Source organism: Siphateles boraxobius, unplaced genomic scaffold (assembly GCF_051911475.1).
Source record: "Siphateles boraxobius isolate OS27281-9 unplaced genomic scaffold, OSU_SipBor_1 86, whole genome shotgun sequence".
NCBI classification, from domain to species: domain Eukaryota; kingdom Metazoa; phylum Chordata; class Actinopteri; order Cypriniformes; family Leuciscidae; genus Siphateles; species Siphateles boraxobius.
Window position 1 is genome coordinate 8,213,444 of NW_027509215.1, and position 114,792 is coordinate 8,328,235.

The 114,792-nt window shown below is 38.7% G+C and overlaps 2 protein-coding genes across 2 annotated transcripts; both read right to left on the bottom strand.

Annotated features, from left to right (window-relative positions):
* Positions 1–31,858: 31,858 nt before the first annotated feature.
* LOC143731300 (potassium/sodium hyperpolarization-activated cyclic nucleotide-gated channel 2) lies at positions 31,859–97,959 on the bottom strand. The gene is made up of 9 exons (XM_077222117.1): positions 97,710–97,959; positions 94,864–95,853; positions 91,233–91,656; positions 72,115–72,276; positions 58,377–58,595; positions 39,174–39,320; positions 37,790–38,030; positions 34,276–34,440; positions 31,859–33,015 (listed from the first exon to the last, which is right to left on the bottom strand). The coding sequence occupies exons 2-9, from the start codon at positions 95,817–95,819 to the stop codon at positions 32,090–32,092; spliced, it is 3,240 nt and encodes a 1,079-aa protein (XP_077078232.1). The 5' UTR covers positions 95,820–95,853; positions 97,710–97,959; the 3' UTR covers positions 31,859–32,089.
* Positions 97,960–99,759: 1,800 nt separating this feature from the next.
* Positions 99,760–113,774, bottom strand: rnf126 (ring finger protein 126). Its single transcript, XM_077222451.1, has 9 exons — positions 113,635–113,774; positions 108,345–108,403; positions 107,995–108,052; positions 106,847–107,082; positions 106,307–106,375; positions 106,142–106,211; positions 105,854–105,947; positions 103,056–103,171; positions 99,760–101,326 (listed from the first exon to the last, which is right to left on the bottom strand). The coding sequence occupies exons 1-9, from the start codon at positions 113,707–113,709 to the stop codon at positions 101,174–101,176; spliced, it is 930 nt and encodes a 309-aa protein (XP_077078566.1). The 5' UTR covers positions 113,710–113,774; the 3' UTR covers positions 99,760–101,173.
* Between the last annotated feature and the right edge of the window lie 1,018 nt (positions 113,775–114,792).

Here is a 114,792-nt window from a genome sequence, read left to right on the forward strand (position 1 = left end):
TCACTTGCACAGTGCATTATGGGATAGCTTTCTTTGCAAATGATAGCAACAAATCTGCCTTCAAATTTGGGTAACATTTTATTTTGATAGTCCACTTTTGAGATTAGCAATAAGTAATTTTGCAACTACATGTCAATTAGCAGTGATTAGAGTATTAATAGACTGTCTGGAATATATTTGCTAACACTTTATTATGATGTTCCTTCAACAGACATTCTTCTGACTATAAGTAATTTTCCAAGTACATGTCAACTTATTCTATGAACCCTAACAGTACAAAGCAATGTATCTTACATTTTGAAACACTGCACTGCATCACTGCTCATTTGCATAAAGTGAAACTTTCCTCAATTTTGTTGCAACGCCCAACAGTTGCTGTCATTCACATCTCTGCAGTGGGAAGGCAACCGGAGGTCATTTGCTTTCGATCCTCAAAGCGTATAGGTTTTAGAAACACGTTTTATCCCTGATGGAAAGTCTTAAACATTTCAGCAAACACATAAAGAGAGAATATCAAGGACAGAGGTCAAACAGTTTCGTGAAATAGGTGGCGTTGGTGATTTGCGGGGGAATCAATTTATGTGGCCTGAAGGAGTCTGACTCACCGTTGTTGACGTCATAAGACCTTCGTGCTTCACATTCAATGACTCGTGTCATACGACACATTTGACGAAATATCTCATCAACTGAAAGCAAGCACACACACTCACTCACATCTATTCATTTCACGCACACACCTCGTTCAAAGCTGCGTTTTGTTGCAGAGTAATTAGCCGATCAAAAGCCTTCTCTCAAATCTTTTAAACGGACGGGGCATGCGAAGAGAAGAAGACCGACGGCTCGTGCTCTCTCTCTGACAGGAAAGGGGTCAGCCTGAGGAAGCAAACATGATTTATTCAGGCGTTCAGTGTATTGTTGGTGGATTGTGCGAGGCCGGGCCTTTAAAGAGAATCCCTAGGGAGAACACCAGCACTTTTATCCTCTCTCTCTGTCATTAAGTCGATCCCTTCCAGAACCACAGTGAAAAATTAGAGTGACACTACACTACAGTCCTCTAGTCTAGGTCACACAGAGACATTTACCGGCTCTTCACACACTGTTCCACTTCTTCATTACTTAAATTTTCTGAAGAGACTCGATCACTTTATATGATGAACAGACGGAATATAAGCTTTTATTTACATAGAAACATTCATCAACTCACACATCATTTATGTTAAACGGAAGCTCAAGCATGTTCGCTTGATGTGCGAGAACCAATGAGGTTCATTCTCATGTTACGCATCGCGTCTGAGCTTCATCAAGAAACAATGAGGTTCATTCTTGTGTTACGCAGCACGTTTGAGCTTCATCAAGAAACAATGAGGTTCATTCACGTGTTACACAGCACGTTTGAGCTTCTGTAAGAGCCAATGAGGTTCATTCTCGTGTTATGCAGCACGTCTGAGCTTCAGCAAGAACCAATTAGGTTAATTCTCGTGTTACGCAGCACATTTGAGCTTCAGCAAGAACAAATTAGGTTCATTCTCGTGTTACACAGCACGTTTGAGCTTCTGTAAGAGCCAATGAGGTTCATTCTCGTGTTATGCAGCACGTTTGAGCTTCTGTAAGAGCCAATTAGGTTAATTCTCGTGTTTCGCAGCACGTTTGAGCTTCTGTAAGAGCCAATTAGGTTAATTCTCGTGTTTCGCAGCACGTCTGAGCTTCAGCAAGAACCAATTAGGTTCATTCTCGTGTTTCGCAGCACGTTTGAGCTTCTGTAAGAGCCAATTAGGTTAATTCTCGTGTTTCGCAGCACGTTTGAGCTTCTGTAAGAGCCAGTTAGGTTAATTCTCGTGTTACGCAGCACGTTTGAGCTTCTGTAAGAGCCAATTAGGTTAATTCTCGTGTTTCGCAGCACGTCTGAGCTTCAGCAAGAACCAATTAGGTTCATTCTCGTGTTTCGCAGCACGTTTGAGCTTCTGTAAGAGCCAATTAGGTTAATTCTCGTGTTTCGCAGCACGTTTGAGCTTCTGTAAGAGCCAATTAGGTTAATTCTCGTGTTTCGCAGCACGTTTGAGCTTCTGTAAGAGCCAATTAGGTTAATTCTCGTGTTTCGCAGCACGTCTGAGCTTCAGCAAGAACCAATTAGGTTCATTCTCGTGTTTCGCAGCACGTTTGAGCTTCTGTAAGAGCCAATTAGGTTAATTCTCGTGTTTCGCAGCACGTTTGAGCTTCTGTAAGAGCCAGTTAGGTTAATTCTCGTGTTACGCAGCACGTTTGAGCTTCACCAAGAACCAATTAGGTTAATTCTCGTGTTACACAGCACGTTTGAGCTTCTGTAAGAGCCAGTTAGGTTAATTCTCGTGTTACGCAGCACGTTTGAGCTTCAGCAAGAACCAATTAAGTTCATTCTCGTGTTTCGCAGCACGTTTGAGCTTCTGTAAGAGCCAATGAGGTTCATTCTCGTGTTACGTAGCACGTTTGAGCTTCAGCAAGAACCAATGACGTTAATTCTTGTGTTTGCAGCACGTTTGAGCTTTAGCAAGAACCAATGAGGTTAATTCTTGTGTTACGCAGCACGTTTGAGCTTCTGTAAGAACCAATGAGGTTCATTCTTGTGTTATGCAGCACGTTTGAGCTTCTGTAAGAGCCAATGAGGTTCATTCTCGTGTTATGCAGCACGTTTGAGCTTCTGTAAGAGCCAATGAGGTTCATTCTCGTGTTACGCAGCATGTTTGAGCTTCAGCAAGAACCAATGAGCTTAATTCTTGTGTTACGCAGCACGTTTGAGCTTTAGCAAGAACCAATGAGGTTAATTCTTGTGTTACGCAGCACGTTTGAGCTTCTGTAAGAACCAATGAGGTTCATTCTTATGTTACGCAGCACGTTTGAGCTTTAGCAAGAACCAATGAGGTTCATTCTTGTGTTACGCAGCACGTTTGAGCTTTAGCAAGAACCAATGAGGTTCATTCTTGTGTTACGCAGCACGTTTGAGCTTTAGCAAGAACCAATGAGGTTCATTCTTGTGTTACGCAGCACGTTTGAGCTTCAGCAAGAACCAATGAGGTTCATTCTTGTGTTACGCAGCACGTTTGAGCTTTAGCAAGAACCAATGAGGTTCATTCTTGTTACGCAGCACGTTTGAGCTTTAGCAAGAGCCAATGAGGTTCATTCTCGTGTTACGCAGCATGTTTGAGCTTTAGCAAGAACCAATGAGGCGCGTTTGAGCTTCTGTAAGAACCAATGAGGTTCATTCTTGTGTTACGCAGCACATTTGAGCTTTAGCAAGAACCAATGAGGTTCATTCTTGTGTTACGCAGCACGTTTGAGCTTCTGTAAGAACCAATGAGGTTCATTCTCGTGTAACGCATCACGTTTGAGCTTCTGTAAGAGCCAATGAGGTTCATTCTCGTGTTACGTAGCACGTTTGAGCTTCTGTAAGAACCAATGAGGTTCATTCTTGTGTTACGCAGCACATTTGAGCTTTAGCAAGAACCAATGAGGTTCATTCTTGTGTTACGCAGCACGTTTGAGCTTCTGTAAGAACCAATGAGGTTCATTCTTGTGTTACGCATCACGTTTGAGCTTCTGTAAGAGCCAATGAGGTTCATTCTCGTGTTACGTAGCACGTTTGAGCTTCTGTAAGAACCAATGAGGTTCATTCTTGTGTTACGCAGCACATTTGAGCTTTAGCAAGAACCAATGAGGTTAATTCTTGTGTTACGCAGCACGTTTGAGCTTTAGCAAGAACCAATGAGGTTAATTCTTGTGTTACGCAGCACGTTTGAGCTTCTGTAAAAACCAATGAGGTTCATTCTTGTGTTATGCAGCACGTTTGAGCTTCAGCAAGAGCCAATGAGGTTAATTCTTGTGTTACGCAGCACGTTTGAGCTTTAGCAAGAACCAATGAGGTTAATTCTTGTGTTACGCAGCACGTTTGAGCTTCTGTAAAAACCAATGAGGTTCATTCTCGTGTTATGCAGCACGTTTGAGCTTTAGCAAGAACCAATTAGGTTCATTCTCGTGTTACGCAGCACGTTTGAGCTTCTGTTAGAACCAAGTAGGTTCATTCTTGTGTTATGCAGCACGTTTGAGCTTCTATAAGAGCCAATGAGGTTAATTCTCTTGTTACGCAGCACGTTTGAGCTTTATCAAGAACCAATGAGGTTAATTCTTGTGTTACGCAGCACGTTTGAGCTTCTGTAAGAACCAATGAGGTTCATTCTTGTGTTACGCAGCACGTTTGAGCTTCAGCAAGAACCAATGAGGTTCCTTCTTGTGTTACGCAGCACGTTTGAGCTTTAGCAAGAACCAATGAGATTCATTCTTGTGTTACGCAGCACGTTTGAGCTTTAGCAAGAACCAATGAGGTTCATTATTGTGTTACGCAGCACGTTTGAGCTTTAGCAAGAACCAATGAGGTTCATTCTTGTTTTACCCAGCACGTGTGAGCTTCTGTAAGAGCCAAAGAGGTTCATTCTTGTGTTACGCAGCACGTTTGAGCTTCTGTAAGAACCAACGAGGTTCATTCTTGTGTTACGCAGCACGTTTGAGATTCTGTAAGAGCCAATGAGGTTAATTCTCGTGTTACGTAGCACGTTTGAGCTTCAGCAAGAACCAATGACGTTAATTCTTGTGTTTGCAGCACGTTTGAGCTTTAGCAAGAACCAATGAGGTTAATTCTTGTGTTACGCAGCACGTTTGAGCTTCTGTAAGAACCAATGAGGTTCATTCTTGTGTTATGCAGCACGTTTGAGCTTCTGTAAGAGCCATTGAGGTTCATTCTCGTGTTATGCAGCACGTTTGAGCTTCTGTAAGAGCCAATGAGGTTCATTCTCGTGTTATGCAGCACGTTTGAGCTTCTGTAAGAGCCAATGAGGTTCATTCTCGTGTTACGCAGCATGTTTGAGCTTCAGCAAGAACCAATGAGCTTAATTCTTGTGTTACGCAGCACGTTTGAGCTTTAGCAAGAACCAATGAGGTTCATTCTTGTGTTACGCAGCACGTTTGAGCTTCTGTAAGAACCAATGAGGTTCATTCTTATGTTACGCAGCACGTTTGAGCTTTAGCAAGAACCAATGAGGTTCATTCTTGTGTTACGCAGCACGTTTGAGCTTTAGCAAGAACCAATGAGATTCATTCTTGTGTTACGCAGCACGTTTGAGCTTTAGCAAGAACCAATGAGGTTCATTCTTGTGTTACGCAGCACGTTTGAGCTTTAGCAGGAACCAATGAGGTTCATTCTTGTGTTACGCAGCACGTTTGAGCTTTAGCAAGAACCAATGAGGTTCATTCTTGTGTTACGCAGCACGTTTGAGCTTTATCAAGAACCAATGAGGTTCATTCTTGTGTTACGCAGCACGTTTGAACTTTAGCAAGAACCAATGAGGTTCATTCTTGTGTTACGCAGCGCGTTTGAGCTTCTGTAAGAACCAATGAGGTTCATTCTTGTGTTACGCAGCACATTTGAGCTTTAGCAAGAACCAATGAGGTTCATTCTTGTGTTACTCAGCACGTTTGAGCTTCTGTAAGAACCAATGAGGTTCATTCTCGTGTTACGCAGAACGTTTGAGCTTTAGCAAGAACCAATGAGGTTCATTCTCGAGTTACGCAGCATGTTTGAGCTTCAGCAAGAACCAATGAGCTTAATTCTTGTGTTACGCAGAACGTTTGAGCTTTAGCAAGAACCAATGAGGTTAATTCTTGTGTTACGCAGCACGTTTGAGCTTCTGTAAGAACCAATGAGGTTCATTCTTATGTTACGCAACACGTTTGAGCTTTAGCAAGAAGCAATGAGGTTCATTCTTGTGTTACGCAGCACGTTTGAGCTTTAGCAAGAACCAATGAGGTTCATTCTTGTGTTACGCAGCACGTTTGAGCTTCAGCAAGAACCAATGAGGTTCATTCTTGTGTTACGCAGCACGTTTGAGCTTTAGCAAGAACCAATGAGGTTCATTCTTGTGTTACGCAGCACGTTTGAGCTTTAGCAAGAACCAATGAGGTTCATTCTCGTGTTACGCAGCACGTTTGAGCTTTAGCAAGAACCAATGAGGCGCGTTTGAGCTTCTGTAAGAACAAATGAGGTTCATTCTTGTGTTACGCAGCACATTTGAGCTTTAGCAAGAACCAATGAGGTTCATTCTTGTGTTACGCAGCACGTTTGAGCTTCTGTAAGAACCAATGAGGTTCATTCTCGTGTAACGCATCACGTTTGAGCTTCTGTAAGAGCCAATGAGGTTCATTCTCGTGTTACGTAGCACGTTTGAGCTTCTGTAAGAACCAATGAGGTTCATTCTTGTGTTACGCAGCACTTTTGAGCTTTAGCAAGAACCAATGAGGTTAATTCTTGTGTTACGCAGCATGTTAGGATTTTGAGATATTTTGTGTGTTGGTATCAACTGTCCTTGTGTGAAGGTTTGTCTTGTTCTCTTTTTCTCTCTGTATGTTAACAAGCTTGTTTCAGATGGGCGTTACCTCTGTTAATCTGTGGAAGACTGTGATTGGACCAGCTATGCACCTGACCTGGATATAAGGACCGCCTCTGACACTCTATCAAGGCCTTTGAGCCTCGCTGACTTTGTGCTTCTGTGTTTTGTGGTTGTACTGTTTAGGTACTTCTCGTTAGCTTTGTTTGTGTCACCATTGTTTGATTGAGTAAGAGTGTCGTGCCAGAGAGATTATTAGTGTTTAGTGAAATTGAGTAAGTGTTTGTTGAATGTAATACTATTTCGGGTTTTCTTCTATCTGATTATTGCCTGATTGATTACCTCTTTGGATTCTAATTCTAACTTGTCAACCTGATACTATTTTAAATGTGTGCAAGCATTCTTGTAATTATTACCATACCAAGGGATGTAGGGGGTTTGACGCCAATTTATTTATATCTATTTTTCACTTTGTTTATGTGTAAGGGAGTTAGGTAAGTTAAACTGTATTTTCATTTCTTCTTTCTTTTGTTAAAGGTTATTTAGATTCTAAAAAGTAAATTGTTTTGTTTGTTATTTTGGCCTTGTCTGCCCCTGACGATAACCCCTTATGGTCAATAAAAATCATATTACTCTTTATCTCTTTGGTAGTGTGACTCTCTTCCTTTTTCTGTTGCGGCTGACCCCTAGAGGTCGTAACAGAAATTGGGGGCTCGTCTTAAAAATAACTTTTATTGAAAAAAAAAAAAAAACAATTGGAGTTTCGCCACTGTGTGTTAAGAAAAAAGGAGAATTAGGAACTCATGAAATTTGCTTTGTATATTGTTGTTTGGCTAGTGGTTTTCACTTTGAGGGGGAGGGAATTTGGTATGTCTTTAAAGTTTGCACTAGATAAATTTGCGATTCAACCTACGTCTGAACAGTTAGATATTTGTCGTAAAGATGATTTGGTCACGATTGCGGATTTTTATCAAATCACAGTTCCTCGTGGTGCAGTTAAACAGGAGATTAAGGAGGTAATTTATAAACACTTGATGGAGCGTGGAGTTTTGCCAGAGCGGAGTGAGTCGGCGGGTGTTGCATTTCAGTTGCCGGTTTCTACGAGTGAGGGTGAGCAACCCAAACCTAATGAGCTGGCCGGCATAGATCCCGTCGATTTAGCTTCTCCGCGAGATCCTTTTCTGGCGATCAGACTGAAAGAGTTAGAGGTGGAACTGAGCAGACAGCATTATGAGAGTCAGCTGTTGCATGTACGCACAGTTGAGCTTGAAACCAAGCGAGATATCAAGCTCAAGGAGCTGGAGCTGGAGCTCAAAATTAAATCATCTGTTTTCCCCTCAGCTGTTGATGCGCCTGACATGAACGTGAATGTATCGTCACCTATGATTGTTTCCACTCCGAGTCCTATTCCTGCACCTCGACGCAACTCACAAGTAAGTCAACCTGAATTTGATATTAGTCGTCAGATATCACTAGTGCCACTTTTTCGAGAGATCGAGGTTGACACTTATTTCAACGTGTTTGAACGAATCGCTGACACGTTGAAATGGCCGCGGAATGTTTGGCCGCTGTTGTTACAATGTAAACTTGTGGGTAAAGCCCAAGAAGTCTGTTCAGCGTTATCGCTTGAGCAAAGTTTGGATTATGAAGTAATGAAAAATGCCGTTTTGCGTGCGTATGAATTAGTCCCTGAAGCCTATCGGCAGAAGTTCCGGAATCATGTGAAAACCCCTAGTCAAACATATGTTGAGTTCGCTAGAGACAAAGCAAGTTTATTTGAGAAATGGTGCGCCGCAAACAAAATAGTCACGTTTGAGCAGCTTAAAGAATTAATATTATTGGAGGAGTTCAAGAATTGTTTACCAGAGAAAATTGTGGTTTACTTAAATGAGCAGAAGGTTTCCGCTCTTTCCGCTGCTGCAGTTTTTTCTGATGAGTTCGTACTTACGCACAGAGTAGTGTTTTCACCCACGAAACGTAATCTTCCTGATCGTGTTCGTAGTTCTAAGGATTCCTTAGTGGTACCTAAGAACGTTTTGAGAGCAGACTTTACGGAAAACCGTGAATGTTTTTACTGTCATGACGTCGGACATCTAATTTCTGTATGCCCGGTTCTGAAACGTAAAACTGGCAAGAAAGTAAACACTTTCAAAAGCGTTGCGTTAGTAGAGCGGCCTATCTTTTCCATCGAGCCAGAGTCTCTGGATTATACGACCGCTGAATCCGCTTTTAAGCCGTTTATCTTTGATGGTGTTGTGTCATTTAATGAAGCAGATTTGGAAACGAAACCTATTTGTATACTCCGTGATACTGGTGCTGCGCAATCCTTCATTTTAGAGAGTGTGTTACCATTTTCAGAACTTTCAAACTGTGGTTCCAGTGTGCTAGTGCAAGGCATTGATCTTACTGTAGTTAGAGTTCCTTTGCACAATGTTTATTTACGCTCCGGGATTATTTCAGGGAACGTTAAACTGGCAGTTCGGGCTGAATTACCTGTGAAAGGTGTATCACTCATTCTAGGAAATGATTTGGCAGGTGATAAAGTTTTCTGTTTGCCTGAAGTGATAGATGTTCCTGATGTACATAATGAAGATGCACTGCAGAAAGAATTTCCCCAAGTATTTAGTACGTGTGTAGTAACTCGAGCTCAAGCTCATAAGCTAAAAGAAACTGTGGATTTATCTAAAACTTTTCTGTGTGCTGATAATTCTCGTGAGACAGAGGAAAAAGCTGATGCAGCTGAGTTAAAAATGTGTGCACTTCCCAATGTTGATTTTCCATTTGGAAGAACTATGTTAATTGAGGCACAACGTGCCGATCAAACTCTGTGTCATTGTGCTGAAGCTGTTGTTGAGCCGAGTGTTTTGCCAGAGTGTCCAGTGGCTTACTTCTTTGAAGACGATGTTCTTATGCGTAAGTGGTCTCCAGGTCATGTCAAGGAGGACTGGGGCACTGTTATTCAAGTTGTCGTTCCAAAACCTTATCGAGAACAAGTGTTGAGTGTAGCACATGACCATGAACTGTCGGGTCATGTAGGAGTTCGAAAAACGTATGATAATCTGTTGAAACACTTTTTTTGGCCTTCCATGAAATCAGATGTTTCAAAATTCTGTAAATCTTGTCATGCGTGTCAGTTATCCGGTAAACCCAATCAAGTTATTCCTCCAGCACCGCTGAGGCCGATACCTGTGCTTGGCGAACCGTTCGAGCGTATTTTGATTGATTGTGTTGGGCCACTACCCAAAACAAAATCTGGAAATTCCTACTTGTTGACATTAATGTGTACGTCGACTAGGTATCCTGAAGCAATACCACTACGCTCTCTTAAAGCTCATGCAGTTGTTAAAGCAATCATTAAATTCTGCACCACTTTTGGAGTACCGAAATACATTCAGTCCGATCAAGGAACCAATTTTATGTCTAGGGTGTTCGCCAAAGTAATAAAAAAATTAAATATTAAACATCAAGTATCTAGCGCTTATCACCCTCAGTCACAGGGGGCAATCGAAAGATTTCATCAAACTCTCAAGTCCATGCTTCGAACTTTTTGTGTTGATCAACAGAAAGAATGGGACGAGGAAATCCCACTATTGTTATTCGCAATTCGTACCACGACTCAAGCATCTCTCGGATTCAGCCCTGCTGAATTGATTTTTGGGCATACTGTGCGTGGACCTTTGAAAATTTTGCAGGAGCAGATCCTTTCATCTGATCGTCCTACTCCTGCAACGAACGTCTTAGATTACGTTAGCTCGTTTCGTGAGCGACTTCATAAAGTGTGGAAGTTGGCAAGACGTTCTCTTGATTCTGCTCAAGACCAAATGAAAACTCGATATGATCAAAAAGCTGTGCAGCGATCATTCCAAATTGGAGAGAAAGTTCTCGTTTTACTTCCTATGCCTGGTTCAGCGCTTAAGGCTAGATTTACTGGACCCTATGATATTAAAGAGAAATTAAGTGTCACTGATTATGTTGTTAACACCCCAAATCATAAGAAAAAGTCACGCGTCTGTCATATCAATATGCTGAAGGCATATGTTACGCGGTCTAATTCTGAGACTAAGATCCCTGTTGTCACTGTTGCTCCAGTAGATGTATCACCCTCAGAATATTCACCAGAAATCGATGGTTTGAAGATGAACAGTGCCGCGTTCACAACCGCTCGGTTGCCTAATTCAGAAACTTTGTTAAACTTTTCAGCAAGATTGTCGCACTTGTCTTCATCGGCCCAGGCTGACATTTTAAATTTGATAAAGAGGTATCCGACTTTGTTCAGTGACTCGCCTACAACTACACACGTGTTAAAACACGACATTGATGTTGGTTCACATGCGCCCGTTAAGCAAAGTGCTTACCGAGTAAATCCACTTAAGAAGGAACTGATGAAACAAGAAACTCAGTATTTACTTAAACACAATTTGGCAGCCCCTAGTTCTAGTCCATGGTGTTCACCATGTCTTCTCGTCCCTAAGCCCGATGGTACTTCAAGGTTCTGTACAGATTACAGGAAAGTTAATGCGTTAACTAAGGCTGATTCCTTTCCACTTCCGCGAATGGAAGATTGCATAGATCGTGTGGGTAATGCCAAATTTGTGACTAAACTCGACCTACTAAAAGGTTATTGGCAGGTGCCGCTCACGGAGCGAGCGGCTGAAATTTCTGCATTCGCCACCCCTGACGTATTTCTACAATACCGGGTTATGCCTTTCGGTCTTCGAAATGCTGGAGCTACCTTTCAGCGGTTAATGTCTATTGTGTTATCCAACATATCTAATTGTGAAGTTTATTTAGATGATGTTGTGTGTTATGCTAGCACTTGGGAAGTACATATTAAGGTTTTAGAGGAAGTCTTTGGACGCCTTAAAAATGCTAATCTTACCTTGAATCTAGCAAAGTGCGAATTCGGTTGTGCTACAGTCACCTATTTGGGTAAGGAGGTTGGTAGCGGTCAGATTTGCCCTTTGAATTTAAAAATTCAAGCTGTTCTTGATTTTTCCATTCCGAACAATAGAAGAGATCTCCGTCGATTTCTCGGAATGACGGGTTATTATCGATGCTTTTGTAAGAACTTCTCATCTGTAGCTAGTCCTCTTACAGAATTACTGCGTAAAGCAGTCTCATTCAAGTGGACTTCTGAATGTCAGTCCGCTTTTGAAGCATTAAAGACTCTGCTCTGTAGTGCTCCTGTACTTGTTGCCCCTCAGTTTGAAAAACCATTCTTGCTAGAAGTTGATGCCAGTGGCACTGGTATCGGAGCGGTTTTGTTGCAGACCGGTGAAGATGATTTGAATCATCCGATCAGTTTCTTTTCAAAGAAATTTCTCAAACATCAAATGAACTATAGTACGATAGAGAAAGAGGCTCTTGCCTTGATTCTTGCCTTGCAACACTTTGAAGTGTATATTGGTTCGAGTGTATCACCTATTACCATTTTCACTGATCATAATCCTCTTACGTTTCTCCAGCTAATGTCTAATAGCAATCATCGGTTAATGCGATGGTCTCTGATTTGTCAAAGCTACAATATGAAGATCTGTCATAAGAGAGGTATCGAAAATGTACTTGCTGACTCACTGTCCCGTGTCAACTAGTAAAACATTATGTTTTATTTTATGGGTGGGGGTGTTAGGATTTTGAGATATTTTGTGTGTTGGTATCAACTGTCCTTGTGTGAAGGTTTGTCTTGTTCTCTTTTTCTCTCTGTATGTTAACAAGCTTGTTTCAGATGGGCGTTACCTCTGTTAATCTGTGGAAGACTGTGATTGGACCAGCTATGCACCTGACCTGGATATAAGGACCGCCTCTGACACTCTATCAAGGCCTTTGAGCCTCGCTGACTTTGTGCTTCTGTGTTTTGTGGTTGTACTGTTTAGGTACTTCTCGTTAGCTTTGTTTGTGTCACCATTGTTTGATTGAGTAAGAGTGTCGTGCCAGAGAGATTATTAGTGTTTAGTGAAATTGAGTAAGTGTTTGTTGAATGTAATACTATTTCGGGTTTTCTTCTATCTGATTATTGCCTGATTGATTACCTCTTTGGATTCTAATTCTAACTTGTCAACCTGATACTATTTTAAATGTGTGTAAGCATTCTTGTAATTATTACCATACCAAGGGATGTAGGGGGTTTGACGCCAATTTATTTATATCTATTTTTCACTTTGTTTATGTGTAAGGGAGTTAGGTAAGTTAAACTGTATTTTCATTTCTTCTTTCTTTTGTTAAAGGTTATTTAGATTCTAAAAAGTAAATTGTTTTGTTTGTTATTTTGGCCTTGTCTGCCCCTGACGATAACCCCTTATGGTCAATAAAAATCATATTTCTCTTTGGTAGTGTGACTCTCTTCCTTTTTCTGTTGCGGCTGACCCCTAGAGGTCGTAACAAGCACGTTTGAGCTTTAGCAAGAACCAATGAGGTTAATTCTTGTGTTACGCAGCACGTTTGAGCTTCTGTAAAAACCAATGAGGTTCATTCTCGTGTTATGCAGCACGTTTGAGCTTTAGCAAGAACCAATTTGGTTCATTCTCGTGTTACGCAGCACGTTTGAGCTTCTGTTAGAACCAAGTAGGTTCATTCTTGTGTTATGCAGCACGTTTGAGCTTCTGTAAGAGCCAATGAGGTTAATTCTTGTGTTACGCAGCACGTTTGAGCTTTACCAAGAACCAATGAGGTTCATTCTTGTGTTACGCAGCACGGTTGAGCTTTAGCAAGAACCAATGAGGTTCATTATTGTGTTACGCAGCACGTTTGAGCTTTAACAAGATTCAATGAGGTTCATTCTTGTGTTACGCAGCACGTGTGAGCTTCTGTAAGAGCCAAAGAGGTTCATTCTTGTGTTACGCAGCACGTTTGAGCTTCTGTAAGAACCAATGAGGTTCATTCTCGTGTAACGCAGCACGTTTGAGCTTTAGCAAGAACCAATGAGGTTCATTCTTGTGTTACGCAGCACGTTTGAGCTTTAGCAAGAACCAATGAGGTTCATTCTTGTGTTACGCAGCACGTTTGAGCTTTAGCAGGAACCAATGAGGTTCATTCTTGTGTTACGCAGCACGTTTGAGCTTTAGCAAGAACCAATGAGGTTCATTCTTGTGTTACGCAGCACGTTTGAGCTTTAGCAAGAACCAATGAGGTTCATTCTTGTGTTACGCAGCACGTTTGAGCTTTAGCAAGAACCAATGAGGTTCATTCTTGTGTTACGCAGCGCGTTTGAGCTTCTGTAAGAACCAATGAGGTTCATTCTTGTGTTACGCAGCACATTTGAGCTTTAGCAAGAACCAATGAGGTTCATTCTTGTGTTACTCAGCACGTTTGAGCTTCTGTAAGAACCAATGAGGTTCATTCTCGTGTAACGCATCGCGTTTGAGCTTCTGTAAGAGCCAATGAGGTTCATTCTCGTGTTACGCAGCACGTTTGAGCTTCAGCAAGAACCAAGTAGGTTCATTCTTGTGTTTCGCAGCACGTTTGAGCTTCTGTAAGAGCCAATGAGGTTCATTCTCGTGTTATGCAGCACGTTTGAGCTTTAGCAAGAACCAATGAGGTTCATTCTTGTGTTACGCAGCACGTTTGAGCTTTAGCAAGAACCAATGAGGTTCATTCTTGTGTTACGCAGCGCGTTTGAGCTTCTGTAAGAACCAATGAGGTTCATTCTTGTGTTACGCAGCACATTTGAGCTTTAGCAAGAACCAATGAGGTTCATTCTTGTGTTACTCAGCACGTTTGAGCTTCTGTAAGAACCAATGAGGTTCATTCTCGTGTAACGCATCGCGTTTGAGCTTCTGTAAGAGCCAATGAGGTTCATTCTCGTGTTACGCAGCACGTTTGAGCTTCAGCAAGAACCAAGTAGGTTCATTCTTGTGTTTCGCAGCACGTTTGAGCTTCTGTAAGAGCCAATGAGGTTCATTCTCGTGTTATGCAGCACGTTTGAGCTTCTGTAAGAGCCATAGAGGTCATTCTCGTGTTACGCAGCACGTTTGAGCTTCAGCAAGAACCAATGAGGTTAATTCTTGTGTTACGCAGCACGTTTGAGCTTTAGCAAGAACCAATGAGGTTAATTCCTGTGTTACGCAGCACGTTTGAGCTTCTGTTAAAACCAATGAGGTTCATTCTTGTGTTATGCAGCACGTTTGAGCTTCAGCAAGAGCCAATGAGGTTAATTCTTGTGTTACGCAGCACGTTTGAGCTTTAGCAAGAACCAATGAGGTTAATTCTTGTGTTACGCAGCACGTTTGAGCTTCTGTAAAAACCAATGAGGTTCATTCTCGTGTTATGCAGCACGTTTGAGCTTTAGCAAGAACCAATTAGGTTCATTCTCGTGTTACGCAGCACGTTTGAGCTTCTGTTAGAACCAATGAGGTTCATTCTTGTATTATGCAGCACGTTTGAGCTTCTGTAAGAGCCAATGAGGTCAATTCTCTTGTTACGCAGCACGTTTGAACTTTAGCAAGAACCAATGAGGTTAATTCGTGTGTTACGCAGCACGTTTGAGTTTCTGTAAGAACCAATGAGGTTCATTCTTGTGTTACGCAGAACGTTTGAGCTTCAGCAAGAACCAATGAGGTTCCTTCTTGTGTTACGCAGCACGTTTGGGCTTTACCAAGAACCAATGAGGTTAATTCTCGTGTTACGCAGCACGTTTGAGCTTTAGCAAGAACCAATGAGGTTCATTCTTGTGTTACGCAGCACGTGTGAGCTTCTGTAAGAGCCAAAGAGGTTCATTCTTGTGTTACGCAGCACGTTTGAGCTTCTGTAAGAAACAACGAGGTTCATTCTTGTGTTACGCAGCACATTTGAGCTTTAGCCAGAACCAACGAGGTTCATTCTTGTGTTACGCAGCACGTTTGAGCTTCTGTAAGAACCAATGAGGTTTATTCTTTTGTTACGCAGCACGTTTGAGCTTTACCAAGAACCAATTAGGTTAATTCTCGTGTTACGCATCACGTTTGAGCTTTTGTAAGAACCAATGAGGTTCATTACCGTGTCACGCAGCATGTTTGAGCATCAACAAGAGGTTTGTTCTCGTGTGTCAAGCAAGTTCGGTTGAGCTTCTGTTTATGTTCACTGATCAATGTTATTATGTGAATAAAAGCCTAAATTAGATATTTTCATCATATACAGAAATAGTGTCTCTTCAGAAAATTTGGACTAAACAGCTCAATTCTTATGGAATAGTTTTACGACTCTTTATGAACTTTTTGAAGTGTCAAAGTGGTAGTTGCGTAGCTGTCAATGGAGGGACAGCTATCCCTTTACTAACTAAAGGGAACTATCCCTTTAAGTAATTGCCATTGATTTTCTGTTCTAGGCAATGCAGCAGGAGCTGAATACAGGTATTACTGTTGTGGAATAGTGTCTGAATGGCTCCTCAGGGAGGACATGCATTTATCGTCTCTCCCTGCCGGCTGGAGCTTACTGCTGACAAAGCACCTTACACATGTTCCCTCTTTCTGTGCTAAAGTATATTTCTAGAAACAGTGAGTGCTGCCAATGAGGATAATTACTGTAAACGCCCTCCACGTGCTGAGTAAAGCTGACCGCTGGCAGAGCCTCCACACAGTAGATGAGATGAAGATGTAATCTTTGGAAATGTGGCCTCCATTTGGCCGTCAACTCTATAATGAATTGGAGCACTTGTGGTGAATTATGTTGTTTTGATTACGGTAATGGCATGACTACGGTGTTCTGCTTGTTTGAGCGTGGAGTAATGACCTAATAATTGTGGACTGAGCTTTATTTCACACATTTGGACCCGGCTTTCTGCATTATGACCTGCATTAGGAAGAGGAATTTATAATGCTCTGAGTCTGCATCTTAAACTCTTCAACTTAAAAAGAGAAAATTGCACATTTTGTTGATGTATTATTCAAATAATTCAGATTTAATATTTCATGAAACAAACTAAATAAGCATCCCAGCAATTGTCTTGAAGTGACAGTTCACCAATAATGACTTTTCATTATTTACTCACCGATTCCAAATCCACATGACTTTCCATAAAGCAAAATAATATTTCTTATAGAGTTTCTAAAGTGCTCCTTACCATGCAACAAATATTTAAAATGACCATGAGCTGTTAAGATCCAAAAACAACAATAACATTTTACATTTATCCATTAAGCAGACGCTATCATCAAAAGCGACTGGGAACAAAAGCTCTGCATCTTAAACTGTTGAACATAAGAAGGCGAAATTCTAAGTTTTGTTATTGTATTGTTTAAGCAATTTAGAATTAATATTTCATGACCCCCCCCCCCCCCCCCCAAAAAAAAAAAACATTTCAGCAATGGTCACATTCCTGTGGATGTTCTTAAGATGACAGTTCACCAAAAATGACTCTTCATTATATAGGCCTACTCACGCGTACATGTTGTTCCAAATCCATATGACTTTCCGTAAGGCAAAATAATAGATTTTAGAGGATCTCTGAGCTACTAATAATAAATTAAATAAAAAGCAAATTAATGGAAGCCACTTACTTGCATCATGATGAGGTTACTGAATGTGACTACAAATCCAATGCAAAACAAATCCATTTCAAACATAGCCAGGTTGATTGAATGGTCCGAGTTTGGGAAACCTGTTTGAAAATAGTCAAATATTTGTTAATATATATTTGGTTAAAGAAACAAAAATACAATATAACTAACTTCCATGTTACAAATCATAGCATAGTACTGTATAAAACGTTTATAATTGCATCACTCTGAAAAGAAAAGGTTCTATATAGAACTCTAGAGTTCTTGACTCACTTTTAAAGAACCCTTTATGCCAAAAAGGTTCTATTTAAGAAGAAATGTCTTAAATGGTAGCATAAGTACTTTCAGGTTTAATCGATTACATTTTTTCTAGTGAAAAGGTATATTTACGAGCTGTTTAATTCATAACACTTTATTAAAATAATTAATTAATTAAAAATAATCCACAAAATGATCCCATGATGGGAACCCTAACAGATCCCTTTCAGCTTCTAAATAGACCCTTTTTCCCCCTAAGAGATACTGTGAACAGTTAAACGTACTAAAATAGTAATTACAGTATACTGTGTAGTATGCAGTACACTAGTGTTCTTTTTTGTAAAACTGTGCAGTTCCTCAACACCGCTGATGATTAAATTCCCCTTGTCACGTCCTCTTTGTCTTCTGCCCGTCCTCGCTACTTCTTCCATTATTTCAGGGCTAAGTGATGAAATGCTAATTTTGACATTCAGAATTGGGCTGGACTCGGCCGAGTGATGAATGAGACTGAGACAGCCAGAGCAGAACACGTGTGAATCTCCCTGCCTGGATTCTGGAAAATCTTTTCATTATTTATCAAAAAGATTACGCAAGGGGTAAAAAAAAAAAAAAAGACAAACAAAAGTTGAAAAGTGAGCTGATTTATGGAAATAGGCCAACAGGATATGATGAAAACAACCAGAAAAGAGAGAGAGAGATTTAGCGGGATGTTTTCCTTGAGACTGATTCTGTAAATCCCAACCAATAAATTAGCCCTTGTTTATCAGCGTGATAAACCTCAGAATCTCTAATTCATCATGCTGTCCAGGATGTAAATATTGGCCTAGTTTTCCCAGCTACATGAATCTGTATGAGTAACATGGCCCAGAGCGTCACACACGGTTTAACAGGACCACTAATAGAGCTATCCTGCATATGTGTGTATCAGTGTGATTGTGTGTGGGATGAGTCCTTGAGCTGACCTCGGCATTGACACACTCCGCTGTGAGGCTTTGAGACACAGACACCTCATCACTGATGCAGCACAGCACCGTCTACAGAGAGAGAGAGAGCGGCTCTGTACCAAATCCCACAAGATGCCTACGTAAACAGCCTTCTGAGACCATGCACTCACACACAGGCTGTGATGGGATCTTAGATCGTTTTGAAATCTTCTGTTACCTCGTTTCAGGGAACAAATTTGGTTTTCTCCATGACAAGAAACACCCAAGATGGCAGACAATGTCAATTATAAATGTAGGGGATGTAAATGTAGATTCCCCCCTTAAGAACAACGTGGATTTTCTTTTCAATTGTAACATATTTAGATATAAGTTTAGCATGTGCAGGAAAATGATGCACCAGCCAATGTGTTATTATAGGAAATAAATAGAAACATTAGCTAATTTAGCTGTTATAGCAGAAAATGTCAAGTATTAAAAGAGGGGTAAGATAACCACTATTATATAATTATTATTATCAACTAAATTGTCAAAATAAAATTTAAAATACAATAGTTCATATAGTATTTTAAATTAATGACACTTATTTATATACCCAGCAACATAGTGTCAGCCCAGATCCGGCCCACATCTGGAACGCATGGAATCCACATGTACAGATGTGGCCCGGATCTGGACCGACACTATATTGCTGTGTGTGTGTGTGTGTGTGTGTGTGTGTGTGTGTGTGTGTGTGTGTGTGTGTGTGTATGTATATATATATATATATATACACTAAATACTTAACATTTTAATTTGACAATTTAGTTGATAATAATTGGATAACTGGTGATGGACAAAGCAGAATCCCAATAAACAAGATTTTTCTGAAAGGAAAACTTATTTTATTTTATGATCGGGCATATGAATATTTATTTATTTCTAATTGAAGATACGTAATAATACCAAAACCATGAATGCAGATTTTACTCAACTAACCTATAGGTTTTAATGAAATTGAAGATGTCTGAAATGTAATTCATGGAAATAAATAATAACCCCATTATTACAATAAGTATTCAATTGGAAAAATAATCATATCACTACTAATAACATGCTACGTGGGGCCTTCTGTGCCATTTCTGGTGGCCCATCTTACCCCAAGGGTCTCATATTATCTTTTGACTTCAAAATAAAAATATATATATTTCTCTACAAATCAAATCTAAAAACATAGATGTGTCCACAAATCCCTGATTAACAAACAAACAGACACACACACACAAAATTAATATTCAACGTAATACAATGCCATAGACACAAAATTAGATCAATTATCCTCAAAACTGTTTTCGGCTGACTAAATCTCACAATACTGATATTCAGATGAAATTACCAAATTCAAAATAGTGTAGCCATTCATTAAAAGTGCTGAGATGAGATTTTGTGTCATATTGTTAGGAGAAAAAAATTAATGTGAGTATCAAAAGTATCAATAAAAATAGTTTAACATATGTATATATACAGTAAATATCCCAATCAAGAGGATCAGGGGTGTTTAAATGTAGGCCATAATGTCAAATATCAGATACAGATCTTATTTAGAACCATATAAGAAGGAGACCCAAATTGGATGCAAAAAAAATCCAGTTGTGTTTTCACCTTTTTACAGATACAACGATATAAAAAAATGGGTTGATGGTGTAAATGCACAAAATAATACAGTAGTTTGATTTGGGGGAAAAAACATGACAAGACTACAACAAAAACAGTGTAATTTTGTATGCCAATGTTATCTTTTATTGCACAACAAGTCAATATTTGTAAGGAACGCTTCAACAACATCGTCACTGATGTATCAGATTACTGTAAAAGGGTTATATTCATTAGCAGGAGACTTTACGTATTGCAGTCATAGACATCAGCTGGCAGAATCCCTGTGGACATTAGTTTTCATCTATCACTCTAAAAACATGTCCTTCTCTGATCTACATGCCAATAAAAGAACACAAGCAATCCTGCTTATCTTGTTTTTGCCAAATTCGATCTCCCTGGACCCCTAAATCATTTCTTTGGGTTTAATATTCGGTGCCTAATTCGAAAAAAGAAAAGCCTAAAATATAGATTGTTGTTGTGTTAACCATTAAAATAAGTCCAAGAAGACATCATCTGGAAAGTGAATGTTTGCACCCCCCTTTCAAATCATATAACAATTTAATTCAAGTCGATCCATTTGCTATTATTATAAGCATAGTAAAAAATGAAACATTTGAATATTTATACAATTGAAAATAATATTTAATCAAGCTCCAACGTGTATTTAGCATCTATTTGAAATTTATTTTGGACTGGAAATTTTTTTTGCTAAAGGATATTACATTGAATTTATTTTATTTACCTTTCAGTACATTGTTCATATATGTTGGCATTTGAATGATTAAACAATTGAAAAATATATTTCATTAAGCAGTGCTGTCTCCAACATATACAGTAGTCAACATTTGAAGTGGATCAAAAACAAGTTTGGTTAAAAATTCATGTATAACTTTGATGAAAGGTTTTGATCCACTTCAAATATTGACTACTGTATTTAGCATCTATTTGAAATCCATTTAGGAAGGAAGGAAACATATTTTTGTGTGGGGTATTAAAAATGACTGTATTTACATGATACAAACAGCTGCCGTGAGCGGTTCAACAGGGGCCGTGTTTTCACGAGAGCCCGGATTTGGCACGACACCACCACAGGTCATAAACCACATGTTGTTGGGTTTCTGTAGGTCTCGTGAGCTCTGGTCCTGTTAAGAAAACAGAGAAACAGGCTGGAACTACGGGGAGTTATCAGAACAAGGCTCTCTGAATGACGTGAGCCGTGTTTGGCGTTGGAGTCATTATGGTTTGGGTCTGCCGCAGGAACGGTTCTGACACACACACACACACACACACACAGACACAGACACAGACACAGACACAGACACAGACACAGACACACACACACACACACACACACACACACACACACACACACACACACACACACACACACACACACACACACACACACACACACACACACACACACAGTGACGGAGAGGGTGCCAGGGACTCATCATGCTGCCAACTGGACCAGAAACGCTCGAGCCCAGCGCACCTCGTGTGACCTTCAATGGGGACAGCTGACTAATATCTGAGTGAGTGAGTGAGAGTGCATACATAGTGAATCACACACACACACACACACACACACACACACACACACACACACACACACACACACACACACACACACACACACACACACACACACACAGTGATTAAAGCTCAGAGAACACACATTCTCGCTCAAAAATACTGCACATTATCAGCAGGAGTACAGCAGCAAAGCGAAGCTCATCCATTACAAAAAAGTATTATGGTTTTACCATAGGAATATACCATGCAAAAAGGGAAACTAATGACACGCTATTCGATTGCACAATTAATAATTAACCAAATTACAACCTAATTGCAATATGGTAAAACTGTGATATATATAATGCCTGATGAGTTTGGAGAACAACAGACGAGATCTGAGACCATTCCTCCATACAGAATCTCTTCAAATCCTGCAGATTCCCAGATCCATGAGTTCTGGCTTCAGTTAGGCTTCTGACCCCAAGACTCAAGTAATCTCTGCAATTCTCCATCTGTGATCCTTGGGGAGTCTCTGGCCACTCAAACTCTCCTCCTCACCGTATATTAAGACAATATAGACACATGTCCTCTTCCTGGCAGATTCATAACATTTTTAGTTGATTGGAACTTCTTAATTATTGCACTGATTTTCAGCTATTTTCTCACAGTCACTTTCTATTTTGTGATGCTCAACAATCTTTTGATGCACATCAGAATTATATTCTGAATTTGAAAACAAAGAATTTGGCCTTTGTGTTTCCTCATATTTACACTCCTGTGAAACAAGAAGTCATAGCTGGACAATGTTTATGTTCCTAATCACACTGGTGTGCTAAAAATAGGTAAATATTAATGGGAATATACTTTATATTTTACTCGTAAAAATTCTAGGGGTGCCAATAACTGTGGCCAAAGTGTTTTGGAGAAAAACATTTATTTCATAATGTGATCCCCCACTTTCAATTCTTTTAAGGTAATTCTAAAAAAGGTTAGATTTTTGCAAATTTTTTGATTGAAAGATCAAAAGTATAATCAATGCAGATTTATTTTTTACAGCCATTTTTGATCACATTTACCAGGGGTGCCATTAATTCTGACCACAACTGTATATGTGTGTGTGTGTATACATACGTTTATGTTAGATTGGATTAATTAATTTGACAGCCCTAATATATATTTAATTGAGTCACAGCCTTTTACCATCTTGTGAATCACACGTATACACACACAAACAAATATATAAATATATGTAAATATAGGTAAGGGAATGTGATGATGTGGGATATTTTAATCCCAAAGGCCAAGGGAACTTTATCAGGATGCATATTATCCTGGATCCATGAAATAACTGGCCTTTAAAAATAAAAATCTGCTGTCTCTATGGGAATTTAACATAGGGGTGTCCTGACTTACGCAACCTGTATTTTAAGGAAGAACATTTATTTATTTACGATACATTATTCATTCACAAAGAAAATTGGTGTCCTTAAAGGATGGATTTTTCCTCATTTTTTAAATTAAGGCATTAAGATCAATTTCCAAAAGTTGATTTTTTTATTCCTCTTTTTAGTCAACTTTAGCATGCCTGTGTTCACTTATGCTAGGCACTGTATTCAGCTATTGCAGCCGAATTTAATAACAGGCAGAGGACCCAGCGGCATTATCCACATCAGAGCTTTCGCTGGGTTTGGGTCAGCAGAAATAGACACAAATCCGGATCCATTTAGTCCACACCAGCCTAATCTGACGTTTCATTGAACCACATTTAATTGGATGGCTTGCATGGGAAACGACAGCGGATAGAAAGAGAGACACGCGGTACTAAAGACAAATTGAGAACGCTTTGAGAAGTGATACTACGGATGTATATGCACCATCAAAGTATGTGTGTTCTTGTTAAAACACTTTTTGATGCTACGTTAACACTTAGACACAGTTGGAAGCTTCCGCATTAATATTTATATATAAACCGTCATCTGGCTTTACATATAAAATCATGTATCTGAACAGAGCTGCGTCCACATGACACAAAACATGCAGTGAATTTGCGAGGCTTTGCTGCTGTTCTCACATCTGACAGCACTTTTATAAGAGCAGTTTATACCTTTCAAATAGTCTAAAGTGTCTAAATGTTTGCGACATGTCACTTTTAATCAAACATAATGTATAATATGAAATGGACTCTATTTACTTTCCTAATACACAAGCCTGGTCTTATTTAGTGCAAGTTACTCCAAGTTAAAACTGTCTTAAATCTTGCATTAAAATGGCTATTGATTAATGTTAACTAATAAATGCTGTTTTAAGCAACTGTTGAAGGTATTTCCTATAATCTTGCCAATGGTAGTTAATGGCAATATATGGAAAGTTATAGCAATAGATCTGAAAGTAAAAAGCATCACCATTAAAATATGTGTAGATGCTCTGAAAGGTGAAATTGACCTTCAGTCTTTATGTTCCCGTTTTCATAATAATCCACTCCACACTCACTTTTCATGTCTATGGACTGAACTTTTCATCATCCCAAACAACTCCCAATATCCTGTTGCACTGGCATTATGGAAGTAAAATCCATTGCAGATGCAATTTCATGTTTACCTCAAACTGAAATATTTATAAATTAGTAACCCAACTCTGCAATATGAGTTTCTTACTCAGTATTTTTCTCCTGTTTTCCTCTACAAATATCTAAACATTCTTAAATCAAAATTCAATTACTTAAGTAACAAAATGTATGCGTTTACTGAAAAATGTATAAAAATTAAGATCGTCTTTGCTTAAAACAAGAAAAAATATATTCCAGTGCGATAAAAAAATAATTGTGTCCTTGTATCTTCTTTTAAGAATTTTAGACATTTTTAATAAAAAACAACACAAAAAATACTATGCAAGAATTTTTTTTTTTTTTTTTTTTTTGCAGTGAAGGACGGCAGAAGTTTTATATCCTGACAATTGTGATATTAAACTGTAACATCTTATTGCATTTGCCGCTTATGTGTGCAATTGTGCTCGGAATCACTAATAAGACAACCTAAAAAAGTATTTTTCTGTGTGCTAAAAAGTCTCGTCGTCAATGAATCTGCTGTGATGTCTATGATCTGCAACAGCAAAACCCACAGAATCCCTTATCAGAGCTGTGTGAAAGTAAAGTCTGGCTTTTGGTAGATCCAAAACATGGTTCTCACTCAGTGTCCCGTACACAGACATGCAGCTCAGGGTTCCAGACAAACAGAAATGTGCAAGTCGTGTTTCCCCACACGAGGAGATTATGCTGGGTTATTCGTTTCACTAACACTAATTAGCAGCTACTGTACATATATTGCAAGGTTAAAAGGATTAATTCACCCAAAAATAAAAATGCTGTTTATTTAGTCTCCCTTATGGCATTCCAAATCTGTATACTGTTTTTGTTGTTTTTTTCTTCCATGGAGCACAAAAGGAGAAATTTTGGAGAATCTTCACTCAGTTTATTCATACAGCAGCAGTTCATAGATCGATCTCTGTCAAGCTTTTAAAAAAAGACATAAATAACAGCATAAATTAAAATCTGCATGACTTTAGAAGACATGAAATCATTCACTGCACAAAATTATTTTTGTCTTCACTGAAAAAATGCTTTTCTTACTTAGTATTTTTTTTTGTTTCCAGTCCGAATATCTAAAAATTATTATATCAAGAAGCATTTGGAGAAGTAAAACGACATAAGAAGTTATATTTTGTTTTCTGAAAAAAAAGTGAGTTTTTGCTTAAAACAAGCAAAATTATCTGCCAATGGGGTTAGAAAAATAATCTTGTTTTCCATTTGAATTAAGATTATTTTTCTTAACCCATTGGCAGATAATTTTGCTTGTTTTAAGTTTTCTTTCAGAAAACAAGATATAATGTCATTTTACTTCACTAGTAAATGCTTCTTGATATTAGAATTTCTAGATATTTGGACTGGAAACAAGACAAAAATACTAAGTAAGAAAAGCATTTTTGCAGTGTTGTTCTCCAGTACAAATATCTGCACATTCTTAAATCAAGATAATTTTAAGTAAAGTCTTGTTAAAATTGTAAAAAAAACATCTAAATGAAGTGAGTTCATGCTTAAACCGAGAAAGAATATCTGTCAGTGGGGTAAGAATTCTTCATTTTTATACTTTTTTCTTTTTTTAAACATCTTAAAGTCATTTTGCTTCACAAACATATTGATTTAAGAATGTGCAGATATTTGCACTGAAAAACAAGACAAAATACTGAGTAAGAAAATCTTTTTTTGCAGTATATAGTTGTTGTTTTTTTTAGTTTTTTTTTTAGAGTTTGATAAACTTGGTCATGATGAACTTTGTACAGAAAAGAACTGCGTGAAAATGCTTTAAAACAAATCATTTTTGGGTGAACATTCCCTTTATAAAAAAAAGAAAAGACACAAACTTTGCATTTTGTCTTTCATAGAGCCACATACGACTAAAAATAGACTATTTGGAAACTAGATATACTAGGCACTAGGTATTTACAGTACATTGTGCATTAGGGCACATTGTCAAAACATAAAAGAAACAGACAGAGAGAGAAAAAAAAACACTTCTCATAACAGAAACATAAAGTACCCTGATTTACATTTGATGCCGGGAAATATGGAGGAATGTTCACTCAATCTGTCCGCCTGTCCTTCAAGAGCTTGCAGGGAAGATTGCCTCGCATCTGCCAGCCTTTCTGTGCTGGAAAAGCAGAATAAAACTGTCACTATTTCCACATGACTTAACAGCAGTGGCAGACGAGGCCTGTGGTGAGCGTGAACGGGTACTATATGAGTCTGCGCTAAAGCAACGCTAAAACACTCACATTTGGCTGCGATCTCCATTCAAACAATCAGACAGCAGCTTATAGGGCTAAAACCATTACATATGCAAATGTGTGTACATATGTAAATAAAACGGTCCAGTTATTCACATACATTCACTGCCATACCAATCATTTTCGACCAACAGTTGCGGATGTCGCATTTGAAATAAATAAAAACACAGTTTGTGTCCTTGGGCGAGAGAACATGAAGGCCTAGCAGAACTGAAAGGTTTATTCGAGCACTAAATGTGCCTTTACTGAGAAACCAAATAAGAGATATTACATTGCAAACCTGTGATAAAGTCGACGGACTGTCACTTCCTAGCTTCATTTCTCAGATTAATTTCATCAGACTCTTATGTTACAGGAGATGTGGAGGTTCGGTTAGCTGGCTTTATTGGGGCTTTTTAGGACTGATTGAAATGATGCGTTTACACCGTGTCTACACCAGAAGCGAGCGCCGTCGCTAAATCTCAAAACCAAATCACGGCCATTACAATCATCAGCAGAAGCATCATGCATGCCTTCAGTCGACGGACGCCCTTTACCTATTTCTGGCATGCTGCACATATACAATTTATTTCCCCTCTGTCTGAAATAACACGATCTCATGAAAGTGCGTATCTATACCACGAATGTTATTTCTCGTACCAATTTAGGCCAAAAATGGTTTTAGCATGCATATGCTACGCACTGAAACACCTTGGGTAGGATTAGGGTGGGGAGTGCGTGCGTATTACACGCTATAAAGTGCATATCATATGCACGCGAAAACTGCGTAGTAGTTTAAATGGCACGAGAAATAACATTCGTTGTATACATACACACTTTCATGAGATCGGGCTCGAAATAATGTTTTAAAAAAATGTAACTCTTTCCCCGCCATTGACGAAATTTTCCGGCAATCCGTGTTTTCACTGTTCAAGTCAAGTCACCTTCATTTATAGAGCGCTTTTAATAATATGGATTGTTTCAAAGCAGTGATAACAGTGATAATAGGAAATTTACAGTATTATAGTAACAGAGATTGTTTTGGCTTTACCAATATGAAGTTATTGTCCAGCTAAAGTTAGTTTTGATTGTTTCACTTCCGTTGCAAAGATCATTAGTTATTAACTTAGGGGCCGCTTACACGACACCGTTCTAACAGAAAACCCTTAATGCGCTGTTATACGGTAAGGGTCTTATTACGCATCTTCTGAAAGAGCACAGAATCTCCTGATCAAAACACTGGCGAAGAAGAAGCAGAAGCATTGCTTATGCACATGTAAAATAATGCGATCATAAATCAAAACTGCCTAATGTTACTGGATGAAATGTCGACCCAGGGCTATACTGAGAAGCTTTGATAGTGTTGATGTGGACTCGATCTACTCTATCTGTGTGTTGATCATCGTCTGAATCCCATCTGTCCAAGTCTTTGACAAAAACGTGGTTTAATAAGCTTTTTGTTCAAAATGTTGGTTTTTTTTATGAAACTTATGAAAAAAATAATAATGCATTAAGCTAGAATAACATGTTATTATATATATTGTTATTATTATATTATATACAAAATATTCTGGGGACCATGAAGTTTTGTGAAGATGATCAAAAATGGTGGCGGTGGCTGGCAACTTTATAAAAAAATGCTGGCGGGGAAAGAGTTAATTTCCTGTTCCTCAAACAGTACAGCATGGTTCTGCAACACCAAGGTCATGGTTTGAGTCCCAGTGAATGCATGAACTAAGCAAATGTATACCTTAAAAGCGATGTAAGCCGCTTTGGAAAATAACATCTGCCAAACGCGTTAAAGTCATTATGTATTGCATTTTTTTTTTTTTTACAATTACATCAAAGCCAGTTTGTGATCTGGTCATCAAATTTATTTATGCATTTCCAGTGTAGACACGGTGTTGTGCTGCATTTACACTGCAAAGCCTAATGCACAGATCCAAAATGTTTACATTCACTATATGTGAATAGTTTATCCTCGTCACGGTCCCAACCCTTAAGAATATCATTCATCTTCAGAACACAAATGAAGATTTCTGTCCCTCCATTGAAAGTCTGTTCACCCTTCAAAATATGTGAATAAAAGCCAAAATGAAATCTATTCTGTCTCTTCAGAAGACTTGGATTAAATCGCTCAATTCGTATGGATTTATTTTACGATCTCTTTATGAACCTTTTGAATGGAGGGACAGAAATCTCTCTTCATTTGTGTTCTGGAGATGAACGAATGTCTTACGGGTTTTGAACGACATGAGGGTGAGTAATTAATCCCAAATTTTCTTAGCTAAGCACCAAGTGATGATTTCAGACCATTGGATACAAGTGTTTAGATTTCAACCAGATACAGTATATAATACTGTAGATCCAGAACCACATTTGAAAGAGACCCAAATCAGATGTAGAAAATACGATTTGTTCCGTTTGTGTTCTTGCACAAACATGTATGAATCATGATCTGATCTGTGCACATCATTGAGACAAAATCAGAATTGGTTAGCAGTGTAAATGCAGGCTTGCAAAAGACAAAATGACCATCGATAGTAATCAATGCATTGTTGTTTCAGGGAATCTTGTTGATAAACTTTTGTTTGTTTGCTTGTTTTGTTTTAATAGATTAAGCTGCCTGTTTTAATCCCAAAAAGTCATTCAGTGCATCCCGGGAATGTGGTGATACCTGTCCTATAGAGGCCGATAATGGGACACAGTGTGCTTTGTGTTACAATAATCCACATTTGGACCACCGTCAGAGAAACAAGACTTAGAAAAATAAAAGCATTCTAGACGTATCAGATTTAGGACGTGATCACTACAAACAATCAGCAAATACACACAATTTCCATTTTGCATGAATTATTACTGATCTATTTACATGGCAGTTGTTAATATTCAGGTCACATCATTAATGCCATTTGGCATACATTCAAAACCCATTATGCACCAATCTCATGTTTGTTTTTCTAAAATCCTTTTTTTTCCTAGGTTACTGCCCGGGTCTGCACATAAAATAATTTACAGCGTCATATTTACAATTTCAAAGTTCAAGTGAGAAAAATCTGCAGCAGTTGACAATAAAACAAACACAAACGAACTACATTCTTGTAAAGAGACAAGTTCGTAAATCAACCCAATAGTTTACATCTGTTCGCAAGCAATCAACAAATCCACAATTCAGCCAGCGCTCACAGGCCTGCAAACTGAGCCCACGCACAAACTTTGTATTACGTTTACAGGCCATTAATATGCAGCATGTTTTAGATACTCAGTAATTTGTGCAAATCAGAATCTATTTTTGCGACAATGGGAGAACACGCAATGTTATAAAAATGCCACTGTTAAACTGTCAAATATAGAATAAATTAACAGATATAGAAGATATTATATTTTACAAGACTATTACATTATAGATATAATATTCTGTTTTTTTATTATTATTTTATGTTATTAAATTTATAAGTACATTTTTTAAAAAATTAAGGTCTGCGCTGGAACAACCAACCTTTCTGACCTTAACTGACTTCCAAAATTGTGACTTTTTTTATTTTATTGTGACTGTTGTCCTTCCCAGCAATAAAAAAATAAAGAAATAAAGAACCATGAAACATTACAAAACCCGTTTTCATCACTGAAACAAACAACTGTGACAAATACCGCTAAACTTTAGAAAACAAAGACTTTTATAACATATTGCGAAAGCTGCACAACCTTATCAAGTGCCTTAAAAGATGAGGTTTCAAACATTCTCTGAATAACGCAGATTAAATTGCTTACGCCGCGATATGAAGCTTTCATATAAAAGGCAGGGCAAGGATATTGCAGAATTATATTGCATGTACAGATTAACATGGATCACAGAAAAGAGCATGATTATTTTGGTTCGCCTGCTAATTTAAACGAGTTCTGCTAAAGACCCATTGCATTCAAGTCTCAACTGTCAGTGCAACCCCGATGCAGTGAAGTATTGCCTTTATCGACACGCCTGAAGAAACGACGTAAAAACGCAAGCATTACACTCCCGTTCGATAAAACACAATAATAAGCATATGTGCACAAATCAACACGCACGCACACACAGACCATGTATATGGCTTCTAAACTCGGAATCAAGGCAGTTAAATAGAGAATGTTTTAGTTTGACTTGTTTTTCTCAGTTGACACAGACACAACCAAAACTTGTGTTCAAGCTCAACTTTGGTTTTCGAGTAAATACAATTTGTGTTTTCTATTATAACTTGTTTTTTTTTCCCTTTTTTCCCTTCTTATTTACATTAAGATATAAGATCGACCAGCGGTCCATAATACTTTTTTTCATTGATATTTTACAACAAAGTGAAAGACAGTTAATTAGATTGCTACAAGTAGAGCTTACACAGAAAGAAGGAAAACACGTTCACAAAGCGTCAGATTTCATCATTGTCATCTCTTGCAAGTCCCTGATTTTCTAGTTGCCCCGATTGCATTGAATGAACTCTACGGAAAACACCATGTAACACACGACAGGATTTCTCCCTTTCACTCGGGACGATAGAGACAAATATATTAAGAGGCATCAGAAGCTGTACAGGGGCGGCACTAGCTACACTAGCAGGTGGAGTCGAGGCATCCGACCTTGTGAATCTGTAGAGGACATGTTAAATCTATTAGCGGTAAAGGTGCGGTCACATTAGTGATATTTCAGGGGCAAAATAAAGCACGGCTCACACAGAACTCACTTCCAAAATAAGAAGCTTTTTGTTGGTCAGTGTGGTAAATTCAAGTGGCCATCTTGAAAAATGAGTCAGATCTGCTTGGGAATTCAAATGATGGATTCCTATTGGAATGAGTCAATTTCTTCATGTATGCGTTCCTTCCCACCAGCTAAGGTGATTAAAGGTGCAGTGTGTGGTTTTTAGCGGCATCTAGTGGTGAGGTTACGAATTGCAAACAACAAAAGTTACGGTGACCGACAGGAAAAGATGTCATCGTCTGAGACAGCAGAGAGTAGCAGTTCAGCAACGAGGTTTCTTTACAAGGATAAATTAAGAAATTATGTTTACTTAATTATTCAGTAAAACTATATGTTATTGCGAATATTATTGACACTTGTTCATCATTGTGTCAGTGTGTTATTCGCTGAACTAAGCTTGCTTTCTTGCACGAAGTGCAACATAGTAACGAAACGTGTTTGTCCGTTTAGGGCCACTGTAGAAACATTTCGGCGCATTTCAATGTAAGTGAACCCGCGGTGTGTGTAGATAGAAACTGCTTATTCTAAGGTAATACAAATATAACTGTTCATTAAGTAAGTCTTTATGCACCACTGAAAACTTATTTTTCAAGGTAGTGAGGAAACGCGCTCTGTAGCGTTGTGTTTTCGCTGTCGGCTACGCTAGAAACATGACGTAACAATATGTCGACCTCCATAGAAGGGGGCGCCCGTGGTTATGGAGATATAAATGTCTCATTCTAAGGTAATAAAAACATAACGGTTCATTATGCAAGGTCTTTATACACCACTGAAAACATAGTTATGGATCTTATATTGCATTTCTGTCAATACATCCTCAGAAATATTACACAATGCACCTTTAAGTGATGCCTCATTGTTCCTTCACTCTCTCCAAAACCTTCACTCTCTCTGTTCCTCTCCGGTGAAACGAGCTGCCAACCTGAACTGCTGAAACCATCTTTCAATAAGCAGAAGACACAGCTCTTCTGCAATCACTTAACCATCCCACACCCTCAAAGCAATGAACTTCTCTTCTCTACCTTGCTTCCTAATCTAGTTGTCAAATAAACCTGGAATTGCATATTACGAACATTGATAAATTGCTTTTGTTTCTCTTTTGTAAGTCGCTTTGGATAAAAGCATCTGCTAGATGCATAAATGTAAATTTCGCCCTTGAAATTTCCCAGAGCAATGGTAAATGTGACCGCACCTCAAGTCTGTCCGATCGCCCTCCCTTTGGTTCCTATGCAAAGCCATCCTACGAGCGCGGTACTCGAGCAAAAAGAACGAACTTTGACTCACAAAAAAGTATTGCAAAGAGTCTCAGAGTCCTCGTCAGAGGTTGGACGAGAGCCGGGATCTGGCTGTGAAGTCCGTCTCGGGAAGGCTGACTATGGAATCTTTCTTGCGTATAGCCGAGTCCGGTCCCGTTACGGGGGAAGTGCCTGTTGGAGGCGTTGTGGACGGGTAATTCCCAGACACGGCTGCGGACGCCTGGTGTGGCAGTGCCATTCTCTGATGCAATGCGCTCCGGACACCGGAAGGCCCCGGGACGGCGGGATGAGGTGGGCCGATCGATGTTGAGGAAGCGCGGGTCGATGGTGGCGGGCTGGGCCCGACGGGTGGAGCGCCATCTTGTGGCAGGGAGGGTTGTGAAGCCGACAGTGCTCTATCATCCTGGGTCAAGCTGCCTGTTTGGTGCAACGGTTGGGATCCCTTGGGCCGTGTGGGACTGGGAGCATGCTGTTGGATGAGGGACAGTTGAGATCCGGAGCGCGCACCCATCGGGCCACTCCCGTACTGGAAAGTTCGCCCGCCTGCCGCGGCTAGCGGACTCTGCACCGGCGGACTGGCCATTGCAACGGCGGCGAACGCACCAAGCGGCGGGAGAGACTGTTGAGGAGAAGCCGAAACCGGGCTTGCAAGGCTTTGCACAACCTGGAACCGTCGGACCATCCTGGGCGACTGCAAGGTGCTCGGACCCACCATAGGGCCACCGAACTGCGGACAGAAACTCATCGCTACGGCTTGCTGAAGAGTAGCGATGGCAGAGCTGCCCTGTGATTGGCCGGGCGGAGCAAACATCCCTGGCGGGATGGAGGGCGTCATGGACATGGCACGCGGGCGCTGCTGATCGATCAGCTTCACCATCTCTCGGTCGTACTTCACAATCTCTTGAATCATCTCGTTCTCACGGTTGTTTAAGATGCCGGAGTTTAAGTCGTGCTGCACTTTGTTCATTAGGATGGAATTCTTTTTTCCTGTAACGAGAGATGTCATAAATGTCATTTGTTAACAAACAAGAATTCAATACTTCAATGAGCTCATTGTTTCTGCCTTAAATTATTAAATTATTTAAATTAATACTTTTTAGCTAAATGTGATTTTGTATATGTACATTTCTGAAATACATAACTTAGACAGTTATCTCTGATAACAGATCACTCTAAATTGTAATGTGAACATTTTCTGTAAAGCTGCTTTTGAAACGATGTGTAATGTGAAAATCACTATACAAATAAAGTATTGTATTGTATTACTGTTCAGCTACATGTAATTGTTTTAATAGCATTTCATTTTTTTAGTTTTGGAATATATTTCAATATTTTAGTACTACTGTGGAAATGTAGCAAATTGCTGTTTTGTATAATGTTAGGTTTTGAATGTAAGTTTAATAGTTCTGAAAATAGTAGGTAAACATGCAAACTGGCCTGTAGGTACATAGAGGTAAATTGACTGTGTTTCCGTCCAAGTGAGAAATTAATTCATGTAATTTGAAAGATGTGGTCACTGATTGCATTTTGTGCCAAAGCAATGATAAATGATTCATAGTTTAGGCCACAACGACTGATGTTGTGACCTAGGTTTTGAGAAATGTGTCCTAGTGATTGTAAAAAACTTCACTGAAATGAAGTGTAGATACTTAAAGAAAGCACACTTTCATGACTATATTTCATAACACACTTTTAACACACTTATTGCTTAAAGTTTATGTATTTTAAATGTACTAAACAGCAACTTCATTGTTACAAATGTGTAATTAAAAAAGACTGAAATACATGACATGCAAGTTTATATTAGACATGATGTTAAAACATATTTCAAAGAAAATAGAACTATGAAACTAGATATAAATATGTACTTAAGTTCTACTTGGGTTAGTTCAACTAATTTAACTCAATTGCATTTAATATAAATTCAAACTTTAATATATTTTGATTTAACTGTAAATAACATGCACTTGAGTGTCAGAAAACATATTCAATTCACACTTAAGTATATTCTTTAAAAGTTCTGCTTTTAGAACATCTACATTAGTTAAAGAGACAAGTGCATTACTGTTTTCAGTTCTTTTTTTACAAGCCCACCATTATTGAGAAGTCAATATAAAGTCCTAATCAACACAGATGTTGCCCATAAAGCATAAGCTGCATTTAACCCTGAATAATCCTTTAAGCCGTTAAAATGTTCACATTATTGTTCTTTGAGAAACTTCAGAAGGTGATTCTGGTTTCGCTTACCTAAGCGGTCCAGGCGGTCGATGGCCACGGTCTCAAAGGCCCTCCTCATCATGGGATACTCCTCCAATACCTCATTAAAATTGTCCACGGAGAGAGAATACAGGCGACAGTAGGTCTCCGCTCGCACGCTTGCCGTACGACGACCCCGCGTCAGCAGACAGATCTCTGACAGAGAGGAAAACGGTCAAACTCACACACATTGAAGATTTAAGGACAGGACATGAGTACCAGAATAATTTAAAAACATCTTGATAGTGGCGTTCATCAGGGGAAAGTGACTCTGAGACCTTTTTCTAGATGCCAAGTGTTTTTAAATTGCTCGAAAACTGAAACCCTGAAGAGTCCTTCACTGAACAGGGAATGAATTTAAATATATGCCTGCAGAAAGTAATTAAACTTTATCAGACTTCATTCAAAAGTATGTGATTTGAATGCTTATTATAAAGTGCTGAATATATTCTTGCTTTATTGAGCTATCATGTCTTAAAAATTAAATGAGTAATTATTTCAGTGCAAAATAAATAAATAAATAATCCCATTTTAAAGGGAAATTCAGTCATAATTTACTCAATCCTTAGGTCACTTCAAACCTGTTTGACTTTGTTCTGGGGACACAAAAGAAGATATTTTGAAGAACAATTATGGTCAAAACAACACTTGACTCCAGTGACTTTCATTGTAAAAAAAACTTCCCACAGACGTATATACTGTACGTCATACATCTCAGCGCCAATCATCATATTTTCATTGTTTCATGGTGAATGTTCAAGGTTATTTTGTGTCTATATTTAGAAGATTGCAAACACACACACACACGTTCTTTGGGATTAAATTTAGCTCATGCGATATTGGAACACAACTAGTTCCTTAGGATGGGAGAGAAATAACCCATAAGTCTCAAAAGATAATACACATCATTCATCGTACATGCTGTGTGTGTCATTCTGCGAATTAAATCCTGAGCCATCCATCAGGGACCTCTGTGTGTTCGGTCCATTTCCCTGTCTGCTTTCCTAATCAATCCAGAAAATCCAATACACAACCTTGGAAACCTTGGTTCACTTTAGAGAACTTTGTCATTCCAGCAGCGTTTATATGATAGCCGGGGTCATTCATCAAACCAAAAGGCAGTAAATTAAAGCTACAATCACAGGTACATGAACACACACACACGTGCCGGTGCAGATGCAAACACTCCTGTGGACACAAAACCTCATTTGCATCTAATTTGTTCCTTCATTTGATTATATACCTTTAAAATCCACCCTCACATACACAAAAGCTACTATAACCCATAAAGAAAAATATCACACAACAATGAGATTAAATGGAGACTTTGATTTGCTTTTCAGTTGTTCTTTAAAATAGTTTTTTTTTAAAGTGTGCAATCAAAAGTCTGATCTCAATATGAGCTCAAATGATTCTCATTGAATTTGTCCAAGAGCAAATGATCTGAGCTGCTATTCGTATCATATCCATTATATAGCTATATAATTTCTATAATACATAACATATATTTCATATACACAGCATTTACATAAAAAATAAGTGTGAATCACGAGAAAACTGTCAAGAAAGTTCTGGGTCATTAAAAAACACACGTGCGTGTGTAAATTTAAAATGCTTTGCCAATATATTTTGAGGGAAATGTGCTTGTTCTAAAAATAATGTCAAAATACAATAATCCTGAATATTTTATTCAAAATATAATATAAGTATTTGATCATGAAGTGAAATTTCACATGCATCTGATAGCTCTATGCTGCATGTTAATTGTCTCGTTTGTGTCTATTTTTTCCCCCTCCCTAATGAATTTCAGGAGAAACATCAACAAGTCTGATACTTAAATGAAACGGAAATGAGATCTCCATTAAGTCTGAGATATGAAAAGAGCAATACAGTTTTCCTCTGGGTAAAACTGAGACTGATCCTTCTACACAATGCCCACAGGATCAGACGGCTTCTCTCTTTTCTTTCTTTATCTCAGGCTACACAAGACATCGGTTTGTCTTTGACCTTTCCAAGGTCACGCGGCGAGAGCCTCTTCCAAACCCTCCTGTCCTCTGCAGCTAAAAAACGACTGCCTCATGCGGATTTAAGGCTGCAGAAAGATCGTGTTTCACTCCTCAGCAGAGCACATCACATCTCGCCACACACACTTCTAGGTTCACCAGGGTCTGGATCTCTCCACCAGCTCAGAACCATGACAATTCAATCAACTTCAGCTGCAGTTCTGCTTTACAGAGGATTCAGAGATTTAAATAGGACCTATTATGCTTTCTTACAGGTTCAGCTTTCTTTAGTCTGTAATGTTGCTGTTTGAGCTTAAAAAAAGGTCTGCAAAGTAACAAAGCACAGTCCCTCCAGCAATATTCCTCATTTAAATAATTCATATGCAGAATAGAGGGGCGGGGCCTGATACAGTTAGTTAGCAGTGTGTTGAAACTCACAGTTATAGTAAGAGGCTCGGAACTTTCCAAACACACTTAAAGCGATTGACCAATCACAACACACTGCTCCAGCCGACCAATCAGAGCACAGTGTGCTTTTAAGAAGGAGGGGCTTCATAGAGACAGGAACTAAACAGAGCGTTACTGACAGACTGGGAAGAGAGGAGTTGCAACTATGTACAATATGTAAAAATAATGTGTTTTTTGAACATTCAAGCATGAAAACAAATTCTAAGTAGAGCCCAAAAATAAAATCAAGATTTTAGGGCATAATATTGCCTCTTTAACAAGAAAATACAATTTCCTAAACAAGAAGCAATGCAACATCGTAACAATACTGTTACAGTAATCTGTCCTGATTTTTTTCCCCCACCAATGATAAAAAACATCAACAGAAATCAAAATCCATTGTAAAATCCTGAATATAAAGCACATAAATGCACATACGCCTCATGGGTTGGTTTAAAGAACATTTCCGGAATTGTATCAACACTTTGGTGCTTTCAAAACATTGTTTTGTTTATTTGAGCAGATTTAGGGGCAGAGCTTCGTGTTTGTCTGACCAATAGCAGGAGGGGATGTGTTGGAAAAAATTCTAAATTATCATTTGCAATTCCATTTGGTAGTGCAGAAATTACACACTTCGCCATAAAAAAAAATAAAAAAATAAAAAAAAAAATATATATATTTAAAAAAAGAGTTTGTTGAATGATGTCAGAAAAACTATTTCAGATTTTGAGAACTGGTTGCAGATGAAAGACTGAGACATTGTCCTAGAAAAACTGGCAAGAGAAAAACAAGTGCTTAAATCACATTGGCATCATTGACATCTAAATATTAATGTCAGGCCAGAGCAGAATATTTTGATTGCCTTTAAAGTTCAATTAATTTAACATCAATATAATTACGATATGTAAAGTACTAAAATGGAAGAGGTCACACCATATCTGGCTTAAATTATTTAAAATGTTATGAGGTTCAATAAGGATTTGAGCAGTTTAATTAAGTGAAGTGATGGTTTAATTCCCATCTAATTTACGAGGTTAATACGAGTGGGATTGTACCTCCGAAGTAGGAGCCGTCAGAAAGTTTCAGCCCAACAGTTCCTTTGGTTATCACGGTCACGACGCCGTGTTGAATGAAGTACATCTTCTTGCCGATGGTTCCCTCACGGATGATGTAATCGACTGGTTGGAAGACCTCGAATCGGAGCTTCGTCAGCATGGCTGTCACAAAGTTGGGTTCGGCGTTGGCGAACAGGGGCATAGAGGCCACCAGCTTACGGCAGTTGAAGTTCACGATTTCCTGACAGCAGATGGAAAGACGACCGCAGGGTGAGAGAAATACATAAACACATATTTCACATACACAGCGTTTACATAAAACATATGGGGGAATAGCCCAGTATTTGTTGTACTGAATTTAATTTATGCTAAAATAAGAAAATACAATTTAAAGTTATTATATTTACATTCTTTTAGTTTTTCAGTATACACAAAAATATATAATTATATATACATATATATATATATATATCAAGTATACTGAAAAATAATATATTATTCAATAATATAAAAATAATATGTTAATAATATTAATATTCATTGAGAATATTAAATTATAGTATATTATTGCCTATTATTTCTTTTACTGAGTTTAATTTACACTAATATCAGAAAAGAATTGAAGTTATATTTATTTTATTTTTCAGTATACTTAATTTATCAAATTTAAATCATTAGAAAATTAATACAGAATTGAGAATGTGTAAGGTAATGTGTTTCCACTCAAAAAAATCCTGTTTATATATATATATATATATATATATATTAAATAATAATAATATACATTGAGAAAATTAATATATAATATATTATTGCCTTGTATTTGTTTGAATTTAATTTATGCCAATATCAGCAAAATATTTAAGTTATATATATATATATATATATATATATATATATATATTTATTTATTTATTATTCATTATATTGGAAATATTAAATGTAGCATTTTACAAAATTATTAGAGATATGGTAATAAGAATTTGTGAGGTAATGTGGTTGTAATGTCAAATAATGGCAAAACCAATCCTGAAAATTTGATTCAATATATATATATTTTTTTTTCTTTATGACATTTTACATTTCTTGGTGCGATTCAGCCATAAAGGATCAGATCCAAACTTAAACATCAATACACAAATAGCACAATGTTAGTTACGCTCTCTTAAACAACATTACAGTGAAAGCTGGAAGCCATTCACAGAGGAGATTTAGTTGTTTACTGTGACATAAATTGGTTTGGAAGCTGTTCCCGGTTCAGCGTGGTTTTATTGTTTCGGAAAGCTCTGAGAAAACTGCAGGGTCTTCTGGGAGTTTTTTCCACAGATGTTTACAGACATTGACAGACCTTTGCAAACACACAGATAAGCAAACTCAAGCTCACCTCTCTGAGCGGCTCGTTCAGTTCCTCTAAGATACTTTCTTCATCAAACATCTTGCCCTGGTAACGGTGCTCATAGTAATCGTGGATTTTCTGTCGGAAATCTGACGGAAGTTTGTGGAAGGACATGTACTGCTCCACTTGTTTGTACTGCAGAGAGAAAAAAGAATAAATAACCCAGGGGTTGATTTTTATTAAAACCGAAAGATGCATCAATTCTGTTATCTATAGTAATGCACTGATGTGTAGCATCATGTCAGCAATCTTTGAACTTGAACAAAACAAAAAATATGACTGCCAATTGTGAGATGGGCATTTCAAAGGCAAGGCACAAGTTCACAGGACTTCAACACAAGCAAACTGAGTAACATCTGAAGAATCATCATCCTGTGGAGTACACAACATTTACAGACACAAGCCATGCCAAGGTAATGCTGTTCAACAACAGACACTATCACAGTCGCTCCATATTCAGGAAAAATGAGGCCAGGAGAGAACAAATCACAGGACAACAAATCACAAAGATCATCACTCTTGATGATCAAGCTTTCTTTGGTAACTTGTGCTCTACTGTATGTTTTGCCAAGTCCAGAACACTGTAGTCTAAAACAGAGAGGTCGAAAATAATATACACTTAATTAACACTGATAAAGCATGAATAAAATACTATATACATATATATATATATATATATACATACTGTATATATATACTGTATATATATCTTGTATCTTGAATGGATAAAAGCATCGATGATTGAATATGTTAATATTGACTATATCAGGACGAGATCTATTGTAACATAGTCAAACCATTTCAATATTTATTGTGTGACAATGATTTGTAGCCATTTTTACACAAATTACAACTGTCCCTTAATAGCTGTTGCTCCTAATAAAACAGGGATATTATTGTTTACTAAATTGAAAAACATAAAAAAACATAATAAATGTCAACTGAAATAAAATGAAATATAAAACAATTTTCTTTAAACTACTTTCAACATTGCTCAATTTCATTTAGTTTAACTTTATATAGTAAAATAACTATAAATAAAACTGATTTTGTAGATGTGTTTTTATAAAAACAATAAAATTGTCAAAAACACACAACAAAATTACTATATTATATTATATTTATTATAACTCTAATTTAGAACTAAAATGAAAGCGAAATAAAATCAAAATATTAATAAAAACTATAAGTAGGCTATCTCAATGAAACTAAAATAACAGTTACCAAGTAGACAACGGTCACAGAAAAGCTTGAGATAAAATATGAAACAAAAAATAAGTAAATATCATTTGATGCAGAAAATGAGTTATTTGAAAAATAATGCATGTTTTAGACGGTGCTGGAAAGAAGAATCCTGAGAAAACAAAATGAATGAAACTAGTGAGAGTGTGCAGAAAAGTGTTTTAAACAAATGTATTTTCTATGAGGTTGTTGAAGAAACATTCTTGTTTTCTCTCATTGCTCAGATCCAGGTCCACAGAGTCAGTGTTTGTTCAGGAAATGTACGACCCCAAATCCCATCCTCAGATCATTAGCCAAACATCCCTCAAACTGTGTTTTACTGAGACAGAAAGAGAACAGTAATGATCTACGCAAAACAACAAAGAAAGCAGGTCAGACCGGAGGCGTTCGCACTGCTGTCGTGTGTGTTCCCATCATGCTGACGCAGGCGTTTGTGTAGCACCTGTAAAGCTCCCTCAACCACTTGTGAGAATAATTGCCTGTGTGTTGAGCTTTACACGAACATGAAAGTGAGCTGCATCTCTCAGCATCAGCGCTGGGTCAACAGTGTTCAAAGATTGTTTCTAAACGGAGGTCACATGAAAAAAAAATTCCTTGATCTTTTGAAAGAGTTCAAAGTACTAGATTTTAGAATTTTAGAACTTCCAGAGATCAAAGCATCAATCACTTTAGAGGTCATTTAGAACTCTTAAAGGTACAGTAGCAAAAACAGGAGTTCAAGCTGCTTTTTCAGAGTCAATATGAGGGTTTGTACTGTAGGGCGTCATATACGTATTGAAAAACGTTCCTTTGTCCATCATTTAGACTATTTCAAACAGCCTCCAGAAGATCTATACCCTCAAACAGCTTTTCCTAGGCTTTCATTGATCTAGATGCTTCACGGTGAAGATGTCACTCACTTTCTTCATTTGAAGAGCCAGTAGTGTTGATCTAAGTGGTTTGCTGATGGACCGATAAAGACAATTGTGTTTAATGGCCGAGTCAGAAGAAAGCAATGCAATAGAGATGGAATGACAGACTTGTGTGACGTCAAAGTACATCCTCTCTCGCCTCATTTACAGGCTAATTGAATGAAAACTGAGTCGCCGGTGATGGAGACATTTACTGATCAGTGTGAGAGGTTACAGACAAGGACAGGTCAAGACATGCAAGGACATGCTCAATCGTTACATGAATGCTGATGTTATTCATACTATCACCGTTCATTTGGGGGGTTCTTATAATATTAAATATGTCAGGTTTAAACAAAATCTATAGAAAAATAAAAAAGGTACTGGTAATTTTCTGCCAGGACATTATAGTTTATGGATATTTCCGTTAACCCTAAAACACAACACAATGTGATGTGTAATTCAAAACATGGGTAAAACACCTATGTGAATTCAATACAGAAAAAATACTTAATATTAACACAGTACATAGAGCCAAGTATGAGAAATTGTAATAGTGACGCTTATCTTACTAAAAATCAATTTTAATAACTCAAAACTAAATTTTTGTCATATTCATTTACCATGCATTGACAAGGCATAACAAGAACCTTCAAAGAATACCATGGTATTATTACCATCATGGTATTGACAAAATATATACGGCGTAATGAAGGTTTTTCCATGGTCTATTTTTAAGGCAATACTGGTATTTTGCGAGAGAGTTCTTGTGTTTTAGAATGCTTCATGTTCTCCTGAGTAACCCGAGTGTGCTATTTCTGTCAGTGAGAGGATGGTCCCCGTCCTGTCCCTGCAGAGGAACAGAAGCAGGCGGACAGCAGCAGTCACACACACTCAGTGCACCGCTGCAGATACAGAGCGTGTCTGAGCATGTTTATAAATGCACACACCGCACAGAGAGACAAAACAGGAGAGGAGAGGAGACGAGGTGAGAGGAGTAGAGGAAAGGAGAATAGATGAGGAGAGGAGAGGAGATGAGGAGAGGAGAATAGATGAGATGAGGAGAGGAGAATAGATGAGGAGCGGAGAGGAGAATAGATGATGAGAGGAAAGGAGAGGAGAATAGATGAGGAGAGGAAAGGAGAGGAGAATAGATGAGGAGAGGAGAGGAGAGGAGAATAGATGAGGAGAGGAGAGGAGATGAGGAGATGAGAATAGATGAGGAGAGGAGATGAGATGAGGAGAGGAGAATGGATGAGGAGAGGAGAATAGATGAGGAGAGGAAATGAGAGGAGAATAGATGAGCAGAGGAGAATAGATGTGGAGAGGAAAGGAGAGGAGATGAGGAGAATAGATGAGGAGAGGAGAATAGATGAGGAGAGGAGAATAGATGTGGAGAGGAGAGGAGGAGAATAGAATAGATGAGGAGAGGAGATGAGGAGAGGAGAATAGATGAGGAGAGGAGAGGAGAGGAGGAGAATAGAATAGATGAGGAGAGGAGAATAGATGAGGAGAGGAGAATAGATGAGGAGAGGAGAGGAGGTGAGGAGAAGAGATGAGGAGAGGAGAGGAGGAGAGGAGAATAGATGAGGAGAGGAGATAAGAGGAGAGGAGAATAGATGAGGAGAGGAGAATAGATGAGGAGAGGAGAGGAAAGGAGAGGAGAATAGATGTGGAGAGGAGAGGAGATGAGGAGAGGAAAGGAGAGGAGAATAGATGAGGGGAGAGGAGAATAGATGAGGAGAGGAGGAGAATAGATGAGGAGAGGAGAATAGATGAGGAGAGGAGAATAGATGTGGAGAGGAGAGGAGGAGAATAGAATAGATGAGCAGAGGTGAGGAGATGAGGAGAGGAGTAGATGAGGAGAGGAGATGAGGAGAAGAGATGAGAGGAGAGGAGAGGAGAGGAGAGGAGGAGAGGAAAATAGATGAGGAGAATAGATGAGGAGAGGAGATGAGAGGAGAGGAGGAGATGAGAATAGATGAGGAGGAGAATAGATTAGGAGAGGAGAGGAGAGGAGGAGAGGACAATAGATGAGGAGAGGAGATGAGAGGAGAGGAGAATAGAGGAGGGGAGGAGAATAGATGAGGAGAGGAGATGAGAGGAGAGGAGGATTAGAGAATAGATGAGGAGAGGAGATGAGAGGAGAGGAGGAGAAGAGAATAGATGAGGAGAGGAGAATAGATGAGGAGAGGAGAATAGATGAGGAGAGGAGATGAGAGGAGAGGAGGAGAGGAGCATAGATGAGGAGAGGAGATGAGAGGAGAGGAGGAGAGGAGAATAGATGAGGAGATGAGAGGAGAATAGATGAGGAGAGGAGATGAGAGGAGGAGAGGAGGAGAGGAGAATAGATGAGGAGAGGAGAATAGATGTGGAGAGGAGAGGAGGAGAATAGAATAGATGAGCAGAGGAGAGGAGATGAGGAGAGGAGAATAGATGAGGAGAGAGAGGAGAATAGATGAGGAGAGGAGAATAGATGAGGAGAGGAGAGGAGGAGAATAGAAGAGATGAACAGAGGAGAGGAGATGAGGAGAGGAGAATATATGAGGAGAGGAGAATAGATGAGGAGAGGAGAATAGATGTGGAGAGGAGAGGAGGAGAATAGAATAGATGAGCAGAGGAGAGGAGATGAGGAGAGGAGAATAGATGAGGAGAGGAGTAGATGAGGAGAGGAGATGAGAAGAGATGAGGAGAGGAGAATAGATGAGGAGAGGAGAGGAGAATAGATGAGGAGAGGAGAAGAGATGAGGAGAGGAGATGAGGAGAAGAGGAGGAGATGAGAATAGATGAGGAGAGGAGATGAGAGGAGAGGAGAGGAGATGATAATAGATGAGGAGAGGAGAATAGATTAGGAGAGGAGAGGAGAGGAGGACAATAGATGAGGAGAGTAGATGAGAGGAGATGAGAGGAGGAGAGGAGAATAGAGGAGGAGAGGAGATGAGAGGAGAGGAGGATTAGAGAATAGATGAGGAGAGGAGATGAGAGGAGAGGAGGAGAGGAGAATAGATGAGGAGAATAGATGAGGAGAGGAGAATAGATATGGAGAGGAGATGAGAGGAGAATAGATGAAGAGAGGAGAGGAGAGGAGGAGAGGAGAATAGAGGAGGAGAGGAGAATAGATGAGGAGAGGAGATGAGAGGAGAGGAGGAGAGGAGAATAGATGAGGAGATGAGATGAGAGGGGAGGAGATGAGAGGAGAGGAGGAGAGGAGAATAGATGAGGAGAGGAGATGAGAGGAGAGGAGGAGATGAGAATAGATGAGGAAAGGAGATGAGATGAGAGGGGAGGAGAGGAGAATAGAGGAGGAGAGGAGAATAGATGAGGAGAGGAGATGAGAGGAGAGGAGGAGATGAGAATAGATGAGGAGAGGAGATGAGATGAGAGGGGAGGAGATGAGAGGAGAGGAGGAGAATAGATGAGGAGAGGAGAATAGGTGTGGAGAGGAGAGGAGAGGAGGAGAATAGAATAGATGAGCAGAGGAGAGGAGATGAGGAGAAGAGATGAGGAGAGGAGAATAGATGAGGAGAGGAGAGGAGAATAGATGAGGAGAGGAGATGAGGAGAGGAGATGAGGAGAAGAGATGAGAGGAGGGGAGAGGAGAGGAGGAGAGGAGAATAGATGAGGAGAGGAGATGAGAGGAGAGGAGAGGAGGAGATGAGAATAGATGAGGAGAGGAGAATAGATTAGGAGAGGAGAGGAGAGGAGGAGAGGACAATAGATGAGGAGAGGCGATGAGAGGAGGAGTGGAGAAAAGAGGAGGAGAGGAGAATAGATGAGGAGAGGAGATGAGAGGAGAGGAGGATTAGAGAAAAGATGAGGAGAGGAGAGGAGAGGAGAATAGATGAGGAGAGGAGAGGAGAGGAGGAGAGGAGAATAGAGGAGGAGAGGAGAATAGATGAGGAGAGGAGATGAGATGAGAGGAGGAGAGGAGAATAGATGAGGAGATGAGAGGAGAGGAGAATAGATGAGGAGAGGAGATGAGAGGAGGAGAGGAGATGAGAATCGATGAGGAGAGGAGATGAGATTAGAGGAGAGGAGAATAGATGAGGAGAGGAGAGGAGGAGAGGAGAATAGATGAGGAGATGAGAGGAGAGGAGAATAGATGAGGAGAGGAGAATAGATGAGGAGAGGAGATGAAAAGTGATGAGAGGAGAGGAGGAGAGGAGGAGAGGAGATGAGAATCGATGAGGAGAGGAGAGGAGATGAGTATAGAGGAGAGGAGAGGAGGAGAGGAGAATCGATGAGGAGAGGAGAATAGATGAGGAGAGGAGAATAGATGAGGAGAGGAGAAGAGAGGTGGAGAGGAGAAGAGAGGAGAATAGATGAGGAGAGGAGAGGAGGAGAGGAGGTGTGGAGAGGAGAAGAGAGAAGAATATATGAGGAGAGGAGGGGAGAATAGATGAGGAGAAGAGAGGAGAGGAAAAGACAAGAGTAATTGTGATAACTGTAACTCCACTCTTAGAATAAAAGGTTCTGTATAGAATCTTAAAGGATTCTGTCAGGAGTGGCATATTTAGAACCGCTTCATATAAATAACCAAGAAAGGGTTCTATAAAATTGAGTCAAGAATGCTAGGGTTCTATATAGAACCCACTGAACCTTCATCTCTAAGAGTGAGTTTAACCGATTGATTCCCCTCTAAACTAGGACACACGTTAATGCTTTATCACTGATTAAGTGTGTGTGTGTGTGTGTGTGTGTGTGTGTGTGTGTGTGTGTGTGTGTGTGTGTGTGTGTGTGTGTGTGTGTGTGTGTGCGTGTGTTTAACTTCAACTGTAAAAAATTGGTGTAGGATCACTATTAGAATCATCACAGCAGATAAAGCCGTGAAAACGATAATATTCACACTTCTCAAAAATGATGTTATACGGAACTAATGTAATATGGAATTCTGCTCTCAAATTTCAGACATTAAGACTTTTCTAACCATTACTTTCTGTTAGATAAACTATATTGCCAAAAGTATTGGGACATCCCTCTAAATCACTGAATTCAGGTGTTCCAATCACTTCCATGGCCACCGTTGAATGAAATCCAGCACCTCATGCAGACGCTTCTACAAAAATCTGTGAAAGAATGGGTCGCTCTCAGGAGCTCAGTGAATTGTGCAATAAATCCATTCGTGAAATTTCCTCACTACAAAATATTCCACGGTCAACTGTTAGTGGTATAGACCAATGCTACTTTTGCGTCATCGACGGGAAACGCCCCTTTTTGGGGGAAAACAAACAGATTCTTCTGAGAACAGAACTCGCTCGCTCTAGATCTGCAAAGTTTCTTGATAGCAACAATGGCACAAACATACACACTCTCTTTGCCGGACTATTCAGACATCTACCACTATCTCGTGAAATCACTAAGTAAGTAGCTTATTTTTTTTGTCATTAACACACTCACAGTTTGAAAAACTAGACGATGAAGCCATGAGGGATGTTCCATTGTGTCGGTTTGTATTTTGGTGAAGAAATGACTTTTTTTTTATCTGACAGATATTTTCTTCATCTTCCGAGAATTCAACACTGGTAAATACACTATTATCTCAGACCATGCCTCTGTTCGTTTAAGATAGCTTGTGAAATGATATATTAAAGATGTTAACCAAGCCTAAAGTGATGGGAAAAGATGAGATGCCAGGAAAGATTAGGCTATAATAGTTTTTGCGTTTACTTGCATAACTTTTGTGTTGGCTATATAGGCTATATATTTCCTCCCTGCTCTTTATTTCATTCTCCAAAGTTTCTCTGGGGAAATTTTTCGTAGAAATTTTATGACAGAATAAAACTTTCTCGGGCAATTCAAAAGTTTTGCAAGTGAACGCAGAATAGAGATATAATTTTTTAGGATCATATAGACCAACGCTACATATTTTGCCGTACTATGTAAACCTTTTTACAACTTTCAAAGTCCTAGCACTTTCTAGACACAAGCAGAAAACAGCCAAGTCCACTTTAGTCGTAGCCTGACACTATTTCAACAGTAAAACAGCCCAGGTAGCGTGCCTATTGAGAGCTAATCACGTAGCTGCTAGCAGCTTCGTCTTTCTAACTAGTATAGCTAGTCGACAACAAAACTATGTCAATAGTTTAAATCAAGTTAAATATGATCCAAGTTACATGGCCTCATCGTCTAGTTTGTCATACTGTGAGTGTGTTAATGACAAAAAAATAGGCTACTTAGTGATTCCACGAGATAGTGGTAGATGTCTGAATGGTCAATATATTTGGCCAATGCGTGGGGTCATTAATCCAGTTTATGACCATTTCAAAGGGACACCTCTGTAACCCCGTATCCAGTAGCTTCTTTTTCGACCGGCAAAGAGAGTGTGTATGTTTGTGCCATTTTTGCTATCATGAAACTTTGCAGATCTAGAGCGAGTTCTGTTCTCAGAGGAATCTGTTTGTTTTCCCCCAAAAAGGGGAGTTACCCTTCGATGACGCAAAAGTAGCGTTGGTCTATTATAACAAAGTGGAAGCAAATGGGAACAACATCAACTCAGCCACGAAGTGTTAGGCCATGTAAAATCACAGAGCGGGGTCAGCGCATGCTGAGGCTCACAGTGCGCAGATGTCGAAAAATAAAAATTCTGCGCTGAAACCAAACCCAAAAATTCAGGATGCACTTAGCCCAAAACCAAAGCCGAAAATAAAGAATAAATTAATAATCAATTAATTAATCAAACTTGATTAATAATCAACACTCAAACTGACATTGGAGAAGCACTAATTAAATGTCTATTTTGGGCCGAAACTGAAAATAGCTGTTGAAAATCAGCAGGCGACATTTCGGTGCATCCCTATATTAATAATAAATGGTTCTTGATCAAATTGCATATTAGAATGATTTCTGAAGGATCATGTGACTGAAAACTGGAGTAATGATGCTGAAAATTCAGCTTTGATCCCAGGAATAAATTACAATTTATAATATATTCACATACTGTAGAAAACAGTTATTTTAAATTATAATAATATTTCACAATATTACTGTTTTTACTGTATTTTTAATCAAATAAAACGCAGCCTTGATGAGAATAAGAATCTTCTTTCAAAAAAATTAACAAATTTTACCAAGCCCAAACACACATTCTCAGCCTCCGTGTTTTAAAACAGCCTGAATGGACTAAACGACAGTATTATAACACTGGGGCACCATATTGATTTCCTGACTAAAGATTTTCCAGTCTAGATAAAAGCAAACAAAACCCTGGCTCCTCAATCCTCAAAAACGTCTAAGATAAATGGAAACCAGAGAGCTGTGTGCGTGTGTGTGTTTGTGTGTGTGTGTGTGTGTGTGTGTGTCAACTCTCCATGTTGTGAAGTCCTGGTGTCCTCTTGCAGAAAATAAAGATGAAGAAGTCTAATTTCAGGTTTGGATCAGAGATGTATTATTCACCGCTCTGATTCTAGAATAAATCACCACATTACAGTATTAAGCACATTTCTACCTGCGGGTACATTGAGCCGAGCCAAAGCTAGCCTGCCCTCGAGCCGCTCCACACAGTCTGAACTCGCACAGAAAAGTCCATCACTGTTATTCAGCAAAAAAAAGTTTTCAGGAACCAAAACCATCTTTTAGTATATTCAAGGGAGCGAGAGAAGCCGCTGCGTGTGGACGCGCCGCCAGGTACTAGTTCAGTGTCATATGTTCATATGTACTAGTTCATATAACATTTACATTTACATTTATTCATTTAGCTGACGCTTTTATCCAAAGCGACTTACAATTGCTATATTTCAGAGGACACACACCTCTGGAGCAACTAGGGGTTAAGTGTCTTGCTCAGGGACACATTGGTGTCTCACAGTGGATTCGAACCCGGGTCTCTCACACCAAAGGCATGTGTCTTATCCACTGGGCCATCACCACCCCATAAATTTACATAAATGTACATTTACATAAATGTAAATGTAAATGTTCATATGGTTTTAAGACCTCATTTCAGTCGTATTGTAGTAGCTATCTGTCATAGATATCTGTCAATAATCTATAAGCCGTGTAATCAATTACCCTGTGTACATAAAGTCACAGCTTTAGTAAACACAAGGTCTTTACTTTAAAAAGAAAAGAGGCAACACCACAGTATTAAAACTCATGTATTTACATGATACTATTACAAAAAAACAAAACACCATAGTATCGTGTCCATAGTAGTTTTTGCTAATGCTGTAAATACAGTAGTCCTATTCAACAACTAAATAAAAACCGTGGTTTCTTGTGCAGGAATGTACTGTGAGAAGGACCAATAAACCTATACAATCAAAATACTGATTAAAACAATCCTAAAAATCAAACATGTGAACAATGTCAGCTACTACATTTTTTAAAACAGCAAAATTTAAAAGCAAAACCAATCTGCTAAACATACTTGCCCCATTCGGTAGTCGATTACCTTGTAAATATGTTTATATTGTATATATATTTGATGTATAGTGGATGTAAGTTACTGCAGGAAGAAGTACGCCTAATTAAAAAGTATGATAATTTTGCGCAAACCACTTAACGCACTAGGTATACTATATATACATATATATATATATAATACATTAAAATTATGAAAAATAAAATATTAAATTATGCATAGACACCAGCTTTTATACCTAAGTGAAAAATCCCTCATGAACCTGATGTCTCTGTTCAGTTTCATCCTGAAGGCCAGAGATCCTCGGGGAGAACAAAACTGATGAAGAACTGCATTAATTAAAGAGTCTCAATGTTTATCCACCCATATGCATGATCGTGTCTTTGGGGAGAGACTCTGGTGTATTATGAGATGTACTGAAAGAATCACAGATATTAGGAGGTTTTGCACGGAGGAGACAAATGATTACAGAAGGTTAGAGCAACAAAGAGAAGGAGAGAGAAAGAGAAGACCGAGATCTGGTGATATTTGTCATGCCTGTTTCCTCAGGCTGTTCTGAGCATCAGTGGGCGGTAAGGAAAGCTCAGTGAAACCCGAGAAGACTGCAGGAGGGAGGGAGAGAGAGAGAGAGAGAGAGAGAGAGAGAGAGAGAGAGAGAGAGAGAGAGAGAGAGAGAGAGCCTGTGCTACAATGCACAATCAAACAACACAATGAATGACAACAGCACAAGAGGCATTAGGTCTAATTGAAATTCTTCGCTTGTTATTTCCTGAAAAATCTTCCAGACTTGTATTTACCTGTGAAAACAAAGCTGGAAAGAGGAGAAAAAAAGTGATTCTTCGTTCATTCCATGGCATATAGGCCTATCGTAAATGAAATCGTTGAGAACAGACCACAAATGTGCACTATATATGTTGACCTTTTTCATACTAATATACAGCGGAATGCAAAAGGAAAAAAGACAAAAATCATGAGGAAAAGAATGCAGTGACTGAAAAGATCTCTTGCCATAGATATGCTTGTTATAACATGTCACGTTAAAATACCAAGTGTTACGTATTCTCATGCTATTCTTAAATAAAACATGAAAGAAAACTGCTCATTGAGTCAAACTAACGGACTAGCTTTATTTGTAGGGCAACCTTATGATTTGAAATGATTCGTTTCAGTCTTTTTGAGTTCACCAAACCGGAAGTGCCGCCCATAATTCAAAACGCAGTAAGCTGGTCAGGAATAAGGTGGATACATGTTTTGCATAAAATGCTACTTAGTGCACAAAACAAAACTCTGAGCATCTCAATTTGAAATCATAAATCACAGTTCACTATCATTAAAATTTATGGGGTCAGTAAGATTTAATGTTGAAATAAGTCTTTTTTATTTTATTTGATAAAAAAAATACAGAAAATACAGTAATAGTGTGAAATGTTATTAAAAATATCTGTTTTCTATCGTTATATATTTTAAAAAGCAATTTATTCCTGTGATCAAAGCTGAATTTTCAGCATTATTACTCCAGTCTTCAGTGTCACATGATCCGTCAGAAATCATTTTTATTATGCTAGAATCCTGCTCAAGAAACATTTATGATTATCATCAATGTTGAAAAGTGTTTCGTATTTTTCTTTCTTTGATGAATAGAAAGTTCAAAAGAACAGCATTTATTTGAAATAGAAAATCTTGGTAACATTATAAATGTCTTTACTGTCACTTTTAATTAATGTAATGTGCCCCAAAAAACTATCTGAATGGGAGTGTTAACTTAATATCCAACAATATTATTGATCTGACTGTACTGACGCTGTTGTATGAGAACTGAACTGAGCTGGATGATGACCATTTTTTCCAGAAATGCTTTATAGATGAAATTAACTAATTTAATAATTGATGACCTTAACAACTGAATCAACAACTGATTTCATATGAACAATGCATAATTTTCCTGTTATCACTGTAAAGCTGCTTTTTAACAATCTGTATTGTATAAAGCACTATATAAATAAAGGTGACTTGACTTGACTTGAGTGTAACTCTAAACAAATAAAAAGTGACAGATGAACATAAAGCATAACTGAAAGATCTTCGGAGATCTGTGGGCAAGGACAAAAAAGTATTGTACCTCTGAAAATGCTTTTATGACACTTCTGCGAAACAGGTGCATTTGTATGTTTTCCAGCTCAAACTGTAGAAATAATGGTGATTCATGAGGCCAAGGCAAACTGGAACATAAATGGTAACCAATGCGGGAACAGTTTTGCTCGCATGTGACTTAACACATTTTTAACAGAATCATGTTAAAATAAATGCAAAATACAACATTGTAACGATTTAGTCCTATTTTGGAACAAGGCAAACACAGAAAATCTTCTTTTAAAAAAGTAAGTTATATTATAAAATGTTCATAAGAAAGTGTAATCCTTGAAAAAAATGCTTCAGAAATTCTCATATATTGTCTATAAAATGACAGGCTGTGATTATGTACAGTCTATTATCATGAGGTTTCTTTGTCTTATACAACATATTTTAAAAATTTACGACTTAAAAATTTGTTAATATATATACAAATGTATCATTAAGTAGAGAACATCTCAAAGGGAATTAATTGGCACCGATGGTTCCATGAAGAATCTTTAACATCCATGGAAACTTTCATTTCCACAAAAAATAATTTTTAGTGGAATTTTTTTTTAAAATGCTCTTCAGTAAGATTTTTGTTGTTGTTGTTGTTGTTGTTGTTGTTGTTGTTGTTGTTGTTGTTGTTGTTGTTGTTGTTGTGTTTTTTTTTTAAGAACTGTTCACTGAAAGGTTATTTGAGGATCCAAAAATGGCATTGCTGCAAAAACCTTTTGGAAGCTTTATTTTTCAGAGTGTATGATAAAAAAGATGATATTATTTTGTATTTTGAGACTACAATATATACATATATATATATATTGTTTTTTTTTTCTTAAGTTAGAAAACATGAAGATAGTATCTAAGAAGAACTTCAGTGTCAGTTTTTCTGGGATGTGCACATCTAAAAACCACTGCAAACGAATATTCGTCAGCCAATCAGGGTTGGATCAGATCTTATTTTAAGAAAGCTATTGCCATGTCCGTGCATGGAGAAGGCAGAACAGCGTCTTTCTTCTACCTGTTCCAATCTGCCCGGCTCTGTCAATCTCTTTTAGTATCCAGACCGCTTCCCAGCCTTCCAGATTTAGTGCTCCGTCCGTCAACACACTGTTATAGCAGCGATAAAAATAAGTAATGCTCACAAATACGCACACACACACACACACACACACTGAGCAAAAACAGTAGCGGCACATAGCTGAGCTGAAAGTGAGGTAGCTCACATCTTTGATGCAAACAGCACTGTAACATACAATACGTGACATATAAATACAGTGATGTGAATAAGTCAGGACACCCCTATGTTAAATTCCCATAGAGACAGGCAGATTTTTATTTTTAAATGCCACTTATTTCATGGATCCAGGATAATATGCATCCTGATAAAGTTCCCTTGGCCTTTGGGATTAAAATATCCCACATTATCACATTCCCTTCACCATACCTAGAGATTGGCATGGTGTTATTTCAGTTTGGCTAATAGCTGGTTTGATTTGCATTGAAAGATGATATTATGGAAAGTGCCCGATGCCAATCTCTAGGTATGATGAAGTGAATTCGATGATGTGGGATATTTTAATTCCAAACGCCAAGGGAACTTTATCAGGATGCATATTATCCTGGATCCATGAAATATCTGGAATTTAAAAATAAAAATCTGCCTGACTCTTTAACATAGGGGTGTCCTGACTTACACACCCTGTATTTTAAGGAAGAACATTTATTTATTTATGATACATTATTCATTCACAAAGAAAATTGGTGTCCTTAAAGGTTGGATTTTTCCTCATTTTTCTAATTAAGGCATTAAGATCAATTTCCAAAAGATGATTTTTTATTCCTCTTTTTATGCAACTTTAGCATGGGTGTCCTAACTTATTCACATCACTGTATATGTGTCATATTTCCTCTTCAGGCACTGTTGAGTGTGTTATGCGTTTGCATGAGCACACGGCATGAAATTTCAAAGGACTTTCTGTGTGCAAAACACACCCGAGGAGAAGACTTAGACAATCAATGGAGAGAGAGAACTAGCCCACCGCTCGTTCATCAACCGCTGATCAATTCTCATAAGACGCTGACGTCTGAACTTGAGGTGTCCTGAGGGACAACAGTCATTCATACACGTCATATCACAGCACAGGTTTGCATGACTGCATACAGTTTTCCTGCTCGAAAGGGGAATCTTTTGCCGTTTGATGAGTCAAGCCGTCTGCAATTGTATCTTTGTAACACATAAGCGATTCAGGACAGGTGCACGCGCGATTAAAGTGCGGAGCGGCAGACATCTGAACATAATGAATGATCACCTTTAGATACAGCTCGGCCTAAAAATGAAAATCATCCCGTTTTTATTACCCATTCACTCTCATGCAGCTTGATTTTTCCCTGTAGAACATACAAAAAATTACATTCATTCGATGAACTTTGCAGTATTATTGAACAAAACTGAAGCAACACTGAACTAAATTGAGCTGAATAATGAATAATGACTCTATTGTGTTTTATTAGAGCTGCTTTTTAGTTTAATTGAGTTTGCTGCATAATTAATGTACTTTGGTACTGTTATTTTCTTGTTTATTACTGAGATGCTGCTGTCTTGTATAAAGTGCTATACAAATAAATGTAACTTGACATTGCAAGTTTTCTAAACATCCTACTCAACACCATAAAATAATAGTTTGTCAATAGTTTGAATAGGTGCAAATGTGAACCAGAACTGACAGATGTTCAAAACATTCATAAACAAAAACATGTAATGCACAGAAAGTTTAACAGTGTCTAATTTAAATTAGACTGCTGTATAATTTCTACCTATATTGAATAAAACTAAGAATGACTTGTATATACACATTAAGCTGGAGGAAAGAAAATGTATTTTAGCATAGAAAAAATTAAACATGACCTTTAAATAATAGCCTATTATTCACACAAATATACTCTATGTCTTCTGAAAACTTATATAGTGCACTTATAAAGGTTTTTTTTTGTCATTTTGGTCATTTTTTCAGACATGAGGATGAATTAATACTTTTATTCTGTAAGGATGTATTAAATTGATTGAGAGTGACAGTAAACACATTTGTAATTCTACAAAATATTTACATTTATATATATATATATATATATATATATATATATTACTTTCTAATCATCAAAGAATCTTGAAATATGGTTTCCACAAAAATATGAAGCGACAGCACAACTGTTTTGAACATTGATAATAATCTGAAATGTTTCTTGAGCAACAAATCATCATATTATAATGATTTCTGAAGGATCATGTGACACTGAAGACTGGAGTAATGATGCTGAAAATTCAGCTTTGATCACAGGGGTAACTTACATTTTAAAATGTATTCATATAGAAAACAAATTTTAAACTTTATAATATTTCGCAATATTGCTATTTTTGCTGTATTTTTGATCAAATAAATGCACCATTGGTGCGTATAAGAGATTTATAACGGTAGTGTATATTTAGCACCTTTGCAGTTCAAAGCAAAATGAAACTACTATAAAACCGAACATTGTTAGGTGAACTGTCCCTTTAAAACTGAAGAGGCACTTGAAGGGGAGAATTTTCCAAACTGAGAGCATCACACAGCGCATTCGCCCCTGACCCCTACATGTCTATTCCCAACCCCCTATTTCTCTCTGCCTGTCTTTCTCTTTCCCTCCCTACCTCGTTCTCATCATTTCATTACGCCACTTTCAAGGACAGAATCACAGTGCACCACACACACCTTCTTCACGAGGACATTGGCAGGACACTAATCTGCTGCTTCATCAATTTTACCTCGTCCAGAGAGACACTGTAATATTGTGCGCACATACACACACATAAATCGTTTACGCAACGAGTCTCCGTTGTCTGTCCTCCACTTGAGGATACACGCCTCAAATTACTGGCTAAACAGATCAAGAAGCTATCCCTCTTTTTCAAAGCGACCAATCAGAGTGCACCGTTGCATCCACCAATCTTTCTGCATGGTAACAGAGCTGGTAAACGATTGGCGGAGCAGGAACACTGAAGCCATGCCAGGTCTAATCTACTGTTACAAACACGACGCACAGAAATATGACAGCCACAACCAAGTCAGCACTGCGGTAGGTAGTACATTAGCTGATGCTGTAGCTGCGGTCTCATCGGCTAATAGAGCCTGCAGTGAAAACAAACACACAGTCAGAAAGGCAACTATCTGTCGCATTAGCAGTCATTACCCAATCAACACAAGAGCATCTGAAGAGTTGCTGACTCAACGCAACAGTGACAAACAAACCGTAACAGCTGCACAAACATTAGCGGCGCAGGCAGATGGAACAATAGCGACTTTAATGAGTTTTAATGGATGAGGAGGAGGAGTGACATTATGAGGTCAAGGAATAGGACTTGGCAACTAATTGAAAAATAAGTACTAAAATTATTAAAAGTGAAGAAAAAAAACGAAATAGACATATTTTTACAAACAGACAACTGCTTTTTCATGTTGTGCATTCATGCAAGCTTTTTAGGCTAGCCTTACCCACAACCCCTTGGAGGAGAATGCTTCTGTGGCAGTTTCCAGGGGACATTTGCAAAGCAAGGCTCGCGAGGCCAAAGCTAGCACAGCGTTTTTTAACTGTATGAGTCTATAAGTTAAAGGTAGGGTAGGCAATTTATACTGGTTGAAACTCTCTTCACATCCTGATAGCAATCAATAATAGAAGTGCTCTAAATACTAAAACATGTACATCTTCTGTGGAAGTCTCAGGACCAATCATTGCATTTGGTGCGATATCCTTCAACCTGTCAACCTATGTATTTCCATACCTCCGCGTACCTGCTCACGCAGACATCACAGTTCATCAGCCTGATCCATGAGGATATGGATCAACAACATATCCACAAACAAACATCAGCCGCTCTAGTTCACTAGTGTAATAGCGTAGTGCTTCTGTAGTTACACAACACACGCATCACACACATGACCAACGTCGGCCAATAGTGAGCCTACAAGTGACGTAGCACTACGCTATTACACTGCGTTAACTGACTGGAGGCCCACAGAGAAGGAAATGAATAGTTGAAATAAAGTCGTTATTTTTGTTTTTTTTGCGCAAAAAAAGTATTCTCGTCGCTTGATAAACTTAAGATTGACCCACTGTAGTCACTTGGACTATTTTAACAATGTCTTTAATAACTTTTCGGGGAACAAGTTTCAATCCCTTAGAAGCCTATGGAGGAGTGATCCAGCTCTCAGATTTAATCAAAAATATCTTAATTCGTGTTCCGAAGATGAACGAAGGTCTTACGGGGTTGGAACAACATGAAGGAGAGTAATTACTGACAGAATTTTCATTTTAGGGTGAACTATCCCTTTAACAGTCCCTCCTGAACCAAAACAATGAGCTTATGTTGTGTTCACACATCATGTCGTAACTGTATTTACGAGATGGCAACCCGTGACGTTCTGTTCACGTCCTCAGACTTGAATTTATGTGTTTACATGTCAACACAATCAACGGTAAAATGAATCTGCAGCAGTCAGGTGTTACAGGTCAGCTCTCTTTAAGTTATGTTCATTATTATTGTAATGTTATGTGGTTTGAGATATAAGGTAATTTAACACTGTCTCTCTAGACGCTTTGCAGACTCTGCTGTGCACGTTCACGTGTTTTAAAGGAGGCGTGGCTTTGTAGACGCTCTAAAGGGTGGGATCTTATACTTTCAAAGCTAACTTGCTAATGCTAACCTCTACGCAATTGCCAACCCTACCTTTAAATAGTAGTGAATTTAGACAGATGTTGCCACTCACATGCAAAAGCAAACAGTACGTGACAAAGGAGTCTGTGGTATCAACATGCAATTTTTTGACACTGGTTTCCCAATTCTGCCAACATACTCAAGATGATGTATATTACCATTAAAAGCAAAGTACACAATATAGTAAGTGGAAGTATGCAAATTGAAATGCAGTAAACTATTTTTGTTTGAAATGAACAAAATTTTAATAAACTAGTACATCATAAAACCATCTTCCAACCCATGTTTTTGCCTTACCCCAAATCACAATGGTACACATTTAATAATTATTTATATTATTGTTGGGACGATTTCCTGGGAAACTGCATAATGCTTTCAGCATTCCTCCATGCATGTTTACAGCATATCCGTAAATAAAAGACTACTATATGCAGTTGAAGTAGCTTGAAGCCGCAGCTGTACATCGACCCGAAAAGAGTTTTGCAAGCAAAAAGGGAAAGAGATAATATCCGTAATAAAACATGAATCAACATAGCATCACTTTTGCTGTGCATTGACACAAAACAATGTTTAGTTCTCTAAACTAGATACTGCTTTGGTCTATTTGCCAATAAATAGCCTTGCCAAGTTAAAGTTTCCATCTGATATGAATAGAAATTGTAACGTCTAATGTCAGAATTGCCAAATTTTTGTAGCGTTATTTAAAAACAACAATGTCAAAACAACAATGCATATAAGTTTTATCCTTAAACCGCTAGAAGGCTAAAAGTCACCTGGTGTAGCTTTATAGTCAATTGTTTCTACTTCGTTATTTAACACCTCATGCACAGTTGCTTTACCTTTTCCTGGTACTGGCGTCGTGAGGAGTCCAGTGATTGGATGAGGGCCGTAGCGTGTCCGATGAAGACGGCATAGCATGTCGCACCAACAATCATGCTGAGCATCGTCAGCCAGATATCAGAGAGACTCTCCGGAGCTTGACGTCCATAACCAATACACAACATGTGACTCATGGCTTTAAACACAGCAAACGAGTACAGCTCACTCCACGTGTCATTCTGCAGAGAGAGAAAGACAAACACACAACATAAACAGTACGAAACTCCAGCTCACACCACCTATGCCAATCTGAAAGCAATATAAACAGTAAAAAGCATCAGTCTATATGACTTTTGCACTATAATACACTTTCATTCTATGGAAAACAGCAGCATCAACATTTTGCCTGTATGTTCACCAAACAGTGTGGCAAAGTTGCTTATAGTTGTTGTTCAAGAATGTTTAAAGTGGATTATTGAAATAAAGTGTAATCCACAAGGCTGTATAAATAATGACAGAATTGTCATGCTTGGCTTCAAGTGTGGCTCAGATAATATTATTTACAGGCCTGGTTTTACAGAGAGGGCTTAGATTAAGCCAGGATTAGGCCTTAGTTCAATTAGGACACTTCAGTAGCTTTTTTAAACATGCTTTAGAAAAAACATTACTTGTGTGCATCTTGAGACAAAAAAATGGCACTGATATATTTTTAACTTTGTCACTGCAAGTTGCTTTCAGTTAAGACAGCTCAAACATGCATTTTAGTCTGGGACTATCTTAAACCTTAGTCTTAAGTCTGCGAAACCGGGGGATAATGTTTTCTTTTCCACATTTGAAGGATGCAAACCAAATTGAAAACCAATCTGGATTCAGTGGAAAAACAGCTTCATATTTGAACATTTCAGGTGGGGAAAATAACAATAGTAAAACACTGTAAATATATAACAATAAATCTTTCAAATAGTGGAATCCTACAATGCTGTGACATGACCACACTATGTCGCATGATTAATTAAGCGAGTGCCATCCATTTATCCACTATCCACAGAGCTATTAATGACGGTAACTGGGGGGGGGGGGGGGGGGGGGGGGTTATTTCTGAAGTCTAATATCATCTCCAAAATTTTGAGCATGTTCAGCACCAGGTTGTTATGACGGCACCAGACAGCCAGCTGTTCCTCCTGTCTATATGCAGACTCGTAACCATTGTGTGTAGGATTCTGATGAATGTAGTGTCGTCCGCAAACTTCAGGAGCTTGACAGAAGGGTCTTTGCAGTCGTTCTTGTAGAGGGAGAAGAGCAGTGGGGAGAGCACACATCCTTGGGGGACGCCAGTGCGGATTTTGTTAGATGTGAAGTTGCTCATTCTCACTAGCTGTTGCCTATCTGTCAGAAAGCTGGTGATCTATTGACGGGTAGAGCAAGGAACAGAGAGCTGGGTTATTTTTAGACCGTAGGAGTCATGTGATTGTGGTACTGAAAGTCAAACTGGATTCCACAAACAAGTCCCTGGTTTGTCCAGATGTTCCAGGATATAATGCAGTCCCATGTTGACTGCATCCTCCACTGACCTGTTTTGCTCGATAAGAAAACTGTAGGGGTCCCTGTGATGACCCTCAGGTAAGCCAATACCAGTCTCACAAATGACTTCATAACCACAGATGTTAGAGCAACAGTTCTGCGATTTGGTTTTTTTCCTTGGGATGGGGATGATGGTAGAGCATTTGAAGCAGGAAGGGATTCGCACAACTCCAGTGAGTTGTTAAAGATCTGGGAATAGATGAGGGCCAGCTGGACAGCACAGGCTTTTAGACAGAATGATGTACACCGTCTGGGCCTGGTGCTTTCCTTGTCTTTTGTTTCCTGAAGATCCGACACTCATCCTATTCACAGACCCGATGTGCATGAGGTGTTGATGGTTGTGCAGAGAGACAATAATGGCGCTTTTCCACTGCATGGTACGGCTCGGTACGGCTCAGTACGGTGCGGCTCGGCGCGGCACAGTGCGGCTCGCTTCGCTTTTCCACTGCAGTTACTACCGCTTCAAAGTGAGTGGGATTATAGACTGATCGTTATACTTTATCCGTTTCTCGGCAACCAACGAGAGGAACGTCTGCACTTTTCTTCCACTGACCATGATTCAGCCATTTCTTTTTTGGAATTTGTTTTTTCTTTCTTCTTCAAGCAAGTAACGTTAGTTTTAAAACAGGTGCTACAGCGGTGGCTGTTACTGGCTATTTAAATCTAGCGGGTTTGTTGTCTCGCAAATGACAATGGCGCTGGTAGTGACGATTCTGTCTGACCAATCAGTGATCTGCAGTGTTTTCACGTCACATTTTAGTATCAGTACGGTACACTTGGAATCTCAACAGAGGTGGTACCACTTAAAGTGAGCTGAAGCTAGCCGTACCGTACCATGCAGTGGAAAAAAGCCACAAAGTGACCCGTACCGAGCCGAGTCGAGCTGTACCGTACCATGCAGCGGAAAAGCGCCAAAGCGCGCCGTACCGAACCGTGCCGTACCGTACCGTACCATTCAGTGGAAAAAGCCATAAGAGTTGGTGTTGGTGTGGGGTCTCTGGGATGTGCTGGACCAACAAGTTTGATCCACTGCGGCACCACCTTGCAACCTACAAGACTCAAAGGATCTTCTTCTAACATCTTGGTGCCAGATACCATAGGACACCTTCAGGGGGCTTTTGCTGTTTTGGCAAACATTAGGACCAACGCTATATATTTGGCAGGTGGTCTTAATGTTATGGCTCAGTGGTGTATGTTTCATTTTCTGAATGCAATTCATATTATAACCGAAATGTCTACTGTGCCAATTTCTAAACTCTTATAAATAAAGCATTTAGCTGCAGAGTGGATGGCTGTCAGACATCTCAGTGTGTGGTGGGGCTCTGCCAGCAGTCTCAAACAAGAAGCCATTAAATGTGCCCTTTTTAAAAATGTGTCTGCTGCCTGACTTGTGCTGACATCCGGCTAATTCCCAAGGCAAGATTAATTACGGTTGGTGTCCTCTGAAAAACGAAAACCATCCTATCATGACTCTATAAGACCCCAGATTACAAATTTAAATGGTTACTCTATGTGTCAAGAGTCTAATAAAATGTATTATATTATATGTATTTTTTATATATTATTATAATATATTTAGATGTTTAGTTTTTGGCCGAATTGCATACTATTTGTAAGCATGTGGACAGATTGCAAATATGCATATTTTGCAGTATGCATGGAATACTACATTTGTCAAATTGTATAGTATAAATTATGTCCAAGTGTAAATAAAAAAGGCCTAGATTTTCAATATAGCCTCAAGGTGCACCCCAATCAAGTCCCACTTAAACACTATTCTATGTCATTTCGTAGTATAAATAGAGTGAGAAGTGTGTACACACTAGAAATACCAAAAATAAAAAGTGTTCATCAAATTATGATACACTTAATTAACCGAAAATATTGTGGCATGTTGGACACTTCATGCACTCAACTATTGCAGCTTTTCTTAAGCAGCCAAAGGGGAGGGGCTAACAAACTCCAATAATCAATGACAAAATAACGTTCGTACACTAGATAGTTTAGTACACAGTGCATAGTATAAGGGCATTGTATGTACATTGTATACGATAAGCAGTATACTAGTATCTTATTCCAAACATAGCCTGAGTTTTCTCCCCCAAGACTATTAGGTGGCATTCAGAGTAGAAGGGAAGAAGAAAAGGATTGTGAATTGAAAAAATGGGAAATGAGGAAAGTGTCAGAGTGAGCAGGTCACTGTAAGAACACTGGAGAGAACAGGCATGAATTATACATGAGTCAAGAGCACTTTGCCTCGAAAACAGAAGAAGTAGAGAGTCTATACTGAAACTCTGGACAGACAGACAGACAGACAGACAGACAGACACACACACACACACACACACACACACACACACACACACACACACACACACACACACACACACACACACACACACTAAGAGACATTGCGTTTGCAGAGACAAGTGAATAGATTGGATAGAGGAGGACACATTCTACACAGTCTATAATATCAAGTATATACTAACTGCAACTTCATTGACTATGTCGGGATAGGAATACTTGCATACTGCATATTGTTTTATAAAATGAGTATGTGAAACATATGCAATATGTAACAATAAATCTTTCAAAAAGTAGAATGCTTCAATGTTGCATCAATTTAGCGAGTGGCGTCCATTTATCATCTGGGTAATTTTGCATTTTAAATACAATTTTGTAAGCAAATGTCATAACATTTGGCAGTCAGATCATATAACGAGTCAAGAAAGAGATGCTTGATATCATTTATGGTTCAATTGTCACATTCAAAATATATTATTATATAAGATTACTCATACCGTGATATGAGATTTTGGTTCAGCCAACAGCAAAAATACAATTTACATATATTTGCATTCATACATTTGGCAGATGCTTAAACAAAAATGACTTACAGAGCATATGTAACTTTTTTGCCAGTAATATGATCACTTTTTAGCCAGTAATATGATAAGCTATTCTAAACATGCTAATATCTTTTGCAAGGAATTCCCATCTGTAACTAGACTAAAATAGTATACAGTATAAGTCTATGGCAGAAAATGTAAGCCACATGGATCTGAGATGCTTTATTGGGATCGCTCTCCTATTCATTAGCTCATGCCCTGGTCTGCAGTGATAGGGCAAGAGGCAGTATGGGAAGTCACTCATTAACCATACACAGACGCGTGCCCTGTGGCTGATAAGCACTGCGAATATCCCACTCTTGGATTGTGACTGAAATAGTGCACCTGTCTGCTGTTCTGACTCTATTTACAATAGCTTATCTAAACGTACAGCAGTCTTCGCATACTCTACTGCGACGACACGCGCTGCTGCCCAGGCCCTGAGACACCAGATGCTGTGTAATATATGTTTTTAATCTCAGCCAAGACAATCCAACATCTTTTCACCCATTCATTCATCTCTGCATCTGACTGAGTCAGTGCCGTTTTTCATTTCAAACATGAATGCAGCAGTCAGGCAGAAAAGCTTCCTGGGGCAATGATACTAAACATCAATCTGCTCTTCAGGAGGAATACATTCAGATGCGGAGTAAATTACGGAGGAAAGCAGGATTACATTTCTGATTGGTTCTGTGTGACACCAAGAGGTTATTTATCCACTATTGACTTTTGGCCTGTAGAGAGATACAGCAGTTGTGCATTAGAGTGCTGTAAGGATGATGTATTATTATAGGCCAAAACCTGAAAATTAGCATTTTAGCAATTTTGGTTCCATCGTCCTTAAGTTTTAATAGGTTAAATGCCTGTGGTGAAGACAAGCTCATGATATTTTCACATTTTACCCGACAACATAAAACATTTTTTTTAAGCTTTTGTAATGCCTGCTACACTGCAAAAAATGTTTTTCTAACTTAGTATTTTTGTCTTGTTTCCAGTCCAAATATCAAACATTTCTTAAATCAAGACCCATTTGCTAAAGTTGAAAAATGACATAAGATATTAAGTCTTGTTTTCTGGTGAAATAAAAATTAAGTAAGTTTTTGCTCAAAACAAGCTAAATTATCTGCCAATAGGGTTATTTTTCTTACCCCATTGGCAGATAATTTTGATTTTTTAAAGCATCAACTCACTTAATTTTGATTAATTGCCCCGGAAAACAAGACATAATATCTTATGTCATTTTACTCATCTAGTAAATGCATCTTGATTTAAGAATTTTTTTGGACTGGAAACCAGACAAAAATACTAAGTTAGAAAAGCATTTTTTGCAGTGTACAGATTTCGGCAATCCTAAGATCATTAGAAATAACAATGTACGACACTTATCTAATAAACTTGGATGTAGACTGTACGATGATGACACCCATTGAATAGTAGGCTACGGCACAAGATAGTATAGAAGAATCAAATATCCTCAGCATGAGCTAGTGGTAAACAAATAGAGCAAGATGAATCGCACTTGTGGTTTTTAATGTGAGCTGAAAAAAGAGGAGGAAGCAAAAGAGGAGAATAAAGATGTGGTCATGGCTAGGGAAAAGAGGACAAGAAGTTTAAAGTGTTAGCACCATGTCACGTTGATCAATACGCCATTTCATGTTGCATTTTTATTGGCTCGTCAGTGAATCTCTCTCACTGTACGACGAAGGAACGGCGTTTAGGAGACACGACCAGAGAAATCGCCACGATTGGTCATGTTTCATCTCGGATTGCCCAAAATCGTACTATGTGTACCAGGCATAAAATGAGGTTGCTAACAAGCGTCTCAATGTAGAGGTTGTCAGGGACATTAAACATTATCAGCTGAACAGGTAAACTCATCTCACTTTCACTTATTGTGTTTATAATCGCACTCATGCAAACTATTATAACTCAAACCTTCAGGGAATTATATATTTTTTTTTTAAATAAAGACAGAGTTTTTGGAAGCTTAATGGTGGTGACTGTGAAGTCATGTGACTATGGCATAGTTCGTTTAGCTTTTTACCTGGTGATTGTATTTAGTCTTTAAAATTCATAGAAGTTGTACATTTGTGCAGATTATCAAAAGCCAATGGAAAAGCCTACTGGGTTGTTTTGAGGGAACCAGGGCAATGATAACTAACAGGATGGCCTATAAAAATCCATCATCACTGCAACCATCTATTGCAATGAGGATAATGTTATATTTCAGAGCTGGCTCTTTCGTTGCTCAGAAGTTCTTATGTTTCATTGGGGTATCAACTTTATCTCAGATGTTTCGGTCCCACTTTATATTAAGTGCCTTTAAGTACTATGTACTTACATCAAAAAATAAGTACAAAGTACTTATTATTTTCATGTTGTATTGTAAAACACTTTTGCTGCTATTGAGATGTGATACGGGTAAGGTTAGGGTCAGGTGTGTGTGGTATGGGTCGGTTTAAGGTTGGGTTAAGGTGTAAGGGAAGGGTCAACAGTGTAATTACAAATGTAATTACGTAAATTAATTACATGCTGGTATTTTCAAAAATAAGTACAATGTAAAAACATGTATGTACACAATAAGTCCATTGTATCAAATTAATTTCAATGTACGTACATAATAGCTATAGCTATGCAAGTACATAATACCTATAGCCACTCAATATAATGTGGGACCGATGTTTCTCTTAAAATTCCTGATGAGAAATAAAACAAGTACAGAACTATAAAATGAACATGAATAACAGCTCAGATCATTTGATGAGAAATGTTTGTGTTCATTTTGAGATTTTTGACAAATTCTGTGCACAGTGAGAGACATTGTTGAGAATTCTTCTGAAACTCAAGAGAGAAGCAGAAAGCTTCAGCGTAAATATCCATTTCCTCTCCACAAATCCCCACACAATTAGATATTAATGAAATTACATTTGTGTTCATTCCTTTTAACAGGCACACATATGAATATTTTGGTGCAAACATAAGCAGTATCAATGCAGGTTAAAATGTATGAATGTGCAAACTTACTATTATCAAAATAAGAACTCAACTTACCATTATTTAAAGTCAGCAATTAGGTCAGAACCTACTACTGTAATATGATTGCACGTCAGATTTACAAGATTTTTTTATCCATTTTTTAATCCATCTGGAATTTATTGGATTGAGAAAGGTCCCTATATGATGTGGCTGAATGGTAAGGGATGAAAATAAAAGGTGTTGTCTACTGAACAGGAAATAGATAGAGACAAACACTTCTCTTTTCTTTGGAATAATCTGCATTGATGAAACGTTTACGATATGACCAGGAAAAGTAAATGGGAAGAATTTTGACTTTCGTGTTGATTAAACAAATTATGTAGCAAATAAAACTATGTAATACACATTAAGTCAAAATAAACAGATTTTGGAGTAAGGAGCAGTCAGCCTTGATTAAAACGGATTCTGGGAACCAACCCATAATGTGACCGCTTTATTCTTCCAGGTCCATGTTAACGGCGGTGTTTTCCCAGGAGGATGCATGCGTGTGGTGAGAGGACTGGGAGCATCTCTGTATCCCTGGAGGGGTTTTCTCAGAGGGACAGAAATAACAAACTGCATGTTTAATCCACTTACACATGTGATTCTTCACACACACACACACACGTTGGGTTTTCATTCTTTCCATAGGCAATGATTTTTCTACTGTAAATTCTCTCCCCTAACCCTAAGCCTACCCTTAAACTCACCCATCACAAAAACACTATGAATTTTTACATTTTTAAAAAACATCAGTTATAATTTATAAGCCGTTTTCCTCATGGGGACCAAAAAATGTCCCCAAGGATCATGATTTCTGATATTGCAATCTCTGTAAGGACATTTTGTCCCCAACACGTAGGGTTTACAAGGACACGGGCACAGACACAAACTCACACGCACACACACACACGTGCACACACGCACAGCATCTAAACCCCAGTCACAACGCAGGAAAACTAATCACATTTAATTAGCTCAGGCTATTACAGCTGAGACGTATACATACTATGTGTTTGGAGTCAGTAAGATTTCCCTTTTTTAAGAAATTAAAACCTTTATTCAGCAAAAATGCGTTCAATTGATAAAAAGTGACAATAAAGACAGTATATATAACTTCAAATAATTTATACAGTTTCCACAAAAATATGAAGCAGCCCAAATGTTTACAACATTGATAATAATAAGAAATTTTCCTTGAGCAGCAGATCAGCGTATTAAAATGATTTCTGAAGGATCATGTTACACTGAAGACTGAAGTAATGATGCTGAAATATCAGCTTTGCCTCACAAAGATTAAATAGGACTTTACAATATATCAAAATAGAAAAAAATATATATTTTAAGGTGAAATAATATATCACAATATGTCTGCTTTTAACAACAAATATTTCCTGGTTTCATTGAAAATCACCTGGGAACCAAAAGATCAAATTTTCTTGCTTCTCTTCTGCATATCATTTATATATCAGAAATAAGATACAAAAAAAAAAAACACACACACACATTTTCACTAGTGAGTGGACTAATCCTAATAGATTCATGTTAGCACTGAGCAACACACACATGCACACACAAACACACACAGACACACACAGACACACACACACACATCAGTAGGCCTGTTTGTATACAGAAAATTCACAGCATGTGCAACTCAGATGCCTCAGTATGCTTTGATTTATTACCGTTACCATAAACCTCACAAACAAACACAGATAATTATAATTTAATGGTTTTTTTTCATAAAGTTATCTCAATTCCTGCCATTTGCTACATGTAACTGCAAAACTTCACATATTTCAACTTTCATATGAACTGTGTTTAGAATTTTAGGAACTCTAATTAGGAATTTTGAGGAATTCTAATCTGTCTATGCAAGTAAAGCGACAGTTATTTTGTGCACAGGTACTAGCAAAAAGGGCAATTCACATTTTGACTAATGCAGACAATCACCAGATTACAGTGCGTCACTTCTCAGACAATCATCGACCAGACAAGCACTGATTCAGCACATTCAATTGGTGAAAACAAGCACAGACAGACGGAAACAGACTCTGACAGATCCAACAAAACCTGACGAAGTGTCTGTTGCCTTCTGTCGGTACAGTGTGAATTGCCCTTTATATGATCAAACCTCAATGCATCAGCACTTGCCAAGATCTAGTCTCATGTAGAAGACCTTCAGACTGACGACAGAAGGTCTGGACTCCGTAGCAGTTTTCATTGGCCAAGGACCGCCCAAGAGGACGTCTGACTGACATGTAAAGCAACCAATCACCGTTTGTTTTGTTCCACGTCATGTTTAGGGGTGTAAAAATGTAAAGTTGATGTGCCTATGATCACGTACCGTAGCCTGGATGCCAGCCCGAACCGCGCCCACAAATTTTTTAGGTCGGGAAGTTCGGTCTGGACTCGATCCGTTGAGGAGCTACTATGCCAGAACAAAAAAACGTTCGGACCAATCAAATTGTCATGGCGGGCTTTATACGATGATGGACAGATGCTCAACAGTAACGTAACCATCCACGTCACCAAAGAGCGCTTGGGTTGAATTCGTTTACGACAAAGTATGGCTGCCGCTGGAGAATTTATGTGTAGATTTAGCCATCGCGTTTGTTAGAGAAGATGTAGACAGCGCATTCATTTTAAAAGAGGAACAGAGAACCGCGATCAAGGCATTTGTCGGTCGGAAATATGTTTTTGCCGTTCTTCCTACGGGATTCGGTCTACCCAATTGGCATTGCAGAGGATTTTTTTTCCTGGTTCGGATGAAACACGCCCCATAATCACACAGCCCAATGGAGCAGTATCAGACTCACATTCTGACTAGAATCTGAGTATGACGACGTCAGGCTAAACATACCGGCGTGCATCTAACACATTTTTCTGTGCAAGTATTGTGCAAGTTAACTGCAACAATGGCGCTGCAAACTTCACATACTTTCGAAAATACAGCATTTAGTTGATGCTGATAAGAGCTCATTGTCACGGTTGTAAACACAGCGTTCTTCTTCCATGAGGGGGTTTGGCATCACGACGGCTTTGTCGAAACTCCAACGGTTCGTGAGAGTGACGTCTGAGGCTGAGACTAGCCGAGATCAAACCAACATCCTTCTCACCATTCAGAAAGTCTCAGGCGGTTTCTTTGTGAACGTCCACCTTTGAACATCGATCATAATCCACGGCCTGTAAACACAGCTGTGATCGACTGCCAAAGACATCAATGCCTTCACACGCTTCTGGACGTTTTCGTGTTGATCCAGCTTGTGTGGGTCACAATGTTGGCTGGCGTTAAAATATTATACAAATAAACTATGGTTCACTTATTTTCTTGTATCAGTTACAGTGTAAGACCAAAAAGAATTTATCCACTGAACCTTTCGTCACATATTACACAGGGTATCATGACATGAATAATATTTTAAATTCATAAAGGTCAATCCATGAACGAGTGCCTTTTCCATTTTAAACTGATTTTTAAAGTAATTTCTTTTTCTGTTTTAAGCATTCAATCAGAAAGAAAATGATGTAAGTGTTAATAAATTGCATTGTACCATTTCTAATTAAATTTACATAAAAAAAGACAAAATGCTTGATTATTTTTTTATATTGTTTTCATTAAAATGTGCATTTTTGCAAATACAGGAAAAGATGGAAACACAGGGTTAAAGTACAGGATTTTTGTTGATGTGTTTATCATCAGATTTTCATTATGATTGAAGTATTTTTTGCACATACACTACAGTTCAAAAGTTTGTGATCAGTAAGATTTTTTATGCTTTAGAAAGAAGTCTCTTATGCTGGATTTATTTGATCAGAAATACAGTAAAACAGTAATATTGCGAAATATTATTAGAATTTAAAATAACTGTTTTCTAGCGTAATATATTTTAAAATATAATTTATTCTTGTGATGCAAAGCTAAATTTTCAGCATCATTACTCCAGTCTTCAGTGTCACATGATCCTTCAGAAATCATTCTAATATGATTATTTGCTGCTCAAGAAACATTTATGATTAATGTTGAAATCAGTTTTTGCAGCTTCATATTTTGGTAGAAACTGTGATACAATTTTTCTTTGTCAAAAGGTCAAACGAACAGCATTTATTTGAAAAAGAAATCTTGGCACCCATTTCAAATAATGACCCATGAAAATACCCTTATTTGAAGATCAATATGTGATTAAATAAAGTGTGCAATGAGTGTGATTATCACAAATAACTGCAATCAAATTACATCATGATTGTGACAGACCCAGCTCTCGCTCTCTGAAATACCACTGTGTGTGTATGAAACTTTTCTTTTCTCCTGCATCTGTTTATGTAATCGCTCTCTCCTCTTTCTGCCATCTCACATTCTCTCTATCTTTCCCTCGTTCTCTGATCTCCAGAGGGACAGTGACCTTAATGCCACATGTGACATCATCACGAACCTTCTGTAACCACAGAAACGGAGCTAAAACAACACAGGTCGCCTCTGTAACACAATTCAGCACAACAAACAAACTAGAAAAAGTTCTTAAAGTCAACATGCATTTATAATTGAACCTATATACACTACTTAACTCCCTTTAAGCCAAAAGGGAAAGGCAGCTTTATTGTCAAAGATTTATCAGTGCACATTAATGCAAAGAATAAAAGTTTTTCTCTATGTGCCAGGCAAGAAGAGCTGAAAAATGGGAGGACATGATGACATCAGCGAAAAAGAAAGTTGTTTGAAAGGCTGTGCATGATGTATAACATCAAGTCCTGTCTTATATTTTGTTCTCATTAAATATCCTGTTTTATTCCGAAATTTGCCACATTTTGGAAGTAATATAACAATATAGTCATTTTATGATGACTTTAAAGCTGTTGTAAGAGTTTTTTTTTACCACACATATACTGTACTATTATTTTACAATTCTGACATTTTTTCTCACACTTGCAGGTTTATATCTCGCAGTTCTGACTTTTTTTCTTAGAATTTAAAGATATAAACTCGCAATTCTGAGAATTTTTTTTGGAAAAAAAGTCGCAATCACCTTTTTTTGTATTCCCTTGCATAAACAAGCTTCCATACTTGACAGACAACTGAAACACGTGTCCAAAGAAATAACTCTTACTTCTTTGACAGAAAACTTGTTGTCAATCATTTTGCACCTTCAGGTTTGCTGACATTGGATTTGCAGCATGGTGGGATTTTGGAGAGTTGGAATGAGAGATTGGGATGATCTAGTTGAGGAAAGTCTGTCAGAAGTCACTTACATGATCTTTAAGAAGCTGAACCCTTAAAGGGCATGAAATGAATAAATAAACTAATTTTTCCTGTTTTGTTTATTTAATTAGTGGTGTGTGTGTGTGTTGTGTGTGTGTGTGTGTGTGTGTGTGTGTGTGTGTGTGTGTGTGTGTGTGTGTGTGTGTGTGTGTGTGTGTGTGTGTGTGTGTGTGTGTGTGTGTGGTGTCTGGCCCTATAAACAGGTTCTTTCATGTCTGTTTGAGAGATGTACAAAGAGCGCAGCTGCTTTGGCACATCTCAAAACCTGAACATTTACAAACACACACACACTTTTATCTCACTGCCATCACCCTGTCTCATCTCACCCACACAAAACAGCTTAAAGCCGAGCAACAACACACACTCTTACTCACAGTTTCATCAAACACTTCAATAGACCGACACTGTATGAACTAGAGGTAGAGTGGGAAAACCCAATGAGAGGAGACAAAAATATGGGAAAATCACTCAATTCCTCACCGTCTGTCACAAATTAAATCTATTTAATATCTTATTTACTGCAATGAGAGTTTTCTGATTCTCAGATGACAGAAAAACTCCAGTAACTCACACTCGTCTCATTTTCAGTTTCAGAACAGATCTCAACAATGTCTAAATGTGCTCATATCTGCCAAGATAGTGGAAATTAGTGGAAAAACATATTTTGTCATGACTTAATGACAACTGTGCATCGCGTAGATACATGTCATCATGTAAAGATAAATATTATTAGATGAAGCAGACACCAACTGGGAACCTTAGCTGGTCAATGAGAATCAGGTAATATCTGCAAATAGATTCTGCTTAATAGAATTCAATTTCATTAAATTTAATTACCCCACTTGGATATTCGCTTTGTGAGCGTTGTGAACCAATTTTCTTAATATTAGTGCTACCGGGGCGCAGTATTGTTCAGTGGCACACGCTAAGAAAGTCTCATTCCCTGCATCCAGACGTCTTTTGTTACGCATGTGCAAAAGTGCATTCATAAATTAAAAAGGAATAACATACCACCATCTTGTTGAGGGAGACCCAGCAGTCTGATGGGAAGTCTTGCAGCATTGGCACCAGAAACTGCAGGCACCCGTCCCAGTGGCACAGCAACAACATCATCGCTATCAGGTTAATAATCCGCATCACTGCGCTCGCCAGGTCATACGTCATGTGGAAGATCTGAAGGGCAGAATCACAACACAACATTAGCAAAAGTTTGTCTTATAAAACTTCTATATATATATATTTTTTTTTTTAAGTATCCAGGAAATCTGTTTGAAAGTTTGTCTTATAAAAGTTATATTTTTTGGAAACCTGTTTGAAAACATTATTTTTGTAATTCCGTTTGGCGCCACTAGAGACAGAAATTACACACTTTACTATTAAGAAATGGGGAAAGAATGGAAACACTTTTAACCTTACAATAAGCTGCAATTTATTGACATTAGCAGTTATTATTTGTTAATGTTATTATCTACATATATATACACACATAATAACACATAAAATAACTTTTTATCTCACAATTCTGACATTTTTTCTCACAATCTTTCCTTTTTTCTTAGAAGTTAAAGATATAAATTTGCAATAGCCAGAAACAGCCAGAATTTAAAGATAAACTCGCGATTGAAAGAAAAAAGTCAGAATTGTGAATTTATATCTCTTAATTTTGACTTTTTTCTTAGAATTGAAAGATATCAACTCTCAGTAGTTAGTTAAAAAGTCAAGATTGTAACATGTTTTCGTCGTCTTTTTTAACATAGTAGGCTAATTGGAAGAAGAAAAAAACAATAAGCACGACGTAGCTACAGTCCGTTTTTGCATCGCCAAACCAGATGCTCGTTAGATCAAAAAATAATGTCATATGTCATAATGATTTTATGTGAACCTGCCTTTAACGGCAATAGCCTCATCCTTTTTAAACAAATTAGTTTCAATCAATTTAAACTATTCGTGTGACTATATGCCCCTGCGCAATACACACACATTACCACGGGATGGCGTGTGTTCATTTCATAAACTGTACACAATGGTAGCTTATTTATTTTGTAGCCTATAAATTAATGTATATGTCCAACGGATAATGTCATACTTTTTAGTAGTGCTATCGTGGCGTAATAATCTGTTTGGTTGTCAAATGTATTACTGAAATGAAATCGAATGTATCGTCCTGTGGAATCATTCATTCACAGACAGCTTACGAAGATGTTCAACTAATAAAAATCTTCATCGCTGGCAAAAAAAATTATGCATTTGCAGATTTGCTTTCACTAGACTAAACTGTAGCTCTTGATGTTCTTAAATCTTCCTGTTACGACTCCGTGTCGAGTGTGATTGAACGGGCTTCAGAGTTCAGACGATTCAGTGCGTGAGGAACTGAACAGAACTGATTCGCGAACCGATTTAGACAGATCTGCCAACTTGTTTGATGAAGTCTTTGAACAGGATCGACCCAAAAGAGTGAATCATTTGTAAATTGAGCATCGCTCATGCCCATAAAAAAGATACAGCGCGCTTGGAATAAACTCATTTAACGACATGTAAAGTAACGAGAGGAACGATCAACGTAACATGTAAAAGTATACACCTTGTGTCCCTGACAGGAAAATACCCTGCTGCGCGATTGGCGCGAAAATATAACGATATTCGAAAAAGCTATTTTATGATCCCAACCCAACTTTGTGAATAGATTAACGGCGATATTTTTTTTATCGCCCGAGTCTCACGTTAACGCCGATAACGGCCCACCACTAATATATATAGATACATACATAGGCTACAGTACAGTATGTAGACATTACACACACACACACACACACACACACACACACACACACCTATATATATAAATGGGTGGAGGGGTTACATATATATGCACACTACACGTGTGCGTGTGTGCATGTGCGTGCGTATATGCGTGTGCGTGTGTGTTGTGTAACGACTGAACCAATCAAAAACACCATTGTTTCACGTAATCTTCACAACCCCTCACCCAGGCACACTCAGTGATGTCTGGTTTCCTCACTGAGATTTACCAACCTTTTGCTCATCACCTCATACACACACCAAAGACTGGGAGAAAAGTACAGCAACAAACAGACATGCAGTCCCATAGAAATGTAATTCTCTCCACTGATTCATTCACAAATCTGAACATACATTTCCCCCAGGACATATTGTGTATCATTACTGTTTGTAAAGTGTCTGTTTGTATTGTATAGTGTTATGCATGCCTGCGGATTGAACAATAGGTTACTATCGTAACCCCGGTTCTCTGAAACATCGAGTGGAGAGATCCACCTATGGGAAGGGCATCCGTACCTGACCTCTGCAGAAGCATCCAATTGCACCAAGTCTGGCTAGACAGACAGAAGCGCGCAGCCAATGCCAGGTGAGGCCACACCCCCTCATCCACGGGCATATAACATCTGGGCGCGCTGCTATTCCTCAGTAAGTATATTCGCTTCTCGTGCGGCAAGCGGGGCAAAGCTGGTGGATCTCTCCACTCGATGTTTCAGAGAACCGGGGTTACGATAGTAACCTATTGTTCTCTTTCATCATCTCGTGTTCGAGATCCACCTATGGGAGAGACATGGACAGCTCCCCGATTGCCCAATACACTCACAGTGAGGTTCTGAAAGCCAGAGAAAGACGGTCACCTCGGGGAGGCGGTGCCTGACACGTCCATTAATCATGAACCTGCAAAGGTGACGCCACACCAACTGCTGTGGACAAGCAGGACATGAAGCATGCATGAGACACATACATGATAGTACCCCCAACCCACCAAGGCACATAAACTATACCCATAACGGGAAGTAAATGTTTGGTGGCAAGAATGAACATGACCAGCCGGCCCATTCACTCTTATTGGTTTCAACAGGGTACAGGGAAGAGCTAAGAAGACCCCACCCCTAAAACCAAATGTGCTACCGAGGTTCTGGTGACATCCAGCCGGTAGTAACGCACAAAGGTATGAGGAGAAGCCCAACTGGAAGCGGAGCAGATGTCCTGCAGTGACACTCCCCTAAACCAAGCCCAAGAGGCGGCTAAGCCCCTTGTGGAATGAGCTCTGATGCCCCTTGGGGGCTGCACTCCCTTTGCTTCATAAGCCATAGTTATAGCGCCCACAACCCAATGTGAGAGGCGTTGCTTCGATATGGGACTCCCTCTGTGCGGAGGGGCCCATGAAACAAAGAGCTGGTCGCTCTTCCGGAAAGCGCTGGTCCTGGTCATATAAGCCTGTAAAGCACGGACTGGACACAAAGCATTCAGCCTCTGATCCTCCAGAGAGGTAAAAGGTGGAGGGTGAAAAGCGGACAGCTCCAACACCTCCGAAGTGAACGCAGGGAAGCACTTCGGCATGAAGGCCGGGTTAGGCTTAAGGGAAACCTTATCTCCACTGAGGGAGAACTTAGTGCACGAGGGGTGAACCGAGAGTGCATGTAGCTCACTGACACGTTTAGCAGATGCCAAGGCCAAGAGCAAAGCTGTCTTGAAGGACAGCAGCTTAAGGGAAATACTCCCTGTTACGACCCCCGAATTAGCCTTGGGGTTCGGGAGTCAAACATTTAAATGCGACATTAAAGAGGAACATATATAAGCCATGGTTTGTACAAAAGACCCAACAATCAAGCTTACTGTGCAAAAAGCCAAAACCTTTATTCAGCAAACAAGGTAAATGGCGAAAATAAAGTGAATTAATCTATACGAATATAGATTAATATATATATAAATGGACATGAGATACAGAATTTCTGTAAGATGGATTAAGTTAATGAAAAGAGAAAAAGATAGACGTGGACGGCGCCAAAGAAAAGAAAATAACAAAACCAAACGAAGTCTAGCTGTTAAATAACCTCTACTCCTAACTAAGAAAATAAAGAAGAAAACAATAATCTTCAGCGTCCAAGACGCCCTACCTAATCTCCACTAACTAACAGAAAACAGAAATACAGGGATTGGCACTCGCCCCTAACCTAATGTGTTTAGACAAAAGCGAAATCCCTGCGTGTGGCAGTGTATGTCACGTGACATGCTACCTGTCTATCTCTCTCTCCGCACTAGTAACTTTCAGCGGTCTGCTGTAGAGCAAGTTACATAAAATCAGAGAATTAAACACAGGAAGAGTTCACTCATACATAAACTCAGCATCACACAGAGTGAACGAGAACCACAGCCTTAACAGGGTATACAAAGTCATGACAGAAAGCTGCGTGGTCTGAGTCTCAGCGAGCCGAGAGCTTCTGTGGAAACGTCTGGCGTGCACTCTTATTCCCCAGGTGGCCTGTTCCCATTGGCGACAGCGAGAAAAGGTGACGTCAGCACTAACAATGATTGACAGGTCACTTAGCCAATCACGGGTACCTGCAAAAGCGAAAGTAACCGAGAGAGAGCGGGAAGAGAAACACAAGAGAACACACACACGCAATACAGGAACGTAACACTCCCCAGGGGCTCAAAAGGATGTTGAGACAGTGCTTCCAGCACCCTGGAGAGGTCCCATTCCGGAACAGTTCTCCTGATGACTGGCAACGAGCGGTGTGCACCCTTCATAAATCTGCGGATTAGAGGGTGCTGCCCGACAGTAGAGCCCTCAAAACCCACATGACAGGCTGAAATCGCAGCCAAATAGACCTTAATGGTGGAAAAAGACCTCCCTTTTTCCATGAGGTCTTGAAGGAAACACAAAATATCAGGAACTGAGCACTGATAAGATGTGAGACCGCGCCCATCGCACCACCCCTCGAACACGTGCCACTTACAGCCATATAAGGACCGTGTAGAGACGGCCCTGGCATTGTGAATAGTGGCGACCACACGCGGCGAAAGCCCAAGTGCGTTCAGGTTCGTCCTCTCACGGGCCAGGCCCAGAGAGCCACCCTGTCCGGGTGGGGGTGGTAAATCTCCCCGTTGGCTTGGGACAATAGATCCGTGTGAACGGGAAGGCGCCACGGCTCGGCGTATAACAGAGGAATTATCTCCGCCAGCCATGGTGCCTTGGGCCACCTGGGTGCTATCAGAATGAGAGACAGGCCCTGCTCTCTCACCCTGGCCAATGAGGGAATTATCAGGCACAGGGGAGGAAAAGCATACAGGAGCACTCTGGGCCATGGGTGGGCCAGTGCGTCTACCCCGAGGGGCGCGTCCATGTCCCTTAGAGAGAAGAACATAGGACAATGGTAGTTTTCGCGCGAGGCGAATAGATCTACGCTCGCCCGTCCGAATCTCATCCATAGCATTTCCACTATCTGAGGGTGAAGACGCCAATCTCCGTAGATTGGGTTTCCCCTTGATAGCAGATCCGCACCTCTGTTCAGAATGCCCGGAACGTGAGTTGCGCGTAACGACAGGAAAACCCGTCTCCTCCACACCAAAAGCTTGTAAGCTAGAGCATGGAGTTTCGACGAGCGGATGCCGCCCTGACGGTTGATATAAGCCACAGCCGTGGTATTGTCGCACCGTACTAGAACGTGATGTCCCTGCAGGCGAGGCAGAAAATGATTCAGAGCTTTCCAAATGGTTAAAAGCTCTAAATAGTTTATGTGCGCTGAACGTAGTCTGTTTGGCCACAGACCGTTCACCGTTCTGCCCTCCTGGGTGGCACCCCAGCCTGTCAAGGACGCATCTGTCGTCACAACTTTCCGCATCGTAACCGCCCCCAGAGGGGTTCCCCGTGCGTAAAAGTTCTCGCTCTCCCAGTGGCGCAAGGTCGCCGAGCAGGCACGTGTCACTGTTACCGATCGGCAAAGGTCACGAATCGGGCTGAAATGTAGTGACAAGACCCATTTCATGAACGCCCTCATCCTCAGAAGTCCCAATGGCACAACTTGGGTGGATGAAGCCATGAGACCCTTCAGCCTGAGACATGTGCGATATTGCACTTTCGCCCCTTCTCTGAACTGCGTCAGACAGTTCATCAGAGAGCGAACGCGCTCTTGAGAGAGGCGCGCTCGCATGGAGACCGAATTCAACTCCAAGCCCAGGAAAATGACATTCTGACTGGGCGTGAAATTGCTCTTGCTCACATTCACTTGGAACCCGAGCGATATGATGTGCGCGAGCACACGGCCGGTGTCCTGCAACACCTTCTCCTTTGATTCGGCTATGATGAGCCAATCGTCTATATAAGTCAGGATTCTCAGACCTGATATTCTCAGAGGTGCTAAGCCCGCCTCCGCGCACAGACAGAAAGACCGGGGACTCAAACTGAATCCAAACGGAAGAACTGTGAATTCGTAACATATGCCCTGGTAGGTGAAACGAAGAAACTTCCTGTGCGGAGGATAGATGCTTATGTGAAAGAAAGCATCTTTCAGATCGACTGATGTGAACCAGTCGTTCTGTTTTATGGCACGGGCGAGTGCGCCTTGTGACAGCATTCTGAAAGTGTATTTCCTCAAATGTTTGTTCAACACTCGAAGGTCCAAGATAGGGCGGAGAGAGCCGCCTTTTTTCGGGACCAGAAAATAACGGGAATAAAAACCCTGGTTCATCAGATTGGGGGATACCACCTGAATCGCTCCCTTGTTTAAGAGAGATGAAATTTCCTCTTTCAGAATGTGAGAGGCGTTCTCTTCCGTGTGAGAAAAGAGAATGCCGTTAAAATGCGGGGGTTTTACTGCGAATTGCAATCTGTAACCCTGCATTACTGTACGCATCACCCACTCGGGAGCTGAAACGGTTCGCCAAGCCGCTTCGTGACTCGCGAGAGCTCCCGCTCGGGCCAGAGAGGAGCTGTGTGAGACCGACAGGTTTATTTGTGATGCAATGGCGCCATCTAGTGGGCACACTAGAGGCGACATGCAGGGGTTCGGAGGGATTTCCTCTCTCTGCAGTGAGATGAATTCTCTCTGCGGAGAGAGGTTTTCTCTCCGAAACGAATTCATTTGATTCGTATTTTTTTGTGTTTTGTGTGTTTTTTGTTGGGCAAACACTGGGGCCGAAGCTTTTATTGAGAGAGTGAGGGGAACTGAGTGTGGGCAGTGTGGTGTCACTGAGCTTAAACTTTCCCTCACAAAGGGCCCCCTGAACGTGGGGGGAAAACACACATTTCTCGAACACACGAGCTGGGCAGTCTCGTTTACAGGCGGAGAGCTGACCCATCTGCGGGACCCCCTGGGTCTTTTGGACGGGGGTCCTAGAAGAGGAGGGGAGTCCGAAGGGCTTGCGGCCCGTGAACATGGACTCGAAGCCCCCATCGGCTGAACATCAGGCAGGCCGCTTTCGTTTCGAGTCGGTGGGGTTGGAATTCGCAGGTCTCCCGGCCGCGGCCGCGGCGGGAGCGGGCTTACCCCAGTGCTTGTGTGTAGGTGCTGGGTTATGTTGCCGAGGGGGTGGTTTGTTGCGGGGCTTTTCTTTGCCCTGATGAAACTGTCGTCCCGTGGCCGGTGGGTTAGGCAAACGCACAGGGGGCGCCTGGCGTGGGACTGACTTTCTGGGAAGGCAAAGCTTGAAAGCCTCATCCTCCTTCTTCTTATCGTCACACCGTTGTTGCATCAGTGCGACGGCGGGGCCGAAGAGAGCCCGGCCGGGCTCCACCGGCGCGCCCGCGATGCGCCGTTTCTCACTGTCAGGGAGTCCCGACAGGTTCAGCCAGAGCGCGCGCTCTCCGACCACGGAAAGCACCATGGAGCGCCCGCAAGCTTGGACGGCCTGCCGGGCGTTGCGGAGGACGAGGTCGTTCACCGTGAGGATCTCCTTCCACAGGGTTTCAGAAGGATTTTCCTTTTCCAATTGTTGCCCTAACTCTTCGAGGATCTCCGCCTGGTAGGCGGAGAGGAGCGAAGAAACGTTAAGGGCCCTGACAGCCACGGCCGAGGACTTATAAACTGCCTGGTGAACGGAGGCAGCAAAATGGTCCATCTTGTTGGGCAAGACCGGCTTAGGGGGAGCGAGCAGCCCGCCCTGAGCGGGGTTAAGGTGCCGGGCGATGGAAGGCTCAACGGCGGGAGGTTCGCCCATACCGTGCGCCGCCATGTCCTTAACCTCGAGTCCCGTGAGACCGTGTTTGAAGTCGAGCGGGTCGCTCCAATAATTTCTCATGTGCTTCGCGCACGCCGGGAGGATGGGGAAGAGTTGTTTCCTCAGGCCGGGAGGGGGTCCCAGCACTTTCCCATCATAAATATCCCTCTCCTGGTCGGTGGCGCTCTGCGGTGCCGGCCATTCGATGTTGAGACGAGCGGCCGCTCGCTCACACACTTCCAGGAGGATGGCTTGAGGCAGAACCGCGTGGGCGGTAGCCTGGGGAACACCAGAGGGCAGGATGGCTGAAACCCCAAGAATGGCCGCATCCTCCTCTTCGCCAGAACCGGGCAGTTCGTGGACGAGAGCGAGGTTGTCCCCGAAGATGTCCTCCTCGGGGAAGGCGGGATTGGGCTGGTCAGCCCAGACAAGAGACGTTGCGCCCCGGGAGGCCCCCGGTAGCGCGTCGTCATCACCGTGTCCCCCGTCCGAGTCAGAAGGGCTGAGCCCGGTGCACTGTGTCACTGCCACCTTAAGACGCCGTTTAAGCAGCTTCCTAGGCAGCATGAGGCAGAAACTGCAATTCTCCGGGTTCTCCAGGGCTTCCCGAGCGTGCTTGAGACCCAAACAGACCACGCAAAGCTGATGAAGATCCTTAGCTGCGATAAGGGCACCACACGCGGCCGGGCAGGCCCGTGATATGCTATCCCTTGGAGAGGCTGCAGGCTTAGACAGTGACATACCAGCGAAGAAAACGGAGAAATCCGTGGCGGGCAGCCGTGAGGAGAAATGGTGAAAATAGTGAGAACGTGGGCGGCTCCGAATGCAAAGCAGCAGTAGTTGAAAAATAAACAACTGTCACGTCCGGCGGAGGCTGATCTGGTCGATATGTCCTCCTGAAGACACGAGGTGAGCAAAATCAACCGAGCTGTGAGATGCAGAGATCGCGAGAAGCGAATGTTAACTGAGGAATAGCAGCGCGCCCAGATGTTATATGCCCGTAGGTGAGGGGGTGTGGCCTCACCTGGCATTGGCTGCGCGCTTCTGTCTGTCTAGCCAGACTTGGTGCAATTGGATGCTTCTGCAGAGGTCAGGTACGGATGCCCTTCCCATAGGTGGATCTTGAACACGAGATGATGAAAGAGAACTACTAGTTAATGTATCCTTTGTGGAAAATGATCTATATCCGTATTACAGTATTTGTTCAGTAGATTTTCTTTCTTGCTCTTGGTCATCCAGAGGGTTTGTCTAAAGCCCAGCGGCAGCTACGCACGAATCCTCCCGAGTTTACTTAGTGAAAAGAGTAAGCGCTTTGTGAACAGCTAATCAGACCTCTGTGAACAAATGCACCCAAAGGTCTCGTTCTCGTCTCTATTTCTCTCTCTCTCTCCATTTATGTTTTCCATTGCAGATTTTTTTCATCTATTTTTTTTCATCTTTCATCTCTCTGCAGAATTTCAAAGCAAATAAACAGACGAAGCAGTATTTATCATCATCATCATCGAGTCACTTCAAGAGAAATCTTCATGCACCATTTGGCAATAATTGTCAAGTAATCCCATTTTGGAAATGTGTTCACCATTACAAGTAAGAGCACCTATAATCTAGAGAAAGTTCTGATGGAGAAGATTGCAATGTGTACACAACACAACATAACATACTGTAACATAACATAACATTTAACACAACACATAATATAACATGAAACATAACATGACACATAACATAACAACATAACATAAGACACAACACATAACATAAAAAAAACAAAACAACAAAACATGACACATAACATAAAACAAAAACATAACATAACATGTTTTTATACATTACATAACATAACATAAAACAACACAAAATAACATACTGTAACATAACATAAATGAACACAACATAACAACATGCCAGATAACATAACACATACCTTAACATAACATAACAACATAAAACAACACATAACAACATAACACAACACATATAACATAAAACAAGACATAACACACAACACAACAACATAAAACAACACAACACATAACAACCTAATACATACTGTACCTTAACATAACAACACAACACATAGCTTAACATAATATAACATAACATAACATAACATAACACAACATATATAACATAAAACAACACATAACAACCTAATACATACTGTACCTTCACACAACACAACACATAACATAACATAACAACATAAAACAACACAACTCAACACATAACAACCTAACACATACTGTACCTTAACATAACAACACAACTCATAGCATAACATAACATAACATAACATAACATAACATAACATAACATAACAACATAAAACAACACAACTCAACACATAACAACCTAATACATACTGTACCTTAACATAACAACACAACACAACACATAGCTTGGGGTGGTGATGGCGCAGTGGATAATACACATGCATTTGCTGGGAGAGAACCGGGTTCGAATCCACTGTGAGACACCAATGTTTGCCTGAGCAAGACACTTAACCCCTAGTTGCTCCAGAGGCGTGCGACCTCTGACATAGCAATTATAAGTGGCTTTGGATAAAAGCGTCAGCTAAATAAACAAATCTTAAAGGGATAGTTCACCCAAACATTCTGTCAGTAATTCCTCTCCCTCATGTTGTTCAACCCCGTAAGACCTTCGTTCATCTTCAGAACACGAATTAAGATAAATCTGAGAGCTGGATCACTAGATCTCTGTAGGCCTCGAGTCAGTTCACTAGTGTAATAATTTTACGTCACACGCATCACACACATGACCAGCGCCGGCCAATAGTGAGCCTACGTGTGACGTACAACACAGAAGCGCTGCGCTGTTACACTAGTGAACTGACTCAAGGCCTACAGAGAAGGAAATTAATAGTTGGAATAAAGTCGTTATTTATGTTTGTTTTTGCGCACAAAAAGTATTCTTGTCGCTTAATAAACATAAGATTGAGCCACTGTAGTCACCTGGAATATTTTAACGATGTCTTTAATAACTTTTCGGGGAACAAGTTTCAATCCCTTAGAAGCCTATGACATAAACAAACCACATGACATAAAAGTAACATTCCTCAACACTGATGTTCACAGAATCCACCAGACAACACAAACACGGCTCCTGGATCCATTCAGAAAGCTTTTCTATTGAACCGCTCTCTGAAGAAACATTGACTCAGGCCCTGGAATCCCAACTTGATTAATGATCCACATCCAACATCAAACGACCATCACACACTGGACGTTTGTTCCTGCCATCAGTCAGTGTAACACTGCACAGCGAGACGCTTGCTACACACACACGGACACTGAGAACACCATGCGGTCAGACACACGCCTCCATAAATCACATCAACACAAACATGATGAGTTATTTTAAGATATACGATCTGCATAAAAAGAATTTGATCATATCGTGTGATCAGACCATGTGATTTGTTCATTCACTCTCTATAACCTAATTTCCTGAGTTGTTTTCCAGTGCCAACGCTAACTAAGAGATTCGCTCCCATTTGGACGGCGTGTCTGGTTTCCATGAGGACAGCTGGGATTTGCTGGAACACAGAAGAGCTTTACTTCCTGTAGATCAGGATACAGTTCCCAGTCTGGCAATACACACTCTACCAATGCATCAACTAAACTAGACATGTTTTGCTTTGTTACACCACCGTTCAAAAAGTTGGGGTCAGGTTGGGGTTTTTGTTTTTTTAAGTCCTCCTGTAGTCAATAATTTTAATAATTTACCAAAACGACATATTAAAATGTTTTACCTGTAAAAAAAAGAAAGATTTTTTTTTCATGCCTTAAAATTATGGTGACCACCCCTTGTCCCGCACGTCGCATATTGAGAAAATCTCCCGCATTTTCAACGGTCTGTTGGTTTTTAATTATCATATTAAAGGGTTAGTTCACCCAAAAATGAAAATTAAGTCATTAATTACTCACCCCCATGCTGTACCAACCCCGTAAGACCTTCGTTCATCTTCGGAACACAAATGAAGATATTTTTGATTAAATCTGAGAGGTGGATCACTGCTACATAGGCTGCCAGAGGGAATGAAACTTGACGGCCCAGAAAGTCATTAAAGAACATGTTTAAATATTCCATGTGCCTACAGTGGCTCAACTATAAGTTTATCAAGCGACGAGAATACTTTTTTTCCGAAAAGAAAAACATAAATAACGACTTTATTCGACTATTCCTTTTCTTCCTTGTGGGCCTGAGACGAGAGTTCAAGAGATTTCCACGACGCATGCGCGAGAACTGAACAAGAAGTATTAGAAGAAGAACGTCCTCTTCTCAGTTCTCGCGCATGCGTCGTGGAAATCTCTTGAACTCTCGTCTCAGGCCCACAAAGGAAGAAAAGGAATAGTCGAATAAAGTCGTTATTTATGTTTTTTTTTTTCGGAAAAAAAGTAGTCTCGTCGCTTGATAAACTTATAGTTGAGCCACTGTAGGCACATGGAATATTTAAACATGTTCTTTAATGACTTTCTGGGCCGTCAAGTTTCATTCCCTCTGGCAGCCTATGTAGCAGTGATCCACCTCTCAGATTTAATCAAAAATATCTTCATTTGTGTTCCGAAGATGAACGAAGGTCTTACGGGGTTGGTACAGCATGGGGGTGAGTAATTAATGACTTAATTTTCATTTTTGGGTGAACTAACCCTTTAAGAAAACGTGCATGCGTTATTTGCCTTTTTAAGAAAGCATTTTATTTATTCTTTTTGCGGCGTAGTTTTTCAGCTATATTTAACAGCGCTTCGTCAGAAGTACAAATACAACAGCCGTTTTTAAAATTCTATCCAATGGTTGAAAGCACGGGAGTAAACACGGTCACTAGTGGGCTGTGACGGCTGTCAATCAAAATGTGGAGCGGTGATTCGTTCCATGTGTTTCTGTCAGAAAACAAATGGATAATTCGGTAAATTAAATTTTAAATTTAACAGAATTTATCTTAGAAATTTCTTAGAAATATGACCGTTTTTGGTTTAATATATTCTTAATGGTTTATATTTTATTTATTCATTATATTTTAGTTGGACTTGACTAGTTGGTCAGAACGGTTTCAGAAATAGTGATCTGCATGATGCCTTTGCGCTCAGTGATGTTGAATTTAAATGTCATGTAAAATAAAGACATGTTATGTTATATTGTGATGTAATGGTGTTTTCTGGAAGGGACTAAAGAACAAAGAATTTTTATCAGCTGAAAGGTAGAATACAAATGTTTTTATTAAGTTAGATAAACATTATATAACAGTTTCAGGTTATGTTTTAGTGTTGGTAACATGTCCCACACAAACTTATAATCGTCCCACATTTGGTTTGTTTGATGGTGGTCAGTCACCCTACTTATCTTGAATGTAACTCTACTACTCCCTAGCTTCATTTAGTATATGTGGAATGATGAATATGCAAATTAGTCTCCGCCTCCACTCACTCACAGATGACCTGATCCACTCGGTCAACTTTACTGTAGTAAACGCTGCACAATGGCCAGTGGAAATATTAGTGTAATTCTGCCAATATGTTTAAACCAGAAACTGATTCAGAAGAAGAGGAAGAGTGAATTACACAGGCTCGTCTACAGGTCAATGTATCAGAATAGTAATGCGTTTTATGTATCGCTCTCTACGATGTTAAACACTGAACGGTAATTGATATGTTTAGCCTTTGGCTTGACTACGTTATCAAACTGCTAATAATGTGTTGCTATTAATGTTACACTAACCATGTTCCCGTTCGGCATCTTTAGCTTCCTTCTAAAAATCAGCATCCTTAGAAATGCTTTAAGCTTCATAGAAAGTCAGAGGAGAAGAGCATGTAGTTCATCATAACATCGTAATATACATCATATACATAATTCACCTGCTATATCGCTATATTTACCCAATTTTTCAAAGACTTTCTTTGGGACACTGCCGTTCAAAGCAGAAAATACTCAGCAAAGGTGTTGATTGATGAATTTGCATATTAAAGTATATTAACCACAACACATAGACATATAAACAAGATTAAAAACTTGATTTTCATCACAGGGGGACTTTAAGAAATTAATATTTTTGCTCATCACGGATGCATTAAATTGATCAAAAGTTACAGAAAATAAATTTATAAATGTTAAAAAAGAGTTCTATTTCAAATAAATGATGTTCTTTTCAACTTTCTATTCATCAAAGAATCCTGAACAAAATGATTATGGTTTCCACAAAAATATGAAGAAGCAGAACTATTTGATAAAAAGAAACATTGAGCAAATCATCATATTATACTGATTTCTGAAGGATCATGTGACACTGAAGACTGGAGTAATGATGCTGAAAATTCAGCTTTCATCACAGGAATAAATTACATTTTAAAGGATATTGAAACAGAAAAGTGTTTTTTTTTTTATTGTAATAATATTTTAATAAAATTTCACAGATTGACAGGACAAAACCTGCCTTACAAAAAAACATTACTGGTGTGCATCTCGAGACAAAACAATGTCTCTGAAGAAAATATGTCAGTGTCATTGCTTTGTCTCGAGATGCACACGACTTATGTTTTTTTTCTAAGGTTGCTTTGTATAGCTTAAAATGTATTACTGTGTGGTATCATCAATTTCACATCCTAAATGGCATATAAACCCAAACAAACTTCCTGTCTAAGTGTGCGGCTCTTAAACAGATCAAGCTGCTTTTCTTTCATTTATCATTCGTCTAATGTAATGTTAAGCCATTAAGTGTGTTTGTTTGCCTTCTTCACCTGCACAGAGCGTCTTTGGTTGGTTTGGCATAACAAGAAATCTATTCTAAATGTTTATGGATGCAACAGCCATACTTTTTCTGCTTGAACTTATCTGACTCGAAAATCACAGTGTATTAACAGGCTCTTCCAAGTGAATGAAAACAGCGTTCAGAACGCATAATCATAAGCATAATACAATTACAGCGGAGGCCTGCAGCATGACGATAAATCAGACGTCTAATCAACTCGTAGTAAGAGTCGCTCACAAGCACCTGAGATGGAAAACAACGATACTAAGAAAAGAAATCAATAAAATGGCAATTGCAAACTCACTTCATATAACAGCAGAATTTTTCATTTCTACAAATAATATTGTCTATTATTAAATCAAAAAATAATATTTTATTGTCTATTTCTTTAGAAAAGCATTTATATAGAAACCAAAACATTGACCCGAGGAACCAATAATGAAGCTCAAGGTTACAGTAATGAGAGTTGTTTTAGGGAAAAGGAAACATTTGTACATTCAGGCAAAGCTAAACTATCTAGATAACTCGTTTTCTAAGACGAGACATTTGTAGATTGAGTTCTCAGTGCGTGTCGTGAATGCGAAAGGTTGGGTTTTTTCTGCGATTTCCAACAGGAGCAGAACAGAAAGTTAAGACAGGTGTCTGTACAGCATTGGTCAACTTGTATACTGCACACAAATGACCAATCACAAGCTCATAATTATGCAAAGTAGCGACCCATGACTGCACGCCAGCCCGCCTGATCCACCGCATCTTAACTGATAAAAGACGGCTATCGTACTGAAGTGCTGGAGGTTATTCTTATAGATCTGGAGGAATCAAGAGTTATTGATGAACAACAGGAGCCTCACAGGTTTTTAATGAACAAACTATTTTCCAAGTCAAATAAGGTGTTTTACCACTGGGAAACGATTAAACTCACATTGATAATCTAAAGTGCCGTAATCTAAATAGCTTATTATCACAATAAAAGCAAAATAAGTTTCAATTAAGTAAATGATTAAGGGATTTTAGTGGCACCGAGCAGTCAGTGTTAATTATGACCAACTATTTGTCTTGAAACAAATTCATTTATGAGTTGAGATCTTTATTTTCTGTCATTGTGAGAATGACAGCTTCTGCTATGGCTTGGTGATATAGCTTAACTAATTAAAGTATATGGCAATAAGATTTTGTAATGTTTTTGAAAATAAGTCTCTTCTGCTCAACAAGGCTGCATTTATTTGATTAAAATGCAGTAATAATAATATTGTGAAATATTATTACAATTTAAAACAACTGTTTCTATTAGAGTATATGCTAAAATGTAATTTATTCCTGTGATCAAAGCTGAGTTTTCAGCATCATTACTCCAGTCTTCAGTGTCACATGATCCTTCAGAAATCACTATAATATGATGATTTATTATTATTATTCATGTTAAAAACTGTTTTTTTGCTGATTAATATTTTTGTGGGAACTGTTATTCATTTTTTGCAGGATTTTTTGATGAATAGAAATATTAAAAAAGAACAGCTTTTTTAAAAAATATATTTATTTCAGATTTATTTAATAGATTTATTTGAAATATAAATCTTTATAAAAATTATAAATGTCTTGACTGTCACTTTTGATTTATTTAATACATCCATCCTGAACTAAAGTATTAATTTCTTTTTAAAAAAATCTTAAAGACCCCAAACTTATTAAAAATTATTGTAGTGTATATTTTTTACCAAAAGCATTTGAAAAAAAAAATGTCACTCAGAGAGATTTTGTGAATGATGACAAACAAATAATTGAATCTCAAATCTTGAGCCTTAAACCAATTCACCAAACCAAAAAACATGAAAATAAATCAAACCTACCAACTCAAATGTCATATTTGCTACTAATTTTACTCCTGATACAAATACTGTTCTTAAAAACATCAAAAGTTTACGAGAGCGAAATGAGTCAATCATTTTGATACACTTTCTCAGAAAAAACCCTGTAAATTTGAATTGTATATCAGCAATTTTGTCAACGTTTAGGAATACATTAGCATATAGGTGATCTTCAATACTGCGTTAAAATCATCATAATGTTGCTTAATTATATATTGTCAGCAAAGTCATGCAGAAATGACACACATCGATATATATTTCCCATACAGCGTGACGTCCAGCATGACCCGCATCCATCCACAGTGTTACAGAGCCTCATTGACTGACAGAGGTTTTGACACTGAGCTTTAATTACAGACAAAAGTGTGACTTCGCCGTCAGATCTCCACTTGAGCCTGTCAGCACAGTCAACACGTTTGAGATCAATTTATCAGTGTTAAAGTCCCCATCTGTTCTCTGCAGAAGCTGTGCCAATAGAGCACAGAAAAATCAGAAAGGAAATGTATGTAATATCATCTGTTAAACTTAAAAGAAAAGATCTTGTCACTTAAAGGGGACCTATGCAACCCCTTTTTACAAGATGTAATATAAGTCTACGGAGTTTCAACTCAAAATACCCCACAGATCATGTATTACTCCATGCCCAAAATGCCCCTTTTTGGGTGGAAGCAAAAACACTGTTTTCATGTGTGTATCTTTAAATGCAAATGAGCTGTTGCTCCCCGCCCCCCTTTCCAGAAGTGGGCTGTGCCTTTACAGCTGGTTACAACAACCAAACAGGAGAAATGCTATGGCTCCGTTTCCACAGAACTCTTTTTTTTCTCCATTATTCTCTATGTAAACACGCACTAGATGGACCTTGTGTTTTTTGCCTTACATTCACAGCCATTCACACATTTTCCAACTTCTTTTTACTTGAGCGCTGAGTTTTTAGAGCGCTGTAAGATGCGAGACGCAAGCTCAAACACGTCCGTCCAGCGCATTTACATAGAAAAGTAGCGCAGTGGATTGAAAAAACGCATTCCTGTGTTCATTAATACAGCCAAAACATTTTGATTGTTTATCACATATATGAGACATTCTCTGCTCTAGAGAGGAGATAAACATGGCGGACTGTATACGCTCACTCAGGGGAGGAGCTAAGCTAATATGTTGTGGGCGGGGCCTGTTACATTGTGATGTCACAAAGTACAGAAAATGCAAACGTTTTGAGACACTGTTTGTTATTTAAGGGGGATATTTATATATATATAGTGGATATAGTGGGTGGATTTTTACCATTATAGGAAGGTTGTGTACATACACTGCTGACACACATTTATGATTATAACAGGTCCCCTTGAACTGAGAAGACTATTAAACCTCCTGATGTATAAAAGAGCAACATCTGAGTGTTTTGTCTCGGTAGACTCATGGTTCAACTGTGCCAGCTGAGATTGGCACATCTCCGCACCTTTCATGTCCTCTATTTCTATTAAGACATCGCAGTCCATTTGTGTCAACCTGGAGAATAACCCTCCACTTTCCCTGACACTCACGCTCATATTTCATTCAGATTCATATTACATTCCGGGTTCATGCAGTTAATGTCTGTGTGCAGTTCTGTTACACACCAGTGTGAATATGGCTTAAATTAATTGAAAAATATTTTTAGATTGCATATTTTACTATGAAAGCCCATTCCCTCCACTTAAGAAAATTCCCCCCACTCCTGTTGTTCATGCTTTTGTAAATCATAATTAGGGCATTAAAAGCCAATATTATAAAAAGAAAGTATGAGAAATTCATAACCATGAGACGAAAATGATCATTATGAGATAAAAGGACACAATTATGACATGCTGAGTCTTAATTATGAGATAAAAAGACAAAAGTTATAAGATAAAGTCATAATTATGCCATTATGTAAGTCAAAATTGTGAAATAAAAAGGAAACAATGTCATAATTGACAAAAAACATAACTAAGACTGTTATAATTTTGACTTTGTCATTTGTCATAATTTTGACTTTTTATGTCATAATTTCAACCTTTTATCACCATTTTGACTTTTCATGTCATCATTTCATCATTTGTACTTTCTATCATAATTTGCACTTTTAATATCTCAATTTGAACCTTTTATGGCATGATTTTTTTCTTGCGTGGAGGAAATGGGCTTTCATAATTAACATGTATGATATATTTGATATATATATGATATATTTCACCAAGTGCAACATGTTCCTGGATAAATATCTCTGTTGATCCTGAAACAACATTTCAATCAGCCAATCAGATTTGAGATGCAAGTTTGCAGTTTATGACAGGTTTAGTCTTTCAGCCAGGGTTAGGTGCTTCTCCTTCAGTGTTATCCACATATCATTTCCCTATGATTTAGGGACAAATTAAGGTTAGGACAACATTTTTGGACAGGAATGTTGTTCCAGGATCAACAAAATATGTTAACCCCGGAATTATGTCTTACTTGGCAAAATTACAGTGACTGATATGGAGCTCTGTGTGTATGAGATATCCAGTATATTTGTGAGATTGTTGACGTACCTCTTCCCACTGGTGAATGTAGCGGATAAGCCGAGAGAGACGCAGCAGCCTCAGCAAGCTCAGGATTTTAGTGAAACGCACAATCCTCAGGGCTCGCGCCGTCTTGTACACCTCTGAGTCTATGCCCTTCTCCACGATCAGGAAGATATAATCCACCGGGATGGAAGAGACAAAGTCCACCACAAACCAGGTCTTCAGGTACTTCTTCTTGATGGTCTTGGGGTCCAGGATGATGTCAGAATTATCCTCGATAATGATGCCCGTGCGGAAGTTGAGCACCAGGTCCATGAGGAAGAAGGTGTCGGAGATTACGTTGAAGATGATCCACGGAGTGGTGGTATCTTCTTTGAAGAAGGTGATGCCCACAGGAATAATGATCAGGTTGCCCACCATGAAGAGAAGCATAGTGAAATCCCAGTAGAACCTGCAAGAGAGACAAGAGAGACTTTATCTATAATCAGCAATTCACCCTGCCATTTCACTACTGAACATGTGCAAACGCTGGGTTGATGTTCTTGAATAGTTACTTTTTTTTTCATTATTTTTATGTAAAGTGCTTTGAGATTCTACTTTTAAAGGCACTATATAAAATAAAGGATTATTATTATAATTATTACTTAAGTCTCACAATGACTGTGTTTACCTGCACAAAACTATTACAATATTAATCCGAATTCACTCATAATCCCATATTGCAAGCATCATGTAAATGCATAAACTGTTTGCAATGTCACTGAAAAAAAACACTTTTTCAGAAAACTCAAAAAGACAGTTGACATATTAATGTATACATTTGAATTTTTGGTAATGAGTAATGCATTAACTAATATTAATATGAGCAATATATTTGGGTAACACTATTTTGTAACACTTTAGACATTCTACTAGCTATAAGTAACTTTGCAGCTACATGTCAACTAGCAGTCATTAGACTATTAATAACTTAATAGCTGCTGACACTTTATTTTGATGCTCCTCAATAGACATTCTACTAACAATAAGTAACTTTGCAACTACATGCCAAATTATTCTACCAACCTGAACATCTAATCCAAACCTACCTGTCTACTAATGCTCTAATAACTGCTAGTTGACATGTACTGTATTTGCAAAGTTACTATCAAAATAAAGTGTAACCTGGGTTATAGTAGGTATTAATATGTTTGTTAAAATTAACTTTAAACTTTAGATTTTAATAACGTACTAGTAAATGATGAAATGAACATTAACTAAATTAATAAATGCCTTAGAAGTATTTTCATTGTTAGTTCACATTAACTAATGCGGTCAATGTTAACAAATTCCAATGTTAACCTTATTGCAAAGCATTACTGAAAGCTTGAAAGTCAAGCTACTGAAAAAAATATTTGGAGCGAGGAGGAGTTTTTTTTTAACAAACATTTAAAGAAACATCACGGCCTGCATTTGTGAGATTCTCATGACCTACATTTTGCAGATCATGTGTGCTTCTGTTTAAAAACATGCATGAGAATTAAGAGTCGGTAATTTCCTGTTTATTCTGATTGTCATTTAAATGCATAGAGAAATATTCTGATAGCTTTCAATCCAATAAGTCTAATGAAATTAAACATTTCTAATGTGAGTATTATATATTCATTAAATAATTAATATGATTATTACTGTGTTGTGAGGATTATAATGCTTTAGCACGCATGTCACCCACATAAGGTACATTAAACAGGTTTTGTTTTGCACACTATAAATCTATAACATTAGCACTGCAATGAAGCAATGCATTATAATACGAGAAAGCTTTATATTGACCTTGTAAAGAGGGCTAGAGTGCCACAAACCTCACAAGACCCTTGATATTTGAGAGTCTCAAACTGCTGTGACGGGTGTGAGTCAATTCCTGAGGGTCTGAAATAAAGCATGGAGCGGATATGATCGGTTTCCACGTGGTGCTGCACACGTGTGCAAGTCAAGGTCACAGCCGAGCGCTAAGGTGCATGCTGACTCATAACTGGAGACTGATGCAACAATGGCTGTCTCTTTATGCGAGGTTTGCACAGTTGATCGTCTCGAAGAACTGTCGAGGGTCTTTGATGTGTCAAGATGACATTTAAATGGAGTGGGAGTGCTGAAGAAAATATGCATCAGTTTCAGGTTTTTCTACGCAGATGATGCAAAATGATAAGGATGTGTGCATGCTTTTGCATGCAACCTCATGCAAAGATTGCATGCATGCACATTTGCATCATTAACAGCAGTGATCTAAAGACATCATGACCCAAACAATGTCTCAACACCGCAAATTTAAGCACCAACTCATTTCCAGCTCAGATTCTGAGGCCTTTGATGATTTACATCCCACATAATCATTTAAAGATACAATAAATAATACTTATACATGTTGCCTGACAGAATAAAATGTGAAACGTAACCTGATACATGAACCCAGAGCAATGCAAACATTGTGTGAGGTCTTCCAGTGGTTTTCATTAGATGCAAATCATAGATTGACTGTGGCGCTGTCCACTCAGTGAGGTGCTGAAATGAGTTCCTGATACATGACAACATGACCAACTCTATGTAGAATAACACTAGACTGAAAGTTTGGCACATGCCTAAATTGTATTTATTGCTTCACTATTTTAAAATATATCAGTAACACTCAACATATTTGCATTATGTGACCATGAGGCAATCAGATTATCTCAGAAGGATATGTTAAAATCTAATGCAGCATATCGACTAGACAAAATTGCTTATGTGCTTCAATGTATTTGGTGTCACATTGTTATGGTTTTCTCGTCAACCAAATTTGATCTAGCCGGTTAAAAAAAAATCTAACTCAGCATGAAAACTACTGGACGACAAATGCTTAGTCTAAAATCACAATGCTATTGCTTTTTTGTTTTTGTTTTTATAATCATACGAATAGCCTGAATAAATAACATACCTCGATTTGATGAGAGAATAATATAATACTCGTGGTTTCAGGTTTGGCTGCTTTTGAGGGCCAGATTGTGCAAGGGTCTTCAGACACATAGCAATTATGTTAAAGACTGACTAGTGAGGACAAATAAAGTATTTGAAAGAGTCATAAATCAGCCAAATCATGCTTAGCTTTAAATACTTTTCAACACGTTTGTGTGAGGGGTTTGGGAAATACAGTGGGGTTCAACAGTCTGAGACCACTATTTATGATGAAAATGTATTCATTAATATTAATTTGAGAATGCATATGTTGCTTTAATGACAGCAGCACTGAAGCTGACATAAACAAAACCTGAAGATCATGTCACTAATTATGCAGGATCTTAAAGATCTTGGTAGCAATAAGGTTTCATGTGATCACATTATGAACTAACAATGAACAATTATCAGTTTAAGGTACTGTGAACTAAAACGAACATGATTTTGTTTTATTAACTAACATTATCAAAGGTAAATCAGTGCTGTAAAATTGGATTGTGCATTGTTATGCATTAACCAGTGAGGGCAAGACCTCATTATTAAGTATGACCAATATCTCGTATGCATGAGATATAAAACATTTCCAAAATCCTCAAATGCAAGCGAAAGAAAAGCAGTCTACACCTTTTGGATCCCATGCTTGGACCCCGTTTCAGTCTCTTTTGTTCAACATGTCCAAAGTTTCTCTCACCTGAAGTCGCTGTAGGGGTGAATGATCCAGTTTCCCGCCGATTTCACGCGCTCCTGCTCCTTCTCCACCGCCTTCTGGCTCCCGTACATGCGCAGGGAGAATTTATTGACCCCGGGCTGCAACATGCTACTGAACTGCCTATGCATGAAGCTCGTCTGGCTGTCCCGGCTGTCCCGGGTCTCGGTGTCCTCCTGTCCTCCATCCTCGGATTTGAGGAACGTCACCGAGTTCCGGGGCTGCTGTGCGCCGTGGATCGAAGACGAGGCTTTCCTGCTGGGAGTGTTGGAAAAGGACACTTTGGAATCCTTCTTCTCCGGGAACCCGGGGTTGTTCGAGGCGTCCTGGCCCTGCGTGCTGGTTCCGTCAACGCTGGTCGTTGAATTGCACGCTGTCCGCTTAAACCCGTCCGTCTTGGACATGATGGACCGGAGGCTCCCGGTGCCGGAGTCCCGCCTGCACTCCCCGTTCTTGTTGCATTTCATGCTGGAAAGCGGTGCTGAGGGATTGCCGTCGCCTTCGGCTGCATTACAAGGCTCTACCGTCACGGTGGCCACTACGGTAGACGCTTTGCCTCCTCCTCCTCCGCCCTTAACGGTGTCGTGGCGACCCGCAGCAGAAGCAGCATCACCCGGGCGTGCATCAGTGGAAGTGGAGCTCCTGGACGCGCCTCCTCCTCCTCCTCTTCCTCCTCCCCCTTTAATCTGCTGTGCGCTCCCTCCTCCGCCTGCTCTCCTCAGTCGCGGATGCTGAAACTTGGATTCCTCCTCCCCATCTTCCGTCTCCACCGTGGCGACGTGATTGGGTTTCGGGTTCGAACCGGAGGCGGCATCCGAGTTGGACTCCAGGCAACTCTTAGCGGTGCTTTTCCCGGCGCACTTATACGCCGGCGCGTTTTTATGGGCCGCTTTCTTCGTCATGGCAACATCCGAACCGGGCGAGAGCTCATTCCGGTCCATGTCATTTACCGGATCAGATTTGGCCTGTAATTATCTTTGCGGGAAACCAATCAGCAGGGATGAAGGGTGATAGAGAGAGAGAGAAAGAAAAAGAGAGAGAGAGAGAGTGAGACCTACGTGATTTCTTTGCCAACAAAATGAAACAGCTTTTAGTTTATTAACTGTTTGTTGGGTCACTCTCTGAGTCTGAGTGCATTTTTCATTTCAGTAAGTTATATAGGATTTTAAACACACTAACAGATAGGTTAAACAATGCTGCATTGCGTAATTTATTGTCAAATAATATCTAATGATATAGCATGTCTTATAATTACAGGGTTGAAAGTTATTCAACTAATTCAGGCATTGTGCTCAAGGTCATGACATATAATAACATAAATATAAAACACGTGACAAACAAATACATGGCTTCACGCACTTCTTAAAATTATGATGTCATTGATGCGCATTATTTAAAAACAAGGTTTGCATATAGTCACACTTTAAACACAATTTGGAACATTAAAATAAAGAACTTAAAAACTGCGAGAAAATGAAAACAATGCATTACCAAAATAGCAGTATATAAGAGGCAGACGATGGAAACACATCCTCCTAACAATAAAGAAAACAATTCGAGAAAAAAAATGTTAATGGTTTGCTGATGTTTTAACATAATAGCTTGATAAATGTGTGAGACACATTCTTTATTCATGCATACGAGCACGTTTCGTTTTTATTAATTTGTCGTCTTCACAGTCCTGCTGACTTGATGAAGTGATCAATCATAAGTCTATTGTGCTTATCCTGAAATCTATAAATGCATGCATAAACAGATGGCTGGAATATTTAAAGATACTATTGTCGCATAAACAGTCTGGCACTTTTGTCTAAAAAATGCAATGTCGTCATCATGGCGTTATGATGTCAGAACGGTAGAGGATGCGCTCAATGACAGGCAACAGTGCGATCAGAGTCAGACTGATGTGTGCCGCCACCTACCGGCACAAACACTGAACTACAGCAGCTCGTAGGAGACTGACGACCACTGGGGTCACTCAGCTTTAAACACATGTTGAATCTCTTCAGAATTAGAGACAGGGAGATATATATACAGAGAGATCCCATAGAAGACCTCGTGCTGAGATACTCTTCAACTAATGATGCAGCAATAATGTTCAAAATTATTTTAATATCAAACATAATACTGTAGATTCTAGCAGCAATGATGGCCATCAAAGTGTTAAAAATAATCAAATAAAATGCATGGAAACCCAGTGGGGATAAAAAAAAAAAAAGACTGACTCCACATTTTTGTAACAAATTACTGTATATTATAAGCATAATAATTTGAGAATGTTATGAGCTATTAGAGAATTCAGTGCGGATATATCTAGATTTATGGATAAATCAGCACTAAATAAAAATAAAATATCTAATAAATATTATCACATATTTTAGATCATATTAATGAAAAATAAGTGACAAGCAAATACATAGCTTCATGCGCTTCCTACAATGATGATTATGTATATATCATTATGGTAACTGTATATTACTTAACAAGGTTTGCATATAATGTTTTAATAACACAATAACAGAAGCAAAAGAAAATTGGTAGGTTTAGTGATCTAGAAATGCTGAAATACTTCAAACATGAGTTAAAAATAGTAATTTTTGGGTTAAATTAGGGGGAAAAAATCCCAGATCTGTATGCTCTCTGCTTTCATAGTAGACATATTCATAACATTTACATCACACACACACAAGAGAAAGCTCATTTGTGAGAACTGCATCTGTTCTTAAGCACTTCCACGATCAGAAAGCAAGTCATCTTCCTCCTCGAGCATCATTGATGCTGAGCTATAGACATTAATGAGGCTCACAGAAGTCCTGCAGACTATAGATTACCTTGTTATCCCTGACGTGGAACCGAAGCCAGTCAATGCAGAGACTGAAGCGTACCTTGAGAACAGAGCCTGGAGCAATGACATTGAAAGGTTGTCTTGGCTCAGCGTGGGACGCGTCCCTTCAGTGATGGAGAGCTTGACCTCTGGAGGTCAGTGAGGTCGCCATGCTCCCGAACACACAGTCTGCTGGTTAACCTGAGCAGCTCCGCATTAACCTCTCTTTCTCTCTGCAGAACAGAATGCCGGCACTCACTTCCTGGTATGACACATTTAAGGATGATGCTTTCGGCTTCATTTGCATAAAAGGCAAAGTTCCAAGAAAGGAGAAGATCTGTGGATTGATCCTGGAACTCAGGAGATCACCAATGATCTCCAGTTATTTTTTCAAAATCATTTTATAGACATTGCATTCAATAAAATTCAATGTCCACCCAATTAGCATGAGCATTACAAGAAAAACACATTCACTGGGATTTTTCCGAGCCGGTTTCACTGATATTTCTGGGTTTTTCATGACTGTGGGATATCTATGACACAACGGACTGTGAAAGAAGATTTGAAAGTCAAGAAAGAACTGATATATATATATATATATATATATCAGTTCTTTCTTGACTTTCAAATCTTCTTTCACAGTCCGGATATATATATATATATATAATATATATATATATATTAGATGAACAAATAATCTTGAAACTTAAAACTAGAAATGATGCCATGGCAACTAGCTCAATACTAAAGTACTAAAATTATTAAAACTCAAATAAGAAATAAATTAAATTCTAAAGGAAATATTTAGGCTGAGAAAAATAAAAGCACATTAAAAAAAAGCTAATTGAAAACATTAATAAATACTATAATAGTATATAAATAATACTAAATATGTTTAGTGTATACTTTAAGCCTGGACATAATTTGACTACAATGCACAATCAGGATTTTGTTTCATCTGTGATTAAAGCTCAGCGCTGTTTAGAAGCGAAAAAGAGTTTAAAATAAATTACAGCAAGATTACTAGTGATAGTCCATCAAATCCTGTGCTGAAACGAAAATGTTGAAATGTAATTTATGATCCTGTGAAGATTCAAAACTTGGTTGTGTTTGAAGGATGCAGCAGCAAAAAACTTACAAACAGAAGCAAACCTGAAACCTTTGAGTTTAAAACATTCGTTAGTTTGATGGATAGATAGACAGAATGGTAGATAGACAGACTGACGGACAGATAGAACAACAGATATAGATAGATACAGATAGATAGAACGACATAGAGACAGATTGATAGAACGACAGATAGATGGAACGATAGATAGAACGACAGATAGATAGAATGACAGATAGATGGAACGATAGATACATTTAGATATATAGCACGACAGATATATAGAGACAGATTGATGGAACGAAAGATATATAGACAGATTGATGGAACGATAGATAGAAAGACAGATAGAACGACAGATATAGATAGATAGAACGACAGATATATAGATACAGATAGATAGAACGACAGATAGATGGAACGATATAGATAGAACAACAGATATAGATACATATAGAAAGATAGAACGACAGATATATAGATAGAGACAGACTGATAGAGCGACAGATAGAAAGATAGATAGAATGACTAAAACAATAGAAAGACAGACAGATGGAGTGATAGAAAGAACGGCAGAGACTAGATAGAATGACAGATAGAGCGATAGAAAGAACATCAGATAGAGATAGATGATAGACAGACAGATAAAATGATAGAAAGATCGATGGATAGAAGACAGATAAATCCTGCTTAAGGATCCCAGAGAGGGTGTAAAATGGACATCAAAACTAAAAGATTTTTTTAATCCAATTTATCCCTCCATCCTTTTACTCAATCCCTTCATCCAGGACTCAAGCTCATGCAGGACAGTGTTGCTGTTCAGAGGAGAAGAGAAAAGCTAATAAACAACAGAAACTCGTGAGTTAGTTTGTGTTTGTGATCCGTGGAGAGACCAATGACAGCTTTTATGACATGTTTCATCATCAGCAGTGATACATTCAGTCATTCGTTCGTTTGTTCTTCTCCTTTATTATCATTTACAAAAACAAATCATTTAACTTTAAATAAGTTTTAAAAAAAAGAGTCACTGAATATGTGTGGCAGACTGAGAGAAGACAACTGAATGAGAGGAGAGATAAAAATATTGTTTTTAAAAAGTGAGAGAAAGAGAGAGATTTCATCATGTTATCAGGCCGTGTGCCGTCTGGAAAGAGGCCCGAAAAATGCAGGGTGAAAAAGAGAAAATCGATTTTTCCTCATGAGCTTTAAGGTTGATGCTAAATGTAGAAAATCATATCAAATGTTGCCCAAAAAAAAAAAAATCACACTTTGTTCAGGGGTCTAATAATCTCCGCAAAACAAGAAATACTGTGCAAATAAATACTAGGAGAGGAAACCGGCACTCAGTGTTTTCCTCTGCCAGATGATCTGGGATCGGTTGGCTTAGGCTTTTCACAATGATGACGCACTTCTATTTTTATTTTTCATGACTATATGGATGAATCACAAAAACATGTCCAGGTTTTATTTAACCACAAAATTTATTCTTAAAATGACTTCATTTTGTTTATTTTCATGAGAATTAAGCATATATTTACCCTAAATTCCCATTACTATAGTGCATTCAGATGTTTTACTTATCACAATAGTGATTAGAATAAAAATAATAAACCGATTTATTATCATAAATGAAAGGATATGCAACAAATACCATGATCTTTTTTGGCACTACAGTAATGACAATCAGATTTTTGGCATAACAGAAATGGTTTTGCACTATGCTTAATTGTTATGAAAATAATTTCACACACAAAAAAAAAGATTCTAAAATAGGCTTGAGCTTTAGTAGGAAACAATCTCTTATTTCTTTTCTTCTGATTTTCGGGAGAAATGTAACCTTGACTGGTATTGTGAGATTCACCCATAGGCACGTTCACATATCAGCCACTTTTATCCGTAAAACAAAAATCAAATGATAAAAAAACAAAAGGTTCTATTTTAACGCGTCCCTCCCGAGAGACACAAAGTCTGCTTCTAAAAAACCCAGTTCAACTTCGTGTGTCATCAGATCTGCCGCCGTCATCGTGCAGTTCGTCCTCTCTCTTTTTCTCAGCATTTTTCTCATGCGTTCTGCTGATTAAAAGCACGTCACGCAGACAGGTGCCGCCGTCCACTCGCTGTGTGCGCCCAAACCTTGACGAATCATCGCTCCCAAGTTTACCGGTTTAAAAAAAAGGAACGAAAAGGCTGTCTGAAGCAATATGAGAGTGTGTTTTTCTCGTCGGGGTTTGGCGTGTGCTCTCCAGCCAGGATGAGCAGGTTCATCAGCTCCGGCCCCCCGGGTCCAGCGAGTGTTGCTGGGGCTGAGATGATGAAGATGATGATGATGATGTGTTGATGTGTTCAGGATGTGGGCTGAGGTCTTACGAGTTATTGGAGGAGTTCTCATTGCTTGGAGAGCTGGAGGAGGAAGAGGAGGAGGAAGAGGGGGAGAAATTCATCCCTGATAGGCCGGGCGGATCCGTGGCTGTGTTCTGCCCGCTCAAACTCTTCCTGCACACCGGACATGTGTCATGCTGGGAAACAGAGAGAGAGAGACGCATGCAATTCAACACGACTGCAAATCAGCATATTAGAATGATTTCTGAAGGATCATGTGACACTGAAGACTGGAGTAATGATGCTGAAAATTCAGCTTTGATCACATTTTAAAATATAGTTAAATGGAAAACAGTTATTTTAAATTGTAATCATATTTCACATTATTACTGTATTTTTGCTCAAAGAAATGCAGCCTTGCTGAGCAGAAAATACTTTAAAAACATTATTTAAAAAAAAATGATTGACCGGTACAGTAGATTTCTTTATATGTTGGATACATTATTAAACTAAAAATGGAATTCATGTTCGTTAAATGTGCAATTACTCTACTTGACGTTGCCATTTTTCATGTTGCTGTGTTTAATTTTTTTCTAATAATTGTTAAGTCTTTTGCAAAGGTTTAAAAACAATCAGAAGTAAGTTCATTACTGATATCATCCTCCAGGAAGTGATTTGTATGGGGGGGACATCAGCAAAAACATTAATAAACATCAGAAATGGAGATTTTATGACTTATAGTGAATGTAGCTGTTTTTTTTCAATAGCCCCTTTCACACAGCAATCACAGTAAATTACCGGAAAATGACCAGAATGACTCTACTGGTAAATACACAAACATGCCGTTCACACAAGCAATGGCGTTCTGGCTTTTTACCAAGACCATTCACACATCAGCACTAAAATACCGGTAAATTCTGTGATGTCAGTCATAGGTAATTATCTTTAATGTCTTCAATTCGCCCGCATGAGGAGAAGTGCTTCAGTTTCATTATCTGTTCAATTTGACAACATTTTTGACGAGCATAAGGGGATGATCAAACAGAAAGCGTTTTTGCTCTTAAAAACACAAGACGTGCATAAGAGTTGTACAACTGCAGAGCTTAGGAATGGAAAAGAAAGGCTGGGTCTCGAGCGCGGTGCCACAACAGTCAAAGATGTCCATCTAGTGTATATTTACATAGAAAACTATTAAAATACAGCCGAGCTTACTGTAAGCGGTGCAGAGTTATCCATAACTTTATGATTGGCCCAAAGCAGACTTCTTACGTCAGCGCATTCTGAACTCGTACGTGCTCATACCGGTAATCTTCATTCTTTGTTCACACACACACAGAATTATACCAGTAATGTTACAACTTCCCTTACTGGTAAACTGCCAGAAATGATTTACAGGTATTTTTGAAAAGGTCCAGTTCACACATGATCTCAAACCCGTAATTTACCATTAAAGACTGTATGTGTGAAAGGGGCTAATGTAAACATTTTTAAAAAATTACAAAAATTATCAAAAAGAAATTTGAACATCAGGTTGTCACTTTTATGTACGCTAATGGACAATCCAGAGCAGAGCAAAGCAATGCCTCACTTCAGTGTGTTATTTACATCCTGTTAATGTTCTAGTTATAAAGTTTTAATAAATAAAGTTGAAATGTCTGAGTTTGACGAGCAGAAGTACTTTTTAATTGCAACATGCATATTAATTTTAAAAAGTTACAAAGTTCAACGGTGCCAGTTCTCCACCATTAGTATTAAATCAATTTACAAACTCCTGCCTTCCTGTACAGAACCTAATGAAATTAATGTCGCAAGCAACAAATTGAAACAGATTTTATCTAAATCTCTAATTAACGAACAAATAAATGAGGTCAAAAGTTGTAAACATGTTGAGTGCAGATGAATAAGTGCAATAAAGAGAAACGTCACCTGCTCGAGCCAGGGAACTATACAGTCGTTATGAAAGAGATGATTGCAGGGAAGTTGTCTAACGTTCTCTCCGGCGCTGTAGTCTTCTTTACAAACAGGGCACTCTAGACCAGTACCTGAAACACAGAAACACACTCAAACGTCAGATACAGAAACAAACGTCAGATACAGGAAGTGTCAACATCACAATCCACTATAACTCACAATGTTGATGGTGAGTCTAAACGGGCTGAAATTAGAGAAGTGAAAACACTATATATTTTCAAATCGATTAGTCTGTGGCTTGTCTGAATGACTAGAGAACTAATCAACCGCATTATTTATTATCTTATTATTTAGGTGCTATTTGTTTTAAATGCACTACCAACAACGTCCAAAGTTTGGGGTTGGTAAGATTTTTTAAATGTTTCTAAAAGGTTATGCTCACCAAGACTGCATTTATTTGATTAAAACATACAGTAAAAACCTTTATTGTGAAATATTATTGCAATTTAAAATAACTGTTTTCTAACTGGTGTTATGTGTCACATGTTCATGATCATTCTAAGATGCTGATTTGCTGCTCAAGAAACATTTTTGGTTATCATCAATGTTTGAAAACAGTTGTGCTGCTTCATATTTGTGTGGATACCGTGATACTTTTTTTTAGGATTCTTTGATGAATAGAAAGTTCAAAAGAACAGCATTTTTTCAAAATAGAAATCTTTTATAACGTAAATTTAAAATAACTGATATTTATTTTAATGTCTTTTAAATACAAAAAAAATATTTTAAATGTCACTTTTAATACACTGTATTAACTACTTTATAAATAAAATATTTTACTGACAATATATATATATATATAAACACACACTGAACAAAACTATAAACGCAACACTTCACCATTCTTCATGCTTCTATATACACAAAAGCCCTATTTCTCTCAAATATTGTTCACAAACCTATCTAAATCTGTGTTAGTGAGTCGAGATAATCCATCCACCTTACAAGTGTGGCATATCAAGATGCTGATTATTTGTATTGTGGCCAGCCTAAGGCACACCTGTGCAATAATCATGCAGTCTAATCAGCATCTTGATACGTCACACCTGTGAGGTGGATGGATTATCTCGGCAAAGGAGAAGTGCTCACTAACACAGATTTAGAAAGATTTGTGAACAATATTTGAGAGAAATAGGGCTTTTGTGTACATAGAAAAAGTCTTAGATCTTTGAGTTCAGCTCATGAAAAATGGGGGAAACAACAAAAGTGTTGCGTTTATAATTTTTAGGGATGTCCCGATCCGATCCACAGCATCGGTATCGTGCCGGTACTGGCCCAGAACGCTAGATCGGAGGGGAAAAAAAAATATGATCTGATACCTATCCAACAATGCTTGAATATAGCATTTCCCTTGCTGCGACATCCAATTAAGCGGCGCATATTGGGCGGTTTTGCAATCTATTTTGCTGGCAAAAAATGGGTTTGGGCGGGTGGATAAAAATTGGGCTGGTTTCGGATCAGTTCGGCAGGTTTTTGTAGCTGAAACACCGGCACTTCAGATCCTTCTTTTGGCGACCCTCTGTTCAGCAGGCAGTGGTCTGTCTCACTCACTCACGCACACACACACGTCTGGCTGACATGCCCCCTAAACTCACAACACACACTCCATCCCACTACCTTCGGTGTACTATAAACACGGTTTTGCAATCTGTCTCCTCAGTTTATAAACCGTAAGCTGTAAACGGTATGCTACACAGGATTTTGACGCATACCCAAGCAAGGGTTTGTGCAGAGTGTGGAGCGCGCACTGCATGGCGCGCACTGCATTCGCGGGCGCGAACACTTCCGTTTTCCTTTCAACAGTGGAAACAACTTAAAATACTCTGTCATTTCTGCTCATACAGAAAATAACTTATTTATATAACTTACGTCAATAATATTTTTTTTGCGCAGCTTTTGGTGTGCATACAGTTCAAATTTAAATGTTGGTGTTCAACTTTGCGTTTCAAAAATACAACAACCGTTAATTTTTCGTTTTACGGGTTAAAAAGGAAAAACAAATGGTCGCAAAAGTACATGGATCAATGGGTAATTTTAAAGCTTTTTAATTTTAAATGATTAACTTTAAACCTGTTGGTAGCTTTAAGTAGCCTACTGAAGTAGCCTGCCAGCCTGTATTTATTTTGTTTATTTTTTTGAATAAAGGGTGGCAGTCTTTCATAATCAACTGTTGTTGTGGACTATATACTGGAGAAGTATTTGTTCTCCTTTTGAGTGAGATGTTTTTAGGTTGCTAATTGAGCAAAGTGCTTCAATATATTTTTTTAGGCCTAGTATTAGTTCAAGAATAAAATAGAATTAAAAAAAAATCAGATTAATATCTGTATCGCAAATAGCCAAAGCTGCGGCATCGGTATATTTATAAAGGTTTATTGCAGAAACAATCTGCTACATGGCAATAAGTACAATATCTATTATAATATTTTAATATATATCTTATTGCACAAAACTGTGATAACGCTCACAAAAACATGAAGATCTCCAGATGCATAAATTTCGGGAACACTGTGTCTTGACAGCTATAGTGACGATGCTGGATGAATTTAGAGATGCAATGCTTCAGAGAGGGTTTGACCATGTGGGAAATCTACTAGTTTCTGCTAGAATGCTAAAGCACAGCTCACTGTCAGCATACAAAACATACAAGTCTTGAAATCCACCCAGTCTGAAGCACTGCAGCTAATGACAACAGAGATCAACTAATGTTACGGGGTATGATGTGCTCATGTATCAGGCGTCTGTGTTCCTCTTACCCACGTGCTCTTGGTTTATCTGGACTGTAGGAAGACTCTTAATCTTCTCTTTGTCTGCCGGAGGAGGACCCGTATTTTCAAACTGATTTAATAACTACAGAACGACAACAGGGACAAATATGTAGTATGTGATCATACTGTTTTATAATGCACTGATAGTGTTTCATACTCATTGTGGTTGTAAAATAAAGAAAAAAGAGGTTGTGGGTTACAGCGATTTTACCATAATCCACCACTTGACTTATACATATTACTCATCCACTATATGGTGTACATGTGGGATAATACCTGTGTTATGATGGCATCTAATCCATTGGCACCCCATGCATAGTCCATTGGGTTAGAATGCAGCATTCCCCTGTAAGACAGCAGTTTACAGTGCAGTGATCAGATGTAGATTGTCATACACAACGAAATGATGTAAAAAAAGAGAAAATGTCATCAGTGACTCACCATGGTCCCATCGCCATGTTTGGCATCGCTGTCGGAGCGATAATTCCGTTAACTAATTGTTGAATGATTCTGTGAAAACATTAAAAAATGTGACAAAAACATTTTATTTCACGCCTGCTGACAATCAGATTTTTGTTATTAGTCTACTAGACCGTAATATATCATTACCTCAGTAACAATATGATATGAAATAGATTGAGCTCCCAACAAATTACGAACAATTCATTCCCATCAATTTTCTACTTGATTACTAGGTGAGGTTTAAAAAAGCAATTTTAAAAACAATAAATAGGAAATTATGCTCACAAAAAGCTGAGCAAAATTATATTTACTAATTATATACATTAAAAGTTATATTTACTTTTTTTTTTTCCCAGGCCTGGAAATCAACATTTTTAAACTCCTTAAAATTGATTCTTTTCCATTATAGTGGGAATCCTAAACAGATCTTCCATACATTCCCATTTCAAAATCATTCAAAATCAAAAAGCAAACCCGGCTGAATAAATCTGTGTAACAGTGGATCTGCTGAATTCTCACCCTTCTAAAGTGGGTACACCCTCATGCCGCACCCCTTGTCTCCGTGGAACGTGGCGTCCCCGTGGCTGTCTCGACATGTACCGTTGTCGTGAGGCCATCTCCCGTTCTCTGCGGTTCTCTGCGTCACGGTTATCTTCCCCGGGCAAACCTGCCCTGAAGTCGAAGCCCTCATCGAAGATCCCAAGAGCAAACTGCCCATATCCATGCGGGAACGTAAACAAGTGCTGGTCCACATTCTGACGGGTGAATGGGAACGCTTTAAACAACCGGTTTAATATCACTGGAGGATGATGTGCTTCACAAACACAAACACACACACACACACACACACACACACGGTTTTCTTAATGTAGCTCCCGTGGCTTTCAATGCAATACTGGAGGTCTGGGAGAATATTCTACACCATTTAAAGGGGCATTCGGCAACTATTTCAACTTAATAAAACCGTGTAGAAATCATTATGGATGGTTAAATAACCTGTTCTGGTTAGAATGGTGACTTTCCCCGCTCCCCCAACGATCCCAGGTGGAAAACCTTGCAACATGAGGATTAACGTCCCGGTAAGTTGGAAATAGGAAGTTTCGTGAGAAGAGAGAACGAGCGAGAAACACAAACTGCTTTACGGCAATTCGACATAAACACACACGCCGCCCTCAATGTGTATGATGAATTACCCACCTCGGTAGACATAGCTCCACACGATAAAGTTGGCCGGCTCCGATAATAACAAATGCACATGAGCATTGGTAGAAAGAGGGAGGAGGGGCCGCAAGTCAGTTTTTTTTGCGACATTGTTGTGAAATTTACGCCTCACAGCTGTAGGGGGAGCTCGTTGGGAAAACATGCGACAACAAAAGTGAAAATCAGCAAAGAAATAGCTAGAGTTGCCGAATGCCCCTTTAACAATTTATGCTTGCAACATATTTTCAAATTTTGACCATCATAGTTAACAGATAACTATGATAATCTAATCTGGATAAGAGCATGTATTAATGCATGTTGTCAAAGTTTGCATTCAGGTTCATCAAACCAGTTTGCACACAGCAGTCAACATGTAGTCATCGGCCAAAAGCATGGGTGAGAGAAAGACCTGCTGTACAGCACAATAATGATGCAGCTGTTAAAGACAGAAGAGTCTGACAGCTCACCTCAAATGAGGGGCGATTCTGATCATTAGAGGCTGTAGACGTGGAACCATTCTCTGCACTGGAAAAAAGAAAAAGAAAAAGAAAAATGAGTTAAAATAATGAATTAAGGCCAATTCACACTGCACTGACAGATACAGAACAACGTCAGATTACAACACGTCACTTCAGACATTATAAAACCAGCGAAAACCATTATAACATCAACCAGCGAAAACAAGCTTTAACAGACTCCAAAAGACTCCGACACGCTGTGTGAATATTAGAAAATATTTTTTTCCTGAAAATATAATGTAAATGTTTCAGTATCTGTGAGGCAAGTATACGCTGAGTTTCAGTTCTAAATACTTCACCTTCCTTCTCCAGGTAACTCCTCGATGAAGCCAGACTCACACCGCGGACAGATGTAATCCTGCAACACAGAGTAGAGGCTGTTATTACACACCGCCAGGGGAAAATCACTCAAACATAAGGCCTAAAGCAGATTATTATGCTTTTAGAAAATATCAAGAGAAGCAATATGATGATAAACACCAAACAAACAAAAAACAATAAACAATCAAAACAATTAATGAATAAGCTAAAACTGAAAGTAAAAAAATTATTAAAGGTAAAAAAGACAGCACACAAAATTACTAAAGCAAAACTAAACTAAAATTAAGATAAAAAACTACATATATGATCTAGATATACAAAATAACAACACGAAAATAACACTACAAAATGATAATTTAACCTGTCTGTGAGCTGTTTATTATTTCCAAGCATCACAGCAACTTTCTGAGAAATTTTTGTATACTTTACAAGTCAAGTCATTAAGAGTCTTATTAAAAGATCAATTAGCATTGCACTACAAATGTATCGCAATACCCTGCTGTTAAAAACGGTCCTTTCTAGTTTTATATTAGTAGAAGATGAACAGCAAAAGAACTATATTGAGATCTTGCTATGGTGAAATAAAATTACTCATATAGGCTAGTGAAATAATATTTTTGTCATATCGCCCCTCTTAAACGACAGGTTAATGAATGTGATTGAGAACACAATTAGCCTAAAAAGATGCCCTTGCCCTTAAATAGATGTAGCCTACTGTATTAAGAGACACAAGTATGATTTTCTTTTTTTTGGTGACAAGCGAACTTTTTTAACATGAGTTTGATGAAGCAGTTGAGGGCAGAAATAACTTTCATTTTTGCTGGTTCAGTATTGGTATCGAGGTATTTTAGTTAGGTATTGCATCAAAGCCATAACTTTCATAAAACAATAATAATGTATATTCATGTAGAGCATTACGCAATTAAATAATGAAGAATTATTAAACAAAGAAAATCTAGCTTTTCATTTAGTGTTCTATGACGACCGACAGGTGTACGTTTTTTTTTTTTTTTACACAACACAGGCAACTATATAGGCTAGTCCAGATTTATTTTCTTGACTGGTTTATATGGGGATATAAACATTAAAAGAACAGCTTGACTGATGTGACATTGTAGCACTGTAACTGGACTAATGTGGCATCTGGAACCTATCCATGACCATGACGGCTGTAACAGCTGTCATTCATAAACTTCTACACATCCTCAGCTCCTTTACGTGTTTGCATACAAAGTATTTTTCTGGCGATCTTATATCTTGATCGATCTTGAAGACGTCCACTATCTACTTTACAAGCGAATCGTAGAGATTGTGATCTTATATGTCTTCTGATAATGTTAAAATACAGTAATACTTGATGTCCTGATGTACTTTGTACATCATAAGAAGGATGGCGTATACGCTAATGTTAGTCTCTTTGTTTATCCCGAGGTTTACCGCAGTCCGCCGGATCCAGGCCGTATCCAGATCTGATGAAGGACCTGCGTGTCGTATTAGCGGCCCCGAAGTTAATAACTAATGACCGTTGTGACGGAAGTGAATCGATCAAAACTAACTTTAGCTGGACAATAACTTTATTCTAGAGCTGCTGTAAAGCCAAAACAATCTCTGTCACTTTAAATTCCTATTATCACTTTAAAGCTGCTTTGAAACAGTCCATATTATTAAAAGTGCTATATAAATGAAGGTGACTTGACTTTACTAATAACTAGATGGCTGTACTGATTGGCCAAATTATATCATGTGTCTTTCGTGTGTGGTGACGCATTTGAAAAACAATTCAACAGCAGTAGGGTTGTGCGATGAATCAAATTATAGTTTCAACTTTGGCTTCTAATGATTATTAAAATGTGATAATAAAGATAAAACGATCATTGAGTCGCATGCATTCCTTTCCTTTAAAGCGTGTGCTTTCACCCCTGTCTAAAAGCCTAAACTAGAGTTGTCAAAAAGTACCGACTTCGGTACCAATCAGTACTGAAATTTTTAAAATATGACGCTATTGAGCGGAATCATAAACACCTCTGATTGGCCATTGTGTTCACGCACTGATCAAATATGTCTGTGATTGGCTACAATGATCAACGCACTGGAACGTGTGAGAGCACACAGAAGTGTTTGAAAGTGTTATGAAAGCGGGAGCGTTTGAAAGCACAAGCAGGGGCGTCTATCAGCGGACCGGTCAGGTGAAGAGCGTCATTGATGTATATTTACAACATGTTTTTGAAGCGTTGATCATTGTAGCCAATCACAGACATATTTGATGAGCGCGTGAGCACAATGGCCAATCAGAGGTGTTTATGATTCCACTCAAAGCGGGACATTTTGAGAAAAAAAAAAAAAAAAAAAAAAAAAAATTAACTCTAGCCCTAGCCTATAAACTAACATCCAAATCAGTCAAATCATGACAGTAACGTGACTGTCGTAAAATACAGTCTACTGCAGGACATGCTTTATTGTAAGTGCCTTAAACCGTGAAAGAGACTGATCCTCACACGCTTTCTGTGTGCGCTGCGAAACACGGTCAAATATACATACAAATATGTCAAAATGTCCATCTTGGTGAGTATTTACATAAAGACAGTCAATTATGTATTAAGTGAATAAACAGTTGGGAAAGAAATCGGATGCATGTAATTATTAGATCCGTGCATTCGGTCTTAAAGCTGCTGTCTGTGTCAATAATGCTAAACAAAAGACAAAGACAAAATCACTCACTGCTCCTGACTGAATAACTGTAGTAGTTTTAATAAGAATCAATGTATATTTAATTCACACAGTGAAGACTAATGCAGTGTTTTAAAGTTTTTACTGGCTTAAATTACTATTTTGACAACTGATTATTTAATTCAATAATCTGTTTTAAATTGTGCAAGATCATGAGCTTGTTTCAGTCTGGATATTCTCAATAGTACATCTCAAAATTAGGACGATCGTGATTGTTTGTTATAAAACCGTGATATGAAGATCGCCCACCTCTACCTGATGATATGATTCCTGTACTAATAAATGTATAGTACTCTGAGCTGCATTTTCTCACAAATTACCATAAATGAATTTTTCAGAATTCCCTCAATACGGAAAAGCCCTGCGGATTGTATGATGACCTCGTGACCTGCAGCTCAGTGACTATTTGGGCTCTTTCTAGAGGCTCTGCACAATAACAGGAGGATAATAATGGCACAGAATGATGAAGAGACAAGCAAAAGAGCTTTGTGACACCATCCATTCTCTGCCCTGAAACCTCATACAAGGAGCAACACGTGAAGATCCTTTTGGAAAGATCTCCGGCCTCATATTTCCTGACAGCTCTATGTATGAAACAGACCGGTTAAATCCTGATGCGTCCTGGCTCATTCATTTTTAAAGATCACATCCTCATTCTACAACTGTTTTAGTGTAATTTATTAAGAGTGTCAGCAGAAAGTTACATTCATCAGCACATAGGCTACTGTGTGTTAAATCCACTCATATATTACTTAATTACTCAGCTGATCTCATTACAACCAGTTTACGGTTACAGTCAACAAACCGAACACATATTGTTATTAGTTAGTAAAACTAACCCAGTGAAATCATATCAACAAGCCTTCAGTATCAGCCAACTGAATCACACGTGCCATCAAAATCTCACCAATCTAAAATCAAAAAGTTCAACCCAAGATTATTAGCAGGCACAAACCAATAGATCTCACGATACAGCTAACTATAATCAAAGATTAGAAACCTAACACACAAAAACAAGCCATCTACATTTTGATCTTCTACACATTAGTTATCATCAGTCTCGAAATATTTTATGTGACTATGAATAGTTGACAAAACTAACCAGCAGATCTCAAAACAAACAATCAGAATTCTGAGTCAACTGAACGACTTCAACCATTAGACATAGCCTAAACCGTTCATCGAAAATAAGTATTTAAAACACAACTAACCAGCTGATCACACAACAACCCGCCATCTCTTTCCACCAATTACAGATAAAAAACACGAGAATCAACAGTCTCTTCATAAAATTATTAGGCCTATGCCTAGTTAATAAAATCCAATTAGTTGGTCTCTCATAACCACCAGTTTTCCGTTAAAGCCACCTAAAGTAGGCATCATTTAGTTTGGAAACATTACTATGTTTAATGTTTTTGAAAGAAGTCTGGAATGCTCAAAGAACCTGCATTTATTTATTTTTCAAGATTACAGCAAAAACAGTAATAGTTGTGAAATATTATTACTATTTCAAATAACTGTTTTCCATGTGAATATATAGTCAAATGTAATTTATTCCAGCTACGCAAAGCTGAATTTTCAGCATCATTCATCCAGTCTTCAGTGTCACATGACACTTCAGAAATCATTCTAATATGCTGGTGATTTATTGTCAATAAAAGTAAACGCTAGTGTATATTGTAACAAAAAAAATCTATTTTAAATAGGGTTAACTGTTTTCTTTTTAACTTATTAATCATCAATAAATCCTGGACAAAAGTATCATAGGTTATAAAAAATATTAAGCAGCACAAATGTTTCCAACAATGATAATAAATCATCATGTTAGGATTTCTGAAGGATCATGTGACACTGAAGACTGGAGTATTGATGCTGAAAATTCAGCTTTGATCAAAGGAAAAAAATAACATTTTACACTATATTCACATAGAAAACCATTATTTTAAACTGTAATAATATTTCACAATATTACTGTTTTTTTTTTTTAAATAAATGCAGCCTTGGTGAGCAGAAAAGACTTTATAAATAACGTTAGTTCATGACACCACAGATCAGACACCAAACCTGGGTTTTGGAAAAACAGCAGCTCTCGTAACAAGTTCTCTGTTTTCAACAAGTAAACTACATGAACTACAGATATATCACATATGAAACACAAGCCAGAGTGACTGACAAGCGAAGATCATCACGTCAATATCCTGATTTTCTAAGACTCGTTAGTAAAAGTAACGAGCTCATCATGTCACAACACCCAGTCTGCTTCTGGTTTGACAGGACGGGGTACACACACAGAAAAGCCCGGAGAGCCCGGTTACAACTGAAAAGAGTTCGTCTGATTAAACTCTCATGTCTCAAATAAAGTGTAACGGTTAATTTAATTCAATCCACATTTTAATCCTGATTGTTGCTATTGGCAACCAGTTAGCCGTTAGCACAGCTAGCACGGAAAAACGCTTTTTAAAGGTGGCGTTCGATCCGTTACATCCATCCACACCGAGTCAAAACCTTCGGGACAGGCTCGTTGATTCCGCTGAGTCTTACCGGGAGCTGAGGGCTGATCTCTTCTGAACACCGGTGACAGAAGAACCGGCAGGGCCGCGGGGGAGCTTCCGCCATCTTCGCTGCACGACCGACTGAGAGCGAGAACGAGGCGAAGTATGGAAGCCCGGACGGAGCAAGAACCAATGCTGTGTGAACGCGTACGGACGACGGAACGCGTTTGGAAAAACACACACAGAGCAAGCCTTTGCTTGACGCGATGCAAAAAAAAGGTCTTAGAATCAGGACAAAAGGAAAAAATCTTGAAATAATATCAATTTACCTGCAAAGTAAAATTTCCATAGGACAGGCCACTTCAGTTTTTTTCAGATAATGTATTTTAAATATACATTTTTATGAATTTTTTTTTTACACTTATTCTAGACATGAACATCATTACAATATTTATTTATTTAACAGCATTTTAATGGTAAAAACAAATTCTTATTGCACAACATACAATACTGTACGCTGAAAGTGACACCTAGTGTACAAAGAGGGAGTCCATCATTATTTTCACCCATTATAAAACGATTCTTCAGCAACCAATTGTTCTAGTATATTGTACTAATTAATATCTAATCATACCGAGATAATAAAGTTATAATAACTAATAATTCATATTATTATAATAATATTAGGAATTTTATGAATGTTTTAGATCTGTGTAATGCCATTACAACCCTGCAGATGGTGACAAAGCGTTTACAATCATTAAGAATTACGTAATTCTACACTGAAACACAACATGAGCAAATGCAAATATGTGATCTCCTTCTTGTTTTTGTTTCTATAAAAGAAATTCAAATATATATCAAGACTATTTTATATTCGCATAATAAGAAAGCAGTTAAAACTATTTCTATATATGTTAATATATATTTACATAATGTTTAGCCTATATATGTATTATTGCAGTTCAGACTGTACATTTTTTTTGAGAGAGAACAAATATTTCACGATGAGATGTCAAAGGCAATTAAGTATAAGGTCTCAATTCGATCATCTATGAAATTAAAAAACATGATAAGAACTATTATACCCTACTATAACTATAAAATAATTGTGGTTTTCCGTTTTAGGTTTTATACCCAAAAAAAACAGCAGTTTTAAAACAAGAAAAGCAAACAAATTCACACTAACTCTTTGAGGTCAATACAT

Excerpts from the sequence above, each read along its gene's own strand:
- LOC143731300 (XM_077222117.1), bottom strand. The coding sequence starts at position 95,819 with ATGGACCGGAATGAGCTCTCGCCCGGTTCGGATGTTGCCATGACGAAG. Across the intron at positions 39,321-58,376 it reads GACGCCAGTACCAGGAAAAG|TACAAACAAGTGGAGCAGTA; the intron begins GTAAAGCAACTG and ends TTCTCTCTGCAG. Across the intron at positions 34,441-37,789 it reads TGACGGCTCCTACTTCGGAG|AGATCTGTCTGCTGACGCGG; the intron begins GTACAATCCCAC and ends CCTCTCTGTCAG.
- rnf126 (XM_077222451.1), bottom strand. The coding sequence starts at position 113,709 with ATGGCGGAAGCTCCCCCGCGGCCCTGCCGGTTCTTCTGTCACCGGTGT. Across the intron at positions 106,212-106,306 it reads AACATGGCGATGGGACCATG|GGGAATGCTGCATTCTAACC; the intron begins GTGAGTCACTGA and ends GCTGTCTTACAG. Across the intron at positions 103,172-105,853 it reads GATAAACCAAGAGCACGTGG|GTACTGGTCTAGAGTGCCCT; the intron begins GTAAGAGGAACA and ends TCTGTGTTTCAG.